The 107,714-nt window shown below is 41.1% G+C and overlaps 2 protein-coding genes and 1 non-coding gene across 8 annotated transcripts; 1 reads left to right on the top strand and 2 right to left on the bottom strand.

Moving 5' to 3' along the window:
* Positions 1-10,918: 10,918 nt before the first annotated feature.
* Positions 10,919-42,722, bottom strand: Wdr12 (WD repeat domain 12). The gene is made up of 13 exons (XM_045147535.1): positions 42,501-42,722; positions 37,588-37,682; positions 32,527-32,621; positions 30,270-30,376; positions 27,502-27,617; positions 26,909-27,063; positions 24,394-24,439; positions 22,772-22,857; positions 16,913-17,053; positions 16,685-16,790; positions 16,443-16,575; positions 14,473-14,545; positions 10,919-11,315 (listed from the first exon to the last, which is right to left on the bottom strand). Exons 1-13 carry the CDS (start codon positions 42,539-42,541, stop codon positions 11,238-11,240), a joined length of 1,272 nt encoding a protein of 423 aa, XP_045003470.1. The 5' UTR covers positions 42,542-42,722; the 3' UTR covers positions 10,919-11,237.
* A 607-nt stretch (positions 42,723-43,329) lies between these two features.
* Carf (calcium responsive transcription factor) lies at positions 43,330-106,687 on the top strand. 6 transcript variants are annotated; one of them, XM_045148477.1, is made up of 17 exons: positions 43,330-43,382; positions 46,979-47,144; positions 52,044-52,164; positions 55,108-55,332; positions 59,677-59,797; positions 64,041-64,170; positions 70,732-70,816; positions 78,250-78,439; positions 81,059-81,179; positions 84,586-84,729; positions 88,773-89,006; positions 92,238-92,400; positions 94,453-94,516; positions 96,391-96,429; positions 97,696-97,826; positions 98,387-98,750; positions 105,788-106,687. In XM_045148477.1, the coding sequence occupies exons 3-17, from the start codon at positions 52,087-52,089 to the stop codon at positions 105,895-105,897; spliced, it is 2,199 nt and encodes a 732-aa protein (XP_045004412.1). In that variant the 5' UTR covers positions 43,330-43,382; positions 46,979-47,144; positions 52,044-52,086; the 3' UTR covers positions 105,898-106,687. The 6 variants fall into 6 exon arrangements, with proteins under 6 accessions (XP_045004412.1, XP_045004413.1, XP_045004411.1 ...); XM_045148478.1 differs by lacking the exon at positions 43,330-43,382 and adding an exon at positions 44,018-44,200; XM_045148476.1 differs by lacking the exon at positions 43,330-43,382 and adding an exon at positions 44,018-44,214.
* On the bottom strand, positions 86,051-86,177 carry LOC123460508. Its single transcript, XR_006637057.1, has one exon. It is a non-coding gene; the product is annotated as a small nucleolar RNA SNORA31 (small nucleolar RNA).
* Positions 106,688-107,714: the final 1,027 nt, after the last annotated feature.

Raw genomic sequence — 107,714 nt, 5'->3', positions numbered from 1 at the left:
TTTTTGACTTATTTGCTTCTGTGCTTTTCCAGGGGGTGGGGCGGGGAGGAATGGGAAGAGAGTGAAAATTTTTTTGATTTATTTGCAAGCAAAGAGAGAAGAGAGACAGAAAAAGAGAATGGGCGCACCAAGGCCTCCAGCCACTGCAAACGGACTCCAGATGGATGCGCCTCTCTGTGCATTTGGGTGTACGTGGGTCCCTGGGGAATTGAACTTGGGTCGTTAGGCTCTGCAGGCAAGCCCCATAACTGCTGAGCCATCTCTTCAGCCCTTGAAATACTTTTATATGAATTAAATTCAAACACCCTTTGTGATCAGCATACTACTTTAATACTACTTTAGTGGGTTTTTTTTTCCATCATAGACTTATAAAAAGCTAACTAGAAAAGAAAAAAACTACATGACTGAGAACATGAGACTCAAACCTGAAACCCTAGTTTCTTTCAAAGAATTCATATCTTGGGTGGGAAGATAGCTCAGCTGGTAAAGCGCTTGCTATGCTAATGTCAGTATCTGACATCTGATATCTGACATCTGATATCTGAGTATCTGATCCCCAGAACCAAAGTAAAGCTGGACACAGCAGTCTGCATCTATAATCCCAGCACTCCTGTGGTGAGATAAAGGTAGAGACATAGGAGAATCCTTGGCAGCTCGTGGGCCAGCTAGCATCCTCAGTAATGAAAAAGAAGCCATCTCAGATAAAGTGTTAGGTGAAGTATGACTCTCGACCGAGTCCCCTAACTTTCTTGTTGCAGGAGTGCCGTCTCCTCCACAACATAGCTTTACTTTTATTTTTGAACTGTGAGGCAAACCTTGGTTAACCTTTCAATAAAACCTCAACTGATACTAGAAAAGATTAAAAAATGATTCTAACCTTTGTATGGTTTCGCTTAGGTTAGGGAATCTATTCAGCCTGGTGTCATGGAAACAGCCATTTCTTCCAGGTGTCCCACTTTATACCATGGTGGGTCTTACCAGCAAAGTCAGAAACATTTTTTTTTTAAATTTTAATGTTTCATTCATCATGGATATCTTTCATTAATTTTGATTTTTTAAAATTTTTTTTATTTATTTATTTGAGAGCGACAGACACAGAAAGAAAGACAGAGGAAGAGAGAGAGAATGGGCTAACGTTCTGGCTAACATGGGACCTGGGGAACCGAGCCTCGAACCGGGGTCTTTAGGCTTCACAGGCAAGCCATCTCTCCAGCCCCAGAAACATTTTTATAAGCCAGTGGCAGAGAAGACAGGGAGAGCTATTTCCCAGTGCTCGTGTGAGTCACTACTGTGATGCGAGGTAAACATGCTTTCCCTACTCCATTAGATACAGCATGTACGTGACTATTTAAAAATGTGAAATAGGGCTGGAGAGATGGCTTAGCAGTTAAGGCGCTTGCCTGCGAAGGACCCAGGTTCATGATCCATCTAAGCAATGCACAAGGGGGCACATGCGTCTGGAGTTCGTTTGCAGTGGCTGGAGGCCCTGGCGCACTCATTCTCTCTCTTTGTCTACCTCTTTCCGTCTCTCACTCTCTCAAATAAATAAATAAAATTAATTTTTTAAAATGTGAAATATTGAGTCTAGAGAGATGGCTTAGCGGTAAGGCACTTGCTTGCCTGAGAAGCCTAAGGTTTGCTTTCTTAGTACCACAGTAAGTCAGATGCACAAGGTGGCACATGCATGCATCTGGAGTTTGCAGTGCTTGGAGTCCCTGGTGTGCCCATTCTCCCTCCCTTCCTCTCTCTCTCTTCAATAAATAAATAAAATATAAAATTGTGAAATATTTGAACATACTTTAAAGTATTTTCCTCTTTAGCAAGAATTGAACTTCATCTAGTATTAATGTCTGTACATCTGCTTTGACATGGGCACTGGTGAATTGAACCAGGGCTATCAGGCCTTGCAAACAAGCACCCTTAACCACTGAGCCATCTTTTTTCTGTAAAATATTTTATTTTAGATCTCGTGGACTAAATGGTGGCTATGCTCAGCTTTGTAGTTAGCTCTGTAGCATGAAAGCAGCCATAGACAGCTGGGCATGGTGGCGCATGCCCAGCACCTGGGAGGCTGAGGTAGGAGGATCACCATTCCCCATGAATTCGAGGCCAGCCTGGGCTAGCTACAGAGTGAATTCCAAGTCATGCTGGGCTAAAGTGAGACAGTATCTCAAAACAACAAAAAACACATTATTTGCAAAACTGGGTAGTAGGCTCAATATGACCTTTCAACCATAGTTCTCATATTCTTTCTGTACAGCGAAGCTGTTGGCCTTTTTTTTTTTTTTTTTTTTTTTTGAGGTAGGGTCTCACTCTAGCCCAGGCTGACCAGGAATTCACTATGTTGTTTCAGGGTGGCCTGGAACTCATGGCGATCCTCCTACCGACAGCTGGGATTAAAGGTGTGCGCCACCACGCCCTACTTTTATAGGCTAATTTCTTTACCAGCTACCGTCTAAATTCTTTTGTGGCTCCTAATAATTTTCATTTTGTCCTCTTGAGTTCCCCAGAATTAGTCTTCTCACTTTCAAGTGATAATTTTGCCTCTTTTTTTTTTTTTTTTTTTTTTTACATCTTGTAATGTTTTCTGACTGCTTTGGCTAGTAGTTGCAGAACAACCTCAACTGCTGCTAGTATCAATGAACAAACTTTTCAACTTTCTAAAGCTAGAAATGCATTTTAAGTTACTGTTCCTTAAAGTTCAATCAGACTATCCAAAACAGGATTGTAAACCTGCCTTCTGACCATGACTATGGTCCAAATGAAATTTATGCCTGCCAACACAAGATGAAAAAGGACTCTAGGGCTGGAGAGATGGCTCAGGGTTTAAAGGCACTTGTTTGTAAAGCCTGATGCCCCAGGTTCAATTCCCCAGTACCCTTGTAAAGCCAGATGCACAACGTGGCATATGCATCTGGAGTTTATCTGCAATAAGAGACCCTTGTGTGCCCATACACTTCCCCACTCTCTAAAATACACACACACACATACACACACACACACATTTTTGTTTTGTTTTTGTTTTTGAGTTGGGGTCTTGCTCTAGCCCAGGCTGACCTGGAATTTACTATGTAATCTCAGACTATCTTTGAACTCATGGTAATCCTCCCACCTCAGCCTCCCAAGTGCTGGGATTAAAAGTGTATGCCACCATGCCTGGCTCAAATAAGTTTGTTTGTTTGTTTGTTTGTTTAAAATTAAGGGGCTGGAGAGATGGCTTAGCGGTTAAGCGCTTGTCTGTGAAGCCTAAGGACCCCTGTTCGAGGCTCGGTTCCCCAGGTCCCACGTAAGCCAAATGCACAAGGGGGCGCATGCGTCTGGAGTTCGTTTGCAGAGGCTGGAGGCCCTGGCGCGCCCATTCTCTCTCTCTCCCTCTATGTGTCTTTCTCTCTGTGTCTGTCACTCTCAAATAAATAAATTAAACAAATTAAAATTAAGGACTCCATGTGTTAATTTTTTGCTTAACTTTATTATTTTATTTTATTTTGGGGATTTGTTGCAGTCAGGTTTGCATTGCTGGTAGAAATCACCCAACCTAGTGCAGCTTCTGGGAAAAACAGGTTTATTTTGGTTTACAGCCTCGAGGGGCAAGCTCCAAGATGGCAGGGGAAAACGATGGCATGAGCAGAGGGTGAACATCACCCCCTGGCCAACATAGGGTGGACCATAGCAACAGGAGAGTGTGCTAAACACTGGCATGTGAAAACTGGCTACAACACCCATAAGCCCGCCCCCAACAATACACTGCCTTCTGGGGGTGTTAGTTCCCAGATCTCCATCAGCTGGGACCCTAGCATTCAGAACATCTAAGTTTATGGGGGACACCTGAATCAAACCACCACAATATTAAAATATACTTTAAGAACTTATGTCACTAAAGGATTATAGTTCTTGGTCTGTATGAAAAGGAAGACTGTATCTTACAAGTGTAGGGAGCTTGGTTCCCTAAGGAAGGTGGAGCCAAACCACTATGCTAGCTATGAACTGGCTTGAACTTCTATATACAAGAAAACTAAACTAACTGGTTCAGCATAGTTAATTTGGTTCTCAGCTGCAGCCAAGTACATACGTGTTTCCTGTACTTAAATGCCAGAAATATCATTTGGATACATTGTTATAAACCAGTGAAAGAACTGATTTTTCACCTTTCACTAAAAGGTTATGTAAGGGCTCTGCATGAAGAACACAAGAAGACTGATAAATGGAAGTCATGCTGTGCACGGTGGCTCACACCTGTACCCCCAGCATTTAGGAGGCTGAGGCAGAAGGACTGCAATAAGTTTGAGGCCAGCCTGGGCTATAGAATGAGGCTCTATCTTAAATAAAAAACAAACTCATTAAAAAAAAAAAACCTAGGCTGGCAAGATGGCTTAGCGGTTAAGGCGCTTGCCTGCAAAACCTAAGGACCGAGGTTTGATTCCCCAGTACCCACATAAGCCAGATGCAAATGGTGGCGCATGCATCTGGAGCTCGTTGTCAGAGAGAGGCTCTGGCATTCCCGTTCATTCTCATTCTCTCTCTGCCTCTTTCTCTCATAAGTAAATAAATAAAATTTAAAAAAATTAAACACAATTACTGATTAGGGGTATAGCTTAGCAATATACTGTGTGCCTAGTATGCATAAGTCCTTGGGTTTAATCCTCAAGACCACAACAATAAATTGTTTTAAAATAGGCAGTAACTTTTGATATTCCTTGTATAACATGGGCATAAAGAAAAATGCTAATGTTATAAAGTTTGTAGAATATTCATCTGAAAGTTTTTGCCTACAGATGTATTCTTATCTACATATTAGTACAGCATAGGGAGAAAAGATGCTATTTACAATGAAGTCTGTATATTTCTAAATAGTAGGACATTTTAAAAAAGATCTGTGTTTGGCTGGGGAGACAGCTTAAAGGGTAAAGGCACTTGATTGCAAAGCCTTATGGTCCAGGTTTGATACCCTGCTACCCATGTAAAGCCAGATGCATAAAGTGGTACATGTTTCTGGAGTTTGCAGAAGTAAGAGGCACTGGCATGCTCTTTCTCTCATATATATATATAGACACACAAAAAAATTTTGTGTGTGTATACTTCTGAGTGAGGATGTATTGTGCTTGGGCATGTGAGTGCCATGGTGCATGTATATGGTCAGAGAGCAAGCTTTGAAATGTATTTCTTCTCTCTCTTCTCTTTCCACCATCTTTTCTTTTTCAAGGACTAGTCTCACTGTAGCCCAGGCTGGCCAGGAACTCACTCTATAGTCCCAGGTTGGCCTTGAATTTACAATGATCCTCCTACTTCTGCTTCCAAGTTCTGGTATTAAAGGCATGCACCACCACACCTGGCTTCACTTTTTGTTTTTGAGACAGTTTCTATTGTTTTGCCATTGCCACACGCAAGCTTCCAAACTCTCCCTCTCACTGCCATAGATGTATCAGGATCACAGAAGTGTGCCACTTTGCGTCAAACTTTACATGGCATCAAGGAGATTCTAACTCAGGTCGGCAGACTTGCAGTCAAGTGCCTTTAACCAGAGCTGTTTTCCCAGCCCTCCTATCTTTTATATTTAAAACAAAGTTTAATGAATTAACTGGTAATATCTTTATTTTTTTTAATGGTGTGTATACCTAACAGTCTTAAGCTAGAAAAAGCTATGCTGCATGAAGCTCCATGGGAGAGAGAAGTCATCAGTGTAGATAAACAACAGTGGACACTACAAGCCTTAAGTTTGGCCAGCCAGGCCAAATGAGCCAATGGGTGCAATAGTGGCATGTATGTTGTGGGGGAATCCAACTGCTCTCTAATTGGACTGGAGGCCTATTCCATAGGAGGGGATACATGCCTGATACTGAAAAGATGGGGGAAGTCATGAGCCCTTGTGGTGTGACACCTGCTGCTGTCTGGCTAAATGCATATATTATGCTCACCAAACTGCCCAATAAGCACTTCTCTTAATGTTCATATCCATATTTTAATGCTACTCTCACTTTTGGTTAGAGAACCTTCTCTTTACAGATGGCAGTGACCTTGGGATGACTCAGAAGGCATCATGGTGCTAAGAAGAAATGTCAGAGGAGTGCTCAGCACCGAAATGCTCTATCACACCTTCCAAGGCTCAGGGTCTATTGCAGAAGAGGTGGCAGGAAGATTTTCAGAGCCAAAGGAAGGACTCCCTACAATGCATTCTTCCAGACACAAAATGGCCTGAATATCCATGACTTCATAGTGCCTGGCACTGCCTATTATAACTGGAGGAAAACAGGATGACAACAAAATAAGAGAGACTGATTGAGAAGGGGAGGGGATATGAGGGAAAGTTGTGAAAGGGAAAGTGAGGGGGGAGGTAATTATCATGGTTTATTGTCTATAATTATGGAAGTTGTCAATTTTTTTTTTTTTTTTTTTTTTAGGTGGAGTCTCACTCTAGCTCAGGCTGACCTGGAATTCACTATGGAGTCTCAGGGTGGCCTCAAACTCATGGCGATCCTCCTACCGCTGCCTTCCAAGTGCTGGGATTAAAGGCGTGCGCCACCACGCTCAGCTTTTGTCTTTTCTTTTGCATATGTGTGTACACATGTATGTGCCCATGTTGCCCTGCCCCATGTGCTTGCCTGCAATGGCCAAAGGGGGACACGGGATATCCTGCTTCATCTCTCTTCTTGCTGTTCTTACTTGAGCTGGAGTCTCTTACGGATTCCAGAGCTTGCCATTCTCTCATAAGTTTGGCAATTCTCCAGTCTCCGTTTCCCTATGAGAATGGAGTGACAGACATGTGGCCATGGCCAGCTGTTTTATATGGGTCCCAGGGATCAAACTCAAGCAGTCTCCCAAGGCCTTCTCAGGCCCTCATATATGTACAGAAAGTGATTTTAAATGCAGAGCTCTCCAGCTCAAAGTCGTGTTCTCTGATGGTTAAACATAAAATATGATTCTCTTTTAAATTATTTTTATTTGAGAGAAGGAAACAGAGAGAGGCATATAGAGAAAGGACACACTCAGGGCCTCCAGCCACTGTAAGACCATCTCCAGATGTATGTGCCACAGTGTGCATCTGGCTTACATGGGTCCTGGGGATTCAAACCTGGGTCCTTTGGCTTTGCAGGCAAGTGCCTTAATTGTTAAACCATTTCTCCAGCCCCCCAAATTTGGCATCTAATGTCTTTCCCTTAACTCCCCTCCACCTCCCAGAGACAGGGTCTTAGGTAGCCTAACTAGCCTTAAACTTTTGATCCTCCTACTTCCACTTCTTGAGTTCTGGTATTACAGGTGTGCATCGCAATGTCTGGCTCCTCCAACGTTTTTTTTTTTGGTCTTTTCTAGATACTTCTTTCATTGAGTAGTGGTGATGCTTCGATTCAGGTGTGCCCCATAAGCATAGGTGCTGTGAATGCTAGGTTTCTAGCTGATGGCAATTTGGGAATTAACGCCTCTTGGAGGCACTGTATTGTTGGAGGCAGGCTTATGGGTGTTATAGCCAGTCTTCCTTTGCCAGTGTTTGGCACACTCTCCTGTTGCTATTGTCCACCTTATATTGGTCAGGGAGTGATGCGCATCCTCTGCTCATGCCATCATTTCCCCCTGCCATCACGGAGTTTCCCCTCGAGTCTGTAAGCCAAAATAAGCCTTTTTTCCCCCAAAAGCTACTCTTGGTCTGGTGATTTCTGCCAGCAATGCAAACCTGACTGCAACAGTAGCTCTCTTAGCCAATCAGGGCATTGGTTACCCACCTAAGCTGGATGTCACTATTGCATGGATGTGAAAGTCTTGTCAGGCTGGTTGCTTTCGTACAGCAGTGTCCCCCTGCTTGCTCAGTATTGCCCATCTTACCCCAGCAGCTCATGTAGCGCTTTTCAGCACTATTGCAGGCTAACCATCTGGGAACTGTCTTCCTTCTAGATTACAGCAGGTGGTGTCTTCAGGAATAAGGTCTATCCTTTTACCTCAGGCAGGTGATCAAATACTGTAACAGAAGCCTATCTCATTTTAGGGACCTTGCAGTTCTCTTGGATCAACAGCTCAATGTGGGCTGTAACCTATTTCTGGCGCTGGGAGCTAAGTATTAGGCTTCGTCCCACCCCTCTCCAGGCCCCTTCTTGCCAGATGATGCCCCCCTACTTCTATTGAGGGTTGTATCTTTTAGTCTCCTATTCAGAAGGTTTCTATGGCACCAAATAATTTTGGCTTTACTTTTGTGTGTATCTTCCCCCATCCTTCTGTTCCCCTCCCCCCACAAACCGTTTTATCCCTATTATCTGCCCTTTCCATTGCCTATCAAGTATGCCTGCAATTCAAGCTGTTCCAGTTTAGGAACTACATACGATGGAGAACATGTGGTGTTTGTCTTTCTGCACTTGTGTGAGTTCTCTTAATATGACCTGTTCCAAGTCCATCCATTTTCCCACAAATTTCATCACATCACGTTTCCTTACTGTGTAAATGTACTACATCTTCATTATCCAATCAAACTATGGGCATCTAGGTTGATTCCAGTTTTTATCTATTGTGAACTGAGCAGCTATTAACATGGTTCAGCAAACATCACTGCCTTTAGGGTAGATGCCCAGTAGAGGAATAGCTGGGTCAGATGGTAGCTCTATTCTTTTTCAGGGGTCTCCATACTGACTTCCATAGTGGTTGTACAACAGTGAATAAGAGTTCCTCTTTCCCTGCATCCTCGCCAATATTTATTGTCATCTGATTTATTTATTTTTAAAACTTTGAGAGAGAATGAGCATGCCAGGGTCTCTAGCCACTACAGATGAACTCCAGACACATGTGCCACTGTGTATCTGGCTTACATAGGTACTGGAGAATTGATCATGGGTCCATATGCTTCACAGGCAAGCGGCTCAACTGCCAAGCCCTCTCCACCTGTCATTTGATTTTTAAAACGATGGCCATCCTTTTTGGAGTAAGGTGGAATCTTAATTTACATTTCCTTCATGGTTAAGGATGGTGAAATTTTTTTAATTTTTGGTTTATTTAGTTATTTGAGAGAGAAAGAGGCAGAGAGAGAGAGAGAGAGAATGGGCGCGCCAGGGCCTCCAGCCACTGCAAACTCCAGATGCGTGCGTCCCCTTGTGCATCTGGCTAATGTGGGTCCTGGGGAATCAACCTTGAACCAGTGTCCTTAGGCTTCACAGGCAAGCGCTTAATCGCTAAGCCATCTCTCCAGCCCGAAAATTTCTTAAAAGTACCCATTTGTGTATCCTCCTTTGAGAATTCTCTTTTTCAGTTTTCTGCGTTTTGTTTTTTGAGTGGATTGTTTGGTATTTTATTGCCTAGTTTTTTAATTCTTGTAGATTCCAGATAATAGGCCTTTGCCAGTGGTATAGCTGGCAAGAATTTCCTCCCATTCTGTGAATAATAGTCTGTTGGTTCTGTTTATGGTATGTCTGTACAAAAGTTTTTTAGCTTCATGAGCTCCCACTAGTTGAGTGATTAATTTCCTGGCTATTGGAGTATTGATTAGGGAGTCTTTTCCCACTCCTATATTGTGGAGAGTTCCCCATTTTTTTTTCCAGTCACTTAACAGTATTAGGTCTTACACTGAGGTCTGTAAGATATTTGGAGTTGTTTTTTGTGCATGGTGAGAGAAGTGGGTCTAATTTCATTTTTCTACATGTGGTTATCCAATTAAAAAAATAAACATTTTATTTATCTATTTTATTTATTTGAGACGGGGGAGGGGAAGAGAGAGAGAGAGACAGAGACAGAAAAAGCATGCCAGGGCCTCCAGCCACTGCAAATGAACTCCAGATACATGCACCACCATGTGCACCTGGCTTATGTGGGACCTGGAGAATCAAACCTGGGTTCTTAGGCTTTGCAGGCATACGCCTTAACTGCTAAGCCATCTCTCCAGCCCCGGTTATCCAATTTTTCCAGCAGCATTTGTTGAAGGTACTGTCTTTTTTTCAGTGTACAGTGTTGGCTTCTTTGTCAAATATCAAGTAGCTGTAGTTACTTGAACTGAGAGTTGGGTCTACAATTCTATTCTATTGGTGTATATGTCTGTTTTTATGCCAATACCATGCTGTTTTTATTACTATGGATTTGTAGTATAGCAATATCTCCAGAGGTATTTCTTTTGCTGAGGATATTTTTGGTTATCTGAGGCCTTCTTGCTGTTCCATATGAATTTTGAAATTATCTTACTATTTCTGTGAAGAATGATATTGGGATTTTTTATAGACTTTTCAAAAGATTTTATTTTTATTTATTAATTTGAGACAGAGAGGTGGGGAGAGAGAGGAAGAGAGACAGAGAGGATGGGCACACCAGGGCCTCTAGCTACTGCAAATGAACTCCAGATGCATGCACCCCCTTGTGCATCTGGCTAATGTGGGACCTGGAGAATCAAACTGGGGTCCTTAGGTTTTGCAGACATGCGCCTTAACTACTAAGTCATCTCTCCAGCCCTGATGTTGGGATTTTTATTGTACTGCATGAATCTGTATATTGCCCTTGGTAGAGTTGCCATTTTCACAATATTAAAGTTTACCCATCCAGGAGCACAGAAGGTCTCTTTTCATCTTCTCATGTTCTCCTCAATTTCTTTCTTAAATGCTTTTATGATTTCATTGGATAGGTTTTTCACTTCCTTGGTTAGTGCTATGTCAAGATATTTGATTTTTTCACTTCTTTGGTTAGTGCTATTCCAAGGTATTTGATTTCCTTCTGCATATATTTGTTTTTGGCAGAAAAGACTAATTTTTATGTGTTAATTTTGTATCCTGTGACTTTGCTAAAGGAATTTATCACCTTTAGAAGATTTTTTGGTAGAGTCTTTTGGGTCATTTATGTATAGGATCAAGTATTTCTAGATACATTTGCTTAAAAGAGAACACCTGAGAAATAAAAACTATGAACTAATATAATCTTTTATACCACTGCAAAAGCATATCTTAATTCAAACCAATACTTTTAAAAGTAAATTTTAAACCAGTTTAATTTTAAGAGTCTACATAAGGTAGAGAATACATGCCACATACTATAATTTCATAAACACAAAAGAAAGACACAATAATAGTAAAATGTTCCCTATTATGAAGGGTGAACCATTATGCAAACTTTAAAAGGGCGTTTTCCGCCTCTGTGTTAATGATGTAATCTGATGATTCTCTACCAGTTTAATTTATAAAGTGTCTATGGCATTACAGTGAGACTCTACCAATCTCAAAAACAAACAAAACAAAACAAAACAAAATCCCAACAAGAAAAAGCGTCCGTGATGAAATTATCCGTGGTCGTCACGCGCCCACGTGGGAAGTGGTAGGAGAGTATCTGTAGGAGGACAGCCTGTTGTCCGCTCCTCCACTCAGAAGCAGCTGTGCAAGGAAAAGAAGAGAACACTTCAATGAGGAAATCCCGTACTTCCTAAGTAGCTAGAACTAATTCAGTATGATGACTTTGATTATAGAAGGAATTACAGATGAGTAGTTAATGTGCATTTAAACTATTTAGCCAGGTGTGGCTCAAACCTTAAATCCCAGCACGGAGTCATGAGACAGCAGATGAATGCCACCATGCCTGCTTAGAAAAATCTTACAAAATAAGGCTGAGGTAGGAGAATCACCGTGAGCTTGAAGCCAGCTTGGGACTACAGAGTGAGTTCCAGGTCAGCCTGGGCTAGAGTGAGTCCCTGCCTCACAAAAATAAAGTAACTTAAAAAAAAAAAAAAACTTTAAAGAGCAGGGCATGGTGGCACACACCTTTAATCCCAGCACTCAGGAGGCAGAGGTAGGAGTATTGTCGAGAGGTCAAGGCCACCCTGAGATTACACAGTGAATTCCAGGTCAGCCTGGGCTAGAGAAAGCTCCAACCTTGAAAAACAAACAAACAAACAAATAAACAAACAACATTAAGGAAAAGATGGCACCAACACGTGATCTGTCCATACAAAAATCTGCCCTCAAACTTGTGGCAATCTTTCAGCCTCAGGAAACAAGTGCTGTGATTACAGGTGTGAGCCACCATACCCAGCAAAAACCAAAGTTTTAGAGTTATTGTTATAGGCAAATGTATATTGCAAATTATGTAAGTAGCCCTAGGACCTTATTTGGAAAGAATTCTTAATCATTAAGAATTTATGTATGTATATACAACAAAAATACACTATTTTTTCTGTTTGTCCATGGTGTACATGTGTGCAAGCATATGTATGTCTATTGTGTGGAGGCCAGAGGTCAACCTCTGGTATCCTCCTCAATCGCTTTTATTTTCTAAACTTTTTATTGACAATTTTCATGCATGCACATAATGTATTCTGATAACTCCTTCCATACCTCTGTCCCTCTTCTGATGAATTTCTTCTAACCAACTATACTGCCTTTTCTATTTTCATGTCTTTTTCCCCCCATTATCCATCATTCATGACAAAAAGTTGATAGGCGCGCTATTATGCAGGTCTTGTGTAGGTTTATCTTATTTTTAATTTTTAATTTATTTATTAGAAGGTGGGAAGGGAAGGAAAGAATGGACACTCCAGGACCTCTAGCCACTGCAGATGAACTCCAGATGTATGCACCACCATGTGCATCTATCTGGCTTATGTGGGTACTGGGGAATCGAACCTGGGTCCTTAGGCTTTGCAGGCACTATGTAGTCCCAGGGTGGCCTTGAAACTCATGGTCATCCTCCTACCTCAGCCTCCCGAGTGCTGGGATTAAAGGTGTGTGCCACCACGTCCAGCCCTGATTTACCTTATTTTTGAGACAAGTTCTCTTAACTGAATCTGGAGCTCACTGATCTGGCTATACCATATAGCCAGCAAGCCTCAGGGACGCTCCTGTCTCCACTTCCCACATGTTGGCATTAAAGGAGCACACCACCATGCCTATGACATCTTACGTGTGTGCTAGGGATTCCAACTCGGATCTTCATGCTTCCATGCAAACATTTTACCACTTGAGCTGTCTGTCTCTACATCCCATAAACTGTAATTATTCAAGCACAGTTTATAACACATGTTATGTAACATTTTTCTAAGCAGGCATGGTGTCAGACATCTGTAAACTCAGGACTCAGGAAAGCAAAGCAGAACTGTCATGAGTTCCAGGTCAGTCAAGGACTCAAAGCAAGACCCTATCTCACAATACCCATCCAGAAAGATTTTTCTGAAGAGAAAATATTTTGATACAATCATTCTGAAGTTGTGAGGTTGTGGATTTAAAATGTTTCATTAACAGCCAACAGGTGCAACAGTGGCACATCTGTCATGGTGGAAACCAACTGCCCTCCAACTGGACTGGAGACCCGCTCCATGGGAGGGAATACATCCCTGATACTGAAAACCTAAAACCGGGGTAGTCATGAGCCCTAGGGGTGTAACATCTGCTGATGTCTGGATAAGTGTATATAGTATGCTTATCAAACTGCACAGTAAGCACTTCTCTTAATATTACCCTTATATTAATGCTACTTTCACTTTGGGCAGAGAATCTTCTCTTTTCAGATGGCAGTGACCTTGGTATGACTCAGAAGGTATCATAGTGCTGGAAAGAAGTGACTGGAGTACTGAGTTAACATGTTGATGACACCTTCCAAGGCTCAGGGTCTAATGCAGAAGAGGTGGCAGAAAGAATGTAAGAGCCAAAGGAAGGGTAGGACTCCTTACAATGTGCTCCCTCCAGACATAAAATGGCCTGGATATCCATGACCTCATAGTACCTACACAAGACCATCTTAAGAGGAGGAAAAGATCATGACATCAAAATAAAAGAGAGACTGATTGAGATGGGGAGGAGGTATGATGGAGAATGGAATTTCAAAGAGGAAAGTGGGGGGAGGGAGGTAATGTATTACCATGAGATATTTTTTAATAATCATGGAAAACGTTAATAAAAATTGAGAAAAAAATAAATAAAATGTTTCATTAAGTCATTCATGAGATAGCTGGTAGCAAAGGTCTGAAATCCTATCAGCTCAGGAGGCTGAGGTGGAGGTCAGTTTAAAGGCCTGCTAAGGCTAGAGTTAAGGTCAGCATGGGCAACTTAGTTACAGCTTGCCTCAAAATAAAAGTTTTACCTTGTTTTTTTTTTAAAGGATTGGGCCAGGTGTGGTGGTGCACCTAAGAGGCAGAGGTAAGAGAATCAAAAATTTATGTGTACCCTGGCTACATAGTGAGTTGGAGACTAGCCTGAGCTACATGAGTCCATATCTCATTTTTCCTACTCAAATTATTAGAGGATAACTTTTTGTTTTTTTTTTTTTGGGTCTCATTCTAGCCTAGACTAACCTGGAATTCACCAGGGAGTCTCAGGCTGGCCTTGAACTAACTTGATCTTCCTACCTCTGCCTTCCAAGTGCTGGGATTAAAGGTGTGTACCATCATGTCTGGCAAATTTATTCCTTTTTGAATGACATGTGAGGTTTTATTGTAGACACAGAATTATAAAAATCAGAAATGTTGAAATGAGTAACTTTAAGTACCATATTTATCTTACTATTATTAACCTCTTCATCAAATAACTAATCAACTCTTACCCCCGTGTCTGTCCAGTCCACACTTAGGACTTTATCTTCATGAGCAGTCAAATCATAGAGAGGAGCCTTGCAACTAAAACATGAAGATACAAACATGTTCATTCACAGTATTACACATGTATGAATAACCACACTTTTCTGAGAACTTTACTAGGTTTACTATCCTTGTCCCAATAACTACTAAATGTTAAATTTCTAGCAACTTATTTGACTCTCTTATTTGACTTATTTGACCTCTCCTGGTTTTCTTATATTATTAGCAGGCTACAAAGTTTTTTTGTTTTTTTTAAACTAAAAACACATTCAGTAAAAATGTTATTCAGCCAGTTGTGGTGGCACACGCCTTTAATCCCAGCACTTGGGAGGCAGAGGTAGGAGGATTGCTGTGAGTTTGAAGCCATGCTGAGACTACATAGTGAATTCCAGTTAAGCCTGAGCTTGAGTGAGACCCTACCTCAAACAAACAAACAAAATAAATCAATAAACCTCATTCAGTTCCAAAGTTCTATTTACAAAGAAAAATTGTGCTGGACGTGATGGTGGATGCCTTTAATCCCAGCACTTGGGAGCTCTCCATGAGTTTGAGGCCATTTTGGGACTACCAAGTGAGTTTCAGGTCAGCCTGGGCTACACTGAGATCCCTCTCCCCAAACAACAACAACTGACCATCAGGCTCATTTTCAAACTTGAGTACTTTTCTTTCATCTCTACATCATGGGTCTGTATACCCTTTTTCCAGGCATTTGTATAATAATAATGCCTGAATTGGCATTTTCAGCCCAAATTTCCCCTCTGAGATTTTTATGCATATCTAAGTGCCTGACAGCTACACAGCACTAGACTTTTAAATCAAAACTCAACATTGGGGGCTGGGATTATAGCACATTTGGGAGACAGCTTGCCTAGCATGCATGAAGCCCTGGGTTTGATCCCCAGCACGGCATAAACTGGGTGCTGTGGAGGTGGAGGCAGGAGGATCCCAAGTTCTTGGTTGTCCTCGGTACAAAGGGAGTTTGAGGCCCCCCGGGCTCCATGAGAAGCTCTTTCTTTCTATAACAGAAAACACAACAATAAAACTCCCATTTTCCCTCACAAACACGTTTTGCTACTTTCTCAGTAAACAGCGAGTAGCATCACCAGCCATTCAACTGTACAAGCAAAAAATGTGGGCATCAGGCTGGAGAGATGACTAAGTGGTTTTATTTCATTTGTTTATCTGAGAGAGAAAGAAGGGGAGAGAGAGAAAGGGAGAGAATGGGGGGAAGGGGGCACTAGGGCTTCCTGCCACTGCAAATGAACTCCAGATGCCTGCACCACTTAGTGCCATTGGGCTTTACAGGGGAACTGAAGAATCAACCTGTCAGGCTTAGCAAATAAGTCCCTTTAACTGCTGAGCCCTCTCCAGCCCTCCAACTTGGGCTTTTTATTTGTTTTTTGTTGTTGTTTTTTATTTTTTTGAGGTAGGGTCTCACTCTAGCCCAGGCTGACCTGGAATTCACTGTGGAGTCTCAGGGTGGCCACGAACTCATGGCAATCCTACCTCTGCCTCCCAAGTGCTGGGATTAAAGGTGTGCGCCACCACACTCGGCTGAACTTGGGCTTTTTAAAAGTATCACACCAGGGGGCTGGAGAAATGGCTTAGAAGTTAAGCATTTGCCTGTGAAGCCTAAAGAAACTGGTTTACGGCTTGCTTCTCCAGGACCCATGTAAGCCATATGCACAAGGTGGCAATTGCATCCAGAGTGTGTCTGCAGTGGCTGGAGGCCCTGATGCACCCATTTTCTCTCTCTCCCTCAAATAAATAGATAAAAATAAACAAAAAAAATTTTCTTTTGAAGTATATCAGGTATATAACTAAGAACTTTTTACCCTTTGCATTTGGGTAATTGTTTCATTATTTACTTTTTTTTTTTTTTTAACATGTAACAGTAATTGGTATCTTTGTTTTGTAGATTGTAAACAGGCCTTACCTTCTTGTGTCCCACAGCTTGACAATATTATCTAAAGAGCCTGAGATCAGCTGCTGTTCATGGGTAGGAGACCACTTCACCGATGTGACCCAGCCTGTATGTGAGGTCAGGGACAGTGACACCAAGGAACCATCTGAACAAAGCGGAGAAGAGGTATTTAATTTACAAGAGGAACCGAACAAACCAAAAGAACATTTCTAGAAGTTATCTTTTTTTAAATATTTCCCCTGAATACAACTTACCTTTAGTTCGAGGGTCCCACAGTCTGATATGTCTATCTGCACTTCCAGATGCCAGACGTTTACAAAGTGGAGAATAGGAAATACAATTAAACACTTTGTTTCCTGACTGGAAAAAAAAAAAAAAGTAAAAAAACATTTACCCACAGTGGGCTAAAAGTAATCATTTCTAGAAGTTTATTATTTAAAGGGCCAAAGCTAATCAAAAAGAACACTAAAATCAAGTCTTACCAAAGTTGACTTAAGACCACCAGACTCAACATCCCACACTCTAATTGTGTGGTCCCAAGATGCACTGCAGATTTCTTCAGCATCTGACCACAGTACTGAGGAAATTGCTTCTGTGTGGCCAGAGAGGGTCACTATGGGAGTCTAGAAAGAAAAGATCCCCAAAGGGAAAGTGTTTTCCTTTTAGAATAACTGAAAGAATAGTAAATATTAACTTCCAAAAGCTGTGTACCTGGTATTTTGCCAAGTGTTTTATTTCTTTATTATTCTTATTATTATTGGTTTTTCTAGGTAGGGTCTTACTCTAGCCCAGGCTGACCTGAAATTCACTTTGTAGTTCTCAGGGTGGCCTTGAACTCACAGAGATCCTCCTACCTCTGTCTCCCGAGTGCTGGGAGTAAAGGCATGCACCACTATGCCCAGTTTGTTTCTTTTTTATAATAATCCTTCAATATGTATTTTTTTTCCTATATGAAGACACTGAAACTAAGAAAAGATAATTTGTCAAAGGTCATACAGCTTGTAAGTAGCAGATTCAACTTTGAACCCAAATATTATGCCAATGTTTTTCATCTTTGAACTGTGTTCTGATAAGTCATCTATTCTTTTCATTTTAAACAGTAAAAACACTAACTTAACTCTCACAATGGACAAACACTAAAGATTAATGCTGCACAGGCCCTCAGATAGCCTTGGACTGACCTAGTCTCTCACCTCTCTTCTTGCCTGTAGTCATCAGAATAACCAGAGAATTACATAGCTGGGAATGTAACCTCCCAAGATAGGGAGAAACTGATAGAACAGTCTGGGCTCTGTTCCAGTCCATCCCAGAAACAAGATGTCCTTCAAGCATTGCCCAGTGAGCCTTGTGACCTAGGGGTATAAAACGTAGGATTGGCTGCTTTGTGGTCTCCCTCAGCTGTGGTAGACGTGGGCCACACACAGTGAAGACCATCTTCTCTGGGCAGCTTTTCTGAGTCACGCGAGACCAGCTCACCTCGGGTAACAGGCTTCTGCTGGCCTTTGCTGCTTGTCTGTAAGTGCTAAATCTCCTTCATATAACTTGCTGTGTGTTAGTGTATTTGTCTCACTAGAGTCAGGCAGTGAACAAATCTGTGTAGCCCAGGTAGAAGAAGCAGGATTCCTATCCAGGATGTACAAAGTGTCACATGCATCTGAGTTTGTTTGCAGTGGCTAGAGGCCCTGGCATGCCCACTCTCTCTGTTCACTCTGCCTCTTTCTCTCTCTCAAATAAATAAAACATATTTTTAAAAAAACATTAACAACAAATGGGAAAGTGTGGAGGTGGGGAGGGAGGGAATTACCATGGGATATATTTTGTAATCATGGAAAATGTTAATAAAAATTACAAAAAAAAAAATTAACAAGTTTAAGAGCTATACTCCAAAGAGTGTTCTGTTTTGAGTTAGGGCCGTATTCTAGCCCAAGATGATTGGGACTCACTCCATAGCCCAGGCTAGCATTGGTGATTCTCCTGCTTCAGCCTCCCAACTGCTGGAATTTTTTTTTTAAATATTTATTTTTATTTATTTATTTGAGACAGAGAGATGGGTGGGGGAGAGATAGAGTGAGAATGGGCATGCCAGAGCCTCCAGCCACTGCAAATGAACTCCAGACGCGTGCACCACCATGTGTATCTGGCTTATGTGGGACCTGGAGAATTGAACCTGGGTCCTTAGGCTTCATAGACAATTACCTTAACCACTAAGCCATTTCTCCAGCCCCCAACTGCTGGAATTTTATGTGTGAATACCAGATGTGGTGGTTTGATTCAGATGTCTCCCATAAACTTAGGTGTTCTGAATGCTAGGTTCCCAGCTGATGGAGACATGGGAATTAACACCTCCTGGAGGAAGTGTATTGTTGGGGACAGGCTTATGGGTATTATAGCCAGTTTCCCCTTGCCAGTGTTTAGCACACTCTCCTGTTCCTGTTGTCCACCTTATGTGGGCCAGGGGGTGATGTCCACCCTCTGTTCATGCCATCGTTTTCCCCTGCCAATGTGGAGCTTCCCCTTGAGCCTGAAAGCCAAAATAAACCTCCCCCCCGCCCCACACAAGCTGTTCTTGGTTGGGTGATTTCTACCAGCAATGTGAACCTGACTGCAACCCCAGAACTGGCCAAGAGTGAATTTTTTTTTATTTTATTATTTATTTATTTATTTTTCGGGTTTTTTTGAGGTAGGGTCTCACTCTGGTCCAGGCTGACCTGGAATTGACTCTGTAGTCTCAGGGTGGCCTTGAACTCACGGCAATCCTCCTACCTCTGCCTCCCGAGTACTGGGATTAAAGGCATGCGCCACCACCCCAGTAAGAGTGAATTTTTTTATTTTTTTTAATTTTTTTATTTTTATTAACATTTTCCATGATTATAAAATATATCCCATGGTAATTCCCTCCCTCCCCACCCCCACACTTTCCCATTTGAAATTCCATTCTCCATCATATTACCTCCCCATTACATTCATTGTAATTACATATGTACAATATCAACCTATTAAGTATCCTCCTCCCTTCCTTTCTCTACCCTTTATGTCTCCTTTTTAACTTACTGGCTGAATTTTTTTTAAAGTAAAAAATTCAGCATTGGCATTGCCACTTGCAAAGCCTGCTGGCCCAGGGTTCAGTTCTCCAATACCCATATAAAGCCAGATACACAAAGTCACATGTGTCTGTAGTTTGTTTGTAGTGGCAAAAGGTCCTGACATTCTCTCTCTCAAATAAACAAAAAAAAAAAATTTAAAGCAATTTTAAGAGGGCTGGAGAGATAGCTCAATGGTGAAGGCGCTTGCTGCAGAGCATTTGGACCTAAGTTCAACTCCCTAGTGGCCATGTAGAGCCAGATGCACAGAGTAGCACATGTAGTTGTTGGAGGCCCTGGGGCACCATTCTCTGTCTGCCTCTTTCTCTCTCTCAAATAAATAAATAATCTTACACTCAAATACATAAATAAATTAAAAAAAAAAAAACACTAACAAATAGGGCTGGTGAGATGACTTAGCGGCTAAGGCACTTGCCTGCAAAGTCAAAGGACCCAAGTTCAATTCCCCAGGACCCATATAAAGCCAGATGCACAAGAAGGTGGCCCATGCACCTGGAGTTTGTTTGCAATGGCTGGAAGGCCTGGTGTGCCCATTCTCTCTCTCTCAAATAAATTAGATAGAAATAAAATATTTTAAAAATTGAATAGGTTTTTGTTGTTGTTTTGTTTTTTTTCGAGGTAGGGTCTCACTATAGCCCAAGTTGACCTGGAATTCACTATGTAGCCTCAGGGTGGCCTTGAACTCACAGCAATCCTACCTCTGCCTCCCAAGTGTTGGGATTAAGGGCATGAGTCACCACTCCCAGCTCTTTTTTTTTTTTTGCAACTGATTATCAAGGAGCTAGGACTTAAATTCCACTGTATAACACTAAGATTAAATGCTATATTTTTGTCTATTTCCTTGATAGACAAATGATATAGCTGTTTATTTGTATATGTATGCTTGTGTGTATGCATGTGTGTATATGTGTGTCCATGGTACATGTGTGGAAGTCAAGACAATCCTGGGGTGTTTCCCCTCTCCTTCCCCCTTCTGTCTGAGACAGTCACTTGTTGCTTTGCTGGTGCTGTTGTTTACAAGTTCCCAGAGCCCCCTGGCTCCACTTCCCACTGCTGTAGGCACACAGGATTACAGATGAGTGCACCATTTTACATGGAGCTTTACATGGGCACAAAGGAGGATCAAACTCAGGCCAGCAAGCCGGCAAGCAAGTTCCTTTAACCACTAAGCTAGCTTCCCAGTCCCCATATACTGTTTTTTTTTTGGGGGGGGGGGGCGGTGTGCACTCAGGTATTGTGTTCCTTGCATCCTAAATATATGCATTTGGTGAATCATTTATGATCGTACTTTACTTCCTACTGGCAACTATAAGATATTTGTTATTGGTGAGTAAATAATGTGCAAACTATGCTTGATGACTGCACATGCATTACAGCTGCTAGAAAACAATGAAAAATATGTTTTTCCAAACCTGACTTGGTATTGTCCTTTCCATTAAGTAAAACAGGTGAGATCACATTATAGCAAACACTTTTGTAACTAAACAGTATGTATAAGGATCTGGCTGAAAAGTCAACCTGATGGCAACAGACAGTAGAACAAAGATTGTCAGATACAGTGGAAATGGTGAAGTACTGGTCAAAGGGTTCAAGTTTAAGTTAGAAGATGAAGAAATTTTGGGGACATAATGTAACATGGGTGGTGCGAGATGTATAAAGCAAGAGAAACATTACCAAACTAATATGTATATCTAATCATCATGTTGTATACCTTGAATATATTCAATCACTATTTGTCAGTTAATTTTCATTTTATTTATTTTTATGTTTTTGGTGTTTTGAGGTAGGGTTTCACTCTAGCCCAGGATGACCCGGAATTCCTTATGTAGCCGAACTCATGGCAATCCTCCTATCTCTGCCTCCTCTGTGCTGGCATTAAAGGTGTGGCCTACCACACCCGGCCAGTTAGATATTTTTAAGTTAAAAACAAGGCAGGTATAGTGACGTAGTCAAGAGGCTAAGCAAGAGGATTATGAGTTCAAGGCCAGCCTGGGATACCCTGTCTCAAATAAATAAATAAAAATAAAAAATGAGCCGGGCATGGTAGCACACGCCTTTAATCCCATACTTGGGAGGCAGAGGTAGGAGGATTGTTGTGAGTTTGAGGCCACCTTGAGACTCCATAGGGAATTCCCAGTCAGCCTGGGCTAGAGTGAGACCCTACCTCAAAACCCCCCTTAAAAAAAAAATCCCACTTCAGAATATACAATGAGATACCTACTTGTAAACCTGGTCCAATGCTAGGGTACTTCGACACAGATGAATATAGCAGTAGTAGTGTTTATAATAAAACTTTAGGGCTGGAGAGATGGCTCAGCAGTTAAAGGTGCTTGCATTAAAAGCCAGATGACCCTGGTTTGATTCCCCAGTGTCCATGAAAAGCCTGATATACAAATGGCACAAGCATTTGAGATTCATTTGCAGCAGCAGGAGGCCCTTGTGTGCTCATTCTCTTGCTCTCTCAAATAAATAAATATTCAAAAAGCTTGGGCTGAAGAGATGGCCTAGCGGTTAAGGCACTTGCCTGCAAAGCCTAAGGACCAAGGTTTAATTCCCCAGCACCCATGTAAGTCAGATGTATAAGGTGGCACATGCATCTTGGAGTTTGCTTGAAGTGGCTAGAGGCCTTAGTGATCCCATTCTTTCTCTGTTTGCCCCCTCTCTCAAATAAATAAATAAAATAGGGCTGGAGAAATGGCTTAGCAGTTAAGCACTTGCCTGCAAAGCCTAAGGACCCAGGTTTGATTCTCCGGATCCCATGTAAGCCAGATGCATATGGTAGCACATGCATCTGGAGTTCATTTGCAGTGACTAGAGGTCATGGCGCATCCATGCTCTCTCTCCCTCCCACCCATCTCTCTGCCTCTAATAAATAAATAAATACAAATCTTTAAAGCCAGGCATGGAGGCACAGGCCTTTAATCCCAGCACTCAAGAGGCAGAAGTAGGAGGATCACTATGGGTTCAAGGCCACCCTGAGACTACATAGTAAAGTCCAGGTCAGCCTGGACTAAAGTGAGACCCTACCTCGAAAAAAAAAAAAAGACAAATAAAGAAATAAATATATAATATATATAAAAGCTTGCTGTAATAAAACTTTACAAATCCACTGAAGGAAAGCATAAGCATGGCTAAAGAAGCAAGATCAAACAAGAGGAAATATACACACAGAAGGCTACTGAATTATGTATTCACCAAACAGACCACAGGCAAACACAGCCAATTCTCACAAATACTCACCCTTGTCAGCCCCAACTGCTCTGTTTTTTGTTTCTTTCTTGGACGATCTGTAGACTCCTCCATTTCATCTTCTTCATCTGTCGGGACTGCATCACCAAGAATAATATTTAGTATTGGAAAAAAAATTAGAAAGTAGGCTGGAGAGATGGCTTAGTGGTTAAGGCATTTGCCTGCAAAGCCAAAGGATCCTGGTTCGACTCTCTAGGACCCACGTAAGCCAGATGCACAAGGGGACATATGCATCAGGTGTTCGTTCACTGTGGCTGGAGCCCCTGGCACCCCCATTCTCTCCTCTCTCTGCCTCTTTCTCTCTCTCAAGTAAATAAACAAAATATATTTTTAAGGCCGGGCATGGTGGCACATGCCTTTAATCCCAGCACTTGGGAGGCAGAGGTAGGTGGATCGCCCTGAGTTCAAGGCCACCCTGAGACTACATAATGAATTCCAGGTCAGCCTGAGCTAGAGTGAGACCCTACCTCAAAACAAAAACAGCAAACAACAACAAAATTCCCCCCTCCTCCCCCCCACCCCACATACACACACACACACACACACACACAAACATCTTTGTTAGGCTGTAGAGATGACTCAGCAATTAAGTGCATTTCTAGCTCTAGCATTCGGACCTGAGAGTGCCAGAGTTCAAATCTCCAGATCCTGTGTAAACAGCTAGATATAACCCCAGCCCCTCGGTGGAGCAGAGGTGTGAGAATCAACAGAGCTCTGAAAATTCTGCAAACAATGGAGACTCTATCAATACAAGATCAGGCAGAAGAGCAATGGAGCGGGGACACTGGATGTTCCACAAAAGCCACCACAGGGGAGAGACTGAATGGAGTGCTGCAAGGGCACATACATGTGCATGCACACACACACCACACTACATTATACACACACTACATTACACATGCCCACAAACACATAAGCAAAAAAAAAAAAAAAAAAAAAAGCAACAACAACAAGAAAACTATCTTTTTTCATACACACTATTATTATCTGATTAGTTGGTCATTACTATGTATGACGTTTTAACATAAGTTTTAAAAGTATTCACTTGGGAGGCAGAGGTAGGAGGATAGCTGTGAGTTCAAGGCTACCCTGAGACTACATAGTGAATTCCAGGTTAGCCTGGGCTAGAGTGAGTGAGATGCTATCTCAAAAAACCAAATAAATAAATAAATAAATAATTCTCAAGCTAGACATGGTGGCGCATGCCTTTAATCTTAGCCCCTAGGGAGACAGAGGTAGGAGGATGTCTGTGAGTTCAAGGTTAGACTGGGCTAGAGTGAGATCCTGCCTTGAAAAAATTAACAAAAAGTTCTCTCACTGAAATTCTTATTAAAAAAATATTTTATTGTTATTTATTTATAAGAGACAGAGAGAATGGGCGCACCAGGGCCTCTAGCCACTGCAAACAAACTCCAGACGTATGTGTCACCATGTGCATGGCTTACATGAGTTCTGGAGAATCGAACCTGGGTCTTTAGGCTTTGCAGGCAAGTATATTAGCCAAAGTCATCTCTCCAGCCTTGCTTGTATTTTAAATTTTATTTATTTATGAGACAGAGAGAATGTGACATTCTTAAAACCTAGTAAGTCAAAGTACAAGGAATATTATTTACCTGTAGACCAGATCTTTAGCATCTTATCCCAGGAACCACTGCAAAACTAAATAGACATAAATAAAGGAGAAATACAAATAACTCAAATTATTAGTTCTCTTTTTAAAAAATTTATTCAAAGTTGGGTTCACTCCAACCTGGCTGACCTGGAATTCACTATGTAGCCCCAGAGTGGTCTTGAATTAACGGTAATCCTCCTACCTCTGCCTCCCAAGAAATGGAATTAATGGTATGTGCCATCAGGCCTGCCTTCTTCTTCTTTCTTTTTTTTTTCCCCCCCATTTAGACTTTTAAAACCTTCGTTTTGTCTAATTTCTCAGGTACTACTAGAGGTCACACACTTGACTTCCTCATCTCCTGAAAGCTGGATCTTCCTGGAAACTGACAGGAACTGCCCTTCTTTTTTGTTTGTTTCAAGGCAGAGTCTCACTATAGGCCAGGCTGACTTGACCTGACCTGACTCACTCTGTAGCCCAGGCTGGCCTTGAACTCAGTGATCTTTCTTCTTTAGCCTCCTAAGTGCTAGGGTTACGGCATGAGCCACCACACCTGGTTTAGGAGTAGAAAGAGAGTGAATGAGCACGCCAGAGCTTCTAGCCACTGCAAACAAACTCCAGACGCAAGTACCACCCCGTACATCTGGCTTATGTGGGTACTGCGGAATTGAACTGGGGTTGTTTGGGTTCACAGGTAAGTGCCTTAACTGCTAAGCCATCTTTGTGGCCTAAACTACCATCTTAGGTGACACCGCACCCTAGCTGTGGTTGTTTAAGAACCACACTGCAGGTGTCTTCTACATCCAAAACCTTTAAAAATAAAACCTCTGCATTCTAGAAAAATGAAGGTCCATTTTCTTTTTTTTTTTTTTTAAGAGAAATGAAAGCAGACTTTTTCTAGAGACAAATAATATAGTCACTATTAAGGCCAGGTTTACTGACATGTGAAAAAATTAGTTTGGGGTTCAAAAAGAACAAAGAGAGGGTTGGGGTGCATGGGCCAAATTCAGGCCTCCATTCTAGAGATTCCCAAAGTCCAAATGGACAACCACCTTCTTATACTAGGCTGTTCACTCTTTCTTTGGCTCTCATAATCCATTAAATTTTGTTCTGGGCTTTAGCAAGTTCAAGATAAATGTCTGCCTAGTAGAGCCAAAATATATTTCCTAACTTTCTAGCCAAAAGACAGGGTACGGTTAACTCTTTTAAACTTAGACTCAGCAACATGTCCTCTTGTGGTTCAATCCATATAAAAACCCAAAAATCTTTACCTCTGAATGCATCAAATGTCTTATTGCTCTAAGTGGAAAAAAAGACTAAAGAAACACCCTTAAATACAGATCTCTCCAATGTTGATATAGGGGACTTTCAAACTGTAGAAGGTTTATAACCCCTCAAAAGTCGATTTAGCATTGCTATCAGGTTTGTTTTAACTTCTTTTTATGTAGTAATAAGGAGATCAGGCAGAGTGTGGTCACTCATGCCTATAATCTCAACACTCAGGGTGCTGAGTCAAGCAGACTGACGAGAATTCACAGCTAGCCTAGACTACATAGTGAGATCTAGGACAGCCTAGGCTATAGTGAGAGCTTATTTAAAAAAAAAAAGGGGGGGGGTGGCTGGAGAAGATGGCTTAGTGGTTATGGTGTTTGCCTGCAAAGCCAAAGGATCCCAGTTCAATTCCCCAGGACCCACATAAGCTAGATGCACAGGGTGGCGCATCTGTCTGGAGTTCATTTGCAGTAGCTGGATGCCCTGATGTGCCCATTCTCTCTTTTTCTCTCTCAAATAAGTAAATAAAAAATATTTTTAAAGAAATAAAGAGTAGCATTGATAGTAAAACTTTTTTGTTGTTGTTGTTGTTTTCTTTTTGGTGTTTCAAGGTAGGGTCTCACTCTAGCTCAGACTGACCTGGAATTCAAGTCACAGGATGGCCTCAAATTCAAAGCACTCTTCCTATCTCTGCCTCCCTAGAGCTGGGCTTAAAGGTGTGTGCCACCATGCCTTGCTGATGGTAAAACTTTCAACATTAACCTTAGTAACTGCTGAGACTCAGGTGATCATCTAGTTGATGACAGCGCTAAAAGCCAGTGAATTAAAAGTGCACTCGCTCTAGGAGGCGGTGCCTGCCTTTAATCCCAGCACTTGGGAGGCAGAGGTAGGAGAGTAACAGTGAGGTGAGTTCAAGGCTAGACTGGGACTACAAAGTGCCAGGTCAGCCTGGGCTAGAATGAGCCCCTACCTGGAAAAAAACAAAACAAAACATCAATTCGTATCATTTAGGAAGGTTACATGAAGAAATTTATTATCTATTTCTTTAAAAACATTGCAAATTATATAAAATACTGAAGCACAGATACCCAGACTGGAGAAGTAAATGCAGTCTTACTGAATGACTACTTTGGTTCTGAAACCACAAAAGCCTTTAGCCACTGAATGTTACGGAAGTCAATCACAAAGAACGAATGCATGCAGGAACTACAGTCTAACACAGTACTACCAACACACCAACTACTTACTTTAGTCCCGGAGCTATCGACAGCTATGGAGTCCACACTGCCGGCATGACCCCTGCAGCAGTGCAGGGCTTTCACCTTGTTCCTCTCCACATTCCACTCCCACAGGAGGATCGTCTGATCCATGGAGGCACTCAGGAGCCAGCAAGACAAACTATCTGAGGGAAGGAGAACAAAAGAAATAAATCACAACAACGTAAAGCCAGACACAGAAAGTGCTGCATGCCTTTAGAATTCATTTGCAGTGGTAGAAGGCCCTAATGAGTCCATACTAACTTTCTTGCTCTTAAATAAACAAAAATATTTTTTTAAAGAAGGCCTCATAGCTGGGTGTGGTGGTGCAATCCTTTACTCCCAGCACTCAGGAGGCAGAGGTAGGAGGATTACTGTGAATTGGAGGCCACCCTGAGAGTACATAGTGAATTCCAGGTCAACCTGAGCTGGAGTAAGATCCTACCTCCAAAAACTAAAAAAAAAGTCTCATAGTAATTAAGTCATGAAGCAGTCCTTACCCACTCCTCATTCTTCTGCTACACTGCAGATAGCTACTTCTAACCTACTATCTAAAATCCCTCATAATTTAAGTAGAATCCTACCTTTTTTTACCCAAGCCACATCTTTCACAACATCTGTATGTCCCGCAATTGTCATTATTGACTTTCCTTCCAAGGACCAGATTCGAGAAGTCTTATCATAAGAACCAGTTAAGATCCTAAAATGAAAGATGGGGGAGGGAAATCCAATGAAATTAAAAAAAAAAAAAAAGATTTCTCAAGCCCCAAAAGTCAATTATGTTTCTATGGCAACGACAAAGTAAACCTTGGAGAGTAAACCTTCTCTATTATATAAAGATCAAGCTTCAAAAGAAAATAGCTCAGATGTTATACTTTAAATATACACACAAATACACACTCATATATATATTTGTTTTTGTTTCTCGAGGTAGGGTCTCACTCTACTCCACGCTGACCTGGAATTCACTATGTAGTCTCAGGTTGGCCTTGAACTCACTGTGATCCGCCTACCTCTGCCACCCAAGTGCTGGGATTAAAGGCATGTGCCACCACACCTGGCTCTTAAAAAAATATTTTTATTTAGGGAGAGAGCATGTGAGAGAGAACAGCGGAAAATGGGCATGCCAGGGACTCCAGCCACTGCAAACAAACTCCTGATGTAAGTGCCAGTTTGTGTATCTGGCTTATGTTAGTCCTGAGGAATTGAGCCTGAGTCCTTTGGCTCCAGCCTACTTTTTTCTTTTTTGGTTTTCAAGGTAGGGTCTCACTCTAGCTCAGGCTGACCTGGAATTCACTATGTAGTGACAGGGTGGCCTCTAACTCACTGCTGCCTCCCGAGTGTTGGGATTAAAGAGGTGCGCCCAGCTCAGCCTACTTTTTTGTTTTTGTTTAAGGTATGGGCTTGCCCAGGCTGGCCTGGAATTCACTGTAGTTTCAGACTGGCCTTGAACTCAGTGATCCTTCTACCTCAGCCTTCCAAGTGCTGGGATTAAAGGCGTGTGCCACCATGTCCAGCTACACTTGACTTTTCCATGACCTTATAAATTTAATCTACAAATTCCAGATTTTACTTTATTTTTGTAAATGCTAAAAATTTCAGTGAAGCATTTTATACTAACCAGTCTAAAGTATTAAAAAGAAAAACAGGGCTGGAGAGATGGCTTAGCAGTTAGGTGCTTGCCTAGGAAGCCTAAGGACCCCTGTTCAAGACTTGATTACCCAGGACCCACGTAAGCCAGATGCAAAATGTGGTGCATGCATCTGGAGTTCATCTGCAGTGGTTGGAGGCCCTGATGCACCCATTCTCTCTCTCTGCCTCTCTCTGTGTATCTGTAGCTCTCAAAAAAAAAAAAAAAAAAAAAAAAGGAAAAATTTTAAAATTAAAAAAAAAAAGAAAAAGAAAAGCATAGTCGGGTGTGGTGATGCACACCTTTAATCCCAGCACTTGGGAAGCAGAGGTAGGAGGATCACCATGAGTTCGAGGCCACTCTGAGACTACATAGTGAATTCTAGGTCAACCTGAGCTACAGTGAAACCATACCAGGGGAGGGGGTGGGAACGGACAGGGGCAATAGAGCTGGGATGTAGGTCAATGCTAGAGCACTTGTCCAGAATGCAAAAGGTATTCTGGGTTTGATCCCCAGCACAACAAAAACAAAGGCTGGAGAGATGACTCAGTGATTAAAGGTGCTTGCTTGCAAAGCCTGATGGCCCAGATGTAATTCACCAGTACCCATGTAAGGCCAGATGCATAAAGTAGCACATCTGTTTGGAGTTTACTTGCAGTGGCAGAGGGCCCTGGTGCATGGTGGCACACACCTTTAACCCCAGCACTTGGGAGGCTGAGATTGAAGACTGCTGTGAGTTCAAGGTTAGCCTGGAGCTACAGAGTGAATTCCAGGTCAGACTGGGCTACAGTGAGACCCTACTTTGAACAACAAACAAACAAACACAAGATACAAATTTTACTACAGTATCTTGAAACAAAGAAAAGCTATTAATAAACTTTTCTGGGCTAGAGAAATGGCTTAGCAGTTAAGGTGCTTCCCTGCAAAACCTAATGATTTGATTCTGCAGTACTAAGGTAAAAGCCAGATATGTCTGGAGTTCATTTGCAGTAGAGGGAGGCCCTGGCATGCCCATTCTCTTTCGCTCTCCTCTCCGTATCTCTCTGCTTGCAAATAAATAAATAAGTAATGGTTTTTTGTTTGTTTTTGAGGTAGGGTCTCACTGCCTAGCCTAGGCTTACCTGGAATTCACTATGTCGTCTCAGGGTGGCCTAGAGCTCACAGCAATCCTCCTGCCTCTGCCTCCCAAAGTGTTGGGATTAAAGTCATGTGCAACCATGCCTGGCTAAATAAAAACAAAATAAACTGTTTTCTTCTTGGATATGTTGAATCCAAAGGTCTTTCTGCTTGATATTGTCACTGATACACATATCACAAAATGAGGCAGCAAGAAAGACACCAGTCTAGTGAGACCCTGTATTAAAAAACAAAAACCAGAGTTGGGCGTGGTGGCGCACAACTTTAATCCCAGCACTCAGGAGGCACAGGTAGAAGGATCACAATGAGTACAAGGCCACTCTGAGACTAGAGTGAATTCCAGGTCTGCCTGGGTTAGAGTGAGATCATACCTTGAAAAACCAAACACACACACACAAACAAAACATTCAAAAGTAGGGGGAGGGAGGGAATTTACCATGGGGTATTGTTTACAATCATGGAAATTGTCAGTTAAAAAAAACCCACAATAACAATAAAGAATAAGCAATCAGATAAAGATGTTCATTTATGGGTTACTTGTGAAGAACATGGCTATGAAAGCAGAGAGTGCTGATGTGGCAATACCATTCCTCCGCCCCTTCAATTGAACTGATCCAGTCATCATGGAACATGCACTGCTCTGGCTGGGGTGCGGTGTATTTCTCCACATATTCTAACTCCACAACCTCTTCCTGGTCACAAAGAGAACACAGAACAAAGCAGGTGGTACAGGTTTAAAGTATTACTTTGAAGACAAAGCTCCCCTAATTTATCAATTGCACAAATCCCCTTCATAATTCAGCAAACTTTAAGATATTTAAAGTCAAAACTTTATCCAACTTAACATTATGCTAAAAGTAAAATTAAAAATAGTAAAAGCAGGGATTGGGATTAGGATATGGCTCAGTGGAAAAAGCACTAGCCAGGCTTGGAGATGGCTTGACAGGTAAGATCACTTGAGAGGAGGAGAGCCTGAGACCACCTGAGTTCAATATCCCAGGACCCTGAGCATGGCCATACATGCCTGTGACCCCAGTGTTGTGGGGGAGCAGAGGCCAGAGGATTACTAGATCTCTTAAAAAATAAAAAAATAAAAAATAAAAAAATAAAAAAACTTAAAAATAATAAATAATAAAAAAACAAAGCAAATAATAAAAAAAAAAGAAAGAGAAAAAATAAAAAAAACTTAATAATACATATTCAGACCAAAAACTGTCTCAAGGAATATGCCAATGAATGACAAAGGACAACAAATGTTTTCTTCTAACCTCTATGCTCCTGTGGGTGCATCTGTACATACAAGTGCCTACAACACACACATATACCACACATGCCAAAAAGAAAAAAAAAAGGGACCTGCAGGGCTGGAGAGATGGCTTAGTAGTTAAGGTACTCAAAAAAATACATAAAATATTAAATTTTATTCTTTTATTTATTTGAGAGAGGGACAGAGGCAGAGAGAGAGAGAGAGAGAGAGAGAGAGAGAGAGAGAGGGAGGGAGGGAGAGAGAGGGAGAGAGAATGAATGAATGGGTGTGCCAGGGCCTCCAGCCACTACAAATGAACTCAACGCATGCATCACTTGTACATCTGGCTTAGGTGGGTCTTTTGGCTTTGCAGGCAAACACCTTAACTGCTATGCCATCTCTCCAGCCCAATAAAATATTTTAAAAAGGACTATCAGATTATGCATGAAGAACAGTGTTCAGATCCCTGTCATCGATATAAATGCTAGGTAGGCATGGCGACCCACCTGGGATTTTACATGCAAGAGGTAGGGACAGGGAAATCTCCCTAGGCAAGCTGGTAAACTAGACTAACCAAATCTGGGCTTTGGATTCAAGTGAAGCCATACCTCAGTAAATAAAGTAGACAGTAACCAAAGAACCCTGACATTAATCTCTTAGTCTCCACATGCATCTGCACATGCAAGAATACATGTGTGTATACACATGTAAAGAAAGTTTTAAAATATTAATAGCTTTGGAAATCATGCTAAAAGTGGGGAGGAAAGAAAGCTCTAAGAACAATTTTGAATTTAAAAAAATGAGCAGGCATGGTGGTGCATGCATTTAATCCCTGCACTCTGGAGGAGGACTGCCATGAGTTCAAGGCCACACAGAGTCTACAACGTGAATGCTCTCTCTCTCTCAAATAAATAAAATTTTAAAAAGGGGGCTGGGTGTGGTGGCATATGTTTTTAATACCAGCACTTGGGAGGCAGAGGTAGGAAGGTCACCAAGAGTTCAAGGCCATCCTGAGACTATATGGTGAATTCCAGGTCAGCCTGAGCTAGAGTGAGACCCTACCTCATAAAAAGGAAAGAAAATTTTAAAACATTTAGCCAGGGATGGAGGGACGGCTTAGCGGTTAAGGTGCTTGCCTGCAAAACCAAAGGACTCCAGGTTCAATTTCCCAGAACCCATGTAAGACAGATACACAAGGTGGCGCATGTGTCTGGAGTTCTTTGGCAGCAGCTGGCTATATACGGCATTATGTGGGTACTAGAGAATTGAACCTGGGTTATTAGGTTTTGCTGGCAAGCACCTTAACCACTGACTCATCCCTCCAGTCCCACAAGTTATAGTCTTTTCTTGTTTGTTTTTTGAGGCAAGGTCTCACTGAAGGCCCTGGTGCACTCATTCCCTCTCACTATATCTGCTTCTTTCTCTCTCTCTCAAATAAATAAAAATAAAAGAATATATAGAAACTGAAGTTCAAATTGAAAGGACAATATAATTAAGATATATTGATAAGAAAGATTTAAACCGATTCTATATGGAGTTTCTTAGAATAGTTGATAATGCCTTAATTGAAATACAGAAGACAGTACTTGGACTCACCGATGAAATGTTCTCTAGTTCCATGTGCTTGACCAAGGGCATTCGCAGAAACTGGCCCTTGATAAGGAAATCAAACTCCACATGCTTGTGCAACTCTGAAGAAAATGCAAGGTAAAATTATTCTCATCTTTACTCTTAAGGTATGAACTGCTGTGGACAGATAAGTAAACCCTGAAGTAAACAAGTACATAATAACCCATTATGGCCTTAGTTTCTGAAGAAGCTCTCATGATATGTAAGATAAATGTACTACAGTAGTTAAGTGATTTTTATTTATTTTATTTATTTTTTTTTGTAGGCAAGCCCAATAGACTGACATTTTTTTTTTCTTAAACACAAAAGAGAGTGGAGAACTGGCATGCCAGGGCCTCCAGCCACTGCAATCGAACTCCAGGTGTGTGAACCCCCATGTGCACATGTGCAACACTATGTGCTTGCATCACTGTGCGTCTGGCTTACATGAGAACTGCAGAGCCCTCAAGCTTTGCAAGCAAGCCTCTTATCCTTTAAGCCATCTCTCCAACCCCCAATTATGTGATTTTTAAGTTATGTGGTTTTATTGTTAGTGTAATTATTTTATTTTATTTTGTTTTTTTGAGGTAGGGTCTCAGTCTAGCACAGGCTGACCTGGAATTAACGAAGTAATCTTAGGTTAATCTGGAACTCACAGCAGTCCTCCTGCCTCTGCCTCCCAAGTGCTGGGATTAAAGGTATGTACCACCATGCCCAGTGTAATTATCTTGATTACTGATTTTTGGGGAGGAAGCATGATTGAACCAGGGCCTTGTACTTGCTAAGCACATTATCTCAAACTAATCAACAATCCACTAATCCTATTTTTATGAGCAGGTGCTTATTCACATGTGTGTGCATACATTTAGAACTCAAGGACAACCTTGGCTGTTACTCTCAGGAACCCTGACAACTCTTTTTTGGGACAGGGTCTCTCCTTAGCCTGTATTCACCATGACTGAAATTTGCATGGGTACTGAGGATTGAACTCAAGCCCTTATCCTTGTAAGGCAAGTGCTTTACTGATTGAGGTGGCTCAGTGGCTAAAGACTCTTGCGTGCAAAACCTGCAGCCCAGGTTCAATTCCCCAGTAACCACATAAAGCCAGAAGCACCAAGTGGCACATGCACCTGAAGCCCATTTGCAGAGGCCCTGGTATGCCAATTCTCTCTCCCCCTTTCTCTCCCTCCCTACCTCTATCTCTTTCTCTCTCTGCTTGCAAATAAATCAAAATACTAGAACCAAGAATGGTAGGATGTGCCTTTAATATAAGCACTTGGCTTGGGAGCCAGAGGTATAAGAATTATTACTGTGGGTTTGAGATCACCCTGGGACTACAGAGTGAGTCCAGGTTAGCCTGGGTTAGAGTGAGCCACTGCCTCAAAACAGCCTACATATGTATGTATGTATATATATACACATACTCACACATAAATAAAACAAAACAAATAGAGCTGGGTGTGGTAGCTTGTGCCTTTAATCCCTACGCAAAGCAGAGGTAGGAAGATCACTGGGAGTTTAAGGCCACCATTGGACTACACAGTGAGTTTCATGTCAGCTTAGGCTAGAGTGAAACCTGCCTCAAAACAAAACAAAGTGACATTTTTTTCTATCTATATACTGTAAACCCATCAGATTCAAATGACTGCTAAGATTTCAGGTTTTTTGGTTATTATTTTTTTCCCTGAGGTAGAGTCTCACTCTAGCCCAGGATGATCTGGAATTCATTATGTAGTCTCAGGGTGGCCTCCTCTTACTTCTGCCTCCCAAGTACTGGGATTAAAGGCATGCGCCACCATGGCCAGCTCAGATTTCAGGAGATATATACATACATACATACATACATACATACATACATATATATTTTTTTTGTTTTTTTGAGGTAGGGTCTCACTCTAGCCCAGGCTGACCTGGAATTCACTATGGTGTCTCAGGGTAGCCTCGAACTCACGGCAATTCTCCTACCTCTGCTTCCCAAGTGCTGGAATTAAAGGCATGCACCACCATGCCCAACTATATTTATATTTTTATACACACACGCAAACATATACATACATACATACATACATACATATATTTTTGTATTTAAAGCCGGGCATGGTGGTACACACCTTTAGAATCTAGTCTAACCCCATTCACTATGACATTAACTGTTAACCATTATTAACCTATTTAGTGGTTGTAGCAACTATTGACGGTTACTGCTTATATCCTTATTTCAATATAAAGTTGAAAGTCACAATTTAACATATATAATAGCCCAATTCTATCAACTTTTTAATACTTATTAACTATAATCTTTCTCTTCAACTAATTTTTTAAAAAATAATTTTATTTATTTGAGAGAGGGTAAGATGGAAAGATAGAGAGAGGGAGAGAGAGAGAATGGGCACGCCAGGGCCTCCAACCACTGCAAACAAACTCCAAACGCATGCATGCCTCCTTGTGCATCTGGCTTACGTAGGTACTGGGGAATTGAACCGAGGTCCTCTGGCTTTGCAGGCAAGCACCTTAAACCACTAAGCCATCTCTCCAGCCCTAATATTTTGTTTTTAATAACCTGAAATTCAAAATCATCTGCAACTCAAGAGTAAAGAATTTAGGACTAGAAGGACGGCTTAGCCGTTAAGGCATTTGGCTGCAAAGCCGAAGGACCCAGGTCCGATTCCCCAGGACCCACGTTAGCCAGATACACAAGGTGGCACACATGTCTGGAATTCGTTTGTAGTGGCCAGAGGCCCTGACACACCCACATCCTCTCTCTCTCTCTGTCAAATAAATAAAAATAAATAAAAATTAGGAGTAGTCACTCCTGTCAGATTGGCCACCATCATGAAAACAAATGATCATAAATGTTAGCGGGGATGTGGAAAAAAAGGAACCCTTCTGCACTGCTGGTGGGAATGCAATCTGGTCCAGCCATTGTGGAAAATAGTGTGGAGGTTCCTAAAACAGCTAGAGATTGATCTACCATATGACCCAGCTATAGCACTCCTAGGCATATATCCAAAGGACTCATCTCATTTCCTTAGAAGTACGTGCTCAACCATGTTTATTGCTGCTCAATTTATAATAGCTGGGAAATGGAACCAGCCTAGATGTCCTTCAACAGATGAGTGGATAATGAAGATGTGGCACATTTATACAATGGAGTTCTACTCAGCGGTAAAGAAAAATGAAGTTATGAAATTTGCAGAAAAATGGATGGATCTGGAAAGTATTATACTAAGTGAGGTAACCCAGGCCCAGAAAGCCAAGAGCCACATGTTATCTCTCATATGTGGATCCTAGCTACAGATGACTGGGCTTCTGCGTGAGAATGAAAATACTTAGTAGCAGAGGCCAGTAAGTTAAAAGGGAGACATAAAGGGTAGAGAAAGGAAGGGAGGAGGATACTTAATAGGTTGATATTGTATATATGTAATTACAATGATTGTAATGGGGAGGTAATATGATGGAGAATGGAATTTCAAATGGGAAAGTGTGGGGGTGGGGAGGGAGGGAATTACCATAGGATATATTTTATAATCATGGAAAATGTTAATAAAAATTAAAAAAAATAAAATAAAAGCTAAAAACAAAAAAAACAAAAAAAATTAGGAGTAGAAAATTTAGCTAATTAACACAAAATGACAAATGTTTCCTCTGTAAATTTATAAAATTTTGTCATAGAATAAGCACACTTCAGAACCTCTACACATACACAATGAAAGTAAAAACAAGGATTCACTGCAAATGCTCCCAATGAAGAACTATAGATTTCTAACAGACTGCAGGCCCTACCCATCCTGTCTGAATAAAAAGACTGTTCAAAGCCATCTCGCCAGTCGTGGTGGTGCATGCCTTTAATCCCAGCACTAGGGAGACAGACGTAGGAGGATGGCTGTGACAACATAACAAATTCCAGGTCAGCCTGGGCTACACTGAGACCTTACCTCAAAAATAAATAAATAAATAAAAAGAAAAAGAAAGAAGGAAACTGGATATGCTATTGCATGACTTTAGTCCCAGCACTCAGGAGACAAACGTAGGATTTCTGTGAGTTTGAAGCCAGACTGAGACTACATAGTGAATTCCAGACCAGCTTGGGCTAGAGTAAGAACCTACTTCAAAAAAATAAATTAATCCCAGCACTTGGGAGGCAGAAGTAGGAGGATTGCCATGAGTTTGAGGCCACCCTGAGACTACATAGTGAATTCCAGGTCAGTCTGGAGTGAGACTACCTAAAAAAACAAACAAAAAATCAGTACTAATAATGGCATTTTATTATTACATAAAACAAATACTCAAATATAGATACTCACATACTGTTTTTTGGCTTGCTTGACTAGCAAGTGATTCTCCAGTACATGGTAAGCCAGATGCACAAGGTGACACAACTCTCGAATTCATTTGCCATGGATAGTGACCCTGGCGTGCCTATTCTCTCCCCAGCTGTCTTTCTCTCTCTCTTTCTCCAATAAATAAATAAATGAATGAATAAAAACTTAAAAAAAAAAGAGCAGATTAGTCATGGAGAGACTTAGTGATTAAGGCACTTATCTGCAAAGCCAAAGGACCCAAGTTTAATTTCTCAAGACTCACGTAAGCCAGATGTACAAGGTAGCACACGTGAGTGAAATACATTAGCAGTGGTTGGACGTTCTGTTGCACTCATTTTCTCTCTCTGTCTACCTCTTTCTCAAATAAATTTTTTTGAAAAGCAGATTTGCACTAGAGAGATGGCTTAGTGATTAAGGCACTTGCCGGAGAAGCCTAAGGACTCAAGTTTGATTTCCCTAGTACCCACATGAGCCAGATGCACAAGGTGGCACATATGTCTGAAGTTCGTTAGGAGAGGCTGGAGGCCCTGGTGTGTCCATTCTCTCTCCCTCAAATAGAAATAATCTTTTTAAGAAAGCAGAATAACCAGAAATAACCTTCAGAAAACTTCTTTCAAAGCATTCATCATGGAAATCTGTACATCACAGTTTATATATTATCTTCTTATAAATTATGTTGTTAGTGTCTCAATGCCCTCTCATAACTTCCCAGAGCCTATAGACTCACCATTTTTGGCCTGAAGTAGTTTATTAATGATGCTACTGAGGTCAGCAATTTCCGAAGTGGCAGGAATTGAGAAGGGAACATCATCAACTGTGTATCTATAAAAAAAGAGACAGTAAGTCAAAACCAACTTCAAAACTTTATTAACAAATGTGTATTTGTTTATTCAACAAACATTTGCTGGGTACTACATGCTAGACATTTTTCTTCATGGAGTAAACAAGAGACTGAAATCTGGTAATCGAGAAAAACGAAGCTATGTAAAAAGTGTAATAGCTGTGCACAGGGCTCAGTGGTTAAGCCACAAAGCCTAAGTATGGGGTTTAATTCTCCAAGTAAAGGCCAAATGCACAAGGTGGCGCATGGGTCTGGAGTTTGTTTGCCGTGGCTAGAGGCCCTGGCACACCCATTCTCCCTCTCTCACGTGCCTCTCTATCTCTCTCTCAAACACACACACAAATAAATAAATCAATAAAATATTTTACGGTTGGAGAGATGGCTCAGTGGTTAAGGCATTTGCCTGTGAAGCCTAAGGACTGAGGTTTGATTCTCCAGAACCCACTTAACCAGATACACATGGTGGCACATGCATCTGGAGTTAGTCTGCTATGGCTGGAGGCCCTGGTGCACCCAGTCTCTATTGTCTCTTTCTCTCTCAAATGAATAAAATTAAAAATTAAGAAAAATATTTTTTAAAAAGTATCATAAAAGCCAGGCATGGTGGCACACACCTTTAATCCCAACATCCAGGAGGCAGAGGTAGGAGGATCACTCTTGAGTTCTAGGCCACCCTGAGCTAGATAGAGTAAGACCCTACCTCAAGCCCCCCCTCCTAAAAAACCAAAGTGTCATAAAGCCAGGTATGGTGGTACATGCCTTTAATCCCAGCACTTAAGAGGCTAAGGTCGGGCTGAAGAGATGGCTTAGCAGTTAAGACATTTGCCTGCAAAGCAAAAGGACCCCGGTTCGACTCCATAGGATCCATGTTAGCCAGATGCACAAGGGGGCACATCCCTCTGGAGTTCGTTTGTAGTGGCTAGAGGCCCTGCATGCCCATTCATTCATTCATTCATTCTCTTTCTTTCTCCCTCGTTCTCTGTCAAAGAAATAAATAATTTAAAAAAAGAGGCTGAGGTAGAAGAATCACCGTGTGTTCAAGGTTGCCCTGAGACTACATAGTGACTTCCAGGTTAGCCTGGTCTAGAGTGAGACCCTACCTAAGAAAAAAACAAAAATAAAATAAACAGCCAGGCATGGTAATATATATCTTAGATCCCTGTCCTTGGGAGGCAGAGAAAGGAAGATGGCTGTGAGTTTGAGGCCAGCCTGGGATTACAAAGTGCGTGCCAGGTCAGCCTGGACTAGAGAGACCCTACCTTGAAAACCAAAAATTAAAAATAAAAAAGGTGCCATAAGTGCCAGGCATTTAATCCCAACAATAGAGGCAGAGATAAGAGGATCACTGTGAATTCAAGGCCAGCTTAGGACTACAGAATGAGTTCCAGGTTAGCCTAGGCTTGAATGAGATCCTACCTTGAAAAAAAAACCCAAAAACAAAAAGTGTCATAAGGCACCACAAAACCACCAGAGTTCAAACTGCTCTCCTCTCTTACTAGGGCTGGACTCAGATCTGTCCCCAAACACACCTTAGGGCAGGACTCCCACGTTCTGTACCCAGTGACATGCCACCTACAGCAGGGATCTGCCTGCTAAGGGTTGAAGTTACAGTTCAATTTTAATAAAACACTTGAGTCTATAGGGTCATACATTTACACTACCACATTCAAAGTACCAGAGTGGTGGAGGGATGGCTTAGCCGGTTAAGGACCAAAACCAAAGGACCCAGATTCAATTCCCCAGGTCCCACATAAGCCAGTGTACAAGCTGGCACATGCATATGGAGATTACAGTGGCTGGAGGCCCTGGCACACCCATTCTCTCTCCCAAATTTTTTTAAAAAGGGGAGGGGCCAGAGATGGCTTAGCAGTTAAAGTGCTCACCTGCAAAGCCTAAGGAACCATATTCAACTCTCCAGATGCCATGTAAACTAGACGCACAAGGCGACGAAAGCTCAAGGTTGCACATAGGCACAAGCTGATGCACATGTCTGGAGTGCAACTGCAGCGGCTAGAGGCCCTGGTGTGCCCAATCTCTCTCTCTCATTAAAAAAAAATGTTTTTAAAGGCCAGGTGTGGTGGTGCATGCCTTTAATCCCAGCACTTGGGAGGCAGAGGTAGGTGGCTCACCATGCGTTCGAGGCCACCCTGAGACTACATAGTGAATTCCAGGTCAGCCTGAGCTAGAGTAAGATCCCACCTGATAAAAACAAAAAAGGGAAACAAAACAAAAACATTTTTAGAAAGTAGAAAAAAAATGACAAGCTAGGCGTGGTGGTGCATGCCTTTATTCCAAGCACTTAGGAGGTAGAGGGAGGAGGAGCACCATGAGTTCAAGCCCACCCTGAAAGGACACAGTAAATTCCAGGTAAGCCTGGGCTACAGTGAAACCCTATCTCAAAAAAAAAAAAAAAAAAAAATCAGGGAAATGCAAATTAAAACTACTTTTGAGACTCCATCTCATTTCGGTCAAAATGGCTATTATCAAGAAAACAAATGACAATAAATGCTGGTGAGGAAGCACTAAGAGACAGACATAGAGAATGGGCACGGCAGGGCCACTAGCCACTACAAAGGAACTCCAGATCTCCAGATACACACACCATATTGTGCATCTGACTTTATGTGGGTACTGGAGAACTGAACTCAGGTCATTAGGTTTGAAGGCAAGTGCCTTTACTGCTAAGCTATCTCTCCAACCCACAATTAATTTTTTTAACAGGCAAAGGATTTAAATTGAAAGTTTTCCAGATGGGCTGGAGAGATGGTTTAGTGGTTAAAGGTTTGCTTGCAAAGCTAAAAGACCCAAGTTCAATTCCCAAGGACTCTCATAATCCAGATGCACAAGGTGGCACATGCATCTAGAGTTCATTTACAGTGGCTAAAGGCCCTGGCGTGCCTATTTTCTCCCCCTTCCCCACCTGCCTCTTTCTATCTCCCAAATAAAATAAAAAAAATTTTTAAAGTAAATTTTCCAGAGAAATAGAAATGGCCAATGGGTACATGACCAAACCACAATGAAATACCACTTTATATCCATTAGAGTAGTGTTGGTATGGATACAGAGAAATAGGAACCTCCATTCACTGCAGGTGAGAATGTAAAATGGTGCAGTTGTTTTTAGAAAACAGTGTGGCAGTTCCTCAAAAAGCTGAATGTGGAGTTATCACTTGACCTAAGATCTCCACTCTTAGCTATATACCAAAGAGCAATGAAACACATGTCCACATAAAAACTTGTACATTCCAGCACTCAGGAGGCAGAGGTAGGAGGATCACCATGAGTTTGAGACCACATAGTGAATTCTAGGGGTAGAGTGAGATTCTACCCACACACAAAAAAACCTTATACATTAATGTTCACATAACCACTATTCATAATAGCTTAAAGATGGAAGCAACATAAATGTCTAATAGCTAGATGAATACAGAAAAAAAAATGTGGTCTACCCATACAATGGAAAATTTGGTCACAAAAGAATGGAGTACTAAAATGCACTGCAGCATGGATGAACCATGAAAGCATCATAGTAAGTGAAGATGCCAGTCACATGACAGTACAGTATGTAATTCCGCTATAAAATATGCCCAGAACATAGAAGCCTACAGAGACTTGTGACAGGTCTACTAGTGGTTGCCTAGGGCTGGAAGCATTTAGGGGATGGGGCGATAAATGAAAGGCGATGAAAAGTGTTCCAAAACTGACTATGACTGCACAACTCTGCTAAAAAGGTACAGTCGATCCTCAAACTACATCACTATGTATACATCATTGATAGAAATGTATCTACACACAGCATGTATATATGAAATACATTATAACATGAATATGTCCAAACACATACGTAATACAGATACTCAAAACGAGAGGGCTGAAGGGATGGCTCAAGGGTTAATGGTGATTGCTTGCAACGTTTGACAGATGGGATCTAATCCCCAGTATCCACATAAAGCCAGATAGGTGCACAAAGCGATGCAAGTGGCTAGGTGTACTCATTTTGCCCCTTTTCCCTTGCAAATAAATGCAAATAAAAAACTTTTAAGAATAAGAAAATGAGCCACGTGTGACAGCATACACCTTTAATCTCAGCACTCCGGAGGCTAAAATCGCTGAGTTCATGGCGAGCCTAGGGCTACAGATTCTACCTTCGAAATAAACAAAACGAAGCAATGTTTTCAGAAACAGTAAACAGCCTGTAACTGACGTGGGCTCAGGCTCTGTTCACTACTCAAATTATGCACATGGTGTCTATTCATTCAAGAAGAAAGCCCTTGGCGGGCGTGGTTGGAGCACACCTTTTATCTCAGCACCTGAGAGGCAGAGGTAAGAGGATCACTGTGAGTTCGAGGCCACCCTGAGACTACACAGTGAATTCCAGGTCGGCCTGGACTAGTGTGAAACCCTACCTCGGAAAAAAAAAAAAAAGCCCTACTATTTAAATTATGTTACCGTTGCACTTATGTGCCTAATAATTTCTTCAACTTAGCCTAAAGCATTGCCCGTTTCTCTTTTCTTTTTCTTTATTTCGAGTTAATGTCTCCCTCTAGCCCAGGCTGACCTGGAATTCACTATGGAGTCTCAGAACGCACAACGATCCTCCTACCTCTGCCTCCCGAGAGCTGGGGTTAAAGGTGTGCGTCACCACGCCCGGCCCGTTTCTTTTTTAAATGTATATGCTCAGCCAAGAAGGCAAAGACAGGCAGGGCAGCACGAGGTCACAGCAGGAAGGGGTCTTGGAATAAGACCCGCTGGAGGGGAGAGGGGAGAGGGGAGGAGACAGAGGCCGGGCGTCTTACTTACTTCTTGTTTTCAGTGTAAAAGCGTGCCTGGAGCTGAGCCATGGCGATCAGGACACACGAGATTTATCCGCAAAAATGCACGGGTTGGTAGCTCAAAAATTACACGGCGGCCCGGGGAGAGCGAGACCCGAGGACGACGCGTGCCGGCAGCTTTCTTCCTCAGGGTTTCCGCGGCAGGAGCCGGCACGACGTGACGCCGCGACCCGCGCCCAGCCCGCACGCGTCGACTACCTATCCCGAGATTCGGGAAACATCGATGAGCAAAGCGCAGTCCTGAGAGGCAGCGTGCCCCCTTAACCCTTTCTTAGGTTTTCTCGCCGTACATTTAGGCATGTAGTCGACTGGCATAGGACAAAGCCCGGCTCGAATATAATTTTTAAAATAAAATAAAATAAAACAGGGTCCTAAATCGGATACTTCAGACATTGCTCCTAAACACTACAACACCCAGAAAGCAGCGCGCCCCAGATTCTGTGACCACTGGGAATTGTAGTCTTTTTTTTTTTTGCCACGCTGTATTCAGGTTTGCAATTAATCTTCCCGATGCCAACCACGTTATAAACTTTCCTCTTCTACAACTGTGACTGCCTAGTCCTTGCCTATTTTTTTATGCATTTTTTTCAAGGCAATAACTGACTCAGCCTAGATGATTTTTTTTTTAATTACCCTGTGTTCTCACCTCTAACTTCAGGTTTTAGATCTGTAAGAATGAAAGGCAGAAATACGGGAGGAAAAAAAAAAAAAACGAATCGGATGGGAAGCTGGGCTACGGTGGCCGAGAGGGGTCCTATCTCACGGGACTGCACTGCGCCTCCCTGGAGGGGGGGATGTGCGCCTGCGCACTGTGCTGGTCTCCATGGCGGGGCCTCGGAGCCAAGACGAGGTTGAGTAGACTCGTTTTGAATTTTCTCCCCTCTGCTCCGGCGGACTTCCCTCCTCGCCTTGTGGGGCTCTCTGCGGCTGCAGGGCTGAGGGAGCCTGAGGCCTGGCAGAGCCGTCTAGCGGCGACCGAAGGGACGCTGTCTCCCCACCCCTCCCTCTTTCTTCCCGCCGTCACCTCCTGACCCTCCCGGGATGGGAGCAACCGCCGGCCCCCGCCCCCGGCCGCAGCCCCGCGCTGCCGGCCTCCAACCTCGGCGTCTCGCCGGGGGCCCTCCACGGCGGGGGGAGGGGGGCGCTGACCCTCGCCCCGGGAGGCGGCTCGCGAGCTCCCGTGAGGCAGGCCCGAGAAGGAAGGGGGTTAGGCGTCTGGAGGGTGGCCGGACCCGCGAACGCGTCCCCCGCCGCCATCGCCACCGCCACAGCCGCGGAGGAGCCGGGCGGGCGGCCGGCCGGCCGGGACGGGAGCGCGCAGCGTGGTCCCCTCCCCCGGCGCCCAGCTTCCAGCCCCGCTCAGCCGGCCCTGCGCCTTAGAATTGGAGGAAAAGCGTCCCCCTCGCCTGCTCCCCTACTTTTAGGCATTTTTTTTCCTCCCCCTTTTTGTCTTGGCTTGACTCAAAGGCCAGTTCTTGGTCTCAGTGGTCCCAATAGTTAATTCCTTATAGCCGTTTATCTGAGATGAGAATGGACGGAGATGTTGCTCTCCAGATCCCCAAAGTCACTTTCTTTTAAGGCTTTCGCCAGAAAAGCTCCCAGACGGAGTCAACAGACAGCAATTTTACAACCAGGCAGACCTGGATTGCAAAATGTGTGGGCATAGCGGTATGTGTGTGCAGGTGAAGACAACTCAAGCTTTCCTCTTTATATGTCGCCACGATTAAGCAGACGCCTCATATATAAAGCATCTGTAGTAAATTCGAAATTACGCGATTGAAAGTGAAAAGCAATTGTTTATTACAAAGCAGTGATAGTAACAGCATGAGGGCTCTCAATTGACTCATCTTTCAGAATGTCTGGATTTGATTCGGCCTCTGCTGCTTAACCTCTTTGTGTCACACTTGCAACGACTGTGAGAATTAAATGCCACATAAGAAACATTCGGTGAATGTTATTGCCATCGTAATAGTTACCAGCTTAAGTTTTTATTTTTTTTTAAATATTTGAGAGAGAGAGAGAGGCAGCTGGAGAGAATGGGTGTCCCAGGGCTTCTAGCCACTGCAAACAAATTGCAGACACATGGGTGCCACCTTGTTTGACTGGCTTATGTGGGTACTGGGGAATTGAACCTGGGTCCTAAGACCTGAACCGTTAAAGCCATCTCTCCAGCCCCAGCACAGGTTTTAATAGAAGCTTTATGGACCTGAATAAAGGAGAGTAGGCATGTAGATGGAGGAATAAAATATGAAAACTTCTGAAGTCCCAGAAAATCCATTAGGATTGAGTTTGTTAATGGAAGTATGGCCTTTTAAACATGAGTCATTGTAATGTTGAGGTTTTACACCTTAAATAAGTGAAGACATCTGAAACTTCAAATACCTTAATTGAAGTCTTACCATTGAAATCATGTCTATTGATTTGGTTATCACTGGTTAAAATAGCCTTTTTAAACTACCCTTAATTTGAACTTTATTGACTTAATCATATCTGATAGCTTGTTTTAAAAAAATTTAAAGAATGTGTATATATATGTATATATATGTATACATAAGTGTATGTCTGTGTGGGGCGGGGGAGGGGGGACAGGGCCTCTTGGCCCTGCAAATGAACACAATTTTTTGCATCTGGTTTATGTGCATAGCTTGAGAATTGAACCCTGGCAAGCAGGCTTTTCAAGCAAGCTCCTTTACCTAATGAACCATCTCCTTAGGACTCCCCCTCCCCAGTTGATCTTAATTTGAATATAAATCAAAGATTAGAATAGTCCAGAACCTGAAAGTAAAACTTGTAGCCAGTTGTTTTGGTGCACACCTTTAATCCCAGCACTCAGGAGGCAGAGGTAGGAGGATGGATTACTGTTGAGTTTGAGGGCACCCTGAGGTTACATAGTGAATACCACGTGAGCCTGGGCTAGAGGAAGACCTTACCTCAGGAAAGAAAAAAAAAAAAAGTCTTTAAACACAAATCTTGAATTCAGTAAAATACTTTACATGACCAAGGTTAGTCAGTTAGTTAATAAGCTTTACAAAATGCATGAACACCCAATATGACACTGACTTTTTTTGCCAACAGTCACATGTCATGTTTGATGTTGCTTCCAAGTAGTACCTAATATGGCTACTGCTTTTTCTTGGAGCATTTGATTTCCTTTTGTTTAGTTAGCATATTGCAAACATTTGGAATTCATTTATTGTGGTTCTCATGAAGACACAGTATTATCTGCCAAATCATAGAATGGAAAATATATTTCTTCTTTTTATGCTGTTTTTCTTATGTGTAATAGCATAGTAGTCCTAACTGGTGGTTTTGTTTTGTCTCTTGTTTGCAAGCTGAGGATTGAATCCAGGGCCTTGTACATGCTAGGCAAGGCTCTAACATTGACCACATCCCCAATCCTTGGAATTAAAAATAGCACTTAAGACTAGACTTCAAGGGACTTTATTCTTCAATTATCCTTCCTGGGGGTTTATTCTTATATTATTGGTTTAATAGACACATTTTAATACCTAGTTTAATACATAGAAGTCTATAGGGGAAATTCAACAACATAAACAGATACTGAGTTACAGGGATGAGTCAAGAGAGCTTGATAATCTCTTGTCCTCTGCTATATATTTACTGTGTATAAAAACCAAAAGGCCTAACTGGCCATGGTGGCACATGTCTTTAGTCCCAGCACTTGGGAGGCAGAGGTAGGAGGATTGCTGTGAGTTCAAGGCCACCCTGAGATTATATAGTGAATTCTAGGTCAGCTTGGGCCAGAGCAAGACCGTACCTTGGAAAAAGAAAAAAGAAAAAAGTCAATAGGCCTTTCTCCCTATAAGTAAAAATACTGAAACACTAATGTTGCAGTTTCTTTCTAACCTTTTAATATAGGATAACATCTTTTGTAAAGTGATGTAAAGCATCCTAGAAAGAACTTATCAGAAAAAGGGTTTTCTGAAATTTATTACTAGCAGTCTAAATACTGTATTTAATACTTCCTTCTGCTCCTTAGGCAATCCCAGTACTTCTAGTTACAAGTTAAATCTGTCATATGTGTGCATATAAAGAGAAGCATGTATTTTCAAGCTTATTGTGGCTCTAAAAGATGCCCTTACTAATAAATATTTTCATCAAGGGGAAAAAAATGTTACTACAGAGGACTGTGTTTCAGTGGTAGTTACAAAATGTGAAAGTTGAAACAAACATTAGTCCAAATCTCTAATGTCAAATGAGGTCGCAAGCACAAAGAGGTTGTCACCTACCCCAAAACACAAGGCAGTCCTAGTCTGTAGTTCTCGTCAACTGACTATATTAGTAGTTGTACCATATGAGGCTGGTAATGGCTATTTCTTTTCTTTATTATTTTTGGGTATTTCTTAACAATACCTGTATGATGAAATCTAGTCATTCTACTCATGTAGAAAAGTAAAATGTACTTTGAATGCTGTTTCATTATAGAGAAAATGCTATTATGAAGACACAAATACTGCTTTCACATAAGCAAAGCTATAGCTATTATGATTTATTGTCCTCGAAAGGAAGAACTTCACTGAACACAACAGGACATTTCTGGGGCTAATAGGATGCTGAAACCTAAAATTTCAACTTGAACCACTGCCTGAAGGTAATGTTTTTTTTTGTTGTTGTTTGTCAGCTTTTTTGTTGTTGTTGTTTTTTTTTGGGGGGGGGTGTTTAAACTGGGTCTTGCTTTGTAATCCAAGCTGGACTGGGACTCTGAATCTTTCTATTCAGCTTCTTGAGGGCTGGGATGATAGGCGTATGTCCTGACTTTAAGGTAACAGCTTTATTTTATTTTTGTTTTGTTCTGTTTCTTAGCAAAAATTTGTTCAAAGCTTAAGAGAAGGAAAGAGGAAAAAGTAATATGAGGAGTCTTGAGCATGTAATACCTTTGTAGCTCAGGCTATCCTAACTCACTACGTAAACCCAGGAGAGTATAGCTGGGTCATACTATTTCTAACTTTCAGCTACCTCCATACTGATTTCCATAATGGCTGTAATATGGGAAACTGAAGCTCACAGAATCAGCACCAGAGACTGAGTGGAGAATCAGTTTATTTTCATGCCAGTGTGGGCCTACAGGAATCTATTCTAAAGCCTGAACCATGTATCTTGGTGGTTTGGAGCTTATATGCCTTATCTTAGACTGCTCTCATTATTAAATCTCAGAGCTCTGAGCCTTGGCCTAGTGCCAGAGACCTTGAGTATGTGATAAGCAAGTTTTGCAGAAAACATAAAACTAGTTAATTATCACAGAGATGCCTACAGCTGTGTTATGAAGATTAGAAAGAAACACAAGATGATTTTCAGTACAGATCAGAGCTGTAATACAAACTATAACCTTGAAAAAATACAAAAACTACAGTGTCAGCACAAAAGACAATGCAATACGGACCAATACAAAAATCTATTACAGTATAGGATGTAACTTTGGGCAGGGGCTCCTAAATTTCCTTACCCCAGTTTCCATTTCAATTCCCCCCCCTTTATGTGTTTTATAGATAACTTTAACAGGTATCACTCATCTTTATATCATTGATATTAACCCTGTGGTAGCCCTGGAGAAGTACCTGAGACTTTATGGCTTCAAGGCAGGAGGAGACAAATCTAGTTAGGAGGTTTAGGTATCCCTGGGTCTTGGTAGGGCAGGGAGTCTGATTTCTCTCATGGCTTTTGGTGGCATTTGTACAATATCATGGGCATTTTCCAGTTTGGCATGGCTTGATAGAGCAGACTGCTACAAAAAATGGATGATTGCAAAAAGAATCTCATACGATAAGAGCTTGATGTCAGCTCTGGGAGAGCATCTAACTTGTCAGAAGTACTGTGGGCAATATAGCAGCCCACAGCTTGTTTTAGAGTCCTTTACTTGAGAATCATTGTTCCAGATTAAGATACAAACATACAAAACATCTTGTCAATAATAATAATAATTTGGGGCAGCTGGAGAGATGGCTTAGAGAGTAAGGTGTTTGTGAAGCCTAAGGACCCATGTAAAATTCTCCAGGTTCCACATAAACCAGGTGCAGAAAGGTGAGGCAAGTGCAAGGTTGCATATTCCCACTAGATGGCGCAAGTGTCTGGAGTTCGAGTGGGCTGAGGCCCTGGTATGCCTATTCTCTGTGTCTCTCTCTCTTTCTCTGTGCATCTCCCTCTCTCAAATAAATAAAATTACAATTAAAAATAAAAAAAGGTCTTTGAGGACCTGGGGATATGACTTGATGAATAAAGTGCTTGCTGCTCAAGCCTTAGTACCAGAGGTCTATCCTTCCCAGACCCAGTGGCAGGATTCTATAATTGCAGCACTCAGACTCTGATGCAGAATGGAAGACAAAAATCAAAAGCTCATAGCAAACCCAGCAAAAAAACATCAAAGTGAGATACAGAGAGAGAAACTCTCCCTTCTCTGAGGTGGAAAGGCAAGGACTAACCTGAAAGCTGTCCTCTGACTTCTACTGGTATGCTATGATACACATAGTCCTATATACACACACACAAACACACGCAAATTGTTTTTAAACCTCTGAAAAAAAATTGTCAAGCTGGCCATGGTGGCACATGCCACTAATCCCATAGCACTCATGAGACAGAGATAGTATCACTGTGAGTTCAAGGCCAGCCTGGGACTACAGAGTGAGTTCCAGGTCAGGTTGGGCTAGAGTGAGGCCTTTTGCAGTCAGGTTTGCATTGCTGGCAGAATTCACCCAAACAAGAGCAGCTTGTGGGGAAAAAAGATTTATTTTGGCTTATAGGCTCGAGGGGAAACCCCATGATGGCAGGGAAAATGATAGCATGAGCAGAGGGTGGACATCACCCCACTGCCAACATCAGGCAGACAACAGCAATAGGAGAGTGTACCCAACACTGGCATGGGGGAACTGGCTGTAATAACCATAAGCCCGTCCCCAACAATACACTGTCTCCAGGAGGTGTTAATTCCCAAATCTCCATCAGCTGGGAACCTAGCATTCAGAACACCTAAGTTTATGGGGGACACCTGAATCAAACCACAAGGCTCTATCCTGACAAAGCAAAAAACAAAAAAAATTGTTTTTTGTCAAGCCAGGCATGGTGGCACACACCTTTAATCCCCAGCACTCGGGAGGCAGAGGTAGGAGGATCACTGTGAGTTCAAGGCCACCCTGAGACTACATAGTGAATTCCAGGTCAGCCTGGGCTAGAGTGAGACCCTACCTCGAAAAACTATATATATGTACATTTATTGTCAAGTACCTTAATATGCAAAATACAACCAAACTAAATAACTGTGGATTATAGGTTTTTAAAAATAAGTTTTGTAATGAATTGGATTATGGTATATACAACTTTAAAAATTTTAAGTTTTAATTTATTTGAGTGAGAGAGAGAGAAAAAAAAAAGAAGCAGGTAGAGAAAGAGAAAGAATGGGCATGCCAGGGCCTTCAGCCACTGCAAACTCCAGCTGCAGGCTCCATGTGCATCTGTCTTATGTGGGTCTTGGGGAATCAAACCTTTGGCTTTGCAGGCAAATCTGTTAACCACTAAGACATCTCTCCAGCCCATTATAGTCATTCTATAACTTATAAATTCATCAAATTGAGAATAGCTACACTAGACCTGAGTAGTTAACAGTTTTTGTTAATCATAGTTTTTCACTTTCCATGTTTCTCAAGTTAAATGATGAGTGTTTTGTGTTGTTTTGATTTTTTTTTTTTTCAATTTTTGAGAGAGCAAGAGTCAAAGAGAGAGAAGGAGAGAATGGGTATGCCAGGGCCTTCAGCCACTGTGAACAAACTGCAGACATGTATGCCCCCTGTGAGCTTGTGCGACATTGTGTGCTAGCATCACTGTGCATCTGGCTTATGTAGGACCTGGAGATTCGAACATAAGTACTTAGGCTTCACAGGCGAGCACCTTAACCACTAAGCCATCTCTCAAGCCCTGCTTTGATTTTGAAACAGGGTCTTACTCAGGGTAGCCTTGAGCTCAGGATATTCCTATCATAGGCTCCTAAGAGCTGAGTTTACAGGGATGTCTGAGTGGTATGCAATTTTTTTTTTTTTTTTTCAATGTAGGGTCTTGCTGACCTGGAATTGACTATGTAGTCTCAGAGTTGCCTAAAATTCATGACGATCCTCCTACCTCTGTCTCCTGAGTGCTAGGATTTAAGGCATGCGCCACCACACCTGGCAGTATGCATTTTTTTTAATGTTAAGAATTCTGGTAGATTATACCTATAACCCCGGTGCTTGGAAACCTGAGGCAGGATGATTGCTGTGAGTTCAAGGCTAGCATGAATTTCATAGTATCAGCTCAGCCTAGGCTATAGAGTGAAACTTTGTCTAAAAAAAAAAAAAAAAAAAATTGTACCTGTAATCCCAGCACTTGGGTGGTAGAAATTTAGGAATTAAAGATCACTTTCAACTACATAGTGAGTTTGAGGTCAGTCTGAGCTACATGAGATTCTGTCTCTAAAAATAAATTATGTGCAATAGTCCCTCTTATCTGCACTTTCATTTTTATGATTTCATTTACCTGTAGTCAATCATGATATAAAATGTGAAAATACTAAATGGAAAATTTTAAAATAAACAATGTATATAACTTTTATTATAGGATATTATTATAATTATCCTTTTACAACTGTTAACTTTTATCTCTGACTGTACCTAGTATGCCCAGCATATAAACTTTGCTATATTTGGTGCTATTTGAGGTTTTAAGTGTCTATTGGGTTTTTAAAATTTATCTTTTAAAAATAAATATTTTTGCTTATTTTTATTTATTTATTTGAGAGCGACAGAGAGAAAGATTAAAATTTATCTTGATGGATAAAGTCGACTATTGTGTAAACAATCCCATCTGTACCAAGACATCTTTTCTAAAATTATATAGCATTACAATGAGGTACACCTAACCCATAAATCATTGTTCATTGAGTAATTTGGAATTAATTTAAAGGGCATAATAGAACCTCATAAGAGAAAAGCAATTTTATTAAGCCAATATAAGAATGTAATTAAGGATAGGATCACTATTTGATTTGCTTTGAATGCATTCTGGTTCCTGAGCAACTTAATAAAAATGTTAATTTTCTTAACTATAGAATGGAAGTGTTGTACCTAAATTACATAAAATACTCTACTAGGAAGATGAAATGATCTAAAATAAATAATTCCTCCTAAAAATTACATGCTTTAGCCGGGCGTGGTGGCGCACACCTTTAATCCCAGCACTCGGGAGGCAGAGGTAGGAGGATTGCCATGAGTTCGAGGCTAGCTTGAGACTCCATAGTGAATTCCAGGTCAGCCTGGGCTAGAGTGAGACCCTACCTTGAAAAACCAAAAAAAAAAAAAATTACATGCTTTAAAGCCAGTAGTATGATTAACATGAGTTCAAGGTCACCCTAAGGCTGCCCAGTGAATTCCAGGTCAGTGTGTGCTAGAGAGCGAGACCCTACCTCGAAAAAAAAAAGAAAGAGAGAAAACTAAGAGCTTTAGTTGATCAGATATTTAAACTCTTTCAGCCATTAAATAAGAAGAGAAGATGGAATTGAGTCTGAGGCCAGCATGGAACGGTGTAACAATTCATTAAGAGTGAACGGCAATGATGGTGAAGAGTCAAAAATAGAACCTCAGAACTTTGAGGTAGGGATTCACCTGGGAACCTTGTTTCCCTTTTCAGAAAAATCATCATGTCATTTAACAACTTTTTATGCTTACACAATAGTTCATGCGATGATTTAAGAAAGTCAGTATACCCAGTGTGGTGGTGCATACCTGCTTTCCTAGCACTAGGAGGCAGAAGTAGAAGGATGGAAAGTTCAAGGCTTGGTCTTAGTTACATATTAGAGATTCTGCCTCAAAAAAAATTTTAATGTTTATCCTAGTGCTGGGCATGGTAGCTCACTCCTCTAATCCTAACATTTGGGAGGCTGAGGCAGGTAATTGCTATGAGTTCAATGCCAGCCTGGTCTGCATATTGAGTTCAGGACAACCTCGGCTACAGAGTAAGAACCTAACTCAGCCAAAACACTAAAAACTGAGCTGAAGATTTAGCCTGTGAGCCAATACCCATGTAAAGCCAGACATGAAAGTAGCACATATGTCTGGATTTCATCTGTAACAAAAAACCCACACACACACAAAATTACAAAAAAAAATTTATCCTTATATTCAAATATACATTTAAGGTGTTTTTTGTTTGTTTGTTTTTTGTTTCTTGGTTTTGTTTTTTTTTTTGAGGTAGGGTTTCACTCTAGCTCACGCTGACCTGGAATTCACTGTGTAGTCTCAGGGTGGCCTTGAACTCATAGTGATCTTTCTACCTCTGCCTCCCAAGTGCTAGGATTAAAGGCGTGCGCCACCATGCCCAGCCCTAAATTTTTAATGTAGAGTTTTTCTCAGCAATACATAAATATATGTAAGTGCTTAAAAATACATAAAAATATATGTTCCTAAAATGTATATCTTTAATTGTGTTTCATAATTTCAAATTCTTTCCATGGAAAATTTTATTGATCATAATTGAGGTAATAAAATGTGAACAGTTATCAACAATTTCACTTAAATATTTTTTTTGCTGGGTGTAGTGGTGCATGCCTTTAATTGAAACACTTGGACAGCAATGGTATTCGGATTGCTCTTGAGTGCAAGGCCAGTCTGGCACTACAAAGTAAGTTCTAGGTGACCCTGAGCTAGAATGAGACTCTACCTTGAAACAAAACAAAACAAAACAAAACAAAATGAGAAAGAAATTTTTTTAATGGTTTTTCAAGGCAGTGTTTCACTCTAGCTCAGGCTGAGCTGAAATTCACAAATTCACTATGTAGTCTAGAGTGGCTTCAAACTCACAGCAATCCTCCTCCCTTTGCCTTCTAAATGCTGGGATTAAAGGTCTGTGCCACCACTGCTTCCCAAATGCTTGGATTAAAGGTGTGCACCACCACGCCCAGCTTTTTTAACATTTTATTGACAACCTCCATATATATACTTAAGAAATATCTAAGTTAGGTGTGGTGGCTCACACCTTAATCCCAGCAAGTACTTTGTCTAAACTGGGATGTATTTCAGTGGTAAAATGATTCCGTAGAATGGATTCAATATTCAGCACTGCAAAATAACTTTTTAAATTTTTTTCTAAATTTAATTTATCTTTATATTTATTATTTCCATAATTGTAGACAATAACCCATAGTAATTCCCTCCTTACCTCCACTTTCCCCTTTGAAACTCCACTTCATCATATCCCCTCCCCTTCTCAATCAGTCTGTCTTTTATTTTGATGTCATGATCTTTTCCTCCTATTACGATGGTCTTGTGTAGGTAGTGTCAGGTCCTGTGAGGTCATGGATATCCAGGCCATTTTGTGTCTGGGGGGAGCATGTTGTAAGAAGTTCTACCCTTCCTTTGGCTCTTACATTCATTCCACTACCTCTTCTGCAATGGAACCTGAGCCTTGGAAGATGTGATAGAAATATTTCAGTGCTGAGTCCTCCTCTGTCACTTCTCAGCACCATGGTGCTTTCTGAGTCATCCCAAGGTCACCACCATCTGAAAAGAGAAGCTTCTCTAACCAAAAGTGAGACACCAGCAGATGTTATACCCCCTAGGGCTCATAACTACCCCTGTTGTAGGTTGTCCCCCCCCACACACAAGGTAGGGTCTACTCTAGCTCAGGCTGACCTGAACTTCACTATGTAGTCTCAGGGTATCCTCGAACTCATGGTGATCCTCCTATCTCTGCCTCCCAAGTGCTGGGATTAAAGGCATGTGCCACCATACCCGTCTATTTAAATTTTTTATTTTTATTTTTATTTATTTATTTGAGAGCGACTGACACAGAGAGAGAAAGAGACAGAGAGAGAGAAAGAATGGGCATGCCAGGGCCTCCAGCCACTGCAAATGAACTCCAACTGCATGCACCCCCTTGTGCATCTGACTAACATGGGTCCTGGGGAATTGAGCCTTGAACCAGGGTCCTTAGGCTTCACAAGCAAGTGCTTAACCACTACGCCATCTCTGCAGCTCCTTATTATTATTTTTTTTTTGAGGTAGGGTCTCATTCTAGCCCAGACTGGCCTGGACTTCACTATGTAGTCTCAGGGTGTCCTCGAACTCATGGCAATCCTCCTACCTCTGCCTCCCGAGTGCTGGAATTAAAGGTGTGCACCATTATGTCCGGCTCTTTTCATTATCAGGTTTTCATTATCAGGGATGTACTCCCTCCCATGGAGCAGGCCTGCAGTTCAATTTGAGAGTGATTGGTTTCCTCCATAGCAGACATGCCAGTATTGCCCCTGTTGTCTCATTTGCCTGGCTGGCCAAATTTAAAGTTTGCAGTGTTCACTGTTGAGTATCTCCACTGGTGATTTCTCTCTCTCTCCTTGGACTGCATGCAGCCTAGCTTTTTCCAGCTTGCTTTCAGCTGGTTACATGGAGGAGGTTAAGAAAATTCTTAATAAAGTAAAATGAGCAATTAATTGAAAAATAAATGAAATGTCTGTTTTTCATTATACACATTCTCTCATAAAATGCAGTAAAATAGTGTATTTTATGAAAACTGAAGTGCTGTTTTTCTCTTTGCAAAAGCATCTAACCTGTATGGACTCTGGGGATTCTGCCTTTGGACAAAATGATTCTCCTACTGTTTTGCCCATCACTACTCCTGAAACAGATTCACGCATATCACAGGATGTGCCAGAGGCTCTGACTGAGACACAGACTCTTCCTGCAGAACAGTTCCATGTACTGGACCAAAGTGGGCAACCTGTTCAATATGAACTTCAGTCATTGGGAGACACTAACGCACAAGTTGTGAGTATATCTTACAAATAGCCTGTATTATACCTACTAACCAAAAGTATTAGACTTATTAAATGACCTTGATTTTTAAATTTTTTAAAGGATTTTTAAATTTATTTATGAGAGAGAGAGAAAGAGAGAAAATTGGTGTACCAGAGCCTCTAGCCACTGCAGTTGAACTCCAGACGTGTGTGCCACCTTGTGCACATGTGCATCTGGCTTATGTGGTTTATGGGGAGTTGAACCTGAGTCCTTAGGCTTCATAGGCAAGTACCTTAACTGCTAAGCCATCTCTCAGCCTGACCTTGATTTTTTTTTAATGTTTATTTATTTATTTGAGAGAGAATGGGCACACCAGGGCCTCTAGCCACTGCAAACAACCTCCACATGCATGCACCACCTTGTGCATCTGGCTAATGTGGGTACTGGGGAATCAAACCTGGGTCCTTAGGCTTCACAGGCAAGCACTTTAACTGTTAAGCCATCTCTCAGCCTCCGACCTTGATTTTTGACAGTGTTTACTTATACATTGTATGAAAAATACTCTTTCCATGACTTTGATTTTTACATATTTTTAAAAATTTTTCTTTTTGAACTACAGACATAATTAAACCAGTACACATTGGTTCTTTAAGGTAAGTTGCAAATGTAATATAATCTGTAACTAGTGTTAATGTGCCAAAGTTTACATGTCAGTAAGTTACACATACACACATATTTATATTTACAATATATAATATTAATTTTTTTGTTTGTTCTTTGAAATAGGGCCTCACTCTAACCCAGGCTGACCCGTAATTCACCATGTAGTCTCAAGGTGGCCTTGCAATCCCAGTGGTTGGTAGGTGGAGGCAGAAAGATGGGGAATTCAAGACCCTTGGCTACATATATAGCGAGTTTGAGGCCAACCTAAGTTACATGAGTCCTCATGTCAAAAAAAAAAAAAGAAACCCTGAAGATAAGAAAGTGATCTTTTGAGAAATTTGGGAAATTTATGGGACCTTTTGGGCATGTTTGTTGTAATAGACTTGATTTTTTTAAATAAACTTAATTTTTTAGAACAGTTTTAGGTCTGTAACCAAACTGACCTGAAGATGACAAGTTTGTAAATAAATTCCCTGTTGCATGAATATTTCACTATCAACATTTCCCTAAAAGTAGAACTTTTTTCCTCAATTTTTATTAATGTTTTCCATGATTATAAAAAATATTCCATAGTAATACCCTCCTTCCCCCCTTTCCTCTTTGAAATTCCGTTCTCCATCAGATCCCCTCCCCATCTTAATCAGTCTGTCTTTTATTTTGATGTCATGATCTTTTCCTCCTCTTAAGATGGTCTTGTGTAGGTAGTGTCAGGCACTGTGAGGTCATGGATACCCAGGCCATTTTGTGTCTGGGGGGAGCACGTTGTAAGGAGTTCTACCCTTCCTTTGGCTCTTACATTCTTTCTGCCACCACTTCCGCATTAGACCCTGAGCCTTGGAAGGTGTGATCGAGATGTTACTCAGTACTCCAGTCACTTCTTTCCAGCACTATGATACCTGCTGAGTCGTCCCAAGGTCACTGCCATCTGAAAAGAGAAGATTTTTTTTTACCCAAAGTGAGAGTAGCATTAATATAAGAGTATGAAAGTTAAAAGAAGTGCTTACAGGGCAGTTTGATAAGTATAGTGTATACATTTAGCCAGACATCAGCAGATATTATACCCCTAGGGCTCATGACTACCCCTGTTTTAAGTTTTCAGTATCAGGGATGTATCCCCTCCCATGGAGCAGGCCTCTAGTCCAATTGGAGGGAAGTTGGTTTCCACCATGATAGACGTGCCACTATTGCACCCGAAAAGTAGAACTTTTTTTTATGGTGGGCAAAATAGGCAGTGGATGCTGAGATTTTGTAGTCAAGTAGAGGATAATAGCAAATATTGGGACTTGACCCTGGACCGTTAGCCTTTGCAAGCAAGCCTCTTTAATCACTGAGCCATCTCTCCAACCCTGTATCACCTCTTAGTACTGCTTTCCAATATTTGATGACATAGGCTGTAACTTTATATGAGTTTTGTAACCATTGTATTTGTATGACAGTTTCCTCATTTATAAAAAATGTATACTTTATGTGTATGTGGTGAGAATTTACTGAGGTAGTACACTGCAGTCCTGACAGTTAGTTTGTACTCAGCAAATTAAGCAGCTACTACCACCAGAGTTTACAACTGCTTTCTCCTTGTAAAGTGCTGGGAAGTATGGCTATATATATCATTTTCATTGCTTTGTTTTGTTTTAGAGAAGAGCCTAATTTAGTTTTTTATTTATTATTTTAAGAGAGAAAAAGGCAGATATAGAGAGAATGGGTTCACCACGGCCTCTAGCCACTGTAAATGAACTCCAGATGCATCTGCCCCCTTGTGCATCTAGCTTATGTTGGTACTAGAGAATTGAATCTGGGTCCTTAGGGGCTCCTTAAATGCTAAACCATCTCTTCTCCAGTCCCAATTTATTTTTTATTTTGTTTATTTATTTATTTATTTATTTATTTTTTGAGATAGAGTCTCACTCTAGCTTAGGCTGACCTAGAATTCACTATGTAGTCTCAGAGTGGCCTTGAACTCAGAGCAATCCTCCTACCTCTGCCTCCCAAGTGCTGGGATTAAAGGCATGAGCCACCACACCTGGCTTCCAATTTTATTAAATTAATTAATTAATTAATTATTTGAGAAAGAAAGAGGCAGACAGAGAGACAGAAAGAATGGGCGCGCCAGGACCACTGCAAACAAACTCCAGATGCGTGCATCCCTTTGTGCATCTGGCTAACGTGGGTCCTGGGGAATTGAGCCTTGAACCAGGGTCCTTAGGCTTCACAGGCAAGCGCCTTAACCGCTAAGCCATCTCTCCAGCCTGCAACTTAATTTTTTTAAGTTATTTGTTTGAGAGACAGAAAGAGAGAGAGGAAAGAAAGGGAGGGAGGGAAGGAAAGGAAGGAAGGAGAGAAGGAAAAAGAAGAAAGAAAGAGGCAGATAGATAAAGAATGGTTATTATGGGACCTGTAGCCACTGCAAATGAATTTCAGACACATGAGCCACCATGTGCATCTGGCTTACATGGGTACTGGGAAATAGAACCTGGATCTTTAGGACTCATAGGTAAGTACCTTAATCACTAAGCCATCTCTTCAGCCCCTTGTTTATTTATTTTTATTTATTTATTTATTTTTTGGTTTTTCAAGGTAGGGTTTCACTCTAGCCCAGGCTGACCTGGAATTTACTATCGATTCTCAGGGTGGCCTCGAACTCACAGCAATCCTCCTACCTCTGCCTCCGAGTGCTGGGATTAAAGGTGTGCGCCACCACACCCAGCTTTTATTTTTGTTTTGTTTTTTGAGGTAGGGTTTCACTGTAGCTCATGCTGATCTGGAGTGCACTGTGTAGCTTCAGGCTGGGCTGGCTTGGAATTCATAGTGATTATTCTATCTCAGGCTACCAAGTGCATAGGATTATAGGCAGTATATTTCTATTTCAACAAAATTGATAAATGTTTCCAGGCATGATGGTGCACACCTTAATCCCAGCAGTCTGGAGACAGAGGTAGGAGGATCTCTGTGAGTTTGAGGACAGCCTGAGACTACTAGTGAATTCCAGGTCAGCCGGGGGATGGGATATATATACATATGTGTGTGTGTGTGTGTGTGTGTGTGTGTTTTGAGGTAGGTCCTCACCCTAGCCCAGGCTGACCTGGAATTATTCTCAGGGTGGCCTCAAACTCATGGTGATTCTCCTATCTCTGCCTCCCAAGCACTGGGATTTAAAGTGTGTGTGTGTGTGTGTGTGTAAAGTTGGACTTTGCTTCCATCTAGATGTGTTCACAAGGAAGTCTAGGGATTTTATGTCTAGGCAGAACCTTGTTCTAATTCCCAAGTAATTAGTCTTTATTATGAACTATCACAATGAAGACTGTAGTGGTTAAGACCATAGATTATAGGCTCAAACGTCCAATTTTTGTTGTTGTTGTTTTGTTTTGTTTTGTTTTTCATGGTAGGGTCTTGCTTTAGCCCAGGCTGACCTGGAATTCACTATGTAGTCTCAGGGTGGCCTCGAACTCACGGTGATCCTCCTACCTCTGCCTCCCAAGAGTTGGGATTAAAGGCTTGCACCACCATGTCTAGCTAAATTTCCAGTTTTGAATTTAGTCCTAGTTTCACACTTACCAGTGTGGGACCTTAGGGACAAATGTTATGTGTCTCAATGTTTTATCTATGTAATGAAGGAAGTAGTAAGATCCATTGTAAAAGTAGATATATGTTTTAATAATTTCATTAATCTGTTAAATCAGAATGGCATTTGAATTTTTTTTTAATGCCTCCAAGATGATCATTGCCAGCCCTTCAGAAAATGGACAGGTGCTTCGTGTAATTCCATCTACCCAGACAGGAATGGGGCAAGTGATCATACCTCAGGAGCAACTTGTGGATGTGAATAGTCCTGAGGGTGAGTCACAATGGCATACAGAGGATTTGAGACTGTTTTAATGAATAAGATGATATTCTAGAAAATTGCCTTATGAAAGTTATCAAAGTTAACTTCCTTAGGTAAGATTGCAAACTCATAATTAGAGTTTTTTAGCCTAAATAAGTTTTAAGTTCATTTTCTAACTCCTTTCTAGGTTAGCCATCTTTTTCATTTTTGAAGTCTTTGAACCTGGATGACTCCTATTTCCTCTCAAATAACTAGTGGGGCATAAAATAAATTTTTAATTATAGTAGAAATAACAGCAACAGTAACAAGAGTACTTAGCTACAGGGAAAGTTTTTTTTTTAATCTTTTATTCTTTATTGATTTTGATATAGTGGTTATACTCTTATTAGACTCCCTTGCTCCCACCCCAATTCTTTCCCCTCTTCTTCTATGTTGTCTGAATTTTGGTGGGCAAGGTAGGGATCTTGTTTAGTGTTCATTTCTCTATAGTCTTTGGATCTCTGTTTTTTTTTTTTTTAAAATAATTTATTTATTAGAGAGAGAGAGAGAGGAAAAGGCAGAGAGAGAGAGAATGGACATGTCAGGGCATCTAGCCACTACAAATGAACTCCTGACACATGCACCCCCTTGTGCATCTGGCTTATGTGGGTTCTGGGGAATTGAACCGGGGTCCTTGGGCTTTGCAGGCAAACATGTTAACTGCTAAGCCATTTTCCCAGCCCCTGGATATCTGTTTTGATGGAGTTTGAGTGACCATAGGATCTGCCATCTTCCTGGAACTGGTTTTCAGGCTAGCTGTGAAAGCAGTATTCTGTCACTGCGTCCTTGGAAGTGACTTCTGGGCCCTGGGCAGATGAGATGGAAATGACCCATCTCATTAGGCAGTTGGCTTTCTCCCCTTGATGTGTTAAATGTATCCTTATTCTCCTCCTTCCAACTGTAAAATAGAACAGATTTTCCGAAGGTGAGATCAATTTGGATTAAAGGGGATAAACCCAGTTAGTAGAGAAACTTATTGATGTATATATCTACTCTTCTTACTTAGAGAGCAGTAAAAACTGTAGCTTGTCCTTGGGAAAGGGAATCTGGCTTGGTTTCCAGAGCCAGATATCAGTTCTTCTCCATTGAGCAGGTCTCATGCCTAGTCTGTAAGAAGTTGGCTACCTGCATCAGCTGTGTGACACTATTGCACAAGGGTATAGTTCTTGCTCAGCTAGTTAATTTTGTATCTGGCAGAATCTCCTGCTTAATCAATCTGTTGGCAACCATTATTCTCCAGCTACTCTGCAGCACTATAAGGGGTAGCCAGGAGGGAGGGAACTACATTCCCTCTCAGTTCTACCATAGTTATTTGATGTCCTGTGGCCATGTGCTGTGGTGTCTTCAGCAATAGGGAATTACCTTTTAGCTCTTGCAGGTAAGAAAGTATTTTGGTAATGGCCTGTATTTTGGTGACCTTGTGTTTCCCTGACCAGCAGCTTACGGTGGCAGGAACCCAATTCTGCCCTAGAATTATCAGACAGAGCTCATGGTTTTAGGGTTATGCTTTCTCCACTTCTTATGAGGCTCTTTTTTTTGTTTTGTTTTGGTTTTTTTTGGTCCCCTTTCTCCTTATAGAGGGTAATAACTTGTAGAATGGTATCCAGGAAGAAAGTTTCTATGGAATTGATTCATGTTGCCATTAGTTTTGTGTATTCTCCCCATTCCCCCTTCCTTCACTTGCAAGGCCTTTCCATCCTTCCCTCCCTTTCCCTTCCCTTCCTTATTTTCTTTTTGCTGACCATCAACTTGTTGAGTAGCCCTTCCTCCCCTCCCTTCCTATTTCCCCTTTTTCCTATCTTCATTGTAGTACCATGTCCCCACTGTTGGTATTCATAATGGCTTCCAATGAACTGATGCTGGCCACGTTAGGAACTGCATATGAGAGAGAACATGCAGCGTTTTTCTTTCTCAGCCTCTGTGACCTTGCTTAGCATGATTTTTTTTCCAAGTCTCCCCATTTTCCTGCAAATTTGATTATTTCATTTTTCCCTACTGCTGAGTAGCATTCCATTGTGTAGATGTACCACAGCTTCATTAACCATTCATTTGCTTATGGGCATTTGGGCTGCTTCCAGTTCCTGGCTATTGTGAATAGAACAGCAATAAAAATGGTTGAGTGTCTGGCTCTCTCTCTCTCTCTCTCTCTCTCTCTCACACACACACACACACACACACACACACACACACACACACACATATATAAAAGGGTTGAGCACTTGCCTCTGTGGTGTAGTAGTCTTTAGGCTGTACAGCCAAAAGAGGCATAGCTGGGTCTAATGGTAGTTCTATTTTCAGCCTCTTGAGGAATCTCCATACTGATTTCCATAGTGAGTGTACAAATTGGCACTCCCACCAGCAGTGGTTGAGAGTTCCTCTTTCCCTACACCCCTGCCAGCACGTGCTGTCATTTGATTGATAGTTGCCATTCTGACTGGAGTAAGATGGTATTTTATAGTTATTTTAATTTGCATTTCCCTGGTAGATGGAGATGTTGCTTTAGGTGTTAATGGCCATTTTGCATTTCTTCCTTTCCTTCCTTCAATTCCCTGCGCCTTTCTTGATTGGGTGCTTGATTTTTTTTTTTTTTTTTTAAATTTTGACTCCAAGTATAGGTTTAGAGAAAGACTTTCTGAATACAACTCCAGTAGTCCAAGGCATTAGTAAACACTCAATAACTGGGTCATCGTAAAAATAAAAAGATGTTGTACAGATAAGCAAACCATTAACAGAGACAATAGACAACCTGTTCAGTGGGAGAGCATCTTCCCAGCTATACTACCAACACAGGTTTGTTGTCTAGAATTTACAGGAAAAGATTTTATTTTATCTTATTTTATTTTATTTTTTTTGGTTTTCTCCAGGAAAGGTCTCACTGTAGCCCAGGCTGATCTGGAATTCACTATGTTGTCTTAGGGTAGCCTGTAACTCATGGCAATCCTCTTACCTCTGCCTTCTAAGTGCCCAGCTCAGGGAAAGATTTTTACATTGCATTTTTATCCATTTTTTTGCTAGCCATGTAAGAGATTACTTTTTTAAATATCTTAAACGTTTCTTTTTTTTTTAAAGATTTTATTTTTTATTTATTTATTAGGGACGGGGGGGGGGAGGGAGAGAGAGAGAATGGGCACACTAGGGCCTCTAGCCACTACAAATGAACTCCAGATGCATGTGCCACCATGTGCATCTGGCTTACGTGGGCCCTGGAAAATTGAACCTGAGTTCTTAGGCTTTGCAGCATGCACCTTAGCCACTAAGCCATCTCTCCAGCCCCAGATTATTTTTTAAACTCTTTTTGTTTTTGTTTTTTTGAGGTAGGGTCTCACTATAGCTCAGGCTGATTTGTAATTCACTATGTAATCTCAGGGTGGCCTCAAATGCATGGTGTTCCTCCTATCTCCACCTCTCAAGTGTTAGGATTAAATGCATGTGCCACCATGCCTGGCTTTTTGTTGTTGTTGTTGTTTGCTTATTTTGAAGTAGGATCTCACTCTGGCTCACACTGACCTGGAATTCACTATGTAGTCTCGGGGTGGCCTTGAACTCACAGCAATCCTCCTACCTCTGCCTCCCAAGTGCTGGGATTAAAGGCGTGTGCCACCTTGCCCCGCCCTGTTATTTGTATCTTTCATACTTTCTTCTTTCCTTTATTCTTTCAAGTACAGAAAAGAGAACCTTGCACCCCATTTCCTTCTACAAGCTCCGTCTTTGCTTATTTACTAATATCCCTATTAGTTCTCTTCCTTTTCCTTCCTTTCCTTCCCCATATATTTGAATCTCTTTTCTAAAGTTGTACTTCCACTGTTTTATTGCTTGTTTTATAGATAGTGGTTTAATATAGGTATTTTTAAATCTGTTTCATAATTTATCGTTTTCATTAATAGTCATCAAAAGTTAAAAGCAAAATGTAGTTTGCAGAAACATTGTAAATAGAATATATAAACAACATTTTCAATATTTTCTTATTATATTGTGAAAGTCATTAATACTTATTTATACTACTTTTACATCCTAGCTGTTCATTATTAGTTCCAAAAAAGTTAATTACAAAATAATTTCAATAGTAAACAAGGTTATCAGTGACAGTCTTAATAAAGTTTTGTAAACTTTAACTTCAAAGCTATTCTTCCTTTTCCTATTATAAACATGTAAATTCTACTTATGTGCATTATTAGGGTGTTTTTTGTGATACTAATCTTTCTTTGTTCTTGTTAAGATGCCTCTGAAGATAAACCCACTGATGGAAACATACCAATTGTGGTGACAGATGGTCTAGAAGACAACACCAGTAATTATATTCTTCATTCACAAGCGTCCCTCACATTGCCCAAAAAGTCAGTAACTAGGTGAGCCATGGGAAAGAAGAGCTTATCTTTATCACCCAAAGCTGGCTGCAGGAGACCCTATTTCAAAGAACCCAGAGCCTCTTGCATTCTAGGCAAGACTCTACCACTGAACTAACCCCTCACCTGAGATAATAGTTATAATTTTATATGATACTGCTTTTTTGTTTCTTTGTTTTATTTTTTTGAGGTAGGGTCTCTCTCTAGCCTAGGGTAACTTGGAATCACTATGTAGTCTCAGGGTGGCCTCGAACTCATGGCAATCCTCCTACCTCTGCCTCCCATGTACTGGGATTAAAGGCATGTGCCACCTCATCCAGCCCTATGATACTACTCTTAATGAGTTACCTGAAGGTAATTTGATGTTTTGTTTATTTTTAATTTTGTTTTGTTTTTGAGGTAAGGTCTCACTGTAGCTCAAGCTGACCTAGTATTCACTATGTAGTCTCAGGGTGGCCTCAAACTCTTGGCAATCCTCCATGCCCAGCCTGTTTGTTTTGGAGACAGGGTCTTACTCTCTAGCCCAGCCTGGCCTCAGACTTATAGTGTTCCTTCTACATCAGCCTCCCAAATTCTGGGATTAAAGGCATGTACCACCATCCCCTCTTATTAGCTCATTTTTAACAAATGATAAATGATGACATAATGATAAGACCATAAAATAAGCTTTGGGAAAGATAAAATTCTTAAGTTTAGAGGGACTGTAAAAGTACTGGAAGAACAAATGTAGGCTTTTCACTTAGCAGTTAATAAAACAATAATGACTAAAGAAAATAAAAAAATAGCCATGATGGCTCAAACCTTTTTTAAAAAGTTTAAAATTTTTTAATTAATTTTTTTAGAGAGAGAATTGGCGTTCCAAGGCCTCAGCCACTGAAATTGAACTCCAGATGCTTGCCCCACCTAGTGGGCATTTGCGACCTTATGCTTGCTTCACCTTTATGTGTTTGGCTTATGTGGGATCTGGAGAGTTGAACATGGGTCCTTTGGCTTCACAGGCAAGCACGCTAACCTCTCAGCCATCTTTCCAGCCCATGGCCTGTGCCTTTAATCCCAGCGTTTGGGAGGCTGAGGTGGGATCACTGAGTTCGAGGCCAACCTGAGACACATAGTGAATTTCAGGTCAGTCTGGACTAGAGCGGGACCCTTCCTCAAAAAACAAAACAAACAGATAAACAGCAATGTGCCTATCTCTGCCTCCCAAGTGCTGGGATTAAAGATGTGTGCTACCATGCTTGGCTTGTTAAACATTTTTTATTGGTATCCAAAATATATTTTTAAATATTTATTTACTTTAATTAATTTATGAGAGAGGCAGATAGAGAGAGAAAATGAGTATGCCATTCTCTAGCCACTGCAAATGAATTCCAGGTGTATGAGCCACCTCGTGCATCTGGCTTTACATGGGTAATGAGGAATTGAATCTGGGTCCTTTGGCTTTGCAGGCAAGTGCCTTAACAGCTAAGCCATCTGTTGCAGTCCGGTTCGCATTGCTGGTAGAAATGACCCAACCAAGAGTAGCTTCTGGGAAAAAGAGGTTTATAAACTTTTTTTTTTTTAATTTATTTATTTGAGAGCGACAGACACAGAGAGAAAGACAGATAGAGGGAAAGAGAGAGAATGGGTGCGCCAGGGCTTCCAGCCTCTGCAAACGAACTCCAGACACGTGCGCCCCCTTATGCATCTAGCTAACATGGGACCTGGGGAACCGAACCTCAAACCGGGGTCCTTAGGCTTCACAGGCAAGCGCTTAACCGCTAAGCCATCTCTCCAGCCCAAAAAGAGGTTTATTTTGGCTCACAGGCTTGAGGGGAAGCTTCACGATGGCAGGGGAAAACGATGGCATGAGCAGAGGGTGGACATCACCCCCTGGCAGACATAAGATGGACCACAGCAACAGAAGGGTGTGCCAAACACTGGCCAGGGGAAACTGGCTTTAATACCCATAAGCCCACCCCCAACAATACACTCCCTCCAGGAGGCATTAATTCCCAAATACCCATCAGCTGGGAACCTAGCATTCAGAACACCTAAGTTTATGGGGGACACCTGAATCAAACCACCACATTCCGCCCCTGGCCCCCATAAACTGATATCCATACATGTTGTAAAATACAATGCATTCAGTCTGACTTTAAAAGTCCCCATAGTTTTTATCAATTCCAATGATGTTCATACATCCCCATAGTCCAAGATCTTTTAACTGAGCCATAATACCAAAAAATAACCTCAAAAAACCCATAATGACACAGAATAAATATTCACACTGCAAAAGATGGCATTGGGCATAGCAAAGAAACATTCAACCAATGCAAGATTTAAAACAACCGGGACAAACATCAAACTCTGTAGCTTCAAGTCCAGCAACTCTAGCCAGTGACAAATCTTCAAGTCCAATAATTCTAACAGTAACAAGTCTCTGGCATTCCAATTCTGCCCCTCCAGCTAGGCTACTCACAGTCCTGGAAAACTTCATCGGGGCCAGCAGCTCCTTGGCAGCCATCTCATGGTCCCGGCATCTCCACTGGGTCTCCACTGCAATCCACGGTTCATCCTCATGGCCCCATGGGGTCTCTATGCAGGCAACCAGCAAACCTGCTTCACACTGCCCATGGCCATTTCCAAAACACAAGACCGTGTTGCAAACTCAATGACCCTCTTTCCAGCATTTCTTATACTCCATGATACCAGGTAGGGTGCCAATTTGTTAATCCAGGGGGGAATAAAGCAGACTTTGAAGAACAGGGCACTCCTTGAGCACTCAGGCTCCTTCAAAAGAGTCGACATTCTTTCTGTTGCCCCAGCACAGGTCAGCTAGCCCAGTCTCAAAGGTTGTAATCTCTCAGTTGCAGCTGAACGGGCAGCAGTTCACCCAAAGATTTTCCTTTCTGTGCCATATCCCTCTGCACACACCAGTTCATTTCTACGCAAAGCAACCCTGCACAACTTCTCAGGACATGGGCACAAGAGCAAGCTACTCACACAAACTACTAGCCCAGTCCAGGCAAAGCTTTTTCTCACCCTCATAAGCCAAACCTCACAGTCCATAGTTCTTACTGCCTTCAGGCAGCTCTGACCAGGATAGACCATCAAGCTGTACTTACAGCACTGCAAAGATCTCTTAGGCCAAGGTTTCAAATCCTCCCACATTCCTCTTGAAAATCAGCTACAAAAGGCCAAAGCCACACAGTCAGGTGTCTAGCAGCAATCCCACTCCTCGGTACCACTTTACTGTTGCAGTCCGGTTCGCATTGATGGTAGAAATCACCCAACCAAGAGTAGCTTCTGGGAAAAAGAGGTTTATTTTGGCTCACAGGCTTGAGGGGAAGCTTCACGATGGCAGGGGAAAACGATGGCATGAGCAGAGGGTGGACATCACCCCCTGGCAAACATAAGATGGACCACAGCAACAGAAGGGTGTGCCAAACACTGGCAAGGGGAAACTGGCTTTAATACCTATAAGCCCACCCCCAACAATACACTCTCTCCAGGAGGCATTAATTCCCAAATACCCATCAGCTGGGAACCTAGCATTCAGAACACCTACGTTTATGGGGGACACCTGAATCAAACCACCACACCATCTCTCCAGCCTATCAATAGATTATTTTTGACAGTAGTTAAGATAAAACAGTTGACTTTCTGTAAGTGGCCAGAGGTAACCTATGAAACTCCCATGAAATCATGGAAATTATAATGTTCAAATCTGGTTCATTTTAAGAACATCCAGGAAACTTCTCAGCATCAAGAATATAGACATATCAAAAAAAAAGAGAGAATATAGACATCTGAAAAGCCATCAAGTATGTGAAATATGTCATTTTAAAGAAGCACTGTGAAAACAAGGGAGGTGGCTCAACGGTTAAAGGCACTTACTTGCAAGCCTGACAACCCAAGTTCTATCCTCCTTAGTGCCCACTCAAAGTCAGATGCAAAACAACACATGTATAATCCCAACACACTTATGGCCATGGGAAGCCAAGAAGTCCTACCTCAGAGAAGGTGAAGAGCATGGACATCCTGAGGTGATCCTCCCAACTCCATATACACAAACACACACATACATCAATTTATTTACTATTTGTTTGTTTTCCAAGTATTTGTATTCCAAGTGTTTGTTTCTCACTCTAGCCTAGAACAACCTGGTACTCACTAAGTATTTTCAGACTGGTCTCAAACTCATAGCAGTCCTTCTACCTCTACCTCCCAAGTGCTGGGGTTAAAGGCATGTGCCACACCTGGCAATATTGTACTTTATTTTATTATTTGCAAGGAGAGAGAGATTCATCAAGAATGAGCATGCCAGGACCTCAAACACTGCAAACAAATTCCAGACACATGTACCACCTTGTGCATCTGGCTTCATATGCTTTTCAAGCAAGGACTTTAACCACTAAGCCATCTCTCCAGCCCAATTTATTTATTTATTTTTTAATGATTTTATTTACTTGAGAAAGAAAGGCATGTCAAGTGCAAAAGAACTCCAGACACATGCACCACTGTGTATATGGCTTTATGTAGGGGAATGAAATCTGGGCCAGCAGGATTTGCAAACCAAGCACAGATCACAGGTCAGTGTTTTAAAATTTTTTTTTTAATTTTTATTTATTTATTTTCAAGCAGAGAGAGAGAAAGACAGACAGACATTGAGAGAGAGACGGAACACCAAGGCCTCTAGCCATGAACTCCAGATGCACGTGCTACATTGTGCATCTGGCTCTGTGTGGGTACTGGGGAATCAAACCTGGGTCTTTTGGCTTTGCAAGCAAGTGTCTTATCTGTTGAGCCATCTCTCCAGCCTACAAATCAGTGTTTTTAAATGTGCACACCTGAGGCAACAATGCTATTTGCAGCAAAAAAGCAGCATGCAAAGCAGAGCAATTAGAAAAACAAAAGAAACTGCTTTTCTCTTCTTGAGCAGCCTAAAGTGACCTTTAAACATCTGTGAACATTCTTTTTTGACCCAAAGAATCTAGTCAAGAGATTCGGGGCTAAAGAGATGGCTTAGCACTCCAGGTGCATGCCTGCAAAGCCTAAGGACTCAGGTTCAATTCTCCAGGTCGCATGTAAACCAGATGCACATAGTGGCACATGCATCTGGAGTTTGTTTGCACTGGCTAGAGGCCCTAGCATGCACATTCTCTCTCTCTCCCTCTCTGTCTCTAATAAATAAATAAATAAAAATAAAATCTTTTTTAAAAATGCTAAAAGAAAAGAGAGAGAGAGATTCAAAACTTTATGATTACTTTAAGAACCCTCAGGAAGCTTTCCAGACCATCAAGGATCTGAAAGAATCAGGATGGCACTTTTGTAAAGTATAGTGTGTGCCATCCTGATAAAACAGTGGAGCCAGTAGATATGCCCAGGACATAGGGTTGTTAGCCTAAAAAGAGTCCTGCATTTTTGCTGCACATGCTTAAAGGTGTAGAAGTAGGGCTGGAGAGATGGCTTAGAGGCTAAGGCTCTTGCCTACAAAGCCAAAGGACCCAGGTTCAGCTCCCTAGGACCTGTGTAAGCCAGATACACAAGATGGCTCATGCATCTGGAGTTTGTTTGCAGTGGCTAGAGGCCCCAGTGCACCCATTCTCTGTCTGTCTCTCTCTCTGCCTCTCTCTCTGCCTCTCTCTCTCTCTCTCTCTCTCTCTCTACTTGAGAGAGAGAAAGAGGCAGAGAGAGAGAGAGAGAGAGAAGGAGAGAATAGGCATGCCAGGTGTCTAGCCACTGCAAACGAACTCCAGATGCATGTGCCACCTTGTGCCTCTGGCTCGTGTGGGTTCTGGGGAATCAAACTGAGGCCCTTTGGCTTTATAGGCAAACACCTTAACCACTAAGCCATCTCTCCAGCCCTCTTGTTTTTGTTCTTTCCCCATAAATAAATCCTTGAAAAAAAATTTTTAAAAATGAAGAAGTAATGCTGAATTTAAGGGTTTAGTTGCATTCTCTGGTCATGGAACATCCAAGTGAACAAAACAGCAAGTTATGCTATGGTACTTACCAAGTGCACAATCAGATCAATCCAGAGCTTTCCCAACCACAAAGAGGTGATCTTGGATTGTTCCTAAAGCCTGAAAAGAAGGTGTTACAGAGAAAAAGATATCCCAGAATAAGCAAAAACCTTTCTTTTTTTTTTTTTTTTTTTTGAGGTAGGCTTTCCCTCTAGCCCAGGCTGACCTAGAAGTCACTATGTAACCTCAGTGTGGCCTCGAACTCAGGTCAATCCTCCCACCTCTGCCTCCCAGGTGCTGGGATTAAAGGCGTGCACCAGCACACCTGGCTCTTATAAAAACTTTTTATAGGAATAAATTCAGCATAAAATAAGTGCAAATAGCTGGGCATGGTGGCACATGACTTTAATCCTAGCACTTGGGAGGCAGAGGTAGGAGGATCACCATAAATTTGAGGCCACACTAAGACTACATAGTGACTTCTAGGTCAGCCTGGGCTAAAGAGAAACCCTACCTTGAGCCCCAGTCCAAATTCAAATAATGTAAAACAAAAGATAAATGGAATGTTGTGCTGTGTGTGGAACTATATATACTTACATTGAACCCTCCTTTTCCTCAGAGTGCTTGAAGAACCCTTGTTGGCCCCTCTTCAGCCACTCTCCTCTAACACACCCATATGGGCCCGCCGCCTTCGGAGTTGTGAGGTAAGTCAACTAGAGTCCTCACCCTGAGCCATTTAAATGACTACTGCGACAATTCATCCCCAAATGGGCATAAAGTATATATAAGGATAAGATATCTTCAGTATTTTGTTTGTGTTTGTACTAGCCTAATATCATCTGTTCTTTTATTCTTTAGAGGTACAAGTCCTGTTAAAACAGAAGTCATTCCTGGCATGGTGGCACATGCTTATATTATCAGCACTTGGGAGGTAAATGCAATAGGGTCTAGAGTTCAAGATCATCCTCAGCTACAAAACAAGTTTAAGGCCAGCCTGGGCTACATGAGACCCTGTCTGAAAGAAAAAAAAAATCAAAAGTTAAATGAATCCCTTTTACTTTGCTGTCATTTCTTCTCTTTCAACAGTCTTCCTTTGTCTTCCATGAAACTTTATACCACATTTCTGGTTTTATTTTGTTGTTGTTTGTTTGTTTTGTTTTGTTTAGAGGTAGGGTCTCACTCTACCTCAGGCTGACCGGGAATTCACTATGCAATCTCAGGGTGGCCTCGAACTCAAGGTTATCCTCTTGCCTCTGCCTTCCAAGTGCTGAGATTAAAGGCATGTGCCACCATGCCTTTCCACATTTCTGTTTTTCAGTTCTTAGACCACCACTTTCTCTCTCTCTCTTTTTTTTTTTTTTTGCTTGCATTTATTTCTTTTTCTTTTCTGAATATTTGAAAATTTTTAAAAATACTTTTTATTTATTCATGTATTAGAAAGACAGTGGGTGAGCCAGGGCTTCCCACTACTGCAAACAAACTCCAGATGCATACACCACTTTGAATCTGGCTTTACATGGATACTGGGAATCAAACCTGGGCCTTTAGCCATATCCCAATCCTGTTTGTAACTTTTTGTTTGTTTGTTTGTTTGGTTGGTTTTTCCAGGTAGGGTCTCACTGTAGCTCAGGCTGACTGTAGTCTCAGGGTGGTCTTGAACTCACAGCGATCCTCCTACCTCTGCGTCCTGAGTGCTGGGATTAAAGGCATGTGCCACCATGCCTGGCTTTATTTGTAAGTTTTTATTGAGTTTTTTTGTTTTGTTTTGTTTTTCACTCTAGCCCAGACTCACTTGGAATTCACTCTCTAGTTTCAAACTCACAGTGATCCTCCTACCTCAAGTGCTGGGATTAGAGGCATGTGCTACCATTCCCAGCTTACTGACAATTGTATATATGCACATAATGCATTTTGAATCTTTATTTGAGAGACACAGAGAGAGAGCATGTATAGTCACACTAGGGCCTGCCACTGCAAATGAACTTCAGATACATGTGCCATTTCATGCATCTGGTTTTACGTGGGCACTGGGGAATTGAACCTCAACCACTAGGCTTTGTAACAATCCCCTTTAATCACTGTGTAGTCACAGTGATGCTCCTACCTCTGTCTCCCAAGTTCTGGGATTAAAGGCATGTGCCACCATACCTGACCAAATCTTTCTTTCTAAAAGCCCTGTGTTGGTCCTATACTCATTTTGTATCCCAGACTAGCTCTGACTTTGGCTCAATCTCCTGCCTTAGCCTCACAAGAGCTGGCATCTCAGGCATATACCACCACACCTGACACCTACCTTCTTTTGTTTTACAGTTTCTTTTGTTTGTTTGTTTTTTGAGGTGGCGTTTTATTCTAGTCCAGGCTGACCTGGAATTCACTATGTCTCAGGGTGCCCTCCAACTCACAGTGATCCTCCTAACCCTCCTACCTCTGCCTCCTGAATGCTGGGATTAAAGGTGTACGCCAGCACACCCTGCTCTGTTCTAAACTTTTTATTAGCAACTTCCATAAGTATCAACTTAAACCATGATAATTCCCACCTACCATCCCATTGAATCCTTTCTTCTTTACAATTAGTCTCTCCTCTTTCTTTCTTTCTTTCTTCCTTTCTTCTCTCTCCTTCCTTCCTCCCTCCCTCCCTCCCTCCCTCCCTCCCTCCCTCCCTCCCTCCCTCCCTCCCTCCTTTCTTTCTTTCTTTCTTTCTTTCTTTCTTTCTTTCTTTCTTTCTTTCTTTCTTTCTCTTTTTTTGGTATTTGGAGGTAGAGTCTCACTGTAGCTCAGGCTGACCTGGAATTCACTTTGTAGTCTTATAGTGGCCTAGAACTCATGGCGATCCTCCTGCCTCTGTGTTCGGAATTCTGGGATTAAAGATGTGCGGCACCACACCTGACTAGATCTCCTGTTTCTTTAAAGTATTTTTATTTATGTATTTACAAGCAGAGACAGATAGAGACAGATAGAATCAGTGCACCAAGGACTCTCACTGCTGCAAATGAACTCCAGATGCATGGGCCACCTTGTACATTTGGCTTTACATGGATACTGGGAAACTAAACCAAGTTGTTAGGTTTTTCAGGCAAGTGCCTTAACTACTAAGCCATCTCTCAAGACCCTCTTTTCTATTTTGATGTCATCATTATTCCTCCTGTTACAAAGGTCTTGTGTAGGTAGTGTCAAGCACTGTGAGGTCACAAATATCCAGGCCATTTTGTGTCTGGAAGAGTGCATTGTAAACAGTCCTACCCTTCCTTTCTTTGGCTCTTACATTTTTTTTGACCCATCTTCTGCAATGGACCCTGAGCCTTGGAAGATGTGATAGAGATGTCTCACTTCGTTCTGAACACTCCTCTGTTGCTTCTCAGCACTATGGTGACTTTTGAATCACCCCGGTGGTCACCATCAATCAAAAAAGAGAAGCTACTCTAACCAAAAGTGAGAATGACATTCATTTAAGGATATAAGCACTAAAAAGTGCTTAGAGGACAGTTTAGTGGGCATAACATATGCATTTGACCAGACAACAACAGGTGTTACTCCTCTAGGGCTCATGACCTCCCTGCCATATGCTTTTGACTAGGTTTTAAGTACCAGGCAGGGGGTACAGTATTTGTAGAAAGTAGAACCAGGGCTGGAGATAGAGCTTAGAGCTTAAGATTATGCCTGCAAAGCCTAAGAACCCCAGTTAGATTCCCCAGTACCCACATAAAGCCAGATGCACAAAGTGGTGCATTAATCTGGAGTCCATTTACACTGCTCACTTAAAAAAAAAACACAACATTTTATTTACTTATTCATTATTTTAGAGAGAGAAAGAGAGAAAGCGTGTGCCATATACAGAGAAAGAGAATGGGAGAATGGGCATGCCAGGCCCTCCAGCACTATAAAGAAACTCCAGACGCATGCACCACTTTGTGCATCTGGCTTTACATGGGTCCTGGGGAATCTAACTGGGGTTCTTAGGCTTTGCAGGTAAACTCCTTAACCACTAAACCATCTCTCTAGCCCACTTATTCATTCATTTATTTTTTTTTCAACTTATTTGAGAGAGAGGCAGATAAAAGAGAGAATAGGTGCACCAGACCCTTTGGCCATTGCAGACAACCTCCATATGTATGTGCCACCTTGTACATCTGGCTTACATGGGTCCTGGGGAATTGAACCAGGGTTCTTTTGCTTTGTAGACAAGCACCTTAACCACTTTGCTATCTCTCTAGCCCCCTTCACTTATTTTCATTCCTAGTTCCTACATATCTATCTTGTCTTTTTATTTTCTTCCCTCTTTGTTTTCTATCTTTTTGTTGTTGTTTTTCAAGGTAGGGTCTCACTGTAGCTCAGGCTGACCTGGAATTCACTATGGAGTCTCAAAGTGGCCTTGAACTCACAGCTATCCTCCTACCTCTACCTCCTGAGTGCTGGGATTAAAGGTGTGCACCACCATGCCCAGCTCTTCCTTCCTTCCTTCCTTCCTTCCTTCCTTCCTTCCTCCCTCCCTCTCTTTCTCTCTTTCTTTCTTTCTTTCTTTCTTTCTTTCTTTCTTTCTTTCTTTCTTTCTTTCTTTCTTTCTTTCTTGTTTTTTTTAGGTAATATCTTGCTATAATCCAGGCTGACCTGGGATTCTCTGTGTAGTCTCAGTGTTGCCTTGAACTCAATAGCGATCCTCCTACCTCTGGCTCCCAAGTGCTGGGATTAAAGGCGCATGCTACCAAGCCTAGCTCTTTCTTCTTCTTATTATTACTTTATTTTTTATTTTATTTTTATTATTTACTGAGAGAGAGAGTGAGTGAGAGAATGGGTACACCAGGGCCTGCAGCCTCTGCAAATGATCTCCAGGTGCATGTGCCACCATGTGCATGCATCTTGTTTCTATGGGTTCTGGGGAGTCAAACCTGAGTCCTTAAGATTTTGCAAGCAAGCATGCCTTAACTGCTAAGCCATCTCTCTAGCCCTTGCTTTTCTTTTTTAAAAATACTTTTATTTATTTCCAAGTCACACAAGAGATACAAAGAAATAGAGAATGGGTGCTCCAGGGCATCTTGTGGCTGTAAATGAACTCCAGATGCATGTGCCACCCCTTGCATTTGCCTTTACATGGGTACTGAGGAATTAAATCCCTGGCCAGCAACCTTTGTGAGCAAGTACCAGGGCCTCAGCCATGAAAATTGACTCTAGATGCGTGTACCACCTAGCTGGCATGTGCGACTTTGCTCTTGCCTCACCTTTGTGCATCTGGCTTACAAGGGATCTGGAGAGTTAAATATGGGTCCTGAGGCTTCACAGGCTAATGCTTTAACTGCTAAGTCATCTCTCCAGCCCCTCAACCTTTTTTGTTACTTTGAGATAGAATCTCACTCTAACACAGGTTGACCTAGAACTTACTCTTTAAGTTGCTTGGCCTCAGGCTGCTCTCAAACTCACTGTGATCTTCCTACCCTCAGCTTCCCCAGTGCTGAGATTGAAGGTATGTACCACCATGCCCAGCTATTTTTTTCCTTATACTTAACATTTCTAGCTGTTCTTCAAATCCCACTTAATAAATTCATTTACTTTCTTTTTTTCTCTTTTCTTCTCTTCCCCCCTCCATCTTCTCATGCTAGGAATTGAACCTCACCACCCAATCATGATGTGGTACATGCTAGTCAAGCATTCTATCACTGATCTATATCCCCAACCATTGGTGGTGGCATTTATTTACTTGTTTGGTTTTTTGAGGTAGAGTTTCACTCTAACCCAGGCTGGCTTGGAATTGTCGTCTCAGGGTGGCCTCGAACTCATGGTGATCCTCCTACCTCTCCCTCCCGAGTGCTGGGATTAAAGACATTTTTTTTGAGGTAGGGTCTCGCTTCAACCCAAGCTGACCTGAAATTCACTCTGTAGTCTCAGAGTGGCCTCAAACTCGGGCAATTCTCCCACCTCTGCCACCTGAGTGCTGGGATTAAAGGCATGTGCCGCCACACCTGGCTTATTTATTTTTATTGACAGGTTCCACAATTATAGACAATAAACAATGATAATTCCCTTCCTCTACACTTTCCTCTTCAAAACTCCAGTCTCCATCATATTCCAGCCACTTTTTATTATTTTTTAAAAATTTTTATTTATTTATTTGGTTTTGGGTTTTTTTTCTCTTCAAAATTTTTTTTTTTTTTTTATTTGAGAGCAACAGACACAGAGAGAAAGACAGATAGAGGGAGAGAGAGAGAATGGGCGCGCCAGGGCTTCCAGCCTCTGCAAACGAACTCCAGACGCGTGCGCCCCCTTGTGCATCTGGCTAACGTGGGACCTGGGGAACCGAGCCTCGAACCGGGGTCCTTAGGCTTCACAGGCAAGCGCTTAACCGCTAAGCCATCTCTCCAGCCCTCAAAATTTTTTTTATTAACAACTTAGATGATTATAAAAAATATCCCATGGTAATTCCCTTCCTCCCTCACTTTCCCCTTTGGAACTCCATTCTCCATCATATTCCCTCCCCATCTCAATCAGTCTTTCTTTTATTTTGATATCATGATCTTTTCCTCCTCTTATGATATTCTTGTGTAGGTAGTGTCAAGCACTGTGAGGTCATGGATATCCAGGCCATTTTGTGTCTGGGGGGAGCACGTTGTAAGGAGCCCTACCCTTTGGCTTTTACATTCTTTCCGCCACCTCTTCTGCAATAGACCCTGAGCCTTGGAAGGTGTGATAGAGATATTGCAGTACTGAGCACTCCTGTCACTTCTTTCCAGTACCATGATGCCTTTTGAGTCATCCCAAGGTCACTGCCATCTGAAAAGAGAAGATTCTCTACCAAAAGTGAGAGTAGCATTAATATAAGGGTATCAACATTAAGAGAAGTGTTTACTGGGCAGTTTGATAAGCACAGTATATACATTTAGCCAGACAGCAGCAGATGTTACACCCCTAGGGCTCATGACTACTCCTGTTTTAAGTTTTCAATATCAGGGATGTATTCCCTCCCATGGAGTAAGCCTCCAGTCCAATTAGAGGGAAGTTGGTTTCCACCATGACAGACATGCCACTATTGCACCCATTGGCTCATTTGGCCTGACTGGCCAAATATAAGGTTTACAGTGTCCACTGTTGAGTATCTTCACTGGTGATTTCTCTTTCTCCCATTGAACTACATGTAGAATGGCTTCTTCCAGCTTTCTGCCAGCTGGTCTATATGGAGGAGGTTTTCAGCTCAGTTCCAGCAGGATTTCTCAGTGGCCTTGCAGCCCAAGTATGTGGAGTCTTCAGCAATAGGGTCTTACCATTTATTCCTGGTGGGAAGCCAAGGGCCTCGGCAATGGCCTGTAATGATTTGGGGGCATCAGGGGCTTCCCTGGCCAACAACTCACTGGAAAGTATTGGTTTGGGGTTTTTTTGAGGTAGGTCTCACTCTGGTCCAGGCTGACCTGGAATTCACTATGTAGTCCCAGAGTGGCTTGAACTCATGGTGATCCTCCTACCTCTGCCTTCCAAGTGCTTGGATTAAAGACATGTGCCACCATGCCCAGCTTCCAGCCTCCTGCCCCCCCCCCTTTTTTTTTTCGAGGTAGGGTCTCACTCTCGTCCAGGCTGACCTGGAATTAACTGTGTAGTCTCATGGTGGTCTCGAACTCATGGCAATCCTCCTACCTCTGCCTTCCAAGTGCTGGAATTAAAGGCGTGTGCCACCATGCCCAGCCTACTCCAGCCTCTTTTTTAAAATTTATCTTAGAGAGAGGGGGAGAGAGGGAGGAAGGAAAGGAGGGAGAAATCAAAAGAGATAGACAGAAAGAAAAACATGTTCTTTAAGCATTTCTCTCTAAAGATTATTCTCTGAAACAAGATTCTGATACTGTGACAGTCAGTTTGTCATCTTCCCTTACAAATACCTAGAAAATATGTGTTTGATAATAATAGTTGAATTAGGACAGATACCACTCACTGGTCACATAGACCAGTGATCTGAAGAAATGAATTTCTTTTTTCCCGTACTTTAATAGAAAAAGACAAGTTCATTGAGGGTCCTTTAAGAGCACAGTGGGCTAGGGTAGTAACAAAATTCATCTTTATTTTGTGAAACCTGATGAGTCATCTTGAACAACTATCATTAAATTTCTTGTTCAGTGAAACACATTTGTCAATAATTTCATTATTTCATTTCTACCATATACAGAAAATTGGAGATTCATACCGTGGCTACTGTGTAAGTGAGACTGAATTGGAAAGTATCCTAACTTTCCACAAGCAGCAGACACAGAGTGTTTGGGGGACCCGCCAATCTCCAAGTCCAGCCAAGCCTGCTACACGCTTGATGTGGAAATCCCAGTATGTGCCATATGATGGAATCCCATTTGTCAATGCAGGTACTGTTCTTATGCCTAATTTTTTTTTTAATTTTTATTTATTTATTAGTGACACAGAGAGAAAGACAGATAGAGGGAGAGAGAGAATGGGTGCGCCAGGGCTTCCAGCCTCTGCAAACGAACTCCAGACGCATGCACCCCCTTGTGCATCTGGCTAACGTGGGACCTGGGGAACCGAGCCTCGAACCGGGGTCCTTAGGCTTCACAGGCAAGCGCTTAACCGCTAAGCCATCTCTCCAGCCCTCTTATGCCTAATTTTAAAAGACTCTTCAGCATCTGTAGTCCTTCACTAGGATAATGACATTTTTGTTTTGGTACATGATAACTGAATATTAAAAGATGAAAATACATATTAAACTAAAAAGTAAACTTATAGTAAATATAACCAATGGCTTTAGTAGTGTCAGATTGTGAGGTCACAAATATCAAGGCCATTTTGTGCCTGGAAGATTGTATTGTAAGCAGTTCTACCTTTCCTTTGGCTCTTACATTCTTTCCTATGCCTCTTCTGCAAGAGACCCTGAGCCTTGGAGGGTGTGATAGAGATGCCTGACATAGTTCTGAATACTCTTCTGTCACTTATCAGCACTATGGTGACTTTTGAGTCACCCCAATGGTCACTACCATCTAAAAAGAGAAGGTTCTCTAACCAAAAGTGAGAGTAGTATTAATATATGTGTATAAACATTAAGAAAAGTACTTATAGGCCAGTTTGGTAGGGAATAACATATGCATTTAGCCAGATGACAGTAGGTATTACTCTGATAGGGCCCATGATCTCCCCAGCCATAGCTTTTGACTAAGGTTTTCAGAATCAGGCATGTATTCCCTCCTGTGGATTGGACCATTAGTCCAATTAGCAAGCAGTTTGTTTCCCCCATAACAGACATGCCACTATTACACCAGTTGGGACATTTGACCTGGCTGGCCAAACTTAAGGCTTATTTAGTCCATTGCTATTCAACACCTTTGATAACTCTCTCCCCAAAAAAGGCTGCATGCAGCATAGTTCTTTCCAGCTTTCTGACAGCTAGTCAACAGGAGGAAGGTTTCCAGCTCAGCTCCAGCTTGATTTCTCATCTTTAATTTTTTAAAAAGAGTTTGGGGAGATTGGAGAGATGGCTTAGTAGCTAAGGTGTTTGCCTGCAAAGTGTAATGATTCAGGATCGATTCCCCAGTGCCTACCTAACACCAGATGCACACACCTTTAATCCCAGCACTCAAGAGGCAGAAATGGGAGGATAGTTGTGAGTTTAAGGCCACTCTGAGACTACATAGTAAATGCTAGGTCAGCCTGGGCTAGTGTGAGACCCTACCTCAAAAATAAATAAATAAATAAATAAATCTTACATCCCCCAGTATTAATAGACATTCAGTGAATGTGATATTTGCTAATTTCCTTACCATTGTGGTATATCTGGTAAACTTTACAATAAACTTTTAAATTTATTTGTTTGTACATCTTTAATAAAACATATTTGGCACTCGGGAGGCAGAGATAGAGGATCTCCGTGAGTTCGAGGCCACCCATAGTGAATTCCAGGTCAGCCTGGGCTAGAGTGAGACCCTACCTCGAAAAACCAAAACATGTACAATTAAGAGTGTACATTTTGGGGGCTGGGTAGATGGTTTAGTGCTTAAGGTGCTTGCCTGCAAAGCTAAAGAACCCAAGATCAATTCCCTATTAGCCACATAAGCTAGATACACAAGATGGCACAGGCATTTGGTGTTAGTTTGCAGTGGCCAGAAGCCCTGGCATACCCATTCTCTTTATCTGCTTTTTTTTTCTCTCTCACTGCCTCCCAAATAAGTAAATAAAAAAAAAATAAATATGGGCTGGAGAGATGGCTTATCAGTTAAGGAGCTTGTCTGCAAAACCTAAGAACTCATATTTGACTCTCTAGATCCCACTTAAGCAGATGCAGAAAGGTGAAGCAAGTGTAAGCTTGCACATGCCCACTAGGTGGCACAAGTGTCTGGAGTTCAATTTCAGTGGCTGAGGCCCCAGCATGCCAATTCTCTCTCTCTCTCTCTCTCTCTCTCTCTCTCTCTCTCTCTCTCTCTCTCTCTAAAAATATAAATAAGTAAATATTATTTGGGTTTTTTGTTGTTTTTGTTGTTTTTGGTTTGGTTTGATTTGGTTTGGTTTGGAATTTCAAGGTAGGGTCTCACTCTAGCTCTGGCTCATCTGGAATTCACTCTGTAGTCTCAGGGTGGCCTCAAACTCATGGCAATCCTCCTACCTCTGCCTCCCGAGTGCTAGAATTAAAGGCGTGCACCACCACACCCACGTATAAATAAAAATTTTTAAAGAGTATATATATATATATTGGGCTGGAGAGGTGGCTAAGTAGATAAAGGCACTTGCTTGCAAAGACTGATGACCTAGAGTCAGTTCCCCAGTGCTTATGTAATGTCAGATGCACAAAATGGTTCATGTATCTAGAGTTCTTTTGCAGCAGGAGTAACCATGGCATGCCCATTCTATCTCTGTCTCTCTCTCCTCCCTCTTGCTGTGAAATAAATATTTAAAAGTGTAGATTTTGGCATTAGCATTAATCTACTATCTAGACTCGAGAGACACTTGAATTCATATCATTAGTTGGTTTTGGTCCACAGGGAGTAGAGCTGTGGTAATGGAGTGTCAGTATGGGCCAAGGAGAAAAGGTTTCCAGTTAAAAAAAATCAGTGAGCAGGAAAGCAGGTCTTGTCATCTCTACAAAGCCACTTGTCCAGCCAGGTAAGCTTTATTTCATTATTTCATTTTATTTGATTTTCATTAAATTCTTATTTTTGAATAACAAATTTTAGAGGTTTTATTAACTTAAACCATAGTAAACTATATACAGTGAATTCTGATGTTTTTATTTCACTCCTGCTCCCTATGTCCATCATTAAGGTCTTACCAGTTTCTTGAGTTGTCTTTCAGAAATAATTCCATATATCCTTATGGATCCTCCTCTATCCTCATGAGTGTTTTTAAAAATTTCAGTGAAACTCATATTTTCTTTCTCTAAAGTTAGGTAATAATCTTTTTTTCTACTGCTATGAATTTACTTTGACTTATTTCTAATCTGAAAACTGGTAGTGATTATTGCCCAGATCTATAACATACTAGTGTTAATGAGTGACATGTACTACCATACACTTTGCTTTCTTTCATTCCTAGTACATCTCCAAATTGGTCCATATAACATGAGCATCCTTCCTTTCTAACGAGTATGTCAATATTACATTTATAGTTATAGTATTAATCCTGAACTTGCAGCTCTATGAATTATGAAAAGTCTTCTTTTTGGTTTTTATTATCATTATTATTTTGATTTTTTTGAGATTGGGTTTCACACTAGCCTAGACTGATCAGGAACTCACTCTGCAGTCCCAAACTGGCCTCATATTCACAGAGCTCTTTCTTCTCAGGAGTGCTGGGATTAAAGGTGTGAACCACCATGCTGAGTGTAAAAGATTTTGTTGGTTTGTTTTTGTTGATTTTCAAGGTAGGGTTTCACTCTAGCCAAGGCTGACCTCTAATTCACTGTGGAGTCTCAGGGTGGCCTCAAACTCACGGTGATCTTCCTACCTCTGCCTCTCAAATACTGAGATTAAAGGCGTGCACCACCACGCCCGGCTGAAAGATTTTTATAATATCCTGTATTAATATTCTTTTCTCAGATACTGAAAGTGTTCACAATTAGTGAATTAAAAGAAAAAGTAAAGGTATTGTGAGCAAGGGCTGGAGTTGGGGATGTAGCTCAGTAGTATATTACTTGTCTGAAATACACAATTCTTAGCATTGCATAAAAATATATAAGCAGAATATAATGGCTATGTAGTCTCAGGTAGCCTTAAACTCATGGTGATCCTCCTACCTCCACCTCCCGAGTGCTGGGATTAAAGGTATGCACCACCACGCCTGGCAGATTTTTGGTTTTTAAAATCATTTCATTGCTCTCTTACTGTACACAATTTATTCAAGTCATAGCTATTTGAATGACAATTTTTTGTTGTTTTTCTTGCCAAAAGAAATATTTTTTAAAGTATTAAAAATATGATGGTGGTACAGGCCTAAAATCCCAGCACCTAGGAAATGGAAGCAGAATTAGATGTTCAAGACCAGTACTGGCTATGTAGTAAACTAGAGTATCAGACCCTGATTCAAAACATACAATAAGCCTGACCATGAGACAAAACTTACAGTTGCCTTTTAATATAAGCAACCTAAAAGCTTTAAGTATAAAGTGGATATAGGCCTGTCTGTATGAATAATTAATTTAGTCTTTATCCTCTAAGTACCTCTTATTTGTTTGTTTGAGACAGTCTTGCTGTATAGTCTATGCTAGCCTCAAACTTTCGATCCTGCTCCCTTATCTTCCCAAGTGCTGAAATTACAGGTATGTATCACCATACCTGGTTATAAGTCCTTAAGTATTTACTCTATACTCAGAAACCACTTTAGGTGCCATAAAAGGAGGAACATCAAAAGAGGAATAAAATTGTACTTAAAATCCTAGGCATGCTGAGGTAGAGGTAGGAGAATCACCATGAGTTCAAGGCTACCCTAAAACTACATAGTAAATTCTAGGTCAGCCTGGGCTAGACTCTACCTTAAAAAAAAAAAAAAAAAAAAAAAAGGCCTAGGCAGTTAGCCAGATATGGTGGCTTATGCCTGTAGCCTTAGCACTCATGAGGCTAAGTAAAGTAGAAGTATCACTGGGAGTTTAAGGCCAGTTTGGGCTACAGAGTGAGTTCCAGGTCTGTCTAAGCTAGTATGAAACCATGCATCAAAAGCCAAAGGGAGGGCTGGAGAGATGGCTTAGTGGTTAAGCGCTTGCCTGTGAAGCCTAAGGACCCCGGTTCAAGGCTCGATTCCCCAGGACCCATGTTAGCCAGATGCACAAGGGAGTGCACGCATCTGGAATTCGTCAGCAGTGGCTGGAAGCCCTGGCACACCCATGATGCTGTTTATTTTAGAGAAGTCAGTGTCAAGTATCAGGCCAGCATGAAATAAGTGATGTTTCACAGTAAAAAAAAAAAAAAAAAAAAATTAAAATCCCAGAGCCAGGTATAGTCGCCTTTAATCCCAGCACTTGGGAGGCGGAGGTAGGAGGTAGGAGGAGGATCACTGAGTTTAGCCTGGGACTACAGAGGAAGTTCTAGGTCAGCCTGGGCTACAGTGAGACACTACCTCAGAGAACCAAAACAACAACTGAAAATAGTGCTGGAATGGATCAGGAAATAAGAAACTATGAGGGAACATTAAAGTTTGAAATGTAGATGTGCTATCCAGCTGTTGGAAGAGGAATGTTAATTCATAGCAGGAAGGAAAGTGCCATCTCACCTGGGTTTGGATAGCGTACCAGTTACTTTCTTTCTTTTTTTTTTTTTTTTTTTTTGGTTTTTCAAGGTAGGCTCTCACTCTAGCCCAAGCTGACCTGGAATTCACTATGGAGTCTCAGGGTGGCCTCGAACTCATGGCAATCCTCCTACCTTTGCCTCCCAAGTGCTGGAATTAAAGGCGTGCGTAAGGAAGAAAATTACAATGTTTGTTTGTTTGTGGTAGGATCTCTTGTCTAGGCTGACCTGGAATTCACAAGTAGTTTCATGCTGGTCTCAAACTCACAATGATCCTTCTACTTCTGCCTTCCAAGTGCTAGGATTAAAGCATGCACCACCAAGCCTGGCTGAAAATTACAATTTCAATGTCTGTCATGGCAGGGAGGAAGTACAGAGAAAGAATGGCAAGCTTGGGCTGTGCTGTAACACCTCATAGCCCTGCCCCCCTGTCATACTTCCTCAGTTAAGGTGCCATATTCTAAGGTTTTACAATTTTCCCAAACAGCTCCACCAGGTGAGGATTAAGTATTCAAACACATGAGACTATGGGAGTCATTCTGCTTTCAAACTACCACAGGTACTAAAATCTCATGGGATGCTTGGAATGGTGCCAAGAAATTTGTATTATTTATTTTATTTTTTAAATGTTTATGTTTTGTTATTTTCAAAGTAGGGTCTCACTCTGGCCCAGGCTGACCTGGAACTCACTCTGGAGTCCCAGTCTGGCCTCCAGAGATAGGAAGATTGCTATGAGTCTGAGGCCAGGAAAAAATTATTATAGTCAATAATTTCTTTTTTATCCTTGTATAAAGGATTTACATTAAAAAGGTACAGAAGTTTCCTGAATATAGAGTACCTATAGATCCCAAAATTGACAAGAAAATAATCAGGATGGAACAAGAGAAGGCCTTCAACCTGCTAAAGAAGAACTTGGTCGATGCCGGTGGTGTTCTTCGGTATGACATTTCTGTGATTCTTTTATTTTCTGATTAGCTTCATTTCAAATATGTTTTTTTTAAAATTATAATTTCCCAGTATTTCATTGATATAGTTTTGTTAGGGAGACACCTCCCTAGCATCTCTTTTTTTTTTCTTTTGCTGTTGTACATGTTACAGAATTTATTAGCTGGAGATTATAGATAATTCTAACCAGAGAAATATAGGGCATCAAATTCTTACCTCTTTAACCCCTGTTTGGTTACTATGATAACCAGAAGTTAATTCCATGCCTAAATAAAATTCCATTTTTATGCTTCAGGTTTTAAATAGAAAGAACTATTCTTTCTTTCTTTCCTTTTTATATCAGTCCAGGTAAGGAGTTTATTACTACATAATAAATATTTTAAACATCTTACATGTATGAAAAATGAATTTAGTCAATAATTAGGTCATTCAGTTTTGAGGCCATTGAGTATAACTTTTAATTAGGCTTTATTTTATTTAATATCAGTTATAAGAAGTACCAAAGGTTGGCTATGTGGCTCAGTGGTAGGACTCTTCCCAAAGTTCAATACCTAGCACCAAAACAAAAAGCAGAGCAAAACAAACAAACAAACAAACAAACAAAAACAGTTTGGGGATTGGTCTGCAAGCCTATGGAACAGAGTTCAGATGCTTAGCACCTATATAAAGCCAGATGGGCCCAATGGCACATACATCTATAATTCCAACATGCTTATGATAATAGAGATAGAGCCAGAAGAATCCCAGTGCTCATGGGCCAGCTAGTCTGGCTTTCCCAAGGGTAAACAACAATAAGACAGACCCTATCTCAAACAAAGTGGAAGTAGAAAAGCAGTACTCTTAGTTATACTGTCCTCCACACACACAAATAATTTTGAGTTTAAATGCACTTTTATTTTTAGACAACCTACGTGACCTTTTTCTTAAAAACACAATGCCTATGCTCCAAATAAATCAGTCAAAATAAAAGCTCAAGGTGACATCATCAGTCCCATTCGTCTAGTCCTGGTGTTGTATGGACAGCAAGCAGCAGCCAGCTATGATGACAGGCAACATATCCAAATTACTGACATTGGCCAGACATGGTGGCACACGCCTTTAATCCCAACACTTGGGAGGCAGAGGTAGGAAGATCACCATGAATTCAAGGCCAGTCTGAGACTACATAGTTAATTCCAAGTCAGCCTGAGCTAGAGTGAGACCCTACCTCGAAAAAACAAAATCAAACAAACAAACAAAAAATTACTGATGTTGTGTGAACAAGGAGAGAACATTAACACTTTTTCCAACTTAAGTACAACTTTCTGACCATATTATCATACTCCCCAATTCAATGGGGGCCATCACAAAGATGGGAAAAAAGCACAGGGATTCTTTACTTTTGCATCCTGGTAAAAACCAGAAGAGCTGCAAACTATTCCCTGTCTATTAGTGGATGCAGACAAATAATTTTTTGTTTGTTTGTTTTTTTGTAGTTTTTTTTTTTTAAGTAGGGTTTCACTCTAGCCTAGGCTGACCTGGAATTCACTATGTAGTCTCAGGGTGGCCTTGAACTCATGGCGATCCTCCTGCCTCTGCCTCCCAAGTGCTGGGACTAAGGGCATGTACCACCACGCCCAGCTAGACAAACAAATTTTTAACAAATATATATTTAAAATATTTTTACTTATTTATTTGAGAGAGAGAGAGAAAGATACAGAGAAAGAGAATGGGTACACCAGGGCCTTCAGCCATTGCAAATGAACTCCAGACACATGTGCCACCTTGAGCATCTGACTTTATGTGGGCCCTGGGGAATCAAACCTAGGTCCTTAGGCTTTGCAGGCAATCACCTTAACCGCTAAGCTATCTCTCCAGCCCTTAACAAATAATTTTAAAGTTTGTACAAAAATATCAATTAAAATAGTATCTACCACTGGGCATGGTGGCACATGCCTTTAATCCCAGAACTTGGGAGGCAGAGGCAGAAGGATCGCCATGAATTCAAGGCCACCCTGAGACTACATAGTGAATTCCAAGTCAGTCTGAGCTAGAGTGAAACCCTACCTTGAAGAACAAACAAACAAAAAGTAATAATAATAAGTATGTATCAGACAAATTTAATTCCCTAGCATCTGTTTCTTGCACTGCTATGAGAGACATGTATTCACATTTTAGTTCATTCTCTTGCTCATTGGGCCAAAAGAGCTGGGAATGCTCTCTAGGTGAAGCTAGGCTCCTGTGAAGGAAGCTTTTCCCATGTAGCTCAATTTTTTTTGTTGTTGTTGTTTTGTTTTTTACGAGGTAGTGTCTTGCTGTGGCCCAAGCTGACCTGGAATTAACTGTGTAGTCTCAGGCTGGCCTCAAACTCACAGCAGTCCACCTACCTCTGCCTCCCAGTGCTGGGATCAAAGGCGCGCATTACCATGCCCGGCCCAGCTAGCTCAATTTTAATAGACTGAATGATAGCCTGCTATGGTTAAAAGGTGGTAATGTGTATCACAGAAATGTAGTTTGAGACCAGTCTTTGATGACCAAATATAATTTTGATGATCAAAAGATCATTTAGTGCTGGAGAGATGGCTTAGCAATTAAGGCACTTGCCTGTGAAGCCTAGGGACTCATGTTCAACTCTCCAGGTACCATGTAAGCAGGTACCATGTAAGCCATGTGCACAATGACACAAGCAGGCAGCATAAGTGCACAAGGGGGCTCACGCTTCTGGAGTTTGATTGCAATGGGTGGAGGCCCTAGTGTACCAGTTCTGTCTCTCACTCTCTCTTACTGTTGAATAAAAAAAAAAAAAAGTCAGTCTGTTGGGCTTGCCTCAAAAAAAAAAAAAAAAATTAAAGTCCTGTGACATAGCAGGGTGTGGTGGTACATGCCTTTAATTCCAGCCAAGGTAGGAGTATCACTGTGAGTTTCAAGGCCACTCTGAGACTATATAGTAAGTTCCAGTGAGCTAGAGTGAGACTCTACTCTGTAAATCCAAAAACACCACAAAGGAAATTACATATTTAAAATATTATTTTCATATATACTTAAATCCCTGCATAATCATCAACTTTAGGGACATAGTGGAAGCTTATAAAAAATATTTAGGGGCTGGAGGGATGGCTCAGTAGTAGAGTGTGCTTCCTGTGCAAGTATGAGAGCCTGCAGGGCCTAAAACCACAAGATCTCGAATCCCCAAGTCCCATATAAACAGCTGGACATGGCTACACATGATTGTAATGGCAGTCCCATAAAGAGAAGAAAAGAGACCAGGGAATCTCCCAAGCTTGCGCAAAACAGTAAGCTCCAGTGTCTGTAAAGAGGCTTTGGCTCACATAAGGGACAGGAGAGTAATACACCAGGTCACTTGCTGTTTGGCTGCAGTCACTACAGGTGAGTGCTCCCTGTCTCAGGTGAGCACAATGCTGCAAGGGCATATACATAATACCACACACACAGTACATTCAAGCAAGCAAAAAAGTTTGAGTATAAGAGCTAAGCATATATATATGTGTGTGTATGTATGTATGTGTGTGTGTGTGTGTGTGTGTATAATTTGCATCCATATATGTGTGGTACATGTATGTATGCATGTTCACATGTATGTGGGTGCATGTGTGTGGAGTCCAGATGTTGAAAATGATTGTCCTCCTCAGTAGTTCTCCACCTTATTTACTGAGATAGGGTCTCTTACTTGAACCCAGAACTCATTGATTGAGCTAGTCTAGCTAGCTATCTTGACCCAGGAAGCCCTTATCTCTGTCTTCCAAGTGGTGGGATTACAGGTGAGCTGCTATGCCTGCCCACCATTTATGTGAGTGCTGGGGATCCAAACTAAGGTTCTCAGGCTTGCGAAGTTCTTTATCCACTGGCCCATCTTCCCATCTTTTATATATATATTTTAAAATTTTTATTCCCCATTCATAATCATGTATGACTTTTCATAAAACATTATTCCTTCTCTTGATGAAATTAACCTGTTATTGATTCCTGCTTTTGTCTCATAATATCAAATAATTTTGATATTTAAATTTTAGTAATTTTAATAATATTCTCTTGTCAGGTGGTATGTACAGTTGCCTACCCAGCAAGCTCATCAGTATCATGAATTAGAGGCTCCCTGTCTCCCTTTGTCACCATCCCCTTTTCCTTTGTCTTCTCTTGAAGAAGAGGAGGCTGTGGTCAGAGATGAGAACTGTGCTTTGCCTTCACGTTTACATCCTCAAGTAGCACATAAGATTCAAGAATTGGTTTCACAGGGAATAGAACAAGTGTATGCAGTAAGGAAACAGTTAAGGTACAGTAGAATCAAATTTATCTTTTGCATGTTTTCATTTTTAATTGTTGGTTTAAATAATATACTTAACAGTGTAGATATTTTCCAAGATATAAAATATCAGAGTAAGAAATATCGTTTCTTTAAATAATCTTGTAAACATTATTCTACAAATGCTTGGTAAGCCTTAGTATAATATAGCTTATTATAATTGTGGTGACTCACTTAAGTCATTCTATTTTTGGCAGATTAGACTATTCTAAATGATACTTGAATTGAATTTTTTTTTTTTTTTTTGTTAAGTCTGTACTCTGAACTAGCCTCAAGCTTGCAACAACCCTCCTGTCTCATTCTCCCAAGTACTGAAATTTATGGTGAATTGAATTATATAATAAATGCCTTTAGAAAAAAAAGGAACTTTTATTAGAACCAAAAACCTTAAAACCTAGACTTAGGTACTATTTTAACTGTAACTAATTTTATTATAAGATAATAATAAACAACGGGCTAGGAATGTAGCTCAGTTAGTAGAGTGCTTGCCTAGCGTGAAAAGCCCTGTCTGCATCACCACACAAAACCAGGCATGATGTCAGATGCCTATAATACTAGCATTCAAGAGGTGGAGGCAGAATGATCAGAAGTTCAAGGTCATCTTTGGCTACATAGTTCAAGGCCAGCTTGTACTAGATGAGACCTTTTCAATAAAAAGATAACCACATGCCTTTATTTGCTATGAGTTTAGGGCTAGCCTGAGACTGCAGAGAGAGTTCCTGGCCAGCCTGAATTAGAATGAGTCCCTACCTTGTGGGGGGAGGGAAACAAGATAATAAACAAATGAAAATTTTTACTGTAATAAGCCAGGCCTAGTAGCAATGCCTTCAATCCCAGCACTTAGGAGGCAGAGGTAGGAGGATTGCTGTGAGTCCAAGGTCAGCCTGAGACTACATAGTGAATTCTAAGTCAGGCTGAACTAAAGTGAGACATTACCTCAAAAAACTAAAAAATAACATAACATATAACATAAAATAAAATGCAGCAGGACATGGTGGCATACTCCTTTAATCCCAGCATTAGGGAGGTAGAAGTAGGAGGATCACCATGAGTTCAAGGCCACCCTGAGACTACATAGTGAATTCCAGGTCAACCTGTTCTAAAGTGAGACTCCAGCTTGAAAAAACAAAACAAAATAATTCTTGGAAGTACTCATTTTGTTGTTCAGATTTCTAGTACAAGTAAGGTATAACAATAGGCAGACTGTAGAATTAAATATAAACTTCAGTTCTAATTATTTTTTTATTTGTTTATTTCAAGGTAGGGTCTCACTTTAGAACAGGTTGACCTGAAATTCACTATGTAGTCTCAGGGTAGCCTCACACTCATAGCAATTCTTCTACCTTTGCCTCCCAAGTGCTGGGATTAAAGGTGTGTGCCACTGTGCCTGGCTAAGAATTATTTCTGAATACGTAACTTTTCTGTTTAGCAGCTTCTTTTGACATTTTAACATTTCTTTTGACACAATAAATACATGGCACACTCATTCATTTATGTTGAATCTATAGAACAAAGCAAAAATTTTGCAAAACTATCCATTGTTTGCTAAAATTTGACCAACATGCTTATTTCAAATTATTTGAAACAAGGTTTAGTAAGAACAGAAAAATAATACAACTCTAATTCAGTCTATTGAATGTAATGCATAAGGTATATATTTGTTAAATGTAGTTATTTATATATTTCATTTAATTATAAAGCTATTTATCTTTATTCTGTCTTCTCATTTTCTTATTTTATTTTATTTTGGTTTTTCAAGGTGGGGTCTCACTCTGGCCCAGGCTGACCTGGAATTAACTATGTAGTCTCAGAGTGGCCTCAAACTCATGACGATCCTCATACCTCTGCCTCCTGAGTGCTGGGACTAAAGGCATGCACCACCATATCTGGCTCTCATTTTCTAATTTTAGTATATGTGCTTCCAAAGCAAGCACTCTTCTAATTTTCTTTTTTTAAAATTATTACTTATTTATTTGAGTCAGAGAGAAAGGGAGAGAAGGAGAGTAAGAATGGGCACATTAGGGCTTCCCAGCCACTGCAAACGAATTCCAGACACATGTGCCCCCTTGTGCATCTGGCTAACATGGGTCATGGGGAATTGAACTTGGGTCCTTTGGCTTTGCAAGCAAGCGCCTTAACCACTAAGCTATCCCTCCAGCTCTCATTTTCTTATAATATTACTTGATGTACTTTTCTTGCAGTCTAACCTGATACTTATGCATCTAAATTAGATATGGGCACATGTTTTCATACTTATTTGTGTGTCTTATTTAACTCTACAGTCTTTAGTACCTTTTGCTGTAAAGTGGGAATGACAGTGTATCTGTGTTACAGGATCATAGCTAGAGTTAAAGGATATATTTGAAAGGTTCAAGATTCTCTGATTTAATAAGCATTTAAAACATACTCAAACTGAGAATAGTGGTTCTTTTAAATTAAATTCAAAAAATGTCAAAGGTCAGGCTGGGGAGATGGCTCTGCAGATAAAGCATTTACCGTGCAACTCTGGATACCTGAGTTTGGGTCTCCCAGCCCCACATAAAGCCAGAAGCTGTGGCTCCTGGGTGAGAAAGGAGACAGAGGCAGGAGAATTTCCTGGAGTCTTTTGAACACAACATTAAACAACTATGAGAGACCCAACCTCAAAATGAGGAGGAAGATAGGGACCAACCTGAAAGTTGTCCTCTGACTGCCACATATACACTGTGGCATGTACATGCCTGCATTCTCTCTCTCTAACTTGATCTCACACATATGTATACACACAGTTACACAGTTGTTTGGTTTTTTGTTTTGGTTTTGGTTTTTTGAGGTAGGGTCTCACTGTAGTACCCAGGCTGGCCTAGAATTCACTGTGTAGTCTTAAGGTGACCCCAAACTCATGGTGATCCACCTACCTCTGCCTCCTGAGTGCTAGGATTAAAGGTGTGTGCCACTATGCCCAGCTCACAATTTTTTTGTTTTAAATTTAAAGTCAAAGCTCTATTTTGTTTGCTTTTAACTAGTGAAAATATTACACATCTTTAACCTGAATGAATTCTATGGCTTAATGTGTAGGAAAATTTTAAATGAGAAATAAAAATTATTTATTGAGCTGTGTAAACATACTTTATAGACGTTTATGCTAAAAGAAAACTTTCTTTTGCTCTTCAACTATATCATTGCCATTTATATTTTTATTCCATTTTATCTTTTCTGCAGAAAATTTGTGGAAAGAGAACTGTTCAAGCCTGATGAAGTACCTGAAAGACATAACTTATCTTTTTTTCCAACTGTAAACGATATAAAAAATCATATCCATGAGGTACAGAAATCCTTGAGGACGGACGATATGGTATATAACTCAGAGATTATTCCAGCAACGGTATGACTGTACTGTTCTTTGTTTTCTTAAAGTCTTCCTCAGCTTCTATTAATATTGGTCTTATAAAGAGTCTTCCATTAGTCCATCTATCTCACTCACTAAAGTACAGGAAAACATGCTGGGTATTTTTCTCAAGATATAAATACTATGAAGCTGGGCGTGGTGGCACACACCTAATCTCAGCATTTAGGAAGCTGAGGTAGGAGGATCACTGTGAGTTCAAGGCCAGCCCTAGACGACATAGTGAATTCCAGGTCAGCTTGGGCTAGCGTGAGACCCTACCTCAAAAAAAAAAAAAAAAAAAGTACTATGAGCTCTCAGGTGAGAACTTAATTTAAAAAAAAAAATATTTTACAAGGGAAAATAGATCTCCAAATTTTAGATACTAACCATTTTTAAATTTGCAATTTTTAGCTAGGTGTAGTAGCACACACTTTTAATCCTAGCATTTTGAAAGCAGAGGTAGGAGGATTGCTTTGAGTTTGAGGTGACCCTAAGACTACATAGTGAATTCCAGGTCTGCATGAGCTGGATTTCTTTATAAGAATTCTTACTCCGTTAAGACATTTATTGAGCACCTACTGAGTATATATCTCCTCTCCCACTTTTAAAAAACATGGTCAAAGCCATAGGTTATGGCTCATGCCTTTAGTCCCAGCACTGGAGAGGCTGAGGTAGAAGAATCACCTTGAGTTACATGTCAATTGGGGTTACAGTTAGACCTTGCCTCAAAAAAAAAAAAAAATCCATAGGTGGTTAAGATCAAATAGTTCAGACTTGAATACACAAAGTGCTAAGGTTGGCCACATGCCATACATGAATATCAGCTTTATGCCTACTTTTATTTTTTTGGGGGGAGGCATTAGTTTTCTGCCTCCTGAATGCTAGGATTACAGGAATGTACCACCACACCTGGCTTTACTGCAACTTTGATACTAAATTTTCCCCTTTGATATTAGTAATTTCTAAAAAAAAGTTACTATAGTTATCCAGAAATTAGTAATTACAATAAAGGCAATGATGCAGCATTAAAATCTGAGTAGCAATAAGTTTATCCTCCTTAGTTTTGCTATCCAAATTTGGTAACTAAATATAACAGGAGTTTCTAGAAGCTGGAACTAAGTATAGGCAAATCTAATCTGTACTTTTCTGTCAGCTTTATGGTTATCCCTGAAGATTGTAGACCATACCTAGAGAGTGGGCTTCAAGGAAGCTAGTAATGGCCTAGATGTTAGTTTATTGAACTACAAGAAAGCAGGAGCAGGCTGGAGAGATGACTTAGCATTTAAGGCTCTTGCCTGCAAAGCCAAAGGACCTTGGTTCGATATCCCAGTACCCATGTAAGCCAGATACACACAGTGGTGCATGCATCTGGGGTTCGTTTGCAATGGTTGAAAGCCCTGGTAATCCATTCTCTCTCTCTCTTGCTCTTTCTCTCTCTCTCTTTCTTTCTCCCCCTCTCTCCCTCTTTCCCACTCTCAAATAAATAAAAATTAAAAAATTAAAAAGCAGGAGCTATTATTTTCTGCTATACAAATTCTTATTTATTATCAAAAGTTTAAGAAGTAAAACAGATTTGGTTAGCCATCTATACTTCCTATCCAAATTCTTGATATCTGAACTCCGGGGCCTATTTTTGGATATTGAGGTACTGAGATACTGAGGTTTGAAAATGTGAGCAAGTGAAGAGAGTAATTATCAAACAAAGCACAAGTGTAGTATGAAAATAAAATGTGATAATTCTTTTTCCTTTCTTTAAATATTTTATTTTTATTTATTTATTTGAGAGAGAGATACAGAAATAGGTAGGTAGAGAGAGAGAATGGGCACACCAGGGCTTCCAGCTATTGCAAACGAACTCCAGATGCATGCGCCCCCCTTGTGCATCTGGCTTATGTGGGTCCTAGAGAGTCAAACTTGGGCCCTTTGGCTTTATAGGCAGGCACCTTAACTGCTGAGCAATCTCTCCAACCCAAAATGTGATAGTTTTTAATGTTCTAAAATTTTTTCAATATAGCTACTTCCTTTTACTGACATAAATTCTTATTTCAGCTTCAGTGGACTACAGATAGTGGGAATATTCTCAGAGAGACTGTGACAGTTACTTTTGCAGAAGGTAGGTTACCTTAAATATCTTTACAATATAAAATCAAACAATGTTAAAAGTAGAAGGAGGAGGTGCTGGAGGGATGGCTTAGCGGTTAAGGCACTTGCCTGCAAAGCCAAAAGACCTATATTCAATTCCCCAGGACCCACATCAGCCAGATGCACAAGGTGGAATGTGCTTCTAGAGTTTGTTTGCAGCAGCTAAAGTCCCAGACATACCAATTCTCTCTTTCCCCCTCTTTCTCTCTCTCTGTCAAATAAATAAAATGAATAAATAAAATAAACTTAAAAGCCAGGCATGGTGGCGCACGCCTTTAATCCCAGCACTTGGGAGGCAAAGGTAGGGGGATCTGAATGAGTTCGAGGCCACCCTGAGACTACATAGTGAATTCCAGGTCAGCCTGAGCTAGAGTGAGCCCCTGCCTCGAAAGACCAAACCACAACAAACAAACAACAACAAAAAAAGAGAGAAGGTAGAAGGAGGACTGGAGAGATGGCTTAGCAGTTAAAGAGGTTGCCAGCAAAGCCAAAGGACTCAAATTCAATTAGCCGGGACCCACGTAAAGCCAGATGCACAGGGTAGTGTATGCATCTGGAATTTGTTTGCAGTGGCTAGACGTCCTGGCACACTCATTCTCTATCTCAAAAAATAAAATAAAATAAAATAAAGTAGAAGGAGTGTGATGTGGTAGCTCATCCCTTTAGTCCCAGAATTTGGGAGGTCAAAGTAGGAAGATCAAGGCCACCCTGAGACTACAGAGTAAATTCCAGGTCAGGCTGCACCAGAGTGAAAAAACCAAAAAAACAAAAAAAAGCTTGACCTAGGAATCGATATATATGTACTATTTTTTTAAACTTGTTTGTATGTATATGTGTGAGTTTGGATACACTGAATGGGCACACATGCTCCATGGTGCATTTGTGGAGATCAGAGAACCACAACCTTGGAGTGTTGGTCCTGTACTTCCACCTTGTTTGATACCGGGTCTCTCTTGTTATTTTGCCCCTGAGAAAGCTAGAGTAGCTGGCCTGTGAGCTTTAGGATTCTCCTGACTCCATCTTCCATTGCTATGGGCACATTGGGATTACTGTACATCTTTTTATGAGACATCTCTCCAATCCTCAAGAATAATATATATACGTGTGTATATATATATACCAAGCTACATATATGTATGTGTGTGTGTGTGTGTGTGTGTGTGTGTGTGTATATATATGTATATATATATATATACACACACATAGGCACACATATATATGTATGTATGTATGTGTATATATGTATATTTTTTATTTTATTATGATTATTTTTTTGTTTTTGTTTTTTCAAGATAGGGTCTTGCTCTAGCCCAGAGTGACCTGGAATTTACTACGTAGTCTTAGGCTGACCCCAAACATACAGCAATCCTCCTACCTTGGCCTCCTAAGTGCTGGGATTAAAGGTGTGTGCCACCATGCCTGGAAAAATCTGTATATTAAAAAAATTATTTTAATATCTTTTATTTATTTATTTGAGAGAAAGAGGCACACACACAGAGAAAGAAAACAAATGAATTGGCGTGCTAGGGCCTCCATCCACACTGCAAACGAACTCTAGATGCATGTGTCCCCTTACGTAGGTCCTGGAGAGTCTCTAGCCCCCAATCTGTATATTTTTAAAGTTCCCTCAGAGGTTCTGATAATCTCCCAGGTCCTAGTAATGGCTGGTGTACTTATGCACAGGTGTGTTTGTTCGGTGCTTGTTGTTTTGAGACAGGGCTTTATTGTACCTAGGCCTCAAGCTCATGGGAGTCCTGTTTTCTCAGCTTTCCACATTCTGGGATCACAGGTATAAGACACCATGCAAAGACTGATATTTTTTCTTTTATTTTATTTATTTGCAAGGAAAGAGAGAGAAGAGGAGAATGGGCATGCCAGATGCAGGTACCACTTGTGCATCTGGCTTTATGTGGGTGCTGGGGAATCGAACCTGGGTTATTAGGGATTGCAGGTAAGCGCCTTACCTGCTGAGCCCTCTCTCCAGCCCTGATTTTTATTCTTATTGATGATTTCTTTTGTTGTTGTTTAAAAAAATTTTTTTGTTTTTGTTTTTTGAGGTAAGGTTTCACTCTAGCCCAGTCTGACCTAGAATTCACTATGTAGTCTCAGGCTGACCTCAAACTCAAAGCAATCTTTCTGTCTCAACCTCCTGAATGCTGGGCTTAAAGGTGTGTGCTCCCATGCCAAGATAAATTTCTTTTCTTAGTTTTTTTTTTTTTTCAAAATAATGTTTCATTGTAACCCAGGCTGTCCTGGAACTCACTCTGTCGCCTCAGACTGACCTCAAACTCATAGCAATCTCCTACCTCTGCCTCTTGAGTGCTGGGATTAAAGGTATTTGGCACCATGTCTGGCTTAAATATTTTTAATATTTATTTTTTTGAGAGAGAGGAGAGTGAAGAAGAAAGGAAGGATGGACACACCAGGGCCTCCTGCCCCTGCAACAAAACTACAGATGCAGGCATCACTTTGTACATCTGGCTTTACATGGGGAATTGAACTCAGGCTGTCAGGTTTTACAAGCAAGTACCTTTAATCACTGAGCAATCTCTTCAGCCTTATTTTGTTGTTGTTGTTGTTATTGTTTGTTTGTTTTCGAGGTAGGGTCCTGTGTAGCTCATGATGGTCATCTACAGTGTAGCTAAGGATGACCTTGAATTCCTGGTCCTCCTATCTCCATCTCCTATTTATTTATTTATTTATTTGAGAGTAAGAGGCAGAGAAAGAGAGAGAGGGAAAGAAGGGGTGTGCCAGAGCCCCTAAACCACTGCAAACCATGTGCAGATACATGTGCTACCTTGTGCATCTGGCTTTACATGGGTACTAGGGAATTGAACTCTAGTCATTAGGCTTTGCAGGCAAGTGCCTTAACCGCTGAGCCATCTTTCCAGCTCCACAACCCTCTTCAATCTAGTAGTGCCAACAAAGTGACTTGTGAAAAACAAATTTGATCATGACACTCACATAGAACAATTTTTGAGTGTTGGGATTATAGGCATGTGCCGCTCTGCGTGGCGTGGCTTAATGATGATTTATTTTTAGTCTTGTGCAAACCTTTTGATCTTGTTTCCTATTCCAGTTGTGATAGGAAGGGTTGTAATAAGATTCAAGAAACAATTTTTTCCTAACAGTTTATTTTCTGTAATTTAGGAAATTCACCAGGAGACTCGCTTACCACTAAAGGGGGAACAAATCAGACAGGGATTTCTTTGTCTCCAGACTCAGCTCACTTGCTCTCCCCACTTAACTCATTTCAGCCCAAAATATTTCCACAGCTACAGGTGCGTACCCAGTAAAAGAGCTAAACTGGCGATTGTCTTCTTACTCCCTGTCTCCTCTAGAGGTTTTAGAGAATTGCCATAAAATTATACTAATGGTCAAAGATTTTTCATTATATGTTTTCCTGCCCTTTGTATCTTGATTTGATGCTAAGTCTAATAGTATTTTTTAAAAAGTTTGAGGTTAGCCGGGCGTAGTGGCACATGCCTTTAATCCCAGCACTCAGGAGGCAGAGGTAGGAGGATTGCCAGAGTTCAAGGCCACCCTGAGACTCCATAGTGAATTTCAGGTCAGCCTGGGCTAGAGTGAGACCCTACCTCGAAAAATCGAAAAACCAAAAAAAAAAAAAAAAAAAAGTTTGAGGTTGACTACGAGTGCAGTAAAATTACATTGTATCATTTTCCCTTGGTCCTTATTTCTACGCTTTTATAAAAATATTTGTTAGTTAATATGCATTTATTATTTTTTGTTCCAATTTTTATTAAAAGAATAATAATGGCCTTTGAGAATATCATGCATAGTGAATCCACATGTTTTGATACAACTCTTTTTTCTTTAAAAGGGTTTGCAGTTACAACCAAAACTTAACTCTCCTGATGTATCACCAACTCTGATGTCAGTAAATAACCACCCCTCCTCCAGTCCTTCAAGACTTCTGGATTCAGTAGGAAATGCTGTCATGAGTAATAATTCTCTCCTGCTTAGTCACAGTCAGAGCCTTCGAACATGCCTAACTCAAGACAATAGTACTGCCTCTACTGTGGGTAATCTTTCTGGACCAGATCAAAATCTAGTTGCAATGGGTCAGCTGGTAGAAGTTGGAGATACTGAAGTTACAGAGAACCTGGAAGGAAGTGAACATAGGATTCTGTTGGGAGATGTGCAGGCCATTCCAATACGAATTATAGATAACCACCCAGCTCTTAGTAAGTTAAAATTATCTTACTTTTTTTAGCCTCAGTATAATTGTAGAATATAATTCTAGAAGCAAATACGGTGAGGGAAACTACTTTAGTGCAAAGGTTATGAAAAAAGTTGGTGTGTGAACACACAAAGATAATTGGAAGCTGGGTGTGGAGGTGCACGCCTTTAATCCCAGCACTTGGGAGACAGAGGTAGGAGGATCACCATGAGTTCTAGGTCACCCTGAGACTACATAATGAATTCCAGGTCAGCCTGGGCTAGAGTGAGACCCTACCTTAAAAAAAAAAAAAAAAAAAAAGTAAGTGTGGTATGGTGGTGCAAGCCTTTAATCCCAGCACTCAGAAGGCAGAGGTAGGAGGATCACTGTGAGTTTGAGGCCACCCTGAGACTACATAGTGAATTCCAGGTCAGCCTGTAGTAAAGTGAGATACCACCTTGAAAAGCAAAAACAAAAACAAAAACAAAAAAGGAACTAAGTGGTCAGATATAAAGGTTAGCATGAAGATCTGTGGTTTTAAACTTACATGTTAAATTCTGTGGAGATTGAAATGGAGTCAAGATGTGGGTACTTGAGTTTAGTCTTAACACTTTATTATCTTTATAGCTAACCCAGTCATCATAGCAGTAAACTGTTAATTCTTCCTCAATTTTTGTTTGTTTTTTTTTTTTTTTTTGAGGTAGGGTCTCATTTTAGCACAGCTTACTCTGGCACTCACTCTGTAGTCCCAGACTGGCCTTGAACTCACAATGATTCTCCTACCTCTGCCTCTCAAGTACTAAAATTAAATGCATGTACTGCCATGCCTGGCTCTCTACTTGACTTTTTTTTTTTTTTTAATGGGAGGAAGGGATTTATTTGAAGCTTACAGATCCAAGGGAAATTCATGGTGGAAAAAGCTGGCCCCCTTTCACATATCCAAGCAGAGAGCCACAAGCTAGCAATCACACAGAAGCCTGCAGTGGCTGGAGCCCCAGAGTTCACTCTGCATACCTTAGTCTGGAATGCAGATCTGCCCCCCAGTGACAGTCTGTCTGCTAGGGGCAGAAACTACAAAGTCAACTTGACTTTCTTTTAATGAAAGTTTTCTTTAATTGAAGACATCTTTCCTTTTTTCTTTTTTTATGTTTATTATTATTAACAAGTTGTCTCATATGGATACATTTTTATTTATTTACTTATTTGGTTTTTTTGAGGTAGGGTTAGGGCTAGCCTAGGCTGACCTGGAGTTCACTATGTAGTTTCAGGGTGGCCTCGAATTCATGGCAATCCTCCTACCTCAGCCTCCCGAGTGCTAGGAGGGATTAAAGGTGTGTGCCACCATATCCAGCTCCATTTATTTATTTGAAAGAGAGAAAGAGGCAGAGAGAGAGAATGGATGAGCCAGGGCATCCTGCCACTGCAAATGAACTCCAGACACATGTGCCACCTTGTGCATCTGTCTTACGTGGGTCCTGGGGAATCAAACCTGAGTCCTTTGGCTTTGCAGGCAAAAGCACCTTAAACTTCTGAGCCATCTCTCTAGCCTTCTACTTGATTTTTGTTGTTGTTGTTCTTATTACTTCTTTTTACAGCTTCTTCTGGCCTGGGCACTTTTGTGAGAAAAGATTGGATGGATGGATGGATGGATCTTTTGTTTTGAAGTATAAATACCTTCACAGAAATATTCTTAGACCACATATTTTGCCTCCATCTTAACTATTGTTGTAGTCAGGTTCACAGTGCTGCCAGAAAACACTAGACCAAGAGCAACTTATGAGGGAAAGAAGGGTTTATTTTGGCTTACAGGCTTGAGGGGAAGCTCCATGATGGCAGGGGGAAACGATGACATGAGCAGAAGGTGGACATCAACCCCTTGCCAACATCAGGTGAACAACAGCAATAAGAAAAGTGTGCCAAACACTAGCAAGGGGGAGCTGGCTATAACACCCATAAGCCTGCCCCCAACAATACACTACCTCCAAGAGGCATTAATTCCTAACTATCAACTAGCATTCAGAACACCTAAGTTTATGGGGGACACCGGAATCAAACCATCACAACTATCATCCATCATTGTTCTGGGCAGACAAAACCAAATAGGTCCTTGTAGAAAGTTGTCCTTTTTATTTATTAGACACATACTTTCAAGTCAGTTTATCAGGGCTGGAGAGATGGCCCAGTGGATAAAGCATTTGCTGCACAGCATAGGAAGTAGAAGTCAGATTCCACCACCCACTTAAAACTGAGTGGGTGTGGAGGTCCGCCTAGAATCCCAGTGCTTGGAAGGTGGAGACAGGATCACTGGTACAAGCTGGCTAGCTGGGCTAGCTGAATCAGTGAGCTCTGTATTCAAGTGAGAGATCTTGACTCAGTAAATAAAGTGGAAAGCTATTGAAGAAGACACCCAATGTCAACCTCTGACCTCTAAATGCATGTGCACACATATGATTCCACCACATATATGCATGCATGCACAACGCATACACATTTGAAAAAAAAACACACACACACACACACGCATTTATCCAGTGGGCTCTGGCAGTTGTAGCTACTGACTAACTTTAACAGATGAGGGGAAAAAAGGAATATATATGAATTTACTCTTCCAAACCCATGATAAACTTGGTGTTGTCCCCATTCTACAAACAGGGAAACCAAGAGTTAGAGAGGTAGAGTAATTCCCACAAACTCCGATCTAGTGAATAACAGATAATTGAGCCCAGGTGATTCCTGCTTTTCAAGGCAGTCTTCTATTCTGCCATATTTCCTTCTTCTGTGATGTACCACAGTGTTTTTAGGAGCACCGTTTTACAGGAAAAAAAAATTTTTTTCAAGGTAGGTTCTCACTCTAGCCTAGCCTGGCCTGGAATTCACTGTGTAGTCTCAGGGTGGCCTTGAACTCACAGCTAGTGCTGGGATTAAAGGCGTGCACCACCGTGCCTGGCAAGGAAATGTTTTTTAATCCAAATTTCCATTATTTGTGTAGTTAAATTATAATCTGAAGGATTGTTACCTGGATATGGGTTCTTGTGGTCATTCAAATCCATCTTCTATTAGTTTTCTATGTCTCTGACTAAACACCAGTCTACCTATATGATATAAACAGTAGGCGTGGTCAGTAGACTTCTGTGAGAAAGTAATAGTCCCTTTAACTGGCTCGGAATAGCAACTGAAAAACTGATATTCTTGGGAAAGTGCGTATTTCATGCTAGGCATGCCATTTGCTACTTAACAGTAGTAATACTGCTGGCAGGCTGCTGCTAGGTTAATTTGGTTGTAAGTACTTTGAAACCAGAATGGTAAGTGTATTCTAGAATGTTGCAGACAAGCAAACACATAGCTCTCAAAGCTAAGTTAAAGCTATCTTTTAAGATGTGGCACTGAGTTTTCAGCATACCAACTATTTTTCCAATTACAGGTTGGTCCTTTTTCCAAACTTCAGTTCTTTTTTCTATTTTTTGCTAGAGTCTCATGTAGTCTGGCCTGGCCTCAAACTTACTATGCAGCTGAGGGTGACCTTGAACTCCTGATCCTTTTGCCTCTACCTCCAGAGTGCTGTTATTACATCAGCCACCGTGTCTGTCTTTAAATTCATATAGTTTTAAAAACTCTAGTGTCATAAAAATATTAATGGGAAGGAGTACCATGGAAATGTGGCATCCAGACATGACAACACCACTGGACTTGTGATCTCAGGTAACCAAATGTGGTTACCTGTACAAGACCTGCTCATGATGGAGTCAGTCATCATTCTATTATGGGTAGGAGGCTTGGTGGTCCTCTCTAATGAGCTAATATGACAGACAGTTAAAGGTTGCCGGGAGGGAGGGAAATCATTCTCTTTCAAGTCATAGCTCTAATAAGAGACCAGAAGGAGTATAATGAAACCAAAGGGGATACAGGACGGTCATGTGGGATACACTAATAAACATCCACATTAAAGAATTTATAAAAGCCAGACGTGGTGACACACACCTTTAAGCCCAGCACTCGGGAGGCAGAGGATTGTCGTGAGTTCAAGGCCACTCTGAGACTACATAGTGAATTTAAGGTCAGCCTGGGCTAGAGTGAAATCCTACATGGAAAAAAAAAAAAAGTATACATATATAAGTCTGAAGAGAATGCACAGTAGTTGAAGTTGCTTATTTGCAGAGCCTGACAGCCTGGGTTTGATTCCCCGGTACCCACATAAAAGCCAGATGTACAAAGTGGCATACACATCAAAAGTTCATTTGCAGTGACAAGAGACCCTGGTGTTCCCATTCTCTCTCTTTTTCCTTAAAAACATATAAAAATATTTTTTAAAAAGCATCTATGGGCTGGACAGATGGCTTATCAGTTGAGGCGCTTGCCTGCAAAACCTAAGAACTCATGTTTGAATCTCCAGGGCCCATGTAACCGGATGCACAGTGACACAAGCATAAAATGTCACACATGCACACAAGTGGGCATGTGCATCTGGAGTTCATTCATAGCGTCTGAAGACTGGCATGCCCACTCTCTGTCTCATTCTCTCTCTCTCAAAATCAGTAATAATCTTTTAAAAAATCATCTCTTGGAGCCAGGGGTAGTGGCACATGCCTTTAATCCCAGCACTTGGTAGGCAGAGGTAGGAGGATCCCTGTGAGTACAAGGCCAACCTGAGACTACATAGTGAATTCCAGGTCAGCCTGGACTAAGGTAAGACCCTACCTAAAAAAATTATCTATTGAGCTAGAGATGGCTTAGTGTTAAAAGTGATTGCTGGCAAAGCCAAAGGATCCAAGTTTGATTCCCTAGTACCCATAGAAAGCCAGATAGATACACAAGGTGGTGCATGTGTCAGTTCATTTCCAGTAACTAGACACCCTGGCATGTACATTCTCTCTATCTGCCTCCCTCTCTCTCAAATAAATAAGTAACTAATCACATACATATATATGGTGATGGAGAGATGGGTTAGTTGTTAAGGCACTTGCCTGCGAAGCCTAAGGACCCATGTTTGACTCCCCAGATCCCACATAAGCCAGACACACAAGGTCACACCTCACAAGGTGACTCATGCATCTGGAGTTTGGTTCCAGTGGCTAGAGTCCCTGGCACACCAATTTCCTTCTCTCTTGCTTTCTCTCACTTTAACTCTCACTCTCATTAAAAAAAAAAAAAAAAAAAAAAAAGTCAGTCTGTTAGGCTTGCCTCAGAAATAAAAATAATATATATATGTATATAAACATATAAATCCATGGATGCATAAAGTAACACTGAGAAATTTCAAAACATTATAGAATATGATTCTATATGTATAGAAACATTACAGAAAGAGTAGAAGCCTTACTGGGAAAACAAACAAACAAACATATCATTAGATTGCATTTATTCTAGTTCTAGAATAAGCAAATCTCTGTGGTGGAAGAAAAATGAAAATAGCTACTTCCTCAATTTGATGAGTACTATGTCTCTGCAAAATTCATGCCTTGAACCTACTCACCAGTGCCACAGTATGAGCAGGTGAGCCTTTGGGAGTTAGTAATTAGGTGTTGAGGACAGATCCCTCATCAAAGGAGAATGGATTAGTGCCTTCTTAAAAGAGACCTAAACCGGGAGTGGTGGCGCACGCCTTTAATCCCAGCACTCGGGCGGCAGAGATAGGAGGATCACCGTGAGTTCAAGGCCACCCTGAGACTACATAGTGAATTCCAGGTCAGCCTGAGCCAGAGTGAGACCCTACCTCGAAAAACCAAAAATAAATAATAATAAAGAGATACCAAACTCCATTCCACAGTGAGAGAAAATGCTGTCCATGAAACAGGAAGTGGACTTTCACAGATACCACATCTGACAGCAGGTCTGGAACTTTCTGGTGTCCAGTACTATGAGAGACACATTCATGTTGTTTATTAGCTACCTACATGCTATTAGGACATTTTACAACATCCTGACCAAACTAGGGCAATGGGGAGGGAAACTGGCTGAGAAGAAATGTAAGAGAACTTTGGCTGGGGGCTATAGCTCAATGGTAGCATGCTTATCTAGCAGGCATAAGAACCTGGGTTCCATCCCTAGCACCACAAGAAAATTTTTTTTTTTTTTTTTTTTTTTTTTAGTAAGGTATCACTCTTACTTCATGCTGACCTTGAATTCACAGTAGTCTCAGGGTGGCCTCCAACACACACAGCAATCCTCCTACCTCAGCCTCCCAACTGTTAGGATTAAGAATGTCTTGTCTTTTCTTTCTTTCTTTTTTTTTTTTTTTTTTTTTTGGTTTTTCAAGGTAGAGTCTCACTCTAGTCCAGGCTGAGCTGGAATTCACTATGTAATCTCAGGATGGCCTTGAGCTCATGGTGATTGATCCTACCTCTATCTCCCGAGTGCTGGGATTAAAGGTGTGTGCCACCATACCCAGCTTTAAAACTTTCATATCTTGATGAAGATCTAGATATTTCATTTTTATACCATATGTACTAGTCAAAGTCAACAAATGTTAACTTATATTTGGGTATGTTTCATTGAATATAAATATCTTATCAAAAGAAAAATCAACAAACATATTTTGAATTTGAGCTAATATACATACTAAAGTATTTAGGGAAAGAGTATTGTTGTCTGAAGTCATAAAAACATAAAGAAAAAAAAAACATAAAGAAGGGCTGGAGAGATGGCTTAGCGGTTAAGCGCTTGCCTGTGAAGCCTAAGGACCCCGGTTCGAGGCTCGGTTCCCCAGGTCCCACGTTAGCCAGATGCACAAGGGGGTGCACGCGTCTGGAGTTCGTTTGCAGAGGCTGGAAGCTCTGGCGCGCCCATTCTCTCTCTGTCCCTCTGTCTTTCTCTCTGTGTCTGTCACTCTCAAATAAATAAATAAATAAATTTAAAAAAAAAAAAACCATAAAGAAGTCTGAATGTGACCCTGAACAGATGTGGGAAAACAAGCAAATATATTATGCAATCTAGGTTATGGTCATTGCAACTTGTTTGCAACTGTTGTAAGTGGAAATTTTTGTAATACTGGAACAAAAAAATACACAATCACTAGACTTCAAAAAAGCATATTAACTTTTTGGATTTTTTTGTTTGATTTTAAAGTTGAAGAAAATCCAGAAGATATGAGCCAAGTTAAACAAGAGCCCAAAGACTCAACATTGTCTATGGAAGCAAAAAAATTTTTGGAGTTTAAGAAATTATCTGCCACATAAAAATTTTGAGAGCTTTCAGAATTTACAACTCTAGTGACCTCTGAGGTCTTAGAAAAGAAGATATTGTCAAAGCCTAACATTGTAAAAACTGAACTGAAGATGGGTTTGATGAGCAGCTTTGACTAAAAACTGGTATATTTGTTGCCAATTCCATATTTTTATGTCTCTTAAAAGTTTTGCTTTCTTATTTTATATCAGTTCCTTTGGTTTTTATTTTTTAGTTCCTTTGTTTTTTCATTATCTAATAAGGCCAGTATTTCAAAAGAGATCTGACTTTACCCACAGTAATTTACTCAGAATACAGAGTTATTTATCTCATCCCTGGAGATATCCAATTTTAGTTCTTTAAAGACCAACATGAAAGATAGTGTATATCTGGGTGTTTATATGTCATGTGTTTTAAAGTTGTGAAGAAATGTTTAATTTGACAAATTAGGGAATAATTGTAAGCAAGAGATGTGACATAACAACACAAGGCCGGCCTGCCCCTCTGAAGACCGCAGCTGCAGGTCACCGCTTCTTCGTTGTGCTTCCAGCTCGAAACCAACCATGTGTTTACGGCCCCTCATAGTCGGCTCAGTGTGGTAAGTACTAGGTATTATAACTGAATTAATGAGGTAAGCAACACGTATCGGTGTATACTGCATAAATTTATACTATATTAGAGCACCTTCTTGAACTAGAAAGATGAAAAACATCAGAGAATTTGGAAAGAAAAGAATTCTGTGCTGTTAGCAGATAATTTGGGAGAACTTCTGATAATAGCAGAATTTTTTTCTTTTGTTTTGAAGATACGATTTTAGTTGTTGTTTTTTTAAGAATTTAAATGGTATTTACTTTTTTTTTTCTTTTGGTTTTTTGAGGTAGGGTTTCACTCTAGCCCAGGCTGACCTGGAATTCACCATGGAGTCTCAGGGTGGCCTCGAACTCACGGTAATCCACCTACCTCTGCTTCCCAAGAGCTGGGATTAAAGGCGTGTGCTACCACACCTGGTTTTTTTTTTTTTTTTTTTTTTTTTTTTTGAGTTTGGGTTTTACTCTAGCCCAGGTTGACCTGGAATTCAATATGTAGTCTCAGGGTGGCCTTGAACACACAGTAATCCTCCTACCTCTGCCCTCCAAATGCTGGGATTAAAGGTGTGCATCACATACCTGGCTGTATTTACACTTTTTGTACCAGAATTTTCATTAAATTGATAGTATAAGATTTATATATTTCAAGTAAAATATATATAGCTTGAAATTTAGTTCATATTTAAAAATTTTTAAATAACTTATCTTGGGCTGTGGAGATGGCTTAGCAGTTAAAGGGCTTGCCTGCAAAGCTTAAGTACCCATGATTGATTCTCCATGCCCCACATAAGCCAGATGTACAAGGTGACACAGTGTGCAAGGTCGCACATGCGTACCAGGTGGCACATGCATCTGGAATTTGATTACAATGGCTGGAGGCCTGGCACATCAATTCTGTCTCCCTTGCTCTCTCGTATTAAAATAAAAGCTGGGGTGGTGGTGCACTCCTTTAATCCCAGCACTTGGTAGGCAGAGGTAGGAGGATGGCCATGAGTTTGAGGCCACCCTGCAACTACATAGTGAATTCCAGGTCAGCCTGAGCTAGAGTGAAACTCTACCTCAAAAAACCAAACCTAAAATGTCTGATCTCATTAGGTAGGAGGATTGCCATGACCTCAAGGCCAGTCTGGGACTACAGAGTGAGTTCTAGATCAGCCTGGGCTAGAGTGAGACCCTACCTCAAAAAAAAAAAAAAAGTTATTAAGTATATTTACTATAAATACCAAATATCTGCCAATCAGTAT

This window comes from Jaculus jaculus, chromosome 4 (genome assembly GCF_020740685.1).
Source record: "Jaculus jaculus isolate mJacJac1 chromosome 4, mJacJac1.mat.Y.cur, whole genome shotgun sequence".
Lineage (NCBI taxonomy): Eukaryota > Metazoa > Chordata > Mammalia > Rodentia > Dipodidae > Jaculus > Jaculus jaculus.
Note: the sequence above shows the minus strand (reverse complement) of the source record. Positions and strands in the feature narration are given on the sequence as shown.

Coding starts and splice junctions, on each gene's coding strand:
- Wdr12 (XM_045147535.1), bottom strand. CDS start 42,541: ATGGCTCAGCTCCAGGCACGCTTTTACACTGAAAACAAGAA. Junction 32,622..37,587: donor ACTACTTCAGGCCAAAAATG/GTGAGTCTATAG, acceptor CATTTTCTTCAG/AGTTGCACAAGCATGTGGAG. Junction 16,791..16,912: donor GTGGTCTTAAGTCAACTTTG/GTAAGACTTGAT, acceptor TTTTTTTTCCAG/TCAGGAAACAAAGTGTTTAA.
- Carf (XM_045148477.1), top strand. CDS start 52,087: ATGGAACGGTGTAACAATTCATTAAGAGTGAACGGCAATGATGGTGAA. Junction 64,171..70,731: donor CCCAAAAAGTCAGTAACTAG/GTGAGCCATGGG, acceptor CCTTTTCCTCAG/AGTGCTTGAAGAACCCTTGT. Junction 92,401..94,452: donor CAGAGATTATTCCAGCAACG/GTATGACTGTAC, acceptor TTCTTATTTCAG/CTTCAGTGGACTACAGATAG.